Source organism: Diospyros lotus, chromosome 5 (assembly GCF_014633365.1).
Source record: "Diospyros lotus cultivar Yz01 chromosome 5, ASM1463336v1, whole genome shotgun sequence".
In the NCBI taxonomy this organism is placed as follows: Eukaryota; Viridiplantae; Streptophyta; class Magnoliopsida; order Ericales; family Ebenaceae; genus Diospyros; species Diospyros lotus.
In genome coordinates this window covers 39,762,969-39,907,147 of record NC_068342.1, presented here as the reverse complement: position 1 = coordinate 39,907,147, position 144,179 = coordinate 39,762,969, and the positions used below count along the sequence as shown (strand labels likewise).

Sequence of the window (144,179 nt, the reverse complement as noted above, 5' to 3'; positions counted from 1 at the left end):
AAGAAAATTTCTGGCTTAGGGGCCGGAGGTACTAGGAATGCAAGGAATAGATTTCCAGATGGCACCGTTGCGAGTTTGGAGATCCGTGGGTGTTGAGGAATTGGATGCCGCAACGTATGATGGAAGGCTAGTGACTCAGGTCAGGATTCTGTGAATGTTGAGGTTAGCCACAAGTAAATGGTAGGAGTAGACCCCACTCAAGGTACATGCTCGACGTTTAGGTTGATCTTGGCGTTTGCATCACTATTGGTGTTAGCTTGCGGCCCTAATGGAGGGTATGATATAAGTGAGAGACTAGGTGCATGATAAATGGTTACGGGGTGTTAAGGATGGGCTTTGGTGATTTCTTGGTAGCGGGAGTAACTGTCAGTAGGAAGCCACAATAGGAAATGTTAAACGAGCCAATAAGTGAAAGTTATATACCAGAACCCACCTAAGGGAATTTGCAACCAATAAGGACTCCCAAATGTGAACTCGGCGGGCAGAGTGCATAATGAAGATAACCAGAATAGATTCAACCCTAAAAATGAAGTAAATATTAAAGTGATTTGGAAGTCATAAGTCGTATAAGGAGATTGAGGTTGGCAGTTGCCTCGCTATAAGGAAAATGAGACGAAACTAGTATAGGTGAGACCTAGGAAATGCCCTGTGGTGTGGGACGCCTGATGAGATACTGGAAAATGATGATATGGAATGTCCCAAAGGTGATGTTGAGTAATATCATGAGACTCGCAAGCGTGTCTTGAGGAGTTGGACTGAGCACGAATTTCGAGGACGAAATTCTAATAAGGAGGAGAGAATTGTAATATCCTAAAACTTTTGGAGACGAAAATAATTATTAAATTTCGGTATTTGAAGATTTAAGGTAATCAAATAATAATAAAAATAATGTTAATAAAAAAGATAATAATAATAATGATAATTGAGATAATAATATAATCATAATAATAATAAAAGTGTAAATTAAATTAACTTAACTTAAATTAATAAATTAATATGTATATATATGTATGTAAGAAACTTGGTGGCCAAGTGTGTAACAGTGGCCATTTCTTTCACATAAAAACAGAGGAGAGAAAGAGGAGCCGAGAGATTGAGGGAGGGAGAGATCAAGATTGAGAGAGAGAGAGCTGAGAGAGGTGTTGGCCGAGGAAGGGAGAGATCAAGATCGAGAGAGAGAGAGAGGCCGACCTGAAATGGCAGCCATGGAAGCCACAAGTTCGAGCTTCCAGCAAGCTCATGCGGCCATGGCTGCAAGCTCGGGCGAAGAAGAGACGGCCAGCGAGTAGGGAGGAGCACGCGAAGACGGCCAGCAGTGAGGTCACCCGAGTAGGCGGCAGCTGGGGGGGCTGTGGCAGAGGCTGAAGCAGCCTTCGGCCATGGCAGCAACGCACGCAGGCGCAGGGGAGGTGGCGCGGGGAAGAAGAAGAAGAAGAAGAAGCAGGAGAAGAATGACGCGCAGGAGCAGTGGGTGCGGGAAGGAGAAGAAGAGAGGAAGAAGAAGAAAGAAATGAAATGAAAGAAAATAAAAAGAAGGAAAATAAGGGGGGGGAAGGAATTTTGGGATTTTTCAGAAGGAAAAGTGATCAAATACGTGGGTAAAAATTAGTAAAAGAGTGATATGTTTAAATTATAAATTTTGCGCGATTAGAATTAATTAATTTAAGTCCCGATTGTGTTATCTGCTAGGAAATGTTTCAATTCGCATCGGGAGCACAAAAGAGGCTGAAAGCAGCTGATTTTAGGCAAGCTCCTAACCCTCTCCTCATGTTCTTCATTTCTTGCGAGAGTCTTCATTATTTTTCATATTTTAAACCCTCCCTCACCTTGACTCGGTTCCAAGCATTAATAGTTATAATTCGCGTGGTAACCACCATATGAGTTATGTTTTATTAATGAGTTTATTGTTAATAGAATGAGTTAAATAATGATGTCTTGGTGTCTCTCTTTTCGACCGTTACGAAGCTTCGTATCGCTCTGCTTTTCTTGGGAATGACGCCAAACCCAATGGGTTAGGTTCTTAGAAGAGTCGGTATGACTTATGGGGTTATGTTAAAGAGTTTAATTGAAAAAGTGAGTGATTCATTTCCATGTTTATAAGAGATGAGATTGAGAACAGTATTATGATGTTCATGGGATTATGTACATGAAGAGTTATAGAGACATGTTGAGTAATGTTAAGTTTAGAAGATATAAAGTTAATAGTGTCAGTAAGTGTGTCTAAGGGTATGGGGTACAAAGCCACTGACTGTCGATCATGGGTCATGGCAGTTGATGGCTGGATGTATGGGCGCCAGTCATCGGTTGTTACGATAAGCGCTAGACGGCCAGAAGAGCTAGTACTCTAGATTCCTGCCTTGGTTTGTGCATATCATGATGTGTGTGCTACAGGGGACTGGGTTGCATTCACGTGGAGACATGCTTTGTGTGTGATGGGATGTGTGAGCATTTGCATTACCCGATTTGTCTAAGAGCCAATTTGGGTACCCTAGGCGAACATGTGCATTTAGAGCATGCCGCATGTGTATATTACTATGTAGGCGTAGCAGGGCCTGATGCTTGGTTTATGGAGGCCTTGTCATCATGCTTATGCTACAAAGGCCATTGCATTTCTTATGTGCTACATTGCATGGTTCTATTGTTACTATTATTTTGGGCGGGAGTACCGTGCCAGGTGTCGGGAGTACCGACTCGGTGAACTTCGGCTCAGCTTAGATATTAGCTCAGGGTTGGCCCGAGGGAAGACCAAGATCGCGGAAGCATATGATTATGTGATATATGACAGGAAGAACATATGAGGGTATGATGGGTATCAAGAAGAGCATGTAAATAGTATCAGGAAAAGTCAAATGTTGAATGTCAGGAAAAGTCAACCATGTCAGGAAAAAGTAGGTCCAAGAGAATGATGAAATGGTAGCCTATGTTAGGCTACAACAGGTTTGTATACGGGACCTGGGTGCCAATGTGTGACTTATGTGGGCCCCTAGCTCCTTTATGTGTAGTTAACTTTATGTTATGCATTTAGACGTAAAGCATGTATGGCTCATGACATGGTGTGATTGCATTGGCATGAATTGCATGGAGTGTCATGGGAAGAGTCCTATCCTAAACCCTCAGCCTTTCTTTTTAGAGCTTGCTGAGTCTCGCGACTCACGTTGTTTTCCATCATTCCAGGTAAGAATCGCCTGAGATAGCAGGTACGTTCAACGAGGTTTGGGTCCAGGCCGTCGTGTCAAAGTAGCAAGTGCAAAGCTCTCCCAAGACTAGATTCATTGTAAGCACCCCTGCCCGGATATCCCAACCACTAAACTACCCGAACGGGAGCGCCTACTGACTGCACTCTCACCCTGCAATTAAAACATAATAAGAACAAATCATAATAAAACTTTTATATTTGTTTTATTTTAGTGAGAGGTTTATACTCGCCAGTGTACGAGTGCAGTTGTAGTCCAAATTTAAATTTATATTTTCTGGATGAATCCAGGTCGTCCACTGAGAGATTTATTTATGGCAAAAGAAAAAGAATGTCACACACACGCACACGCATTTGGACAAATTGGAAACAAGGTTTTTTTATGAGTTTTTTTTTAGACAACAGATACTAGAAAATAAAGTAAGGCAGAAATTGAAATAAACATTAAACCTAAAAATATGAATTTGGATAGTGCTTGAGTTAAGACAATTTCAGTACCAACCCGTTGATTCCCAAATTTTAGCATAAAAAAATTAGCAACATTAATTTAATTTCAGATATGAGGGTTTGTTATTAAATGCAATTAGAGATGATGATAGTTCTAGATTAAGCAATCCCCATACATGATATGCGAGATTCTAATTTAAGCAACCACCATAAATCCAATTGCAATTAATACACAAAACAACTAAATTAATCATCTGGGTTTAGGTATGATAGCGTTTCCAGTTCTAGTAACTCTCATACATGGCATGAAAGCTCTAAGTTAGGCTTACGCTCCAATCCAAACCTAGTGATTTTTTAATAATTAATACACACTCATACTGAAATTTAAATTAATGTTACTTATTTAAAGCGCAGCTTTCTTTGGGAATCATTGGCGTTGGACACTGTCCTTGCCTTAACCCAAGATTAGATTTAACTACTCATTTTTATTTGAAAGTTAATTGACAGAAATTTAAATGACGTAATTTAAATAACAGAATTTAAATGACAGGAATTAAAATAGAAGAAACTAACCGGCCATTTAGGCGGTAGATAATTAAAATACAAGAATTAAAATTGCAAGAATTTAAAGGCATAAACTAACCGTCCATTTAGGCGGTGAACAATTAAAATACAAGAATGAAAATTGCAAGAATTTAAAGGCATAAACTAACCGTCCATTTAGACGGTGAATAATAAAGTAATAATAAATGACATAAGAATTTAAAAGAAGAAAGGAATGAAGTAAGATCACAAGAGAAAATACTAAAGAAAATGAGAGAGAACAAAAGCAATTCTCAAAGAGAGAATTCTAAGGAAATAACTAAACTTTTATTCAAGAATAATAATCACACTTACAAATGCAATCAAGTGATCTATTTATAGGCCACAAGATGGAATACAAACCACACAATTTCAATTATTTAACTAGACATAATTATATCTAATGGGCACTCACACACTTAAAGTTAAATGGATTTTAGCTATAATACACACCTAATATTAAATGGATTTTAGCTAAAATACATACCTAATAAAGCACTCATAAAGTTAAATGGATTTTAGCTATAATATCCACCTAATAGTTAAATGGATTTTAGCTAAAAAACACACCTAATAAAGCTCTCACATACAAAATAAAAATAGATTTCTATAAATTGGTTTTTAATCTTCATTAGGATTAAAAATAATCCTTGGGCCTTCTCCAAATAATATTTTCCATGGGTTGCTCAAATTGGGCCTTAATTCTTCATGGGCTTGAATTCTTCATGGACTTTAATTTTTGATTTCTTCATGGATTTGAATTCTTCATGGACTTGATTTCTCCATGGGTTTGATTTCTTCATGGACTTGAATTCTTCATGGACTTTAAGTCTTCATGGGCTTGAATTCTTCATGCCTAAAAAAAAATAAAAATAATTTAATGTTATTAATAAATTATATATTATATATATGTATTACACATGGCACATATATATATTACATGCATGCATATAATGATATATATGTATTATATATAATTTTATATATTATTATTATTTACTTTAGAACTTCATTTCATTCATCTTTCAATTTAAATTTACATATAACCATAAAATATATATTAAGATCTAATTTAAACCATATTTAAGATCGAAAGAAGGGTATAATTATAACAAAATTTTTACAAAATTAACCACTAATCATACCCCCCAACTTAAACATTGCTAGTCCCTTAGCAATCAGACTATACACCTCCCAAACTTTATTCACAATAACTATATGAATGTAAAAATTTCAAATTCGAAACCAAAATGCATAAAATTGAATAAGTAATTTAGCATTCTAAATCAGATTTTTGGTTAAAGGTCATACAATCTCAGGAATAGAAATTAGGATAACCAACACACAGACTTACTCCCTCAAAGTTTTGACTTCAAATCTCACTATGAATTTTCTCTCCAATAAAAAGGATTCCTCAGGTGTACACACAAGGGGGTGCACCGTTATAAGAGTAAATGCAGAACAAGTTCAAAACTCGATGCCATCCCAAATACAAGGAACGTATTTTCATGAAAGAACAAGGAAATTGACATAGCTTCATGATTGGAATAATGCTCTAGATGAGTAACTTCTGAATTTAAACATGATTCCCTACTCCAAACTCGAATTCTGAGATCACATGATTTATAGCATCAACAAGGACCAGACTGGGTTGTAATGGGGCTATAAGGTTAATACGGGTTGTCAAAGAAAATGTAGAGTGTGCAAAGGGTGTGTCGGGATTTTTTTTTTTTAGCATTTATTTTGAAACAGTTATGCTGAATAGCTAAGAGAATTTGCCCCCTTTTTTTTTTTTTTTTTTCTTTTTCTTCTTTTTCTTTTTCTCTTTTTTTTTCTCTTTTTTTTTTCTTTTTCTCTTTAAATATGAAAATAGAAAGACAGATTAATTTCCAAAATCACACCAGGTTGGATAAAATTCATATGGTTATGGGTTAACCGAGAGTAACGAAAGAAATTGTACTACAAATGGCTCAAATGGGATAACAAGGGAGCTTAATTTAAAGAAAGAAAAAGGTTTAATAGGCTCAAACTGAAAGAAATTGATCCCCCTATCATGCTTCTCAGTCATCTAAGTCGAAGTTTGAAACCAGTCAAATTCATCCGCTATCATACTGGACATTCAAAGCGAATTGATATTTTGAAGCCATTGAAAAGATAAGATAAACAAGAGAGCATATTTAGAGTAAGTATTATTTCACTCAGAATTAATGGTTATTAGGCTCAAACACTTACTTGGGTAATAGTCTCCACTTCTGTTGAGGGATCATACAATGTACTAATCAGCTAATTACTGTTACCTTTGACTTTATGACCGATAACCAATTTTTAAATTTTGAATCCCCGATGAATGCAAATTACTTATTCTCATGCATAAACGTTTTCAAATGAGAAATCAATGCATTCATGTTTCGTATTGCAAACTTAACCGGCTATCAGTGCATAACTTTAAAGCTTTAGGAATAGCATTATTTAAAACACATAATAATTTTATTTTTATTTTTTTTATAAGAGCAGATAAAGATAATCAATTCCCACAAGACTACAAACTAGTAATTACAAACTCACAGTTAAATATAAACCAGATGATTCATGACTAGACCTTACACCCCCAACTTGAATTGCAGTAATAAATCAGGGTTGTTAGGAATACCTGTAACTCCACAAGTCCATAGATTTGCTGTGAACTGCTAAAACTTAAACAACAAATGAACACACCATATATATATATTTATATTTTCACACCAAAATAAAAATTTCATGCAAGTCATAAGATAAGCAAAATGCGTCTCAAGAGTACAAAAAGTACTCCTTACTCAGCCATCTTATCAAAGACTTTGCTAACAACATTCCACAGTTTTTTTTTTTTTTTTTTTTTTTTTTTTTTTAAGAACACAATCAAGAAAAATTCTGCGAGTTGTACAATAACTAGATGCGTCTCAAGAGTACAAAAAGTACTCCTTACTCAGCCATCTTAATAAAGAGCATTTCTCACAGTGATAAATCTAAATTAATCGGACCCCTTTGGCGCTTGTTACTAATTGCCTTAGACCAGTCTATCCGAGGCTCATGAGGATCGTACTGTGGAACATAAGCATGTAATTTCTCTAGCAGCTTATCAATGGTGGATGCAGAAATGAGAATCTTTCTTGCTGAACGAGAAATGAACTGTTGGTCCACAGCCTGATCAAGAAAGGAGAGTAACCCATCGAAAAAATGGTTAACATTTAAAAGTCCAATGGGTTTGGTATGGAGATTACTCTTGGCCCAGGAGATTATACAAAAGATTTCTTCAAGTGTTCCAAAACCTCCTAGTAAAGCAATGAAGGCATCTGACTGATAAATCTTACAAGCCATGCGCTCAGACATAGAAGTCGTTTCTATAAGTTGACCGCGTGTAATCCCGAAAATATGTGGTTCAGCTAAAGGGATTGGCATTACACCTACCACAGATGAATTTCCAAGATGTACAGCTTGTGAAACATAACCATTCAATCCACGACTCCCCCCCCCCATATACCAAATTAATTTTTTTCTCTCCTAATTTTTTACCAAGTTCGCTCGCTGCAAGTGCGTAACAAATATCGCTCCCAAGTTGAGAGCCACAAAGTACGCATATGGTATTGATTCGACGAACTAACTGGCCTTCCATGTTTGTTCCTTTTGTATGTCCTGAAAAGAAGTTTGGCGATCAAAAGTAGCTATACAACAATTCAACAAGAAATAAATACAAACAAAAATCATGCGTATGTATAAGTAGTTGTGATTGTGGCTCACATCTTCCTTTGGTTTTACGTCCAGAAACGGCTTAAACACTTTCTATGAAGCGGGGATAAGCTTCCCATCCAATTTTCTTATAGATTGGCAAACAGGGTCTTTTTTAGTCAGATTCCCAAGACTATAGCGTTGGTGGTCACTTCTGAACTGGGTCCATAAAGCAAGAAGTTCTCTTTGCACTATTCCACATGGATGCGTCTCAAGAGTCAATCGGATATCATCCAAAGACTCCTTACTCAGTCCATCCTTTATGAAACTAATTTTATCTTCTCGATTTATGGACGTAAACCCCACAGATTTGCATCGTGTGTTACAGGTCCATCGAGCACATTTGTAACAACCATTCACTCTTTTCGCTCTTCTTTTCTTCGCAAAACTACTCTTCCCTAAACCTGGAAAATGCTTAAAACTAGGTGAAGTTTCACCAGCTAATCGAACTTTTGCTTCGATCAGCCAACGAATATCTTCAGGGATGTTATTAAGCATCAACAACCTAAGTCTTTCACACCTAGCAACATAAATTTTTTTCAAATCATTCTGCGGGAGAGATGGATAGTACTTGTGAATTTTTGAGAGATAAAGATCCATTTTTTTTTTTTTTAAAAAAAAATTATACTAAGAAGAAAGTAAAGAACTATAAACTTTACAAAAGGGATGAGAGTACCTGATCGGAGAATAACACAAAGGAGAGAAGATTGAGCTCAAGAGGGGTGACTTGCCTCATACAGATATGGAGTCTCTTATAGAGCAATGGGCATCACTATTCTACACTCGACTCGAGGCATGCCATAATTGCACCGTCAGACTTGACGTCGTTTAGCGTCTCATTTTTCAACATTTGGCAGTGTGCCTTTTTTTTTTTTCAACGCTCGGCGCCTCTGTTTTCAACATTTGGCAGTGTGCCTTCTTTCTTTATAGGGCAGTGTGATTGCACTGCCTAAGAAAAGATGGCTACCACCAGCGTCAATTCTGTCTCTCTCAATTCAATTTTTGTTTTTAATTAATTTTGTTTTAATTTTTTTTTTTTTTTTTTTTTTAGGTAAAAATTTTGTAGACACCTTACCCCCAACTTAAATTGCGCATTGTCCTCAATTGACAATAAAAGGATAGAAGATAGGCATACCTGGCGGTCTTCAATACATAAACTTGTATGGAGAAATTTTATTTAGACTGCACATAGAGAAACACTAGTTAAGTAATGCAGAAAAGTAACAACTTATATATATATAAAATTATTTTATTATATTTTTATTTTTATTTTTTTTTTAGAATTTTTTTTTTCTTTTCTTCCAATTAAGGATCAAATGAGTGATTGTCCACCTAATCGTATAATATCTCCCATTCACTACACCACTTTTAAAGTTATTTTCAAAATTATATAAATTGATTTTTCTCATGAATGCACATATATATTTTGAAAATATATCGTCCGGAGGTGTTGGTTTTATTATATCTGCGTATGGCACATTAATTTGCACAAACATCTCACACGTGTTTGGTTTAATTTGATCCTCAATAATATCGACTAACCTAAAAGATAGAAATTGAGGGGTAAATGTGGATAAATTTATGATTTTTTCACATTTTGGCTCTCGAATTTTATCCTCTTCTTCCTCCCAGGTTTCTTCTTTTCTTACATCATTTTGGTCTTTTTCTTCCTCCAAGGCTTCATTGACATCTACCTCACTGTGATCAACCACTCTCTCCTCTTGCACCAAAGGGTGTACTGTCCTAGGGGCATCAAGTTTCTCAATTATTTCTCCATTCCTTAAGACAGTTACTCCTATGTCCTGCTCCTGACTTTCACTTTTGATAATGGGTTTTATTAATGGGATTTGGAGTGAGTTGGGATGGACAGGCTCTGACATGCTCAAAGTCTGTGTTAGCTGTGTCAATTGGTTCCTAATGTCCTCTGTAACTCTAATGGTGTGTTCTTGACATTTGGACATTTGTGCAAAAATTTCTATTTGGCCTTGCATAAATAGATTGAAGGTATCTTCTAATGAACTCCCATGAGGGGATTGATATGCATCGAATGTAGACCCTTCATTCGTTTGAAATGATTGAGGCTGGGAAATGAAGTGCTCATGTGGTTGGGTTACAAAATCATTTTCCCATGAGAAATTTGGATGAAAGTGTGAATTAAGGTGATATGCATCAAAGTCCGAATGATAGTTTTCCTCATGGTTCTGGTAATACATTCCCTCATAGTTGTGTGTGTGTGTGTAACTGGATTGACCATACAATACCTCCTTAAAAGTAGGTATTATAGGGCAGTCATCTGTTAAATGAGCTGAAGTTTCACACACAGCACACCAAACCTCAATTTCATGGTAAGTGGGTAACAAATGGGTAGTGTCTGGTTGCAAATCAAAAGTGGCTTGCCTAAGAGGGTATAGATAATCCTTAAGAGGTCTAGACAAATCGGATTCAAAATGATAATTTTCATCATGATAAGTATCTTGTGCAGACAGATTGTAGTAATTTTGAGACATGAGTGTAAAGTTGACAATCCAATTGCAGGTAAAGACTCAGAATGATATGAAAATACTGTTTCAAAATTCTACCTGATCTCAGTCTCATATACAATGCACAAACAAAAATAAAGTAAAAGAGAAATAGAGTTACCGATTTTATCAAGAGATGCTTATTCTTTTATTTTTTTTTATTTTTTTTTATTTTTTTCTTTTTGTTTTTGCCTTAATCTCCCCGGCAACGGCGCCAAAATTTGACTGCACTCTCACCCTGCAATTAAAACATAATAAGAACAAATCATAATAAAACTTTTATATTTGTTTTATTTTAGTGAGAGGTTTATACTCGCCAGTGTACGAGTGCAGTTGTAGTCCAAATTTAAATTTATATTTTCTGGATGAATCCAGGTCGTCCACTGAGAGATTTATTTATGGCAAAAGAAAAAGAATGTCACACACACGCACACGCATTTGGACAAATTGGAAACAAGGTTTTTTTATGAGTTTTTTTTAGACAACAGATACTAGAAAATAAAGTAAGGCAGAAATTGAAATAAACATTAAACCTAAAAATATGAATTTGGATAGTGCTTGAGTTAAGACAATTTCAGTACCAACCCGTTGATTCCCAAATTTTAGCATAAAAAAATTAGCAACATTAATTTAATTTCAGATATGAGGGTTTGTTATTAAATGCAATTAGAGATGATGATAGTTCTAGATTAAGCAATCCCCATACATGATATGCGAGATTCTAATTTAAGCAACCACCATAAATCCAATTGCAATTAATACACAAAACAACTAAATTAATCATCTGGGTTTAGGTATGATAGCGTTTCCAGTTCTAGTAACTCTCATACATGGCATGAAAGCTCTAAGTTAGGCTTACGCTCCAATCCAAACCTAGTGATTTTTTAATAATTAATACACACTCATACTGAAATTTAAATTAATGTTACTTATTTAAAGCGCAGCTTTCTTTGGGAATCATTGGCGTTGGACACTGTCCTTGCCTTAACCCAAGATTAGATTTAACTACTCATTTTTATTTGAAAGTTAATTGACAGAAATTTAAATGACGTAATTTAAATAACAGAATTTAAATGACAGGAATTAAAATAGAAGAAACTAACCGGCCATTTAGGCGGTAGATAATTAAAATACAAGAATTAAAATTGCAAGAATTTAAAGGCATAAACTAACCGTCCATTTAGGCGGTGAACAATTAAAATACAAGAATGAAAATTGCAAGAATTTAAAGGCATAAACTAACCGTCCATTTAGGCGGTGAATAATAAAGTAATAATAAATGACATAAGAATTTAAAAGAAGAAAGGAATGAAGTAAGATCACAAGAGAAAATACTAAAGAAAATGAGAGAGAACAAAAGCAATTCTCAAAGAGAGAATTCTAAGGAAATAACTAAACTTTTATTCAAGAATAATAATCACACTTACAAATGCAATCAAGTGATCTATTTATAGGCCACAAGATGGAATACAAACCACACAATTTCAATTATTTAACTAGACATAATTATATCTAATGGGCACTCACACACTTAAAGTTAAATGGATTTTAGCTATAATACACACCTAATATTAAATGGATTTTAGCTAAAATACATACCTAATAAAGCACTCATAAAGTTAAATGGATTTTAGCTATAATATCCACCTAATAGTTAAATGGATTTTAGCTAAAAAACACACCTAATAAAGCTCTCACATACAAAATAAAAATAGATTTCTATAAATTGGTTTTTAATCTTCATTAGGATTAAAAATAATCCTTGGGCCTTCTCCAAATAATATTTTCCATGGGTTGCTCAAATTGGACCTTAATTCTTCATGGGCTTGAATTCTTCATGGACTTTAATTTTTGATTTCTTCATGGATTTGAATTCTTCATGGACTTGATTTCTCCATGGGTTTGATTTCTTCATGGACTTGAATTCTTCATGGACTTTAAGTCTTCATGGGCTTGAATTATTCATGCCTAAAAAAAAATAAAAATAATTTAATGTTATTAATAAATTATATATTATATATATGTATTACACATGGCACATATATATATTACATGCATGCATATAATGATATATATGTATTATATATAATTTTATATATTATTATTATTTACTTTAGAACTTCATTTCATTCATCTTTCAATTTAAATTTACATATAACCATAAAATATATATTAAGATCTAATTTAAACCATATTTAAGATCGAAAGAAGGGTATAATTATAACAAAATTTTTACAAAATTAACCACTAATCACCTACGGAAGGAGAAAAAAATGAAACACGTGACAAAGACCACCCTGGCATGCATACACAAAAATAAGAACAGCAGAAACGAAGCTAAACACATGCATGCACTACGAGTACCCCGCTATCACAGGGGTCATATGATAAATAAATAAACACAGACTCCTGTGCCGAAATACACGTGACTCAAGGAAAGACCAGGCACAGTACAGAATAATAGAGTAAATCATACTCAGACATCAGAGTTGATAGGGATTGACGGGATTGCCTGTACACCATACCGACTCTGCCGCTAAAAGTTGACTCCCTTGCCATGGCCTACGTCGCCACTACCTAGAATGATGGAAAACAAAGTGAGTCGAGAGTCTCAGCAAGCGTAAGGAAAGAAAGGCTGAAGGCTATACAAAATCAAAAATCTCTCCCCAGGATAAACCCCTAGGCACACACAAGCCATGAGACGCTGCAACACAATCGCATAGCATAATAAAAACACATACCGGTCCTTGGCGCCCACACAAGACACCTGGCACCCAAGTCCCATACCAACCTGCCGCTGCCCTGAAAGGCAACATGTATCTCTAACAAACCTGCGCGTGCTATCCCGGGTCAGTACTCCCGTCACCCGTCTATGTCGGTACTCCCGACACCCGAGCCATAGGCTCCCTCGGAACGATACTCCCGTCCGAGAACTAATAACTACCAGTAGCCATGCAATGCACATAAAAATGCAATAGCGTAGTAAGCATCAACGTGATACAAGGCGCCCATACATCCAGGCATCAGGCCATGCTCCGCCCACATAGTAAACCACACGCGATGCATATGCCCGTGCTGGATGCAACTTAACCACGCTAGAATGTCCGTGTCCGTGCATACTCAATAAATGAATATCCCAACATGCAACCCGTACCCATGTGTATATCAAATCATGAACAGTAATATAATGAATCTAAACGTGCAGTAAATCACATACTGGCAGAGCTAGTCAGCAGTGCCCGGCACCGGTCAACGGCCAGTGACTAGGAGTGTCCGCCCGACGGTCCACTTCAAGGCCGTACAATAGTCTACCCCAATGTCACCAACAACTGACCCCTGCCCTACTGCTCGATAGCTCTAACCGAACCATAACTAAATCCGAGAAAATCATAAATAAACCCGATAAAATCATAAATAAACTCGCACGTCTAGGAATCTAGTTCCCAGGCTGGTTCAGCATCATTCCCAAAAGGAGTGGGGGCGGTACAAACCCCATAGGCTCACAACGAATAAAATTCTAGAAGTCTCGGATTTAATTTAAATTAAAACAAATGGATAATAATTCAACAAATAAGGCTATGCGCCGAATTAGAGTAAGGGAGAGGATAAAATACGAGAAATCACGGGGTCTTTCACGGGAATTGAAGAATACGAGGAGAGGGTTAGGAACTTGCCTTTACACGGTCGTTTCTTGCATTTTTTGCACTCCCGCTACGAAGTAAAACGTTTAATAGAGATTAATAAAACCACGGCTCGCATTAATTAAGTCTAACCGTGTAATATAAATAATTTAACCGTTTAAAATCCCACGTAGACACACCGTAAATAAAATTCCAATAAATCTCATATTTATTTTAAATTAAATAACGCCAATAACATCCTCAATTTATATGTATAATTAATACGCGATACCGAAACGAATTAAGGGAAAACGAGGGGATCATAAAATGGAAAGAGATCGCAAGGGTAGAAAAGAACTTGCCTGTATCTAGTCGTTTACAGCGTTTCTCCGCTTAAACACCACCAAATTAATATACGCTACAAAATAGAATAACTTCCAAAATTAATAAAATTGGACCTAAAATAAAATTCTAATCTCGTAAAATTTATAATTTAAACGTATCACGCTTCTACTAATTTTTACCCACATACCTGATCACTTTCCATGCCGACAAAATCCCAAAATTCTATTTTTTTTCCCTTATTTTCCTATCTTTTCTTTTCTTTCTTCTTCTTCCTCTCTTCTTCTCCTTCTCGCGCCCATGCTCCTGCGCTTTTCTTCTTCTCCCTTCTTTCCTTCTTCTTCTTCCTTTCTTCTTCTTCTTCTTCTTCTTCTTCTTCTTCTTCCATTTTTTTCCAGTAGCCGACCCAGCACCATCGCAGCCGCTGCCGCTGCAACCGGCCGGCCATCGCGTCTTCCATTTTTTTCCAGTAGCCGACCCAGCACCATCGCAGCCGCTGCCGCTGCAACCGGCCGGCCATCGCGCCTGCTGTTGCCGCGGCTGCTAGCCTTCCTCGCGTCGCTTCCATCGTCGGGTAGCCATGGCCGCCTGCCTCATGGTTGCTGCTTCCATCGTCGGCCATGGCAGCTACTGCCATGGCCGATCTTCCTTCTCCCTCACAAAGCTCTCACTCTCTCTCTCGGTCTCTCCTTCTCTCTCAATCTCGATCTCTCCCTCGATCTTTCTCTCTTCTCTCCCGAGCCCTCATCTCTCTCTTGCGATTTCTCTTTCCCCCAACCTCTCTCTACTTCTCGGCCATAGCTCTCAGTATGAGAGAAAAATATCAGATTTTGGCCACTTTTAAGCACACGTGCACGGCCTCACAATTAATTAGTTTAAATTAATTTAGATAAATTTAATTTATACTTTTATTATTTATTTATTTTTTGAGGGGGATATTACAGATTCTGGGTATTATCGTGCCTTTGTTAAGGTTAATGTTTACGTTTTTGAGATTGTCGTATGTTATGTAAGCCCAGGTGGGCCCAAGTGATGAATGATTTTGTAAAAATGTTTATGAGATGTTATAATAAAGAAATATTATGATTTATTAAGGGTTGTGTGTAAGGCGTAGTTGTGTTATTGTTCGATATCATTTTAGTAATGACCCTCTCACGGATCCTCTATGCGCGCGGAGGATTCGGGAGACGGGCCGTTATAATTTGGTTGGTATTCGTCAAGAAGATTGATTCTCCGTGATTTCGTTGGAAGAAAGAATTTTATAAAATTTCATTTGTGGATTTAGAGTCAAGGTGGAGATTTGTGATAATTATGACTCAAAATTCTTGTTTATCTGTGATTTGGTTTCTTAATTCAACTGTGACTATAACTTTGAATTTAATTATGATTATGATGTTATCAAATTCAATTTTATGTGAAATTTATCTCTTTTTGTAGGAATATCCTTATACATAATCTTCTAATTAAGATATAATTTTCTGTGTTCATCCATAAATGATTTTAGATCTATAAATAGGTGTCTAGCTCACATGAAATAAAACACAGAGTGTGTGTGTCAACATCACTTTTGTATTACCAATATTTTGTTAGTGATATTTTATTGTTTCTACCTTTGATTTTTCTAGATTTAGGTTTTCCACATTAAATTTTGTGTTCATGTGTAGTTAATTGATTTGATTGTAATTTATTATCGATCCAATTTCATAACATCTCTCTTTTCATGTTTTTCGTCCAAATGAGCAAGTATTGGTTTTGCAAATGCACCAGCCATTAAGTGTATTAATTATGCATTCCATCATTAAATTTTGAGCTAAGCTAACAAATTAGTCAGAATATAACTTTTCTTGATTTCTCTCTATGGTTTAGCATTTTTTTAACTAGGGAGAGAAAGATCAACAAATTGTTGAATCTTGATTAATTCGTTAAAAAAAAAGAATAAGAGGAAGAGAAAAAAAAATATAAGAGTATTTTTGTTATATTAATAATTTTAACAACGATAAAGAATAAATTATAATTATAGTTCTAAAATCAATAATAATTTTTATCATTATTTAAATGTCAAAGTTGTCTCATTCTTTTGCTAAATCACAAAAGTGTTATAAAGTGTTGAAATGAAAAACGAACACGATACAAAATATAAATAAAGAAATTGCATTTTTCAAAAAAATAGGCTACGAAATCGTGAAAAAACATGTAAATAAAAAAAATATATAAGAACTTTTTTGTAAATATAATTTTTAATATAAAAATTAGTTATTCGATATAAAATAAACTAGTTAGAGACGGAATCTAATTTCTTCGTGAGAAACACATTTATGATATTTTTTTAATATTACAATACGATTCCAAAATACTAGGTTTTACAATTATGAGAGTGACTGGATAAACTAGAAAACAAAACTGTGTCCCCTGCTTCGGTAATTTATATGGGGCCCCAGTGCATCCAACCCCAGTTCGGGCTGACCCATTATGTTTGAATTTATATTTTTTTCATGTATTTTTATAATTTTTTTATATAATTATTTAAATTTTTTATTATTTTAATTATATTCATGTATTTGTATTTTTAAGTTAATTTAATTTTTATATTTTAATTTTTTTTATGTGACAACTTAAATTTTTTATTATTTCATTTACATTTATGTACCTATATTTAACTGTTATATTATTAAATCAATAATAATATTATTTTAACTCTTATATTATTTTAAAAAAAATTATTTTTAAATCAATTTAACTCTTATATTTTATTTTCTTTTACCCTCTTCATCATCTCATTTTAATTTTTTTTATGTCAAAATATAGAAGTTAAATTAACTTAAAAATACAAATATATAGGTGTAATTGAAATAGTGAAAAGTTTGAGTTGATAGACTAAAAAAAATATTAAAATATATTGGTTAAATTAACATAAAAATGCAACTTTAGTGATATAATTAAAATAACCAAAAAATTCAAATTACTATATAAAAATATAAGATAAAAATATAAATTTAACCAACAAAAGCCTCATGTGTTATATTGTTATTATTATTGTTATTATTATTCTTGTATATGAAGAGGGACAAGTATACTAAACATTTTGGTATGATCCGGTTTGACCCACGCGGAGCCCCATGAAGAGTGTCGGTTAGTCACCTGCTAAGCTACCAACATTGTAAACCACCCCCCCCCCCCCCCCCCCCCCCCAAAAAAAAAAAGATATTTGGAATTTTGAATACGATAAATAATTATTAAGTAAATAATTAATTATTTTGAAACCTTTTTCTTACATGAATTATTTTTTTGTTAAAATGTCATTCTATAATAAAAAATAATTAAAATTTTATTTATACAACTATATAAAATTATTTTATAGAGCGGCTTATAAAAATTTTATTGAATGAATCATTATGTAGTTATAACATCAATAAAGAAAATGGGACTTACCAACCTATCACATCCATACAATTACTAACTTGTTAAACTTATATTTTTGTCGTTATATTTTTATATTTTTTTTATATGTTAAATTTAATTTTTTTATTATTTTAATTACACTTATGAATTTATATTTTTAAATCAATTTAATTTTTAAACTTTGACATTTTTTCGTGTGATAATTTAAAATTTTTCTTATTTCAATTACTTGTGAATTTAATTTTTTTTAACTAATTTAACTCTTATATTTTGACTCAAACAAAATGTAACATTTATTTTGTTATCCAACTTTACATTTTCTTTTATACATGAAAGTAAAGGAATTATATTGACTAGAGATGTAGGTTTAAAGGTATAATCGAAATAATAAAAAATTTAGATTGTTACTCGAAAAAAATGTCAAAGTATAGAAATTCAATTGATTCAAAAATCGAATTTCATGATATAATCAAAACAATAAAAAAAAATTCAAATAATTACAACAAAAAAATGTAAAAATATAGAAATAAAAATATAAATTTTGCCCGTAGTTACCACTTGCGGTGATAGACGATACTAACTTATGGTGAAGTACAACGTGCAAATTAGGGGCTACACCAACCTTTCTCTTTTATTATATAATACCACCCAACGTTCCACCATATATCTGAAAATACTCAACTAACTTTGCTTTGCTCTGTCCCACCCACCCACCCAAACGCGGCCTCTAATCCTTCAAATACATCTCTGCGTTAACGCGACCTGTGATGCTTCAAAACGTAGAAGCCATCCATCACCCTATATCTCTGCGTTAACAGAACGAGAAGAAGCTGAGATCGTCGACGAGTTTGGAAAATGCAGGTGGCGACCGCAACGCCGTGCAGCTCCGGCCGGCTTCTCCGTCTCTTGGCAATTCTTGCGGCGGCTCTTCTGCTTTTCTCCGCCCAACCAGCCAGCTCCGCCGGCCAGTCAGTCAAGTACTTACCTGGTTACGACGGCGAGCTTCCCTTTCACCTCCAAACTGGGTAGCCATGCATCCGCCTCTCTCTCATTTGCAGTTTATAACGTTATAAGTGACGTTAAAGTTAATCTAAAATTATGAAGATAATTGATCACTATGAACTCATAAATCACTTTCAACCTCCTCACTTTATATAATGCAGATACATAAGTGTTGAGGATTCAGAGTTATTCTATTACTTCATTGAGTCGGAAGGCAATCCTCTGGAGGACCCTCTGATGCTTTGGCTCACTGGAGGCCCGGGCTGTTCTTCCTTCGCTGGACTTATCTATGAGATTGGTTAGTCTCTTTATTCCTCTTTAATTGCTCTCCATCGACTATCCATTTTAGGTAATGTCTTTTATCTAATAATATTTTTTTATTTGTATTGGTTCATCATGCTATTGCTCTAAGATTACATACAACTACATTGTATTGATCGTAGTAAAAGGTACTTTGGATGCAAGCGGTACAAAGTTAATATCAAATAAAAAGGATTTGGACTATAGTTTTGCTTGTGATGGCTTGGGGCGAGGTATTTTCAACTTGGGATGTTTTTTAGTTGACGTTTTTCTGGATTAAATGCATTAAAAAATTAAAAGAAAAGGTCACTAAAATAATTAATGGTATAGGCCCTATGAGGTCTCTATCTCTGTCTGCTACCTAATGGTCTCAGACGGCACCATAGGACCGCGGTTTGGTGATGATACCTTCCATTCTTTCCCCCCTCCCTTCCAAGCATACCCCACGAGTGTTACTGTTAGCTGGGTTATATAATTTCAAACTCTTAAAATTTTGGGCATTTATTATTGCTGTTGTTATTCAGATAGAATAATAAGTTTATTATTGCTGTTGTTATTTGGATAGAATAATAAATTTGTAACAGAAGAATACCCATCTTAAGATTTTAATCCCCGAGAGATCTGTAGATTTTAGTCCCTGAGAGATCTGTAAAAGAGATAACAATTATGGGCATAGAGTATGTGAGTCTTTCGATATTTAAGTTAATTTTTATGAAAGAGTGTAGAAAAATAAAAAAGTTATATTTAAGTAAAGTTTTAGTCTTATTTCAATCAGAGAAATCACCTCTTATTTACAAAATTAAAGTTGATAGGTGAAAAAACATCCACGTCTTTTGAATTCTTTATTTTGAATTTTCAGACAAAAATATTAGAAGCACATTTGTCACATTTTTTAACTCATGAGAGATTTCCAGAAAGATCTTCTAAGGTACTTGGGAGAGGTTCTCGGGAGGGTCTCTCAAAGACAATTATGTCGGGAAGGCCTCCTGGTTTCTCTTTTTAGATTTATTCCTCTTTGGCCTATCTTGACTTCTGGACTCACTTTTTTTATACACAACAATTATTATTTTTAACAAAAACAACATTATTTATATTTCTTGACTTAATTTATAATGTAAATAATTTTTTTTCTAATTATTTTACATGCAGGACCAATGGAGTTTGACATTCATAATTACACTGGAGGCTTACCCAAATTGAGATATTATCCTGACGCTTGGACTAAGGTATTTGAAATTATTATTTTAGGTTTGTTAAATAAGATATAGATTGAAAAGGCTAAAATTTGAAAAATATTTCAAATTTTTGTTATTTCTAATGTATTTGTTAAACTTATCTAGCGACCCTTAAAAAGAAGTCACGTGACTTCTTATCTAAATTTTTTCAGATATACTTATCTCTCTCTCCCTCAAGATAAACATATTTTGATTCATACGGATAAGTATTTTTAAAAAATTAATAAATAATTTGATAAAAAAATTAAAATATTTTCCAGTCTTATTTTAATCATTTTATTTTTTAATCTAAAAAATATTATAATCTTATTTTAATACAATCTTATTTTACTTATTTTAACAAATACTACTTAGATGGAAAAGATTTACAAGTATTATATAGTCAACGTCATAATAGCGTTTTTGCATTAATAAATCACTGCCAATTTGCTTTCAAAAATATAATAATTAACCCATTACACTATTTTACTCAAATTTGACATTTGCGATCACGTCCTCTACTGATATCTTATACATTTTCATTAATATGACATATAATATAAAATATCATCACAAATGTTAAATTTATGACCACGACAGACCACCAGTATAATATTTCTAGATCAACCGGTGGGCACTGGATTTTCCTATTCAAGAACCCAAGAAGGTTGGCCATCCTCGGATACGAAGTCGTCTGAACAATCCTATGAGTTCCTCAAAAAGGTACCAAAAAAACATTTATAATCATATGTGTGGTTCCATGTATCTTATATTATAAGTCATTTAATATCTCTATTTAGATCGTCAAATTTCAATTTTACTAATTAGATTTTTTTTTTTCCGGTGGTGAAATTCAAATGCAGTGGCTCGAAGAAAACCCACAATATCTCAAAGTTCAACTATTTGTGGGTGGTGACTCTTATGCTGGGAAAATTGTCCCATTAGTCACCAGACTAATCGCAGATGGTAATAGCTGTAACAAAAAATATTATTTGAACATTTATTTATGACACTTTCAATAGGACAATGATTAAAAAATTGAGAGGGTTCCCAAACCCAATTGAGGTGTCAAATTTGTATTAATTTAATAAATATTAAATGCTAAATGTTAAAATTTACTAAATATGATACATTCAAGTTTGTAATGATTAATATGGTAACTGTCACAAAAGTGTCACAAATAAGTGTCGAAATAACATTTTGTTTAATTATATATATATATATATATTTATCTTTGGCCTAAACCTCACACTCTCAAGCTTGATATTCTGTTTTATGTTCTTGAAGGGAATAAAAATGGCAGTACTCCATACCTGAACCTAAGGGTAGGTATATAGTCTTGCTAAAAGAGATATTTTCATTTTTTAAATTAAATTCTGAATGAGGTTTAATATACTATGAATGAACATATCAGGGGATGGTGCTTGGAAGCCCCAGAACTGATTCCATCATTGATGAGAACTCCAAAGTAGTATTTGCTCACAGGATGGCCCTTATCTCAGATGAGATCTATGAGGTATTTATTTTAAACCATTCTTCCCCTTTCATATTCGGTAGTCTATTCAGTTTGAACTGAACCGACCGCGTACTCACCCTAATTACAAAAAAGTATTTTTAACTGCAATTAACATATGATGTTTGCAGAACGCCAAGGAAGCTTGCAACGGGAGCTACTCAAATGCAGCCCCAAATAACACAGCCTGTTATCTTGCCATCAGCGAGATAACAAGGGTGAGAGAAGGCAACTATATATACATACATATATATATATATGGGATCTATTTGAATAAGCCTGTGGATGGTTGGATTGATGGCAGTGCATTAGGGATCTATTTCGAGGTAACATTTTGGAGCCCACATGCCTATTTCTGGCTCCTCCTCAGACCGAAAGTGATGCAATCCATGCAGAAAGAAGATCCCTTCAAGCTCAAGCCCAAGAAGAAGAAGAAGAAGATGAAGATGGCACCTTAGATTTTCTTCTCTCTCCTCCGCGCATCCCAGATCTATGGTGTCGAGTAATTTTCAATCCTCTCTCTCTCTCTCTCTCTACACATATAATTATGAATCAAATTATATTCACTTTTGCTATTTAGAAATCAAGTTGTTTACGTCTTGTGCAGACATTTAATTACGTGCTCTCCTACGAGTGGGGAAATGACAAAGCTGTTCAGGAAGCCTTACATGTTCGACAGGTACATACCCTTTACTTATGAATTAGTTCTAATGTCATAAGTAACGAATTCACTTTACTTAAATATATATGATATGATGTAAGGGAACTGTGGCGTATTGGATGAGATGTAACTTCAGCCTATCATACACCAAAGACATACACAGTGTTGTCCCTGTTCATGAGTATCTCAAAACCATAGCCTTGCAAGTTCTGGTGGCAAGGTAACCCGTTTTTTTTTAGTATATGTATTGGGTAAACTCATCATCTAACATGCATATATAATACATACATTGATTACGCTTCTTTGATTCCCTTAACAGCGGTGACCGTGACATGGTTGTTCCATTTGTGGGCACCGTCAAATGGATCAAAGCCCTGGATTTGTCGGTTAGTGAGTACTGGAGACCATGGTTTCTAGATGGCCAAGTCCAAGGGTAATTAGTGATTTATATTCCAAGCTTTTTAATTTGCTAATCTTAGTATTAAACGTAGCTTTGAATCACTAAACGTACCTATTTGTGGATGCAGATACACAGAAAAATATGACAACAATGGATATTACTTGACGTATGTAACTGTAAAGGTAATTATTAAGGGAATTAGCTTTAATTTGATTAAAACATTGGAAATAAAGAAATGAGAAAATTTACAGGATTTTTTGTGGGGTGTGTTGGGTTGTACAGGGGGCAGGTCACACGGCTCCAGAGTTCAATCGGAAGCAAGTTTATCACTTATACGACAGATGGATTCATTACTATCCTGTTTAGCCAGATTAAGGGGGAACAACCCTCCGGTCATTATGGCCTTAATTAATTAGTGATTAGTCTTCCTCTCTTGTCGTGTTCTTCGTCCAAATAAGCAAGTATTGGTTTTGCAAATGCACCAGCCATTTAAGTGTATTAATTATGCATTTCGTCATTAATTTGTGAGCTAAGCTAAGCTAGCTAGCTACTTTAATTGTGCACCCTAGTATTTTGTTTAATAAATTTAATTAATTGAGCTATTAATACCTCTTGTGGGAAATTAATTATGATGGCTTACAAAGACTTAATTTCAGTGGTACCATGCCAACTTTGTATCCGGATCCCATTGCCCAAAATCTAGAAGGCCAAATACATATTTTTTTTAACCCTAAACTTTTATATATATTTTTATAGAACCTTAAACTTTTTAAGCTTTCAAATAATCTCCTAAACTTGTAAAATCATGACATTTAAACATTTTTTAAGCATTTACAACACATACACGTCCTTTGAACGCTTGAGAAGTAAAAATCAGCCAACATAAAATGAAAAGCCAAACGAAATAAGTTGTTTCAAATCGCTATTTTTCTGCTTTAAACCGCTTCAAATCACTCTGCTTCAAGTTGATGAAGGAAAAGGAGCAGAGAACGGCACTGGCACCGACACCAGCACTACTTCAAACCTCTTCCTATTCTTGAATTGCTGACAAACGAAAAAGAACAACACCGGCACTACTTTGAACTGCTTCCTAGCTATTCTTGATGAATAGCCAATGAACTAAAAGAAAACTTTAAACCATTTCTATCAAATTGAAAGAGAATAAAAGAAACAGAAACCCAAAAGAAAAAAAAAAGGGGGGGGGGGGGGGAATGAAATGGGTTTCATTCAAAACTGGGCGAGTTGATGGGGTTACGCCGTTTCGGTGGCACGCAAAATCGGCAACGATGGCGAGCGGAGTCACAGACCATCGGAGAATCGAGTAAAAGAGGAATCTTGGCAAAGCCACGGAGACAGTGGCTCGAGCCTGGAGGAAAGAAGGGGATTGATTTTCCTAGAGTTGGGTTGTAAAGGAAAGGAATACGATGGTGTCTCTTTTTATGGCTCCATCGCAAGTGTTGCAATATCGCTCGACAAAAAGGACTACGGTGTCCGCCATGGTGATGAAGGAGAAATTGTTGAGACGAAATTTAGAAAGGAGGTTGATGGCGGTGCCAGTGCCTGTGTTGGTGTTGAAGCCGCGGGAGAACCATAGCAAATGCAACATCAGACAAATATAGAAATAACGGATTTGAAGCGAATTAGATGAGTAAATCTTCAAAGAGTTTGAATTTAGAGATTTACAATTTGAGGAGTTATCTAATACTAATTATGATGAATAAATGAACAATGAAAGAGGTTTGAGGCGGATTTGGTAAAGTCACAACGTGTTCCTTCCCCTTGCTGTTAGGTCTTTTGTCATATTAATTAATTGAGAAGGTGCGATGAGGTCAAATGTAGCCCTCAATTTTGAAAATTTGTCCAGTGTTTGTCTTCAGCCTTGTTTCCAAAATCCCTATCTTCTTTTTGACTCCAGCCCAAGATGTCACATTAGATTATATGCTTTCTTTTTCAAAAGTTAAATTGGCTTTTTCTTTTTAATTTTAGATCTGTGATAAAATTAGGTTCTTTTACTTTTGTAAAAATAATAAATAAATCTTTATATTTTCATACTCAAGTTGAAGGCGATTTAAATATAAAAATAATGACCCTATATATATAGTAACTCAAATCATCGAACCCAAGAACTTAATTTGAGCCTAAATTGAACTTTCAATTATAACTATACCTCAAAAGTCATTCACAATTCATTAAAGATTCTTTTCTTACCTAAATTAAATGTAAAAACTTAGCAACAATAAAGTATGTGTGATGTGATTGGAGCTCTGATTTGAGTTTAAATGTGAAAGTTAGGGTTTGATCATTTAGCATAGGCTTAATTATTTCAATTGAATATAAATGTTCTTGGAAACAATCTCCAACTCCTATTGCAACCACTAGTGCGGTTGGGGTATTTAAAAGTAGAGGGTCAGAGTAAAGAAGTTAATTTGATATTTCTCTCCTTAAATAACATATAGATGTATTATAATTACACATTAAAAAATGGGATTAAGGGTATGGGGGATTGCTAATACCATTTGATGATATAAAAAAAACTAGCTCACTAGACATGTGGTCAAGGCCCGTAATGCATGTCAAGTCTGGATTGCCATCTATGTGATGATACGATTAGATAATAATCATATACTCCAATATATTCTATCTCTAAATTAAGTTGAACTGTGACAAGATTATAATTATCTATCAAGATAAGTCCTATATCAAAGGTTAAATCAAATATAATTAGAAGATAAATCTTTTTTAAAGAAACAATTTCAACTCACTTCCAAATTGATCATGCTTCTTAATCCTAACATGACTCGAACTCCTCATTTTATAAAAAAAAAAAAAAAAAAAAAAAAAGCCCATGCGACCTATAAAATCATCTCAATACACTATCACTACAAAAAAATTAATTTTTTGCCTTAATTTTTTTGCAACAATTTTAAAAATTGCGGCAAAACATTGTATTTTGTGACAATTTGTAAATCGCCACAAAATATGTTTTTTGCGATGATTTTTTTAAAATTTAGCGGCAGTGCAAAATTCATTAAAATATTTAATTTTACGACAATTTTTAAAAAATTGTTGCTAAATTTAAAAAATAATTAAAAAATAAAATTGAACTTGGCGACGATTTTTGAGAAATCGCCTCTAAATTCAAAATTAATTAAATAATTAAAAATAAAAATTAAATTAACATTTGCAGTTATTTATCGAAATCACCGCAAAATTCATTAAAAATTAGAATTTAGCTACGATTTTTTAAAAATCATCATTAAATTCAAAAATAATTAAATAATTTAAAATTAAAATTAAATTAACATTTGCGACAATTTTGAAAAATCGTCACAAAATTCATTAAAAAATTAAATTTAAAAATCGTCGCTAAATTCAAAAATAATTAAATAATTCAAAATTAAAATTTTAATAATTTTTAATAAAAAGAAAAATAATTTAAAATTAAATTTTAATTCATTAAATATTTTAATTTTACTAAAGAAAATAATTAAAAATTAAATTAATAAAAGGAAATATAAAATCTTAAAAAGAAATTTAAAATTTAATTTAAATTAATCTCAAAATTAATTAAAAATTTTAATTTAAAAAAATAAAAATAAAAAGTAATTTAACAAAATTTTAATATATAAAAATTTAATAATTTTAAAAAATATATAAAATCTTTTTTAATTTTTAATCAATTAAATTATTTAATTTAAATCAATTAATTTATTTTTAATTTATTCCTTTATTCTTTTAAAAAATAATAAATTAATTAATGTTTTTAATTTATATTAAAAAATATAAATTATAATTTAAAAAAATAGTTATTGGGCAGATATATAATAAGAAGGCTTGGTAGATTAGACGGTTACGTGCACGCGCATGCATAGGAAAGGTCTCGTGTTCAAATTCGGGAAAGGGAAAGTTGAAAATTCAATTTCCAGCATCGCCATGTGGCGTGTAGGGTCCAAGCAAGTGCGTGAGCCCGCGCGAGTTACTTGGAACGCTCGCCAGCCCGGGCGCGGGCGGCTCTTGGGAGAAATTAAATTTTTAATTTCTTTTAATTTTTGTCGCGGTTCTAAGAACCACTCCTAAAATTAAAAATTTTAATTTTTTTAATTTTTGCGACGGTTCTAAAAATTGCCACTAAAATTAAAATTTTTCATTTTTTTTAATTTTTACGACAGTTCTAAAAACTGCCGCTAAATATTTTAAAAATCGTCGCAAAAAATGTAATTTTTGGCGATTACTCCAACGATTGCTGAAAATCACTGCTAAATGCTCCACGACGGCTGATTTAGCAGCGGTTTTCAAAACCGTCACTAAATGTCATTTTTTTTTTTTTTTTTTTGTAGTGTATATTTCAACTTTGATATCTCAACTATACTCACATTTTCTTTTTTTTTAATTAATTATTTTCTCTTGAGCCTGGATTTAAGGGTCAAAGAGTCTTTCCAGGATCATCCTGGAGAGTCCTAACCCTTGTCTTGTAAGTGTGAGCCTCGAGATTTAATTCTCTTAACAATCCTCAACGTTGTTTAATGAGTACTCTTAATCAATTCACGTATATCACTATCCATCCCATCTTAGTATTAATGAATTTACAAACACAATTGCGTACGAAAGCTAGTCCAATGACACCTTTCCAAGCAGACGAGGTTAGAATAATGTATAAGATCCCTTCCAAATGAGATAAAAATAGATCTTGTTGAATTCAACTTCAAGTTCATATACTCCACAAACAAACAGCACCAGTGTTAGTTTTTCCACAAAAATTTCTTATAAATTAAATGGTGCACTTCTTCTAGGACTTGTAAAAATATTTGTTTGGAGAGCGGCCACAAGCGACAAGCAAGGAGCTTTGATTAGATTACTTATTTTAATGGAGTTAAATGGTAGCTAGCAAGCTAGACACATGTTGTGCAGCTGGATGGAAACATATAAACAAGAAGCGGCATGGGGCTCCATGAACAGAAATTCTGTGGGGGCATAATGGCACTGCTCAGAGAACTACAGCTAATGTGTAGGCACTGTTCATTGACGAGAGAATTCTAGTCTCGGAGACACTCCCAACTCTCAGGTTGTTTCCCACTGCCTTGACACCAAGAAGCATATTGAGGATATCAAAGAGGAGAATAAAAATATAACTAATTGATCATCAAAGGGTACTAATTAAAATCATGGAATTAGAAGATCCCTTTTATTGATTAGAGTTTGAAGATCCAGCTGTTTTTTCTGCCTTCTGGGCTTCAGAAATCAGAATCTCTCGTCCCCATTGCCCTCCAAACCATCTGATGGTTTAGTTGAGGAGAAGAAGACTGGAAGAAGTCCAAGGGCTCACGTAATGCAGATCTACCGCCCTGCAATTGCAAGAAGTTGGTGTATATATATATATATATATATTATACTACTCAACTATTGGAACATGGTAAGGAAGTAATCTGGACTCTGAAGACTCAAACTCGAGAGAGCTCATAGGCCAGAATCACGAACCAGCCATTAGTCTATATGTGTTAATATTTAGATCAACGAAAATGAGATGGGCAAATTAAATACCTGGAAGCGTGTTTGCAGAGATATTCTCCATGGAAGAACACTCCTGAGTCTTGGTGAGTGTCAAGTTCTTCTGTGAAAATTTCAATTGGTTTCTGGATATCAATTTGTGAAGTTGTTTCCAGAGATATTTCATTGAATTTCGTAAGCAATTATTACCTGGGTTGGGAAGCTGACGACAGGAGGAGAGCTGGCCGCCGTGTCATCAAGGGAAGATGAACGATGTTCTGGAAGCTTCCCACTTCTACAGTCGTTCTTCTTCTTCTCGATCTTCTTGGCAATAGGGAATGTGGCATCAGCCTCATCATCAAGTAAATGGCAGAAACAGCCTTCATGATGATGATGATGATGATGATGATCAGAAACAATATTATTATTGTCAAAGGGGATAATTGGGGGCCCTGAAGATGCATCAGAGACCATAGACAGGTCCTCTTCTTCAGTACTTGTGTAAACGAACTGGAAACGATTATTATTATCAATAATAATATCGTTTCTGGAAGAAGAGATCAAAGCCTGATGATCATCCAAGTAAAGAGTCCACCCAGATTCACAATCACGGACACTGGAGCACTGTGAAGCATCAGCACTACTGCCCAACACACCATTATAATTCATTCTTCTTAACCACTACTGATCTTAATTTCTATTTACTATTTTCCTTCTTTCTATTGGGTTGATGAGACAAATGAGAGTAGTTTTAGTTGAAAGGTGCAAGAAGACGACATATATATATATATATAGGAGATGATCAGTGGAGGCTAGCTAGGAAGGAAGAAACCAAGTAGAGAATCAGACTCAAATCCTAGGCTGCTTTTGTCCTCACTTAAATGACACCCCCATGAATGAATTATCAGAGCGATCGACCTGACAGTTGTGTGCATATATATAGATACATTATGTGTGTGTATGTATAGATATTGTAAGAGAGGGAGACAGGAACGGTTCACATGTTGGACAGATAGGCACCGTGTACTGTGCCCTTGACAAAAAGGGGTACCCCTCGATCTTCCCTTCCTCAGTATATTTGAATTTTGGACACTTCTCTTCAGCGCTATCTATCTCTCCCTCCCTCTCTTTCACCGAGAATGAGGTTGACACTGCACTGTGCATAATTTGTTATGCATGTAGAGAGTTTATTGCAAGCACAGAGACCTGACATGGCCGCTTCAGTGGGCACTGCTCTGCTCCGTACACACATATATAATTTAAATATATGTATATGTATGTATAGGTAGACACCATGTGTGGACACGCACGTGCAGGTTCCTACCCATCTACACGTGCGCACACACTCCTATGTTTAATAACAGCTACAACGTTCAATATTGATCACATAGGTTTCGGAAAAGAGTAATTGTGTGTGATTGGTAGTTGTATGATCGTCCTAATGTTAACTATTTCTGGGCTCAGGTTGTTGACCGGCCAAAGTTCAAATTTTTAATTGTATAATATATAATGGGGTAAGATACAATAAATATATTGAGAACTTGCAAAAATATATATATATATATATTCTTGAGATTTATTTTAACCGCAGACATTTATGAAGTTTTCAAATATTAATAATGAGATTTATTTTGAGGATAATACTATTTGTACAATCGTTTTGAAAATTAATTTGACAATTTGTGTCAAAATGACAAATCTATCATTAATCTAAATGACTAATTTACCCTTTAACTTTTCATGCCCAATTTGAATACCCTAGCCAACCTTACAATCTCTCCCTCTCTCTCTCTCACTGCAACATTGTCTCTTCGGTTAGATTCCAAATGAGTTCGGCTTTCTCTAAATGAGTTCGACTTTCTCTTTCTTCTCTCTTCATTTTCTACTTCCTTCTCAAGATTTCGCTGTCGGCCGCGCCCACCATTGCCATTATCGTCGTAAGTCATCGTCTACTGCCCCCTATCGTTCACCCACACCTTCCGTCGTCGATGCCGTTTGCTCCTTTTGCATCTCGACTAGCAATCTCTATAAATCACTAATTTTTTGTCTAATCGAAAGTTTAAGGTTAGATCTATGGAGATTTTATCATTGGATCTTGCTGATTTTTAAGTATGTTGATCAATGAGGATAAGGGTGTCGAGTGGTTGTCTCTAATCACTGGAAACCACCGGCTACGGTGGTTAATGATAGCTATTATGCATTCACACGAGTGTTGGGTTTGGCTAAAAGTTTAAGCTTAGATTTATAGAGATTCAATCGTTAGATGTTGCTAGTTTTTTGGTATGTTGGTCTATGAGGATGAGGGTGTCAGATGGTTGCCTCTAATCGTCGGGAACCATTGGCCACAGTGGTCAATGGCGATTGACAGTGCGTTTTTCAATTTTGATCAAAAATTAAAAATCAGATCTATAAAATCCAGCTGTTGAGTCTGACCCATTTTTTTTGTATGTTAACGTTTTTAATGATAAGCTCTAATCGTGAGAATCTCTGACCGACAACTATCGTGAGGGGCCAATTGTGGTTGGTTTAGAATATTGGTTGAATAAAAAATTATAAAATATTTGTTTTTAAATTTTAAAATAAACGTGTTTTCTATATTTTTTTTTTAAAAAAATATTTTTTAATAAAAAAATATTTTTAAAATTTTCAAAACAAATACTCAAAATATAAAATTAAAACATGAAAACAACATTACCTTATTTTCTTATTTGAACATTTCCAGTTTGGCAATGGGTTAGTACATTAGAGCATTGTAAATGCACTTAATCATGACATTTTCAACAGTTTTTGCCTAGGCGACATTGGTAAATTTGAGGATCTCATTATGTAATAATGTCAAACTTGAATGACCAATGATCTAAAGCAAGCATCATGAGTGATAGTTGTTGTCCTACAGTTGTGTTTGTAAGCAAGATGAATGTAACTTTTCAACTTCGATGAGTCTAAAAAAATTCTCAAATGGATCAATAGTTTATTTAAAAAGTGCTCTAAAATACTTTGCCAATAGAATTTTTTTTTTTTTTTCAGATTGTCTTGTATTTAAATTCAGATGACCCAAATTAAAATATCATAGAAATATGATTTTTGTATATAATTCAAAATTATCCTATTCTCTACATAAGTATAGTCTCATTATTAATTAACATTATAGAAATATTTTTTGGTGCTTATATTTTTAATTTAAAAAAAACAAAAACAATAATTAAAATTAGAAATCACACTCAACAAAAAAACAAACAAAAAACAAAAAGAAATCCTTCCAATATAGGATGCCAGCAACAAAGAGGGAGAGAAGATGCCAGCGGTAGCAAAAGGGGCTGGTTCGAGTAGGTGAGAGAGAGAGTGTGAGATAGAGAGTAGGCGAGGAACGGGTGGAAGAGATGCTGGCGGCAACGGCAAGAGGAAGAGACAACAATGGCAGCAAAATGAAGAGGAGACGTCGATAATAGTAAATAGGGTCGATCTCAGTAGATGAAAGAGAGACGGATGGAGGAAACGCCGGTGACAACAAAGGTGGAGGAGACGTCAGCGACAACGACGAAGGGAGGAGACGACTGTGGAAGCAAATGGAGGATGAGATGTTGGCAACAGCAAATGGGACCAGTTTGAGTAGGTGAGAGAAAAAAAGAATAGGCAATTGGTGGATAAAGGTGAAGCCAAAGGCAGCAATGGGTGGAGGTGCCAACGACAACCATGGGGGAGAAGACTAAGAGAGGGAGAATAAGGAAGAATGAGTAGGTATTCAAATTATTGATTTTTTGAGTCAATTTATCATGATATTTTGAATTATCATGATAAATTGAATTGTACAATTAAAATATCGCGATAAATTGAATTGTCCAATCAATTGTCAAAACAATTGTGCAAATAGTATTTTCCTTATTTCTAGCCATAGATAGTTTCCAATGACTATTAGAACTCTAACAATTGCTAGGGTTTCATAGCAGAACCCTATAAAATCTTGGGGTTCTACGACTTAATCCCTACAATTGTTGAGCCTCATGTCTAAAGAAAAAGGAGTAGAAAAGAGAAATAGAGAAAAAGTAAGGGAGAAAATTATTGAGATGGTGGCAACGAGCGTGAATGAAGGTCAATGATAATATAGAGACCCCACCAACACCACAAAACTCATATCCACAACCGTCAAAATTTGCAATCGTCCCAAACTCCATCAATGGAAACCCATTAAGGGTTGTCACAAAAACCCAATAGAAATAGGATTTTCATTTTGGGGTGAGGTTTTCTCTATCTCTTTAACGATGTTGACAAAGATAGGGTTGACAACAATCAAATTAAAGAAAAAGAAATAGAAAATGAGACAATCATGATGACCATATTAAAATAGGGTTTTGCCATGGTTGAACACAATTGGTGATAGGGTTCTTCCATGGTGACCCCATCGCCAATGTGTTGCTTTTAAATATGAGGAAGAAAAAGATTAAAAGAGAAAAATAAAATACAGTTCATTGTTGGTATTCGATTAGAAATGAGAGAGAAGTTGTTGTTGGCAATCCGTAAAAATAAGAGAGGGGGAGTCAAAAGAAGATAGAGAAAAATAAAAATGAGAGAGCTTGTTGTTTTCAACATACAAGTTATTTTAAAATATTTAAATTAATAAAAATCAAATAATTGAAGGCCAAATTGGTCTTTTTAGCGCACAAGGATTTCGCATTCGAAAAGTCATAAAGTTCGCGAGAATTAGCATCAAAAGAAAGGGGTTGGTGGCAGCAATAAATTGAGGTGGGCGATGTGGGCAGGCGCCACGTGGGGGCGGCTGTAGGGTGATTTTGTCCGGGGAAACCTCCAAATTCAATTAATGCCTATTTAAATAAATATTAAATATTATTAAAATATAAAAAAATTACTAATTCCCAATAAAATTCAGATGGTGCTGTAATAATTCAGTGACATGTTATTATTTTTTAATATTTGTTGAAAATTAATTATTAAACATTAAAATTTATTAAAACTTAAAAAGAAATTACTAAATCTAAATCAATAAATGTCCCAAACTTCATTCATAAAATTCGTGACACCTGGCCATCTCATCCAATCACACCCTTGTCCTGCTGTGAAGCACCATTTATGGCCAAATCCATAAATGGAGTTTCGGTCCCAATCCGGTTGGGTTTGTGTAAATCAAAGAAAGTGGTGAATTTAGAATTTATGATTTTAAATTTTTTATGAAAATTTTTAAAAATAAATAAAAAATAGTGATGTTTAAGTAAAATAAACAATCAAAAATGCTAGAGACATAAGAATTTTAAAATGGTTCGGTTAAACTTATGTTACTCCACTACTTTAACTCTCTATTAAAGATTTTAAAATTAACTATATTCTCATATTTTACTAAGTAGGCTTTCTAACATAAACTGCTAAGAAATAAAATCTCCTACTTACATCAAAATATGCTCTCTAATTCAATCACGAGAAATTACAACAAAGAATTACAAAGAGAAGATACGAGAGCTGACATTCTCAGTTACAATATCTCTCAAACAAATACATATAAAGACTAAACAAGATTTTACAAATGATATATGTAGCACTTTTGAAAGAAAAATGAAAACGTAAGCACTAATGGGAAGAATGAATACAGCTGTGAGCTCTTATCACTTCATATTTGTTCATTAGTACTCTTTCTAGTGCATTCATAGGCTGAAATTTATAAACTTCTCTTGAGCATGAAAGAAAATTAGCCATTAATAATCATTGAAACATACAAAAACTAGCTATTAAGAAATCTCAAAGAAAAAACGGTCGACAGTTTACCAAATCAGTTAACAGTTTTCTTTGAGAAATTTAAAACGCGTAGTAGCTTTGGGCAAATGGTCGACTTCTCTAGAAAAACAGTCAACTATTTTCACAAGAAGTCGACACTATACAGTACCGGTTGATAGATTTTGAACTTACATGAAAATAACATATACTTAAAAATTGTTATGTTGACAGTTTAAAAGAACAATCAATTATTTTTACTGACAAGCCTAAAATGGTCTACAACTGAAACAAACCGCTCCACAATTTTTCCTTCCTTCAACAACCCAAAACTCCAAAACATAAAATGGTCGACAATTACGCTAACATGATTGATAATTTTGCCTTCAAATAGAGTGTTGATAATATGAAAATTATTTTGACACTCTTCACATATTTAATTTCAAAACAAATATAAACCAACTGATTTCAAAATAAATATATAAAATTTGTATATATTGAAAGCATATATATGTATATATATCTTTTGGCATTTATTGAAGATCATATTCAATTTTCAAATATAAAATATAATTCATTTTTAAATATAAAATATATAAAAAATTTCATCATCAAAATATCATCAAAAGCAAAACAACAAATCCCAAACCCATATGGTATAGCTGGCTAGTCAAGTTTACCTAAAAGATCAAATTCAACTATCCACGTGATATAATCATAATCTTTACCAACCTCTCATCAAATGTATATAAATATGTGAGTTTTTAGAAATTGGAAACCTCATTAATTACACATTGATTCTATCATTATTGTATTATTTTTTAAGTATAATTATTGATTTGAATGTAAAAGACTTATAAGAAGACGAAGGGTTGCTCTTCTTTTGTAAGTAGAGCAAGTTCAAACATGTTTGGGCTTGAGGATTGTTAGAAAAACTTCAAAATTGAAAAGAATCAATGAAAAATACAACCATTGTTGGAATTGGATTGTGATATATTCCAAACCCAAGTCACACAACATAATGACAATAATAATACTATTAAATTCAATCATTTAGTAGAGTAGTTGCTTAATGCGTTGTTTTTAAATATAAGGAAGAAGGAGAAAAAAATACAGTCCATTGTTAGTGGTTGATTAGAAACGAGAGAGAGCTTGTTGTTGGTCATCTGCAAAAACGAGAGAGAGAGAGAGAGAGAGAAAAATAAGGGTTCTGAATGAATGTATAAGGGTATTTTAGTTATTTTAAATTATTTAAATTAACAAAAATCAAATAATTGAAGGCCAAATTGGTCTTCTTAGCGCATAAGGATTTCGCTGTTGAAAAGTCAGAAAGTTCGCGAGAATTAGCGTCCAGATAAAGGGGCTGGTGTGGGTTCCATTTTTAACGCATTTTTTTTTTTAAAGGGTCTTATGAGTGATATTAGTGATGTTTAGGTCTATTATTTTAATTATTTGAACATATATCTCGATTTATCTCTTCAGTGTAATTTTAAGGACGGAGTGGCTAAAAACGTTAATAACGGAAGGTGTAATTAAAAAAAAAAAAAAAATAAGGAAAAAGAGGGGATGGTGGCAGCATTAAATTGAGGTGGGCGATATGAGCAGGCGCCACGTAGGGGCGGCTGTAGGGTGATTTTGTCCTGGAAACCTCCAAATTCAATTAATGCCTATTTAAATAAATATTAAATATTATTAAAGTATAAAAAAATTACTAAATCCCAATAAAATTCAGATGGTGCTGTAATAATTCGGTGACATGTTATTTTTTAATATTTGTTGAAAATTAATTATTAAACATTAAAATTTATTAAAACTCAAAAAGAAATTACTAAATCTAAATCAATAAATGTCCCAAACTTCATTCATAAAATTCGTGACACCTGGCCATCTCATCCAATCACACCCTTGTCCTGTTTTGAAGCACCATAAATGGAGTTTCGTTCGGTTTGCGTAATCAATGACATCTCAAACTTAAAAAGGGTGAATTTAGTATTTATAATTTTAAAAATTTTATAGAAAATTTTAAAAATAAATAAAAAAAATAATAAAATATAAATAAAATAAATGGTCAAAAATACTATAGATACAAGAATTTTAAAATAGTTTGACTAAATTTTGCTTACTCCACTATTCTATCTCTTCATTAGAGATTTCAAAAGTCATTATATCCTCTTACTTTATCAAAAAGATTTTTTTGCATAAATTTTTAGGGACATTTGTTAAAATGAGTAAGATAAGAGATATCAAGATAAAGTTGGAATACATTCTGGATTAAAATATGAAATGATCAAAATAAGGCTAAAAAACATTTCAAATTTTTTATTAAGTTGTTTGTTAAATTTTTTAAAATGCACTAGAGCACACAAATATTTTCTTTTTTCTTATTTATAAATACCAAGATATGCTTATCTTGAGGAGGCAGAGATAAGTATATCTTGAATTATCAAAATAAAGGGTCATTAATAATTTTTTCAATAATTTTCATATAAGCTTAACAAACGTGTTGAAAATGATAGAAATTTGGGATGCATCACATATCTTGACTTTTTCATCCCATATCTTAATTAACAAACGCCCCCTTAAGAAATACAACATCTTACTTATACTAAATTAGACATTCTAATTCAACTGTTAGGAATTACAATAAAAAATTGTAAAGAGAAGATCTGATACTTGACACTCTCAGTTATAATATCTTTCAAAGAAATATACGCAAGCCAAACAAGATTTTACAAATGATATATGTAGTCTTTTTGAGAAAAAAATTAAAATGTAAGCATTAAGGAGAAGAATACAATTATGATCTCTTATCACTTTATAATTGATATTTATGAGTTGATATTTATAGGTTTCTCTTGAGTATGGAAGAAAACTAATCATTAATAGTCATTGGAGTCTGTAAAAACTAGCTATTAAGGAATCTCATAGAAGAAACGATCAACAGTTTACCGAATTAGTCAACAATTTTCTTCAAAAAATTTGAAGCACATAGTGACTTTGGGCAAATGGTCGACTTCTTTAGAAAAACGATCAACAATTTTGATTAGAAATTGACATTATACAGTGACAATCGACATATTTTGAACTTACATGAAAATAATAGAGATTTAAAAATTACCCTATCAACAATTCAAGAAAACGATCGACTACTTTTACTAAAAGGCCTAAAACGGTCGACAATTGAAACAAGCCAATCGACAATTTTGCCTTCATTGGACAACCCAAAACTCAAAGGCATAAAACAATCGACAATTATAATAGTTTTGTTTTCAAATAGAGTGTTAATGAAAAATATTTTGACACTTTAACACATTTGATTTCAAAATAAATATAAAAATTTTGTATACATTGAAAGCATATATATATCATTTCACATTAATTGAATTGATCATATTTAATTTTCAAAGATAAAATATAATTCATTTGTAAATATCAAATATATAAAGTTTTTCATCATTAAAAACAAAACAACAAACCCCACACCTATATGGTATAGCTCGATGCGTCAAGTTTATCCAAAAAATAAAATTCAATCATCCGCGTGATATAATTTTAGCCTTTTATCACCCCTTCATGAAGTCTATATAAAGATGTGAGTTTTTAGGAATTAGATAACTCATTAATTACACATTAATTCTATTATTATTGTATTATTATTTTTTAATATAATGAGTGATTTGAACGTGGAAAGAAGTATAAAAAGACCAAAAATTGCTTTCCTTTTGCAAGTAGAGCAAGTTTAAGATGTTTGTACGCAACGATTGCTAGGAAAACTTCAAAATTGAGAAGAATCAATGAAAAATACAACCATCGTTCCAATTGGACTGATCTATTCCAAACCCAAGTCACACGACATAATGATAATAATACTATTAAATTCAATCATAATGATGATAATAATACTATTAAATTCAATCATTTAGTGGAGCAGTTGCTTAACAACACTTCTTGAGATAAATAATACATTATTATAAAGATGAGAGGACAAGCTTAGATAAGGTTAAATAATGTTTATGTAAAGGGTAAAGGTTAAGCTAATTAAGGATAACAATTAAGTTTTAATAAATGTGTTTTTCAGACAAAGTGTATTATTTTTAGTTTAAAAATAATTTTATTAATTGATAATAAATATATCATGTTCTTTAATATTTTATCAATCAATAAATTTATTTTGAAAGTAAAAATAATATATTTTATCTAAAAATAAGGGCATTTATTGAAATTTAATAATTAAAACAGTGATTAAACGTCAGTATTTTATTAGTAAATATTTTATTTTTATGTGTAATTACCATTTTTAAATGATCAAATTAATATTTTTGTCTTTATATTTCACCCTTTTTTTATGTGATTACGTCAACTTTTCATTGTTTCGTTTATACCACCGAATTTGATTTTTCAAATCAATGTAACCCTTATATATTTTTACCCATTTTGTGTTGCAATCCGAACTTTTCGTTATTTTGATTATATACTTGAACTTGTATTTTCGAGTTATTTTAACCTTTATATTTTTATGTATGAAAAAAAAAAGTAAAGTGAGATGAGAAAGTACATATCAGACTCTATTCGCGTCGAAATATAGGGATTAAATTAACTCAAAAATACACGTCCAGAAGTATAATCAAAATAATAAAAAGTTTGAATTGCCATACGAAAAAAAATACCAAACTATAGGAGTTAAATTGATTTGAAAATATGAATTCTATAAGTATAATTAAAATAATAAAAAATTTAAATGATAAAAAAAAACATAAAAGTAAGGGAAAAAATATAGATTTGAGAAATACGTTTCTTCTATATATAGTTTTTTAAGTATATGTTACTATTCTTGGACTTCTAGAAAGCTGGCCCAAATTCTCGAATTCGTCACTTCAGTCCAGAGTAGGCCTTATGCCCATTCAGAGGTTGTTTCGCTTATTATTTTTTTAACAACTTTTAAGTTATTGAGTTTTTAAATTGTATATATTTTAAAAGTTGAGTAATGTTTAATTTATATAAATATAATATGCTTTTAACCTAATAATTAATAGTTATGTATTTGATTTGAAAAAACTGATAAACTATTAGAACTTGACAAAAAAATAAAAATAGATACATTATTAAATAATATAAATAAAATTCATAAAAATATTAATTTTAATAAAAATGTTAAATATATTAATTCGATATACATTAATATATACATCTATATATATTTAACTATATATAATATTATATATATAGTGAACGTGAATCGTAATGGAGGCGACGAACGATGGGTTGGGGCGAGGGTGATGGCAATTGAAGATGGATCTAACAGCGATGGAATCAGAGAAAATAGATGGATGAAGAAAGATATGAGTAAAAAATGTGTGTTTTGTTTGAGGCTAAATACAATTAATGCAAAAAGTTTTTGGAAAAGCTGGGCGAGCTTTTGTCTGATAAAAGAGTTTTTAAGCCAAATAACATTTTAGTTCTTAGATGTTGTGAAATATTTTAAAAAATAAGCTACACAACTTATAAGTAAAGCAAGAGCTTACCAGCGGTCGAAACGGTAAGCCAGACACCCTTTTATCCATTCACGAATTATGCCTATAAAGAAGCCACAACGCAGTGCTGTAATTTCATCGCACAAAGATGGAGATTAAGGCAGACGATTGCTTTCACGAAGCCAAATTTGTGGATCAAAATGGCCACCTACGAGCCACCAGAATCCCGGTGGTGCAAGAGCTTGCTCTCAGAGGCGTAAAAGACTTGCCGAAGAGGTTCATAAAGGATGTCCCTCCATGTGTTCGACAACATGCTGAGCCGAAGACGCTCCCGTCAATCGACGTGGGGAAGCTCAGAACGCTGCCGCTGGAGTCGGAGGCACGAGCTCGGGAGCTGGAAAAGCTCGCCGCCGCCGCGGCGGAATGGGGGATGTTCGTGATAGAGAATCATGGGCTGGAATCTTCGGTCTTGGACGGCGTTAAGGATGTGGTGAAAGGATTCTTTGGGCTGTCGTTTGAGGAAAAGAGGGCAAGCGTCGGAACGTACATGGACCCGGATAACATGGGTTATGGCCGGAATTTCGTGAAGTCGGAGGAGCAGCCGTTGGATTGGGTTGATCGGTTGACCATGAAGGCAGCGCCGGCGGAAGCCAGCCGGGGACTCCGCGTTTGGCCTGAAAACCCACCCAATTTCAGGTAACATTTAACCGACAAGAACACAAAAAATATTTAAATACTCTAGGTGTGCACATGGATTCATATACTGAAGTGAAGATTTGGTGTGTCACTCAGTAATGTGGCATTATTCAATCCATACAAAAAGATAATTTTGCACACTTATTACTATTAATTACAACGTCATCAATTTTATTTTTCTCTCATTTTTCAGTAGAATTAGGCCGCTTGACCACAGTATGGTCTAGCACCATCACATGACTAGGTGGGTTGGCTTAATTACCTTGAGTAAAATCTAAGTCTATATATTAAATTGATATTACTTAAATTACCTTTCATTTTTTTTTTTTTTCAGATGGAAAGACATAATAATTTATGCATAACACTACAGATAATTTTAAAAGTTAAAGGGGAGGCAACTGCACACCCTTACTAACACCTTGTTTGGCCACTAATACTGATTAACAAGTTGTGCTAGGTGGGTGGGCTTTCTTAAGAGTGAATCCTTGGGGGGCGTGGGCTTGCTTTCATATAATGGGCCAACTTAGCATGGCCCATTTGAGAGGTATAAATAGGCCTTCTCATAAGCTTGGAACGAAGATTCACTTTTTAAAATAATTTATATACTTTTTAATGATGTTTCATCCCCTACCAACGCGAGATGTGACATTTTTGTTGACTTTATTAGGTGATACTTCCACTAGGATCTCCTTTTCCCAATGTGCCTCACATCTATTGCAAGAAAATAGTGCACATACGGCCCGTTTGATTTGTTAGGAACCACCCACATTTTAAAAGTCATTATTGTTAGGTGGGAATATGAATAGGTGTAATTAATAGGTGACATTATATTGTTGTAATTCGAATATAATAATAAATAAATTAATTAAAATTATTATCGTTAAATTATTTAAGTTTTATAAGAAAAAAATAATTAAAGAGTTCGAAAAAGTCTCAACATAAATATTCTGATACTTATATGAGACACTAAAGATTTAAGAGTCCTATTAAAATTAGTATCAGATATGTATTTATTTTATAATGAAAATTTATTTATTTATAAAGGAGTATGTAATTTTTCTAAATCTCTTAAAATTAATATTTTTTTAGATAATATTTTTTTATAATATTTTGAGATTCATTAAGATTAGGATTTTTACGAATAATATTTATCTTGATATTTCAAGATCTATTAGAATTAAGATTTTTATTAATAATATTTATATTTTTTATAAAATTGTCTAAAAAAATTTTGAATGTTGTAATAAAATCTTATTTGTGCTTTGTTCGAGTCCTTAAATTGGAAAATTTTATATTTTTTTTGTTCAAAAAATTATTTTAGGTCTGTAGATTTTTTTATCTTTTAATAGACTTTGGTTGTGTACGACACATCACATATTATTATTTTTAAAAAATAAAACTTTGAATGTAATTTTTTTTTTTTAAATCTATCCTTCTATTATATTTACTAAATAAGAAATTTTTATATAGACTTTGATATTTACTGTGATTAGAGTGAAGCAATAGCGTTCAGTGTGTTTCAGTTTGAATTATATTTTTATATTTTTAAAGCAAACTGAAGGGTTGTTCCAATGGCAGGAAAGTGATGGAGAAATACGTAGAGGACGCAAGAAAGGTCTGCGATTGCTTACTGGAAGCCATTGCAGAAGCGTTATCACTAGAAAGCCGCCATTCTCTCCTCCGCAGCTTCGATCCCGTCGACAGCCAGATCAGAGTAAGGATCAACTACTACCCGCCATGTCCGAGGCCGGACTTAGCGTCGGGCTTGGCTCCACATTCCGACGGCAACGCCGTCACCTTACTCATGCAGTTTGGCGCCGGCGGCGGCCTCCAAGTCCTCAGAGATGGGAACTGGGTCGCCGTGCCCTGGCCGGAAACCGCCTTGCTGGTCGGCGTGGGAGACTTGCTGGAGGTAATGACCGGCGGAAGGCTGAAGAGCCCCTGGCACCGGGCGGCGGTGCAGAAGGACGTCGAGCGGTTCTCGGTGGCTCTGTTCTACGATCCGCCGCCGGAGGCTGAGATTGGGCCGGTGGATGGCAGCGGAGGCTACAAGAAAGTTGTTGCTGGGGAATACTTGAAGAATTATTATAGTGTTAGCCCATCTCTGGATAAAGTAGCCATCAACTTTGCCAAGGTTGGTTAAGGATCCGTTTGGTATTGGTGTATTGTGTTGTTGTTATTATATCGTATTTTATTTTATTATGTTTCTTTTGTATCGATAAAAATAATGTTTGGAAGCTAAGTGTGACATTATGTTTATTATTGTGTTAATGGATATTATGTGAATAACTATGGTTGGTTATCTCAGCATGGTTAAATCTAAAGAAGAAAGGCCCACAAGCCCGTTGAATACGAGAGACCATCGACAGACTTAGGCGATTGAATTAATTGAGTGATGACAAGAGGTTAGTTGAGTAATCGAGAAAATTAGTCAAGTAATTGAGAGAGTATTGGTCAAGTAATCTAAGGATGTTATAAGTCAAGTAACTTAGTTAAATTATCAACTAACTAATAAAGAGATTGAGAAAGATAAGCGTGAATGACTCCGATGACCTGAGTGACTTTTTTGGAAGTCTCTCTCCTCATTATCAAGAAACTTTTCTTGAAAAACTTCACATATCACTCATTCATAAGATTCGTATTTAAGATTTTCATGGACTACTCAAACTCAATAGTTTTTTTTCAAACAATTCAAGAAACTTTTTTGAGAGATCATAGATCTCTAGAGACCTGATCTTCAGATATTACTCATATAAGACTATAAAAAAATTGTCAAACTTATCTTTGATGTGTTTGTCTACAAACCCAGAAGATGCCCACCGAATATTAAAATTCATTTAGAGACTAATTTAACCATCAAAAGTTTCAAGCGAATGGTCAATTGTGCCTCTAATCGATTTTTTTCTCAAATGTCACTCGCTCCTTGCAAATCATCCACAGATCTTGATTGAGACACTCTCTTGCGCAAAAAAAAAATTGTTGTTGTATTTGAACAACAACAAATATATATACTTGTAGGGTAAAAGGAATAGTTATCATACTAAGATTTAGAATAAATTAGATTAATAGTATTTTTAAAATATATTACCAGATAGAAGATTCATGATAGTATTACAATTTTAATGATGTTAATTACAATTTTATCCTTACCCTTAATTAAAGAAATTTTGTAATATTGATACTAAAATATTATCGATGCTGGGATAACGTAACGGTCACGTGACATGGGGAAGACAACATTTGTACTATTGTAATATAAGCACGTAAAGAGATTCCAAAGCCAAAGCAAAAGAGGCGCACCCCAGTTGTAGCCCCCACTGTCTGAGCCTTCACCATTAAAGCCCTGATTGAGTAGCCATCCATCGATCCTTTTCAATTTGTTTGTGTTTCGCAGCCTTTGAATTTTACGAATAATGTTATTTTACTCGAATTAGTTGACATATAAGATGATTAAAGATATTAAAAGATAAAAATATCCTTACCTTGAAAGTACTATTCCAAATAAAAGTCGGACGGACTTCATCATCGATGAAGTCTGCCCGCCCAACAGCCAGCGGACTGCTGGGCGGACTTCATTCAAAATGAAATTCGCCGTTGCAAAATTTTAATTTGATTATATTTTATATTATAATTTTAATTATTTTTTTATTTTAATTTTAATAACAATGTGCTTGACGAACTTTATCTTAGATGAAATCCGTCAAATCTTAGCCGAACGAATTTTATTCCGTTCAATCATTTCGTGTGTTAATTGTTCAAACACTATAGCACGACCCAAATTTTAAACTTAAACTAATGCAAACAAATGTGCCCATTCCAGTGAAGGTGAGGAAACCAAAGAAGGAATATTCGATTAGCTTTGGAGCTAAGCAATGGGGTGGATTTAGGTAATGGCAAGTGATGTGATGCACCAACCCACCGGTCTCAGTTGGCCGCTATTCAAATAAAGTCAACGGTCGTTTGATAAAAATAACCACTTAAAACATTTTTATATGAAAAATAAAATTAAAGTAATAATTATTCTATTTCATTGATATATTTGGTAGGGACAAAAAAATGTGTTGGTTTTGATAGAATAGAATGGTAAAAATAATTAAATGACAAATAATATTATTTTATATTATAAAATTTAAAAGATCTTATAAAAATAATCTTTAAATCCAAAAAAATCATGTTATTATCAAATATATGATAAAAATTATTTTCAAACATTTTTGTTAAAAGAAAATGAAAGGTCACGATAGTTTTCGATCATTTATAGCGGCGAAAGAGAAGAGAGGTTGATGGCGGTGGTGTTAGCGGTAGAAAAGATAGGTCTTTCTCCGACAATGATAATCAAATCTACTTTAGAGAGATTATTGATACCAAATTAGAGGGTAAAATTATAATCATAACACTTATTTCGTGGAATATAAAGATTTTTCATTCATTTTTTGAGGGAAAATTTTTCTAATAATTTGAGAGAATGGAACGGATCGTTTCATTTTTTCCTAGCAGACAAAGAATATTTTGTAGAAATCTCATTTCTATTCTCCTTCAATTTTTATTCCGTCCAACCAAAGATCTACGAGTTTGTTTAATATGACATTAACAACCTTTTGGCTAATTTTTATCTCTAAAAGTCAATAGAAAAATCTGTGTTTAGTTACTATTTTGTAACTAGTTTTTCAAATGAAACCTCTCCAATGACTAGACTTTGATATTATTATATGAAACGCTTTGTAAATTTTCACAAATAAGCTCCTTATAAACATTTAGGATAGTTTAGTTGGTTCGCCACACTAGTTTGGGAGTTTGAAATATTATGAGGTCGTGAGTTTAATTTTATTTTCGTGTAAAATTGTGTATCAATTATGTCTATACAAAAGGTCAATCTATAGTCTGCCTAAAAGAAAGTTGACTGATTTAGGCCAAATACTAATTATTTATTACAGACCTCTTGAATTCTTACGTTAAAAAAAATATTCATAAATATCAAATCAATCTTAAAACATGTAAAAATATTATTATTACGTTATTCATGAATGAAAGACCACAAATATTTTTAAAAAATTCCTATAACATAGAATATGTAACACTTTTAAAGAGAAATTGTATTTTTTGCTATAATTTATTATGTAAACAATGCTATTAGATAGATTAATATCACCACTTAAAATCATTCTTCTAATTTCTAATTGGTTTAAATGCAAATAAAAAAAAAAAGGTGTGCTGCTGACCAATAATTTGTACAGACATCAAAAGATATATCATGTGTTTAAAAAATAAAAAATAAATAAAAAGATTGGTTGACGTTGACTTGATGTTGACTTGTCTTAGTCAATGAGCATGATTTGCTTGACTTGGTGCAGTAAAAGTGGTGCTTCTTCACGTGATCTTTTAATTGGGAAACGCTGCATAAATCCCATAAATTAAGGAATTCAATTTGGGTCTAAGTTTGAATATCGGAAAGTTCTTAAGGTGTTTAGAATTATTATTTATATAATTATGTATTTAATTTTAAAAAATTAATAAATTATCAAAATTTAAGAAAAAGATGAAAATAGACATGTTACTGAATAACATAAATAAAATTTATAAAATATTAATTTTTAATATAAATAAATTATAAATTAATATTTGATTGATAAAACACTAAAGGTTAGTTTAATTGCATTACCTAGAATTTAATTTTAGGTAATATTGCCTAGAAAATAAAAATCATCTCACCCTTGGAAAATGAATTCCATAAAAAGAAACTTTAAATGGTTATACCATACATATTTTTTCATGGAAAAATTAAGAGTGTTTGATTATTTTCCATAGAATATGTGTAATAATTACATATTTTTCATGAAAAATGTGTGCAATCAAACACACTTTTAGGGTGCGTTTGATTAGAGAGTGGAAAGTGGGATGGAATTTCGGTTCTATAGAATTTCAATTCTCACCCCACCCCCTAGGAATTCAAATTCCTTGATTTTAAGGAAAATCTCCATTTTTTGAGATAAAATAGAATTCAAATTCCATGAAAAAAAAAATTATTTGATAAAATTTTCTAGAATTTGAGTGGAAAATAAATTTCACCCTCATTTTCCATCTCTATCAAACGCACCCTTAGAGTGTGTTTGATTGCACATATTTACCATGAAAATATGTAATTATTACACTTTTTCTATGAAAAACAATCAAACACTCTTAATTTTTCTATGAAAAAATATGCATGGTACAAGCATTTAAAACTTATTTTTATGGAATTCATTTTCTAAGGGGGTGGGGTGATTTTTGTTTTCTAGGTAATATTACCTAGAATTAAATTCTAGATAATGTAATCAAATACACATTTACAGTTATATATTAATAAATTATACATAATTATTAAAAAATATATTAATATAATATATACATTAAATATATATATACACATGCAAAGATGAGGGAGGACACTGATGATGAAGGCAACGGACATTGAAGGTGCTCGTAGGGTAGCAGAGACAGCGATAGACATGAAGAATGACAACTACGACAACGGACATGGATGAGGCCAGGGGCGAATCTAGAAATTTATGTAGGGAGATGTTATTTATTTATTTATTTTTTTTGAGATGTAAAACTGTACATCACAGATTTTGGAGTGGGTTGAAAATTTTTTTCGACTAATTTATTATTAAAAATTAATTTTTTAATATAAAAATAATTTTAATTGTGGGCTACCATGCGCTGAAGCCCAGGAGCAACTCACATGTAAATCCGCTACTAGATGAGGCAGCGATGAAGGTGGCAGACAATGAAGATACGGGTGATAGAAATGGTAATGGACATGGAGGAGGCTAGCTATGATGATGGACATAGAGGAGACAGCCATAGAGGCTGGATGGGGATGATGATGGAGACGGCAATAAAAAAGACAAAGGGATGAAGGAGAAGGGATAGAAAGTCATAAATATTTGAAATATTTAAGGGTAAATTTATAATTTATTTGATTAATAAAATAAGATTGAATAAGTTACTAAAATAATTTATAAATTTTGTAGCATTTAAATTCTTAAATTTGTAAAAAAAAAAAAATAACAAAATAAGTTATATAACTTATAAGTTAAAACAGTAACTTATAAGTGGTCAACTCAATAAGCCAAACACACAAGCAATCCCTAGTGTGGAGAATTATAAGATAGGCATCACACGTGCTCTTGGTTTCACGTGTCATAATTTCCATAAATTTAGAGTGAAACAATTCACATTTATCCAACAATTTTACTTCAATTCAATTTAGGACACTTGAGACCAGAAGCAATCAACTAATTTTTTGTGACACGAGTTGGGTTGACTCATTCTTATCATAATTTTCATAACAAAACTCATCTCAAATTTTACGGGACGAGTTTGAGTAAAAAATATGGTATTTAATAATAATATTCTCATAAATTTACAAAATTCTTCAATAACTTAAGTATCAAAATAGCGTTACCTCACCGATCTCCAAGACGACGGTTCCTATTGCATTTATACATGTATCCACTATCCAAATTAATTTGACACGTAATTGAAATATTGCTTAAATTTTATAAATTCATCTAACAAATAACCACTCATCAAACATAAAATAAAATTTTGAGACAAATAACTTCTAATTTAATTTTATACTATTATATAAATAAATCAAATAACAGACATTCCATGTTTGATGAAATAATAAGACACAAGAGGGGCAAAGATAAGGGTAAGGAAATTTCCATTAAAACTCCAATTACTATGAATTATTAATGTTGGCGGGCCGTGACCTCCAATAATAGAATGTCCTTGGAAAGGTTGACCAAGTAAACGCCGTGACGTGTTGATTATGACTTCTTAATTCAATAAAGTTTACTTAAATATTATACTTCTTGATTCCTAATATTTTTTACATTTAAATAATTTATTATTTAATAAAATATTTTAAAATATGATGTATTTATTATTAATTAATAAAAATATTTAATACTTAAAAATAAAATATATTAAACGTAAGGACGCTCGTCAATTAATAAAATTATTAATCATATTTTGCTAACACATTTAAATGCTTTTATTTGTTAATAAAATATTTTAAAATATAATATATTTATTACTATAAATATATCACTAATTAATAAATTTATTTAAAAGTTAATAAAAATATAATAAAATAAATTTTATAAAAAAAAAAGGTATAACACATTTATGCTTCTGAATTTGGGGTTTTTACCCATTTGTGCCCTTAAACTTTGAAGGAATCTATCATGCCCTCAAATTTCATTTTTAGTTATATCTCACCCCTCAAAATCCAAATGTATGGGCATGAGATATATGCGCACTATCAAGAGGTTACCAATTAAGTAGGTCGTTGAACAGAAATGGAAAAAGAAACAAAGAAAATGGGACGAGGAAACAGAGGTCGCCAACGAGAGAATGGGGAAACAACGATCGATGGTAAAGGAAGAGATGGATCAATTGGTCAAGGTGAGAGCAATGATGGGTAGGTCGCCAATGGCGGCTAGCCACCGGAGAAAGTAGATCGACGGTGAAACAAAGTCAATTGCAACGGAACAAAAATAGAGGTCGATGGTCGCTATGCAAAATGAAGCCTTAAGTGGTTGGTTAGCAATAGTGGTCGTGATGTAAGAGCGTCGAGCGATCGACGATGGCAATTGGTCAAGCAAAAACCAAACGCGACTGACGATGAAAAGAATGGGCTGGTGGCGGTGGTGGCTGAACAACTAATAAAGACTGCGCTGATTGTTGAATGGTGATCGATGGTGGTCACTTCAAAAGCTAATATTGACGGTAGTGAAGATGACCCAGGTCGACGATAATGTATGCGATAGTGATTGTTGGCAACATAGACGACCGACCCATTGCCTCCCTCGCCGATGTCAAAATTAATTGCTCATCTTCCTCAATTGCGTGTTATTTCATGCATGATGCTGACTGGTGACTGCACTCTCACCCTGCAATTAAAACACAAAACAAAACACAATAAAAATTTTATATTTTATTTATTTATTTAGGCGAGAGGTTTATACTCGTCAGTGTACGAGTGCAGTTGTAGTTCAAATTTAAATTTATACTTTCTGGATAAGTCCAGGTCGTCCACTGAGAGATTTATTTATGGCAAAAGAAAAAAAAGAATGTCACACACACCCACACGCATTTAGATGGATTGATAACATGATTTTTTATAATTTTTTTAGATAACAAATACTAGAAAATAAAGCAAGACAGAAGTTGAAATAAATACTAAACGTGAGAATATGAAATTGGAAAGTACTTGAGTTAAGACAATTTCAGTGCCAACCCGTTGATTCCCAAATATTAGCATAAAAGATTAGCAACATTAATTTAATTTCATATATGAGGATTTGTTATTAAATGCAATTAAAGATAATGATAGCTTTAGTTTAAGCAATCCCCATACATGATATGCGGGATTCTAATTTAAAAAACTACCATAAATTTAATTACAATTAATACACAAAACAACTAAATTAATCATCCGGGTTTGGGTATGATAGCGTTTCCAGTTCTAGTAACTCTCATGCGTGACATGAAAGCTCTAAGTTAGGTTTACGCTTCAATCCAAACCTAGTGATTTTTCAATAATCAAAACAAACTCATATTGAAGTTTAAACCAATGTTACTCATTTAAAGCGTAGCTTTCTTTGGGAATCATTGGCGTTAGACACTGTCCTTGCCTTAACCCAAGATTAGATTTAGCTACTTATCTCTATTAAATTAATTGACAACAATTTAAATGACATAATTTAAATAACAGAATTTAAATAACAGGAATTAAAATAGAAGAAACTAACCGGCCATTTAGGCGGTAGATAATTAAAATACAAGAATTAAAATTACAAGAATTTAAAGGCATAAACTAACCGTCCATTTAGGCGGTGAACAATTAAATGACAAGAATTAAAATTACAAGAATTTAAAGGCATAAACTAACCGTCCATTTAGGCGGTGAATAATAAAGTAATAATAAATGACATAAGAATTTAAAAGAAGAAAGGAAGAAAGTAAGATCACAAGAGAAAATACTAAAGAAAATGAGAGAGAACAAAAGCAATTCTCAAAGAGAGAATTCTAAAGAAATAACTAAACTTTGATTCAAGAATAATAATCACACTTACAAATGCAATCAAGTGATCTATTTATAGGCCACAAGATGCAATACAAACCACACAATTTCAATTATTCAACTAGACATAATTATATCTAATGGGCACTCACACACTTAAAGTTAAATGGATTTTAGCTATAATACACACCTAATATTAAATGGATTTTAGCTAAAATACATACCTAATAAAGCATTCATAAAGTTAAATGGATTTTAGCTATAATATCCACCTAATAGTTAAGTGGATTTTAACTAAAAAACACACCTAATAAAGCTCTCACATAAAAAATAAAAATAGAGTTCTATAAATTGATTTTTAATCTTCATTAGGATTAAAAATAATCCTTGGGCCTTCTCCAAATAATATCTTCCATAGGTTGCTCAAATTGGGCCTTAATTCTTCATGGGCTTAAATTCTTCATGGACTTTAATTTTTCATGTGCTTGATTTCTTCATGGACTTGAATTCTTCATGGGCTTGATTTCTCCATGGGTTTGATTTCTTCATGGACTTGAATTCTTCATGGACTTTAAGTCTTCATGGGCTTTAATTCTTCATGCCTAAAAAAAATAAAAATAATTTAATATTATTAATAAATTATATATTATATATATGTATTACACATGGCACACATATATATATTATATTATATTATATATATTACATGAATGCATATAATGATGTATATGTATTATATATAATTTTATATATTATTATTATTATTATTAAATTTTACTTTAAAATTTCATTTCATTCATTTTTCAATTTAAACTTGCATATAACCATAAAATATATATTAATATCTAATTTAAACTATTTTTAAGATCAAAAGAAGGGTATAATTATAACAAAATTTTTATAAAATTAACCACTAATCAACTGGACAATGAGATATATAATGGGTCCTAAATTTAGACATCAAATATATAATATGTTCCAATTTAGAACTTAGGACACAATAGCTCCCTCTCAAAACTCAAAGGTAAATATGATTAAAAACCCGAAATTTAGAGGCACAAATGTGTCTTATGCCAAAATAAAACTTTTTAAAATAAAATTACACTTTCACCCTTTATTTTGCATAAAATTATTTTTTATAAAGAGATTTATTAGCTACAAGATTGATCTCCTGCCTGCGTCAGATATTATTATTTTGCCCGACACGAGCCCCCATCTCCCCCATCACCCAATTTCTCCCCACCCCCCGTCCCTTCTCCTCCCAAGGACAAGCCATCCCCCCTCCAAATTATTTCCAGATACATACATGCATACATATATACATACATTTAATTTTATATTTTTTAAATATTATTATCTAAATAAATTATTAATTAATTCTAATTTATTCATTTAAAGTCATAAATTATTTTAATAATTATAATTATAACCATTATTAATAATTTTATATTATTTTAATTATAACAGAATTTATACATATTTTATGTCTTTTTTTAACCGTATTTGTTAGATAACAATGTAATCGAATCGATCAAATTACGCAGAGGAGGAGCTTGACGTGATTTAATTGGAGAGGAGGGCAAAATAGGGGGTCTAATTGAAGGGAGATTTTAAATCTGTTATTGGTTGAACTACGTCAATGTTAAATAACAGAAATGATTCAATATTTTTAAATTTTTTAATTTTTCAATCTTTTTGATTTAAGCATCTATTCGATCGAATTACTCAAATTGAACAAACCAATTTTTTTGTTAAAATCAAACCAACTCGATTTAATAAATGCTCAAATCAAATAGATTGAAAAATAAAAAAAATTAAAAATATCAAACTGTTTATATTGCCTGACACTAACGTAATCCAACCAATAATAGAGTTAAAATCTCCTTCCAATTAGACCTTTATTTTGCTCTCCTCCCCAATTAAATCACATCAAGCTCCTTTGAGTAATTTGACCAATTCGATTACATTTTTATCTATCAAATATAATTAAAAATATATAAAATATGTATAAATTCTGTTACGATTAAAAAAATAAATAAATTATTAATTATGATTATAATGGTAATTATTAAAATAATTATGACTTTAAATGAATAAATTAGAATTAATTAATAATTTATTTAGATAATAATTTATAATAATATTTAAAAAATATAAAATTAAATGTATGTATATATGTATGCATGTGGGGATAATTTGGGTGTACGTGAGTGAGGTGAAATTGGGGAGGGGGCCCGCGTCGGGCAACATGAGAATGCCCGACGCGGGCAGGAGATCCATCCTGCTATTAGCTGTTGCTTAGCAAGAAAGGGTTTTTAAGGAGGGTGTGGTTTCCTAGAACTAACGCGCAACGCACGCGCAGCTTTATCCAACCATACGATGATATCATTACCGTCTGATGAGGCGGCTAGCCGCCACGTCACCCCGTGGTAACCAGAAGCCCCGTCCTACCTCCCAGTTCTCTATAAAGGCCCCCCGTTCCTCTTTCCCCAGAAAATCTAAATATTTGGTTGTCTCGCCCCCTTCTCCGATTCCGTCGCCGACCCACAACTGACAGAACATGAGTTACTACAACCAGCAACAGCCTCCAGTCGGCGTTCCTCCGCCGCAAGGTAACAAGCAATTCTGATCTCCGATTCGGTTCCTCTTCTTCTCCGATCTGTTATTTGGGAATTAGGTTTTCAAGTTTGGTTCGATCTTCTTGAATCGCGTCTTGATTTCGGTGATTCTAGGGTTTTTATTAGGTTTTCGAGTTTGATTGGGTTTCTTCTGAAATTGTGGCTTGATTTCTCTGATTGAAGGGTTTTTTTATTTGGATTGATGGTTGCTGATTTGTTTGTGTGATTTGTAGGGTATCCTCCAGAGGGCTATCCGAAGGACGCTTATCCGCCAGCGGGGTATCCCCCGCAAGGGTACCCACCGCAGGGGTACCCTCAGCAGGGCTACCCGCCGCAGCCGTACGCCCCTGGGTACGCTCCGGCGCCGCAATATGCTCCTCAACAGCAGCAACAGAGCAACGTCGGTTGTCTGGAGGGCTGGTAAGCTCTCTCTCTCTCTCTCTCTATACGTGAATGGTTCTGTATGTTGGTGTATTCTTTGTTCGGCTGTGTGCATGTTCGTTCTAATTGTGAGAAGAGGCGTGATATCGCTCAGATCTTCCGATCTTGGTTTGTTTTCCGAGTTGACTGCGGGTCAACGGGCTCCGGCGGCGCACGCCTGCTAACTTGCGCCGATGGGAGTTGGGTGGGCGGCTGAGTCACCGTGACGCCCTTCTGTGGGGAATGACCGACTGATTTTTTTCCCCCTATTGATGAGTCTAGGCATCTACCAAAATTGTCTAGATAGTTGGTAGGTACAAGGGTACATTAAGGCATCTGCCAAGCTTTGTCTTTGACAGTTTGTTTATGTGGTGTCCGCCTTCTGTATTTTTGATGTGGAAAGGGAAAGAGGGAATAAAATAGAAATATTTTGAGGAATCTAAGCGATCGGGTAATTATTATCAATCTTTTTACTTTAAACCTGATAGGTCTTTTTGGAAGAATTTAACAGGCTTTTGCTAAAATGTTGCTGTTGATCAATTAAATGATAAGAGTAATGAAACTATTGTTTTGGTAAAAAGAAAACCAAATACCTTTTATATCTCACAAGTTGTTTGTTTCTGGTCGAGATAGATGTATATGTATTTCCATGTTAAGATCAGCTATGTTAAGATCAGCTTGAACTGGCCACAGCGGGCAATTCAATTGAATAGAGTATTTGTCATTTTTCCTCCTCCTGTTGAGGTCTAACAGTTGGCCAGAAGCAAAATTACTGTAGAATGTGATAGGATTTTATTTAAACCATGTTGTTTGTTCATGAAATAGTTGAGCTATAATGTGAAGAAGTTCCTGTGTGTTCAGCTTGCATGATAGGAGTTGTCATTAGTGTTAATATTAGGGGCTCATATTGTGAGGCTAAAAGGGTACGCGTCAAAATGTGGAGTGGAGGGTTTTTTAATTTTATGAAATTTGATGTTAGATTTTGTCCATAAATACTCACTTTCTATCCTTTTTTCCTTGTTATAATTAAAAGAGTAATTGCTCCTTTTTTGTAGAGGTAAGTAAAACTGCTAAACCCTTTAAATTAGCTGCGTTCTTTAGTTGTGTTCTTTGTGTTGCCTGATTTTCTTATTTCTTATTTTTTAAACACAACTTATTTTAAAAACATGTTGCAGATTGGAAACAGTTTATAAAAATTCTACAATCTCTTTCACTATAAGTAAACACGAGGATGGCCAGTTTTAGCTGTACGAAACTAACTCTACTCCTAGTAATGAGTTTCATGTAGCCATTTAGCCAGTGAGTTAATCACTCGCTTTTCTCGGGAGCGAGTTTCACTGTAGATGGTAGCCTAGAAGCATTTTTATAAATAGTTTCGATGCCATAGTATTTCTTAATGAAGTTTTTAAATTGAATCATTCTTATATATAAAGTCTTTCCTCTATGGTTTGTTGAACATATTTTCGTAAATTTACTTGAAGATGATAGCTGGTTTTTCTTGTACTGAAGGCTATAAGTGATGGATATATATACTGGGTTGATTCTACGGCTTTCTCACCTTAGTTGCTTGAAAGAATAATAAAACAAAAATGAGTAGCTTCTATTAATTAAATTGTCTCAAAAGTTTGTGAATGAAATGGTTGTATGAATTTTATCAGTATGGGTTTAATTGTATTTGAAAATGTGATGCAGTTTGGCTGCGCTGTGCTGCTGCTGCCTGCTTGATGCGTGCTTCTGATTGGGTACTCGACGTCAAGACATCCAGTCAATTACCCGGATTAAAAAATCAAAGACTGCGAATTGGGCTCACAAATGTTTCTGCAATTACCTCTCTTTATTTTGCATTTATTAAATAACTTGGTTTCAAAATGGAGATGTACCGTTTCATGCGTGTGGGTTTAGGAAAATAGTTTGTTTTTCTTTCCATGGATGTGTAAATCATTGGAGATTTTTCATTTGTTATATGGAAACTGGAACTCATTAGATAAGTGCGTGCCTTTTCCTAATGCAATCCCCTTCAAGGTTTCTTGTGGCATGTAAGCATGGTCGATTACTTTAATTGTGCTGGTAATGGTATCATCCTTGTGGGCTTTGTGCGCAGATGACATTTGGCATATGCACTGCTACAGTATTGCTTGCCCGTTTTGCGTGATGATCGTGAGATGAAGTTGCCTAGCTCTCCCTATATTTTGCCTAGCTCCACGGCCATCATGCATGCTTACTCCAGTCACAGTCCAATAAAAGAAGCAAGCACCAAGCAGGAAAGCTTGGGGCCCAATTCGGAGGCCTTGATTTTTGAATCCCGAGTTAATCGGTTGCATGTCTTGGCATGGAGTACCCAATCAGGGAGCCTGCATCAACAGCAGGCAACAGCAAGACCTAACAGCCAAACCGCACCTCCATCATAGTAACTATTTTAAAGAGAACCCTAAATAAATTCAGAATTCTACCTGTAGCTGCCCAACGCGGCATTAGATTGTTAATAGCAAGCGGCTTTAAAGTTGTTGGAATTAGACGTGTGAGAATAAGGCCTGAAATATGATGTGATATGTATGTCCACCAAGTGTTCTACAAAATACCATGATGAGAATATTGTAACGTGCAAAATGATCATTAAGGACTTTGATAGAGTTTGTTTCCAAAAGTTTAGAGACCAATAGTAATGCGACCCATAGAGGTTACTTAGAATAGGACCAAGAACTCAAGAAGGGGAAGAAAAATTACTATGGAATAAACTCACCTTCTAAATCTTGATTATGCAAAAAGAATGAGATGTTAAGAGTATCAATTAAAACCGTAACTGCCAAAACGATGGTGCGACCTATATGTTGTTAAGAAGATGACCAAGAACCTACCCAAGAAAGAGAAGAAAATTACATATTAATTAAACTAAACGTTGATTTTGCGGAAAGAACAAGATGTTAGAATGTTTTGAATAAACTCAAATTTAATCTTAATTATGTGAAAAGAACATACATATTAGAGTATCAATTAAAGCCGCAAATGTGCAATCATTGCCAAGAGGGTGGTGTGAGCGGGACTAAAAACCAAAGAAGGGGATGAAAGTCATGTATTGAATAAACACACTTTGAATCTTAATTACACGGAAACAACAAGACATTATTAATGACAACAACAACTGCACCATCATTGCCAAAAGGGTGGTACAAACCTATATATTGTCAAGGAGAACTCAAGAAGTGTGAAAATTACATAGTGAATAAACTCACCTTAAATCTTCATTACATAGAAAGAATGAGATGTGAGAGTACTATTACCACCAAGTGACACTGAATACTGAAAGATGGGGAATAGTACATTGATATCTTATTTATTCTGAGGAAGTCGTGGTTTTATTTTCAGGCATTTGGCTTCCAATTGTGGAGAATGGAATACCAATTGAGAACTGGTTTGACGATCGTTCAGATGAAGAATTGCTTTCATTGCTCCCATTTCTGGAGAGCTTAATTGGTTGGCGTTGAAGATGTTCGCCCTTTAATTAATTGAACTGGGATCAAGGATACCCCTTTGGGAAGATGATCTTTTCAGTCCACTGTTTTCTGGGAACTACATCCACTTTGCCTGCCTGTGTTTTAGACGGGTATATATGGACGGCAAACTCGCCGCTGCTGCTGGCCTCGAAAACTTCAGGATTCATCAAGAAAAGCGCAATAAAGGGCAGTTGAATGTTTACTTTGTTGTGAATCAATTCAAAAAAGAGAAAACGACTACAATTACTGGACACAAATCTTAAAGAAAACTTGTTACCTATTAAATGAGAAATCATCATCATCATGGGCGCACTCACTGGAGGCAACATACATAAAGCTATATCAACAGAAGGCAGCCATGGAAAGTAACACCTTAATAATCTCTCATTTATCCCATGCCTATGGCTAGAATAATACATCCTCATTAACATGCACTTCAATCCACTGTTTTCTGAAGATTGAGTTTAATAAGAGGATACTACCCTTTGGGAAGATGAATTCTCTTCAATCCACTGTTTTCTGGGAACTTCATCCACTTTGCCTGTGTTTTAGACATTTATATATGGGCGGCAAACTGGAAACCTTCAGGATTCATCAAGAGAAGGGCAAGAAAGGGCAGTTGGCAAGAAGCAAATCAATCTGTTCCAAACTGTTCTGGGAATACTATGGTCACTGAAACAAACGATATGCAATATTCAATCCCCAACTGGAGTTAAAGGTTAGAGCAACTCAATGGGAGTTACCATCTGGGATGTCATCATTATAATTGTCGAAATGACACTCTAAATTAGAAAATTTTCATTCTAATGGGAGTGGCATATGAGGTTGCAATATTGCAACAACCTTTTTGAGGTGCCATTTTTTCAACTCCTGAAGAGAGAAAAAGGAAGAGGTTGCATTTGCCAACGATAAAATCCAAAGGCTATATTTCAACTTCTATATATACATATATTACTTGAAACAGGGGTTTTGTAAGTGAGGCGAGATGGAGCGAGAGAGAACCAAAGAGACAGCGATCGACTAACGAGGCAACGAGTGACGGAGAGCTGGAGGGGCGAGTCGGCTAGGTCGAGGCAGCGAGCGATGGAGTGAGAAGAGTCGAGAGAGGCATCAAATGAGAACAACACCGACCGAGGGGAGAGTCGACGAGGGCGAGGCGGGGCGGTGACCGATGAGGGCGAGCAGCAAGGAACGACCGAGCGATGGTGAGTAGCTAGAGCGAGGGGAGGTGAGAGGTTGAAGGGAAGAAGACAAGAGAGAAAGGCGTAGAAGGGGAGAAAGATTCTGGATTCAAGTTTTACAAATCAATTATATATATAATTGTTTTTTTTTTAGTTAATCAATTATCAATTATATATATAAATATTTTTATTTAAAATTTAAAATTTTAATTATATTTTTTAATAAAAATATTAAAATAACACCCCTATTTGTAACCTTCTATTGGAACAAATATATAATTTAGAGGTGTCTAATACTATTTAAGGTTGTAAATTAGTGATTTATTATCCCAAAATAACAACTCCCATTGAAGATGCTCTTAAACTCGTTAGAGGAATTGTAGAAATCAGAGCCAGTCTTGGGTTTTTTAAGACTCAGGGCAAATTTTTTGAAGTATGCCATTTTATACAAATTAAATAAAAAAAAAGTTATCAACTAATTAATTTTATTAAAATTATAAAAATTTACAAAAGATAAAAAATAATACTTTGAGGTCTCATTAAAACCTTGTTTGAGAAAAACTCAATGGGACAAAACCCCAAACAAAGGAAAAAGAATACTCTGTATTGTAAACATTACATTATTAAATGAAAACTACGTATTTGAGTCTACATGCTTCCTCTTAAACTTTGAGCAATTTCTTCTTTTTTCTTTCTTTGTCTCTTGAAAATTTTGAAAAATTGTTTCTTAGGAAATATTTTTTAATTTTTATAATAAATATAACACAATAAAAAAAATAAAACTAATTAACAAAGAACAATAAAACCTGGATTTTAAGCATATTTTCTTTCACTTGAAACTTTTAATTATAAAGAACAAGAATCTCAATCAAGTTTTCTGTTGAATCAAATAATAAATAAAAAAAAGTTAATAAAGATATGTATTACAATTTACAAATTTTCAGGGTAGAAAATTCCTAAAACAAAAAAAAAAAAGACAAATTTTCTAATTTGGCATAATAGTGTAATTTGATCAGAATCCATTATACCTCACTAGTTTAGCAATAAGTATTATTTCTTATATAATTGACATCCCTAACAGTCCAATATTATAGTACATAACTAAAATTTGAAATATATATCATGGATCTATATTGAAAATTAAAAATAATTGTTAAAAATTTTAAAAGACTTACCTTCTTATAGATCGAGACCACTTTTACAGTGAAAATACGATCAAATCGAATATCAAACGGTTAGATTTTACAAAATCAATGATTTATTGATATATTGTTGAGAGAAAATTAAAGGAAGAGAAATAGAGAAAATTTCGTTAGGTTTCATATTTTTGCCCGAGAGTGAAGGAGATGGGAGTGGGGGAGGAGAGAGAATAATGGGGGGATGAAGAGATTAATTTTGTGAAAGTGGAGAAAATAGTTAGAGACAAAATATAAACTATAGGAGATAACTTCTAGATTGACGTGGTGAGTTTGAGTGGAAGCGGGGAGAGAATAGGGGACAAAAATAAATATAATATATATTTTATTAAAAAATTTCAGGTTATTAGGCCCCTTTAGTTGTGGGCCCCGGGCTATAGCCCTGGGCCAAGGCCGGATTAGATTTATAAAATTCATTTTACTTGTGGATTGGATTTATAAATATATCTATTAACAAAGATGATAAGGGTGCATATATATATATATATATATCTTTAAGTTATAATGTTAATTATCTTATAATCAAAATTAAAGTTTTGGGATACTCAAAATAGTTTTTAATTCTTTTGAATACATATATTTCTTTTAAGTTACATGTATTTAAATTTTTAAATAGATAGAAAACTTATTTTTATTTTCACCTTTCATTTTTATTCAATATTTTAATCACATTAATGCTCAAACTTCACCTAATTTCATTAAATATGTTAAACGAGTTAATTTAATCCGACCAAGACTATCTCATACCTCGACATATCAAGTTAATCTCGCAATTCAGTGGCCTAAAATAAAAAATTGATTGTGTCATCAAATAACATGCTTAATTTTGTATTTTTAACAAAAAAAATTAAATTAAACATACAAAATTGAAAACAAATTAAATAAAAATTTAAAATAGATAACTATCTCGAGCATGTGCTAAGACGAAGAAAAATGTTTTTAAAAAATTATGGTGTTAAAATAAGCTTAAAAAAACTTTTCAATAAATTGTTAATTTTGGGTAATATAAGTAGAATTTACAAAAAGATAAAGAAATTTTCTCAATTTTACGGATATATATATATTTGGAAAAAAAACTTAACAGTGTTTAGTAAAAATACTGTACTCTTTTAATTATTAATTAAGATAGAGTATAATATAATAAATGGTGCGACTTTTTGATTATGTAGTTACTTATAATAATATAAGAAAAATGGAGTTTAACAACGAAAAACTTGTCCTCGGTAGTTAGTGACAAAATAATGATGGATTAGTTACATAAAAGATCGAAACAAATTTGTGATGGATTAGCGATGAAAGAGCAATCCATAGCTATGAGGACAAAATCTTTTACTTTTGCAACAAATCTTATTCCGTCACTAAATTTTGCGACGAATGATTTCTTTCATAGCTAATTTGGATTTTTCTAGCGACGGATAAGTTTTTCCTTTGTTAAATAACAACGGATTTAGAATTCCATCACTAAGTGGCGACAAAATGCATTTCATCCCTATTTAACGACGAAATATGTTTCCTCGCTAAATAGCGATGAAAACCATTTGTCGCTATTTAACGATGAAATGTATTCTTAGTCATTGATGTTTCTGTTTGTGATGGAATAATATTCCTAATGAAATTAGTATAGCGACAAAATAGTTTTTCTATCACTAATACTCAATTTTAAAGTTTATATTTTGTTAAATATAAATGTAATTAATTTATTATTATTTTTATATTATTTTATTAATTTATATTTTATAATTTATTAACTCCACTTATAATATAAACAAGCATAATTAATAATTATCAAAATAGCACTTTCAAATAGAGAAATAAAAAAATAATTATTTATATATTAATACAAAAAAAACATATTAATATAAATGGGAAGCACCTCTGTATTACTATATGAAATAGAATGTCTCTATTTATATGCTAATTTGTATTACTATATGAAATAGAATGTCTCTATTTATATGCTAATGTGTTTTTATTTTTCTTGTTGTACTTTATGTCTATCTTGTTAATGAATCACAACGATTTTCAAGAAGAAGCTAAATGCAAATGGATCTGCATAGAAGACGATATCGTAGGAGACCAAGGACTTCTATTGGGAAGAGTTTAAGATATAAATTACTCATTAAACATATTAGATTGTGTATGAGACCAACCTTATTTGATCTCAAATATAAGGTCATTAATATCTATTTTGTTGTTTTTTTCTTATAGAAATATTTCATATGGAGTGAGACCATCGAGGCTCTGCTCAAGTGCATGGCAGCAACAGGTTGGGAGGCAATACTCTGGCATGCTTTTCAAGCTTTGTCGCAAAGAGGATAAGCCCAAAGAAGTCCTTCACGAGATATGGAATAGTTGGTAACAAGATTGAGCCATCGACCAATTTAGACTTTGAGCCACGGAGATCTCAAAGAATCGACTTAGTAAGACTGGTGGTCCTAGCTTAGGTCCATCTCGTGACACTAGGGCCTTTATATTTTTCATTGAGCATACTCAACAATTGATAAGAACTTTTACATGTTCCTTATTCTTCTACGTGGGTTTACAATTTTTAGTTATATTTATTTAATGTAATTTTTAGGCCATGGAATTGGGACATAAGCCAGATTTGTTCGAGATTTTCTAGAAAACTCACACCAAGTCAACCAATAACTAGGGGTGACAATTCGTGTTGATGGGTCGTAATCGTGTCGTGTTGAGACATACGTATAACACGTGTCAGGTTAACCCGAACACGCTCCGTTTAATAATTGTGTCAAATTTCTTAAATCCGAACACGACATATTTATTAAACGTGTAACACGACACGACCCGTTTAACTAAATGTGTCATGTTGTGTCACATGTTAACCTATTTAACCCGTTTAATTTAAACGGGTCGTGCTGTGTCACCTGTTAAACGTGTTATTTAGTTTTAAACGTGTTATTTCGTGTATAATTGTGTTAACGTGTTCAAATCAACCCACTAACCCTTTTAATTAAACGTGTCATTTCATATATAATCGTGTTAACGTGTTCAGATCAACCCGTTAATACGTTTAATTAAACGTGTCATTTTGTGTCTAAACGGGTTGACCCGCCTAAGACACGAAAATAATCGTGTCACCCGAACCCGATTAACCCCAATCTTAACCCGCTTAACTCCGTATCGTATCGTGTAATCGAATCGTATTCAAAATTATCAACCCTACCAATAACCAATAAATATTTATAAACAAGTTGTACAGAGATATCAATGTTAGTTAAAAAGTCACGAATTCACTTTTTCCTCTAAATTTCATAACTAAATGAACTTCTCTTTGTATAATAGTTTCATATGTAGAATTGGGTGGAGTCATTAGTTGCCTCTGTTTCTCAGCCAGATGAAGGGGGCACGGGGCCGCAAGAAGGGGACATCAGACAGATATATTGGGAAACAAAAAAATGACTTTTTTGAAAAAGTAAGAAAATAGAAATGTGAGAAAATGCGTATATAAAAAAATAGAGTTATTTTTGTAAATATAATTTAAATAAAAAAATAATTATTTAATTTAAAAAAAAACATAAATTTTATAATTCATTCAAACAAATTTTAAAAAATTAAGATAGAAGACACAAATTTTTTCATTCAAACAAATTTTAAAAATAAATTTTAAAAAAATTACAAAATTAAGATAGAAGATGAAATTTTTTTTGTGTAAATGGAAATATATTTTTTATATTTTTATAATATTATAAAACAGTCCCAAAATATTTTTAAAATTAAAGAAACAGCTACAAAACGTCTTTATTTAGACACTTGTGCTCGTCATTGATACTGATTGATTTTTATTAAATTGATCAAATCAAGTTTACACGTGTGCGATATAGATGGCCACCAGAATCCACGTCACCAGAACATGGCCATTAAGCATAACTATCCGCATCCGTACAAAACATGCGCTCCGCCACCAGATGAGAGAGAAACCAAACAGGGGGAAAGAGGGTTTCGAATTCTCCGAGCAGCAAATCACTCTCCGATTCATATTTCTCTGGTAATTTATCCCTTTACTCGTCGCCTTATGATTGACGTTTTTTATTGAATTTTCAAAACATCGTATTTGCGATCCTAATTTCGAAAATCGGGACTTATATGAAGATGAAGTGGCTAGGGCTTCGATTTCTGGCACATTAAATTTGTTTTATCTGCTTTTCTTGTTGCTGTACTTGTCACTTTCGTCGTGTAATTTGAATTTCTTCTTCCGTGGAATCTCCGATCGCGGTTTGTGGCTGGATTGGTTTCCTCTTGTGCCGGTCGCACCTTTAGTTCTGCTCAGAAGGGGAATTTATGAAGGTTTTCTTCGTTGCTGACGAAACTTTTGCGGAGGAAAGGAAATTGACTATGAATTTTAGTTTTGGGCCTTGGAGCCTAGGAGGGCCTTGGAGCCTAGGATGAAAGAAAAGAATCACACTAAGTTTAGATTCAAACGACTATTTTCTCTAGATAGTGAGAGTTTTCCTGCTTTTGAAATTTCATGTCCTGGGGAAGATGAAAAGAACTGTGTGTCTGTGTGTGTATTTAGCATGCTCTTTTTCTGTTTTAGCACATAGAATTTCCTAGGGGAGGGGTGTGGTGTGGTGAGTGTGGATTAAAGGAATGTGATAGGTTATGGAATATGAATGACCACTGCTTTCTCTCCTCAGTGTTTTAAGGTCTTGAGATTCGTTCTTAGTATCCTTTGAGTTCTTGTGTGACCATGCCCCACATTATATTTTCATCATAAATGTCTAAAAACAATGTAAATAAGAACTATGAACCAATTCATTTCACAGACCAACCTATGAACAAAATGTAGTTGGCTGGACTTTTCTGAGAATCTTAGTGACTCTAATGCACGTGTTATATAGTTATATATATACATATTATCATGTATACATACACTTCTATGACTTTATTTTTCCTGCCTGCATCTGCTCACTAGAGCAACTGGTTTCTGTGTATGTTCTTCAGTGAGGTTCTGCACTATCCTTGATGGGTGCTCCTAAGCAAAAATGGACCCCAGAAGAAGAAGCAGCTCTGAAAGCTGGCGTCCTTAAGCATGGGGCAGGCAAATGGCGAACAATACTTAAAGATCAAGAATTTAGTGGTGTCTTGTATTTACGTTCAAATGTGGATCTCAAGGTATATAGTGAAATGTTATAGTTGTTTGGTGAGTCAAGATAATGGCCATTTAGATAAGTCTTGTGCTGTATGTTTACTTGTCTTCTCTGTCTTATATAATCTAAAAATTGGTTCAATGTGGATAGGACAAATGGAGAAACATGAGTGTAATGGCAAATGGATGGGGCTCTAGAGAGAAGGCTAGGTTAGCCCTTAAAAGGATGCAACCTCTCCCTAAACAGGATGAGACCCCTATTGCTCCTGGTAAAGTAGTGCAAAGTGATGAAGAAATTGCTGATGCTAAGCCTCTTCCAGCTTTTGGTAGTGCCCAGCAGACTGGTGTTCCGAAAAGATCAATCGTAAGGTTAGATGCTATTCTTATTGATTTAGGGTGGCATTGACTTCTTTCATGTTTGTATAAGTTGTTCGCTACAGATAATGGGCTTTTTAAATTTTGATGCGATCCAGTTGATTACTTGAGAGCAAATGTGTAACAGTGACAGCCAGATTTATCAGGACAAGGAAAGCAAAAATGATAACGTTGACATCTTTATAATTTTGATTTCAATGTTAGCACGGAAAAATTATGTTCTTTTGTACAATGATTATAATGTAAGGGCTTATTGGTTTTCTAGTTAAATTAGTTAATTCATTTTTTGCTAATCAGATAATGATTTGTCTAATAATGTGTCAAAACTGGATGAAGTTTGTATGCCTGCTATTATCCAAATGCAATTTGATCATGGTATTATTTGTTGCTTGTATCTTTTTACATTAAACATAGTTTGTTTGAGTCTTGCTCTCAGTAACATGCCCTCTAGCATCAAATATGAAATCATGACATTACTCTCTTCAAAGTTCAAGGCATGTTCTAGTAATTTTGGATCTTGCTTGAAGAATCAGTGTTACCACTAATGAATAAACATCTTGAAAATTTATTTATTGTAAATGCGTGGGTTTATTTTTTATGTACTAAATAGCAATGCAACAGAGTGTAACATCCCCTACCATATCAAATGAGAGTTTTTGCTATTTTTATGGCAAATTTCTATGTTCATCACTTCATCTTTAATTTCAGGTTCATCTTTCAACCTTTGAACTCATGCTAGTTAGATGTTTCTCATCTTGACACGAGTGATTCTCTACACATCATCTGACTCTTTATTTGAGAAAATGGTTTCGAAAAAACGAATGTGATTTTGAAGGGCACAGATTGATTGTCCAACCATGGTGTTTTGTACAACTAAAATTTTCAAGTTAATCAAGTCTTTTCATGATTTGCTGACAATTAGTTTTTATACTTGAAACAAATGACCTGCTAGCCTTCCAAGTTCTATGAACTAATCTTAACATAAAATTCTATCATTGCTTCTTGCTTATGGCAATGTAATTTGGTTTAAGCCCATATAACAGGTTGCCTCTAGAGGCTTAGGAGCTTGAAATTAAGGAATTGCATGTCTTATAGTAGTAGGAAGGCTTGATCCTAAGCATCATGCCCTTGGTCTATGTGTCAGCATCATCACACCTCACTAGGCTAACGTGCGGGACCATGAACAGGAGATCACTGTATGTAGATTGTAGAGGCAACATATCACTAAGTGAACCACATGGAGGTGTTACATTTACCCACACTTAATTATGTAGGGAATGTAGGATAACTTAGCTAGTATCCATCTCATTAGTTGTCTCAATCAATGATTTATGTTGAATCTTGGACCGATTACTACACAAGAAACCCCACTCTCTCACAACCAACTCTCACCCAATAGGAACAGAAATAGGATAACGCTAGTTAGAGAAAAACAAAGCAATAACAGAAAGGTAAATGAGACATAAAATTTATCCTGGTTCAGGCATGAAAATGCCCTACATCCAGACTCCCGAAGCCTTTGACAAATCCACTAGAAAGCGATCAAGATTACAGCACTCCCTCTCACACACTTCTTGCTATGAATCAATAGTCTTACCTCTTGAGAATACAAGGACTGAGCCTTTGCTCACTCTCAATTCTCTAGAACCCGTGCAAGATAGAAAACGAAAAGAATGAATGCTGAATCACCCCCTCCCGAGAGCCTATCTGCCTCTATTTATAAGAGATAGAGGCGGTTACAAACCAAGGACTTAAATGCAAATAGAAGGAAATAAAGGACTATTGGAAATAACTTACAGCAAGTTATTTCCGTTATATTCTAAACTCATAAAATATAAACATACACAATTATTCCCCAGCTATATACAAAGCCCTCCATCGAGACTTAACAACTTAACTAGTGCGAATCCTAACAATTTATTATGCAATATATAACATCTACAAATTATATACATGCACAATGTTTTTGTCTATTTAATTCAAGTAATGATAATACATGCTATGAAGGCATAATCCTTTGTGGCAACTGTTGAAAAGTATATTTCAGCTTTCTGTAGCAAGCATTTAGGCATTGGAGATTTTGGGGCCTGGTCTTACAGAAGAGCTTAAATGAGCCCTGTGCAAGAATTCATGTGGAAAATAACTAGAGTACCATGAACTTAAAGGCCTAGGTATTGTAACATGAGATGTCATTATTGTTACAGATGGAATTGTACAATGGCTTGTTATCAAAGCAGTTTTGGTAGTGAAACAAAAGCATTCTATGAAGACATGAATGGAGGCATGGTGCTTAATTTTTGTAATTTCAACTAAAAAATAAGGTTCATGAGTGGCATACCTGGCTATGAAAGCAAGAAAACTAATATATCATTTTAGTTAAGTGGCCTGTGTTTTCATTTATTTGATGTTTCAAGGGAGTGTCAATTTTGGTATACTGCATTACAAATACACTTCCATTTGACCCATGCAAGGGAGGAATACCTGGATATACATCAACAGCATAGTCATCCCATCTTATACTTTGAGGTTGAGCAAAATCTGAATCACAGATACACAATTGGCAGGTTGTTCATTCTCGATACCAAGCATAAATGTGAGGACCTTTTTTTCTCTATTTTTGCTAAATGTCTTGCAGGCTTCTTTGTGTTTCTTCTATAATTAAAGGGATGGTATAATGATAGTTATATGTACCCTAATGCTCGAGTGTCCTGACAATGCAGGTGCTGAAGTTGTTTTGATTAATATATGAAAGATAGGCATGAGGTTGCTGGAGTGGGTTAAGAAAAGAGTGAACAAGCCTGTAGCATATTTCTTGGGATTCCATGTGAGCGTTTCTTTGATTGATGACACTAATCATTGAGCAGCTATTGAAGAAAAATAGAGGCCTAGGGTCGATAAAAATTTTGGTCTGGACCATCAAGTATGACAATAATTATAAGGGGCTGGAGTCAAGGAGATGGAGGAAGGTTCTTGCTGCTTTATTCAAATATATATTTTTTGCTTGGATAGTTGATCCTTTTTTCTGTGTTCATGTTAGGACTGTCAAACGAAGACCAACCCGAAGAGAATTCCCACTCGAATTCTTGCACACTCACAGAACTTAGAAACCAATTAAGAAAACAGAATGATAATTGAAATTGCAGAAAGATAAAACAAACCCACAAAAAGACCAGATTTATCCTGGTTCGGAATGCCTTTGGCAAACCTACATCTAGCAGTCAACACCCCCACACAGAGCAGCCTTTTATTTAGGATGAAACCGATCAGTATATCAAGCCTCTAAACCCTCATCTATATCCCTGAGTACGTACACACATTCTCCTAAGAATACACAAGACTAAACTCAGCCCTTCTTTTCTCAAGAATGAAAAACAGCACTAGATCATAGATGAAATAGAAGCTCTCCCTTGGAATGATCCTTGACTGCCTCCCCTGCCCTCTTATTTATAGAAAGGGCGGACACCCCAATATAACTAACTACTATTGGGATAATACAATTAGGCCCCCTAAAAATACTAAGTAATTACACTTGGTATTTTAACCCTAATTGATCTAGTCTTCGAGCCAATGAACCTCCAATACTTTACTGATCTTCTACCGCATAAACTCTAGGCAAACACAATAATTATCCACCATTTTCCTTGAGTTCTTCACTCGATAGCCCTGAACTTGCTCTCATCTGGAATGTAAGACAAAACACTGATCATATTAGACACAAAGAACATTAAGAATGGATAACCAATGTTGTAATTTAGACTTAGGGACAGCTTTGGTAAACATGTCAGCTGCATTTTCTTCTCCTGCAACTTTTATTAGGGTTATCTCCTCCTTCTCAAGAATTTCTCTAATGAAATGATACCTAACATCTATGTGTTTGGTTCTTTCATGGTGTGAAGGATTCTTAGCCAAATGATGGCACTTTGACCATCACACATTAGCCTAACCTTAACATCTCTTCCTAGTAGTTCATTAATGATTCCTCTAAGCCAAAGGCCTTCTTTTATTGCTTCAGTTACAACAATATACTCTGCCTCGGTTGTGGACAATGCCACTACCGATTGCAGATTTGTTTTCCAGCTAATGGAAGATCCCCATAGCTGAAATACATAATCTATTGAAGATCTTCTCTTGTCAATATCTGTTGCAAAATCTGCATCTGTGAACCCTAAGATGTAAGGTTTTTCTTCTAATTTACCTCCACCATAAACCAAAGCCATACCTAAAGGTCCATTTTACAACATTCCAATGAGCTTTACCCAGATTGGCCATAAACCTACTAGATACACTCAGAATGGGCCAAATCTGGTCTTGTACAAACCATGTTGTACATTAAGCTCCCAATTGCATTAGAGTAAGGAATCTTATTCATTTCCTTAATGTCTTCTTCATCCCTAGGAGACTGCTCATGTGATAATTTAAAGTGTTGAGCAAAAGGAACTGATACACCCTTTGCATCACTCATGTTGTATCTCTTAACCAACTTGCTAAGATAGGTTTTTTAAGACAAAATTAGCTGCCTATGCTGCCTGTTCCTTTTAATCTCTATGCCTAATATCTTCCTAGCTTCTCCTAATTCTTTCATTTCAAAAACTGATTTCAAACTCAGCTTTAGATTCATGATTTCCTTAGTTGATTGGCCTGCAATCAACATATCATCTACATATAAGAGAAGATTGTCATGAACCTAGGGTTCATAACGGGCTAAAATTGGCAATCGGAAGGATCCGATTGAATTAAGGTCAAGAACAGAATGTATAGAGGGAAAATTGAAGAAGAATGGGGAAAAAATTAGAGAGAATTGAGGGAGAGTAGAAGAGAGAAATGAGAGGGAGATTTGAGAGAATTGGAGAGAGAGAGAGAGAGAATCAGATTTTCATTAATCAATTCAAGCCTAATCATCTCCTCTTACAATGGGCATTTTTATAGGCATATGTAGCTTCTTAACTAATTTCTAACAGCACCCATGTGCTCCCAACAAACAACCAAATATCTCTTAACAAACAAATATAAGCCTATTACAATATTACCCCTTTATTATATCCTTATCACAATATTACCCTTCTAATCCTCCTAGGGACATGACAATTTCCCCCCCTTGAAATGTTTCTTGTTCCCAAGAAACTTATTACCACCTAACCGTTGCTTCTTTATTTAATGCCCATCTTCACCCAGTGGTTTCTTCTTTGCTTTTCCTTCTTCTTATCTTGTTTTTCCCTTCTCTTTTTCCTTCTCTTTTCTTTCTCCTCAGCAACAATAGCATTATGGCTTGTTGCCACACCAATGGAAACATGAATGAGCAAAACATCAAGGGTCTCGATCCCTTCAACAAAGAAGTCCTTCCCTTTCTTCCTTTCATCTTGTTTCGCTTTATCCTTCTGCATCCTCCATTGCTCCTGATGTGCTGTCAATCCTACAACCCCATCCTCCAACTCTTAGGGCTGCAATGTTAACTTTGTTTTGTCTTGTGTGCCTATGCCAATGACATACATGTGGGATGTTCCGAGCAAGGTACCCGGTGCAATCCTTTGTTCCTTCTCTTTAGACTCCTTATTTTGTTGTTTCAGGAGATCAATGGCATCAAGAGTCTCAGCGCTAGTAGCAATGCCTGAGAGATTGCCAATTGATTGAGTGCCATCCTCCACTTTCTGCTCCCTAATCTTTTCTTCCATGATGCGGTCACCAATCAAGACTTGGCCCAAGTTCGACCTGACCAAACCGGAACAGTATCACCGGAATAGTAACACCGGAATAATATTTTAATACTTCTTAAGTTTTAGAATTCTACTTGATTTAGGATTCTACTTCATGTTTCTACTTGATTTAGGATTCTAATTCATGATTTTACTTGATTTAGGATTCTACTTCACGTTTCTACTTGATTTAGGATTTTACTTCATGTTTTATTAGGGTTTTATTTTTATTAGGATTCTAGTTGACTTTTATTTAGGATTTATTTCTATTAGAATTCTAGTTGGATTTTGTTTATAAATATTAGATGGATTTGGATTAGCCAAATACTATAAATATGCCTAGGATCTAGAGTTTGTAATCAAGTTTTTCTCAATCAAATTTCAGCAACCTATTTGGGTTTTCTTAGCAAAACAGTCTTGTTTTTGCGTCTTCTTGAAAGCCAAGCTTCGGCCATTGAAGTTTGTTCTTTCAAGGGTTTATTTTGGTGTGTTTTTTTTTACACACGCGCTACACGCTGCGTCATTCCACATACTCCTCAGCCTTCTCCATAGCCAAGACCAAGAGAGTAGTATGTTTAGACCCTTTCATATCTTCAATAGAGGCCTCCTCCAATGGAAATACTTTTACTTGCTAGTAGCTGGAGTACACCAAGGATTTACTTTCAGCAAGGTTGTTCTCCTTTGGTTGCTCCGCTTTAAGGAATTCCTCCTTGTTAAAACTCTCGCAATAATTATCGAAGTGTTCAATGGAAAAGTTGTAATGATACTTCTTGATTAGTATCATTGCAAACTCCTATAGCTTCTCACGAAACATACGGCCAAATTCCTCGCACTCTTCATGAATCCCACTGCTTGTTCCTTTATCCCTTCGGCTAGACTCATTCTCAAACTTCTTTCCCCATATTTGATTCTTCCAACTACACCGTTGCTTATCCTTGTTACTGTAAACTGAAAATGCATCCTTCTTTGGCTGCCATTGAAGCTCCATTCTAGTTGAAAATGAAGCATTCATCTGCTGCAATTGAGGTTCCAATTGTCTTATGCATGCACTGCTTCCCATGGCCGATTTCTCACGAACAAGACACTGCGAGGACCAAGTAGTAGGAGTTCTATACATACTGAATCCCACACTTCCCTGAGCTAATCGACCCTACATTAGAATCGCCTCAATGTAGTTCAATAGCCTAAAAGCACTCGCTCCTCTTCGTCTTACCAATTCAAACAAGTTAACCAGATTTCAAAACTAAATTTTAGAGTTGCTCACTACAGTGGTCTATTGTATCGCTTCTAACTTAGTAATTGGCTGCTTGAATCCGATTGTTGTGCTGATTGGTCAACCACGAAATTTACCAGATCTGTTTTTCTTTTCCACAAATTTGAACCGAGACCTGCCGAGAAGTAACAGCCTATGAACAATCAGAAATTAACCGTCAATGAGCGTTGGAACCCACCCAAGAGCCGCCTCCTGATCTACGCAACAACCAACACTACCCTCTTAGATCTGAATTCCAGCGCCTCATATCTGGGTCCTCTTCCTAGATCCCTAGAATTTAGTGGCAGTAAGAGGAATCCGAAGCTGGATAGTGGCCGAGATTCGTTGCTAAGGAGAAACAGCCAAGATCGCCTGGGTTTGCTTGCCTCTATCATACACACACAGCGACTTGGATCCTGATCACTTGACCCTACTTCTCCTTCAATCCTTCCTCATTTGACAAGGGCTATTCACTGAATCCGTTTGAACTGGCTGCGATAGCCTTCCTCACCCCTGTTGTCAACTCCAGCGGAGCTCCTGCAACTTGTCTTCCGCTTCAGTCGCACGCACCTCGGCCGTCTGCTTCACCTTCGACGGACTCATGCTCGCCTTTGACAGTAGCAGCACTCCCAAGTCCAAATCATGACCTCCTGGCCGTCCGCGTCACCCTCTGGTCACCCACTCCAATCATCCGACCAATCCGCGTCACTGTTATCGCTCCCTAAGCTTGCCTGGATGGCCGAGGTCGGCTCCGTTACCGTTCTTCAAAGTCGCCTCTAAAGTGAGTCTCATCCTCGTCTTAAGCAACCTGACTCGCCTCCGACACTGCTACTTGACTTTGCCAAACGATGCGCAAATGACAGGCCACGAGCTTCCAAGAACGCATTTGACGAACTCCCTCACCAATTGCGAGCACTATCTGTTCGCAACGCTTCGCCTCACCCAGAATCGCTTCTCACCGTCTGGGTTGGACTTGCTTGCTCGTCTGGAAGTTCCAATCAACTGGAATCAAATTCATAGCCAAGGATTGACTGCTCTGTTGCGGTCTCCTGAGGATTCGATTGACTTTGTTGGAGCTCCCTATGAGTTCGATCAATTCTATTGCAGCTCCTCAAGAGTTCGCCTGTCTCGCCATAAATTCGCTGGACGCTAATTGCTGCTACGATCACTGGAATTACTTAACATAGAGGATGGCCGAGGAATGAACTTCTCTGATACCAATTTGTCATGAACCTAGGGTTCATAATGGGCTGAAATTTTCAATCGGAATGATCCAATTGAATTAAGGTCAAGAACAAAATGTATAGAGGGAAAATTGAAGAAGAATGGGGAAGAAATTAGAGAGAATTGAGGGAGAGCAAAAGAGAGAAATGAGAGGGAGATTTGAGAGAATTGTAGAGAGAGAGAATCAGATTTTCATTAATCAATTCAAGCCTAATCATCTCCTCTTACAATGGGCTTTTTTATATTTATAGGTAGCTCCTTAACTAATTTCTAACAACACCCATGTGCTCCTAACAAACAACCAAATATCTCCTAACAAACTAATATAAGCCTATTACAATATTACCCCTTTATTATATCCCTATCACAATATTACCCTTCTAATCCTCCTAGGGACATGACAAAGATATATGGATACATTATTTGGCATATGCTTAAAATAGACACAGTTATCATATGAGCTCCTCTTAAACCCTTGAGACAACAGAAATGAGTCAAATTTCTTATACCATTGTCTAGGGGATTGTTTTAAACCGTAAAGAGACTTCTTAAGAAGACACACTAGTTCTTTCTTTCCTCTTACCTCAAATCCCTTCGGCTATTCCATAAGAATATTTTCGTCTAAATCTCCATGTAGAAAAGCTGTGGTGACATCCATTTGTTCTAAAATTAAGTCTTGATGGGCTGTAATTGCGAGTAGAATCCTTGTTGAGGTGTGTCTCACTACGGGTGAGAATACCTCATTGAAATCTACACTGGCTACTTGAGTAAAGCCTCTAGCCACTTGCCTAGCTTTATATCTAGGCTTAGCTTCCTTCCCAGCTCCTTCCTTAATTTTATATATCCACTTACAGCTAACAACCCTCTTTCCTAAGGGTTTTTCTACAAAAATCCAAGTATTATTCCGTTTAAGAGAGTCCATCTCAAATTTCATGGCTTCCTACCACTTCTGAGTGTCTCTGAATCTTATTGTTGCTTCATATGAAAGGGGTTCCTCCCCTATTTCTGTCACTGCACTTGACAGGGCATAGGAAACTAAATCAGAATAGCCATATCTTACCGGAGGTCTGGAAACTCTCCTCTGCCCATCCCTAGCTACATTGTACCTTTCTGGATCAGGGGAATTTTTTGAGCAAGAGGATTCCTCATAATTCTCTTGCTATCCAGAAGAGGATGCCTCATAGTCATGCTGCTGACTTAGAGAAAATTCTCCATACCTTTCATTTTCTTCTTAAAGGTTTAAGTCCTGATCCTGAGGATTATTTTGGCCTCTATCCAATGGTTCTTCAGATAGATCTACATCTACTAATTTTTCTTTCTCAGCATCCTTTGATTCTTCCTTTCCCCCAAAGTCTTTTATGTTAGATTCCTCATTAAAGGTAACATCTCTACTTACAAAGATTTTAGGCATATTTGGATCTAAACTCCACAATTTATAACCCTTAACTCCTTTCGGGTATCCTATAACAAGCACCTAATTGCTCTAGGATCCAGCTTCCTTGCTTGGAACAAGCATAGGCTATACACCCAAACACTCTAATATGATCTATATTAGGCTTGTGACCAGTCCACATTTCATAGGGGGTTTTAATCCCTATGGTTGTGGTTGGTGACCTATTAATAACATCGGCTATCGTAGATAAGGATTCTCCCCAAAAAGATTTGGAAAGCCTAGCATGAATAATCATGCACCTAACTCTCTCTAAAAGAGTTCTGTTCATTCTCTCGGCTAAACCATTATGTTTGGGGTTTCCTGGAACTGATAGGTGTCTTAGAATACCATTTTGATTACATAGGTGGGCAAATTCCTTATTGCAAAATTTCAAACCATTATCAGTCCTAATGATCTTAATTTTGCTTCCTTTCTGATTTTCTTTCATGGTTTTCCAGGTTTGAAAGGTTTCAAAAGTTTTATCTTTTGATTTTAAAACATAAACCCAAACCATTCTAGAATAATCATCAATTATAGATAGGAAATACCTAGCTCAACCATGAGATAAGTTTTGGGAGGGCCCCATAGATCAAAATGGATATATTCTAAAGGGGCCTTATTGGAGTGAGTAGCCTTTTTAGGGAATTTAACTTTTACTGATTTTCCAAATATGCATGTTTCACATTTGTCTATAGCTGTAACCTTTCCATCACTTAAAATCCCTTGCTTAGCTAATTCCTTAAGTCGTTGCTCACTAATGTGAGCCATCCTATAGTGCCACAGCCTGGACTGCTCATAGGATTTTCCCTCTCCTAATGCTGCCTCTCCACGTACTGTGGATGCTTGCAGCATATATATGCCATTTTGAAGGATAGCCTTCATGCATAGGAGGGACCCCTTTACTATCTTAAGAACTCCACCAACTCCTCTATAGGAGTAGCCATTTTTGTTTAATTCTCCAAGGGATATCAGATTTCTCTTCAAGTCTAGTACATATCTTACAGCAGACAATGTCCTGATTATTCCATCATGCATTTTGATTTTAACATCCCCAACCCCTTTGATTTTACATTCCTGGTTGTTTCCTAGAAGGACTTTACCCCCATCTATGTCCCTAAAACTTAGGAACCAATCCCTATGAGGAGTCATGTGGAAAGAACAACCAAAGTCTAATACCCAGGCCTGCCTATCCTCAGTATTTGACACAATAAGTGCATCAGCGCTGTCATAATCAAATTCACAAATTGAGGAGGAAATCTCAGCATTCCCTTTATTCTGAAATTCCCTATTTTCTTAGGGCAATTCCTCTTAATATGACCTTCTTCGTGACATAAGAAACACCTTACTGTTTTCTTACCCTTTTTAGACTTTGATCTAGACCTTCCCTTAGTCTTTCGATCTTTCTTTTCTGTCCTTGACCTATCTGTAAGAGCATCTCCTATAGAGTTCCTAACTTCTACCTTTTGTTGAAGTTCTTTGGAGTTTAAAGCTCCGATAACATCATTTAGGGAAAAGTTTTCTCTTCCATGTTTTAATATATCAACAAAAGTCTCATAAGATCTTGGTAAAGAATGTAAAAGAACAAGAGCCTTATCCTCATCGTCATACTTTATATCAATGTTTTCCAAATCTAAACATAGCCTTGTAAAGTCATCTATATGGTCTTGCAACTTCTAGCCTTCTCCCATTCTAAATGAAAAAAATCTGGTTTTCAAGAACAGTCAGGTGGAAAGCCTTTTAGTCAAATATAAGGTCTCTAACCTATTCCATAGAGATAGGGCAGTGGTCATCTTAGAGACCTCCTGTAGGACCTTATCACCAAGACTAAGAATCAAAGTATTATAGGTTTTTTCATCTATTTCTTCCCTCTGTTTACTATATTCTTGTTTTTGTTTAGGAGTACTAGATTCAGGTAACTTTTTCTCTTCTTCTAATGCCCCTTTCAGTCCTAAATTTCCTAGGAGCGCTTTCATTTTAATCCTCCAAAGGCCGAAATTGTTTTGGCCAGTGAACTTTTTTATATCATATCTTGTCGAGGCCATAATCAAGACTAATAGCTAACGAAATCAACAAGAAATTATCAAGGAAGAAAAGCAAGAAAACTTATCTTGGTTCGTGGAATGGCTCTGATACCAGATTGTTGATGTTAGGACTGTCAAACGAAGACCAACTCGAAGAGAATTCCCACTCAAATTCTTGCACACTCACAGAACTTAGAAACCAATGAAGAAAACAGACAAAACGGAATGATAATTGAAATTGCAGAAAGATAAAACAAACCAACAAAGAGTCGAGATTAATCTTGGTTCGGAATGCCTTGGGCAAATCAACATCCAGCAGTCAACACCCCCACACAGAGCAGCCTTTTATTTAGGATGAAACCGATCAGTACATCAAGCCTCTAAACCCTCATCTATATCCCCAAGTATATATACACACATTCTCCCAAGAATACACATGACTAAACTCAGCCTTTCTTTTCTCAAGAATGAAAAACAGCACTCGATCATAGACGAAAGAGAAGCTCTCCCTTGGAATGATCCTCGACTGCCTCCCCTGCCCTTTTATTTATAGAAAGGGCGGACATCCCAATATAACTAACTACTATTGGGATATTACAGTTAGGCCCCCTACAAATACTAAGTAATTACACTTGGTATTTTAACCCTAATTGATCTAGTCTTCCAGCCGATGAACATCCAATACTTTACTGATCTTCTACTGCATAAACTCTAGGCAAACACAACATTCTGTTTCATTTTTGGGTCATTTTAGTTACTTTGAAGGTCTGACAGTGTGGAGTTCTTTTATCCTTCTCTGTTTTTGCTTTGTTAAGATAGGGAGCCTAGTACATCATAGTTCCTTTGAGTTGAACAGGTGATTAGATGCACAAAGCCTGCCCAAGAGTTGTTTTTGTAGTTGTAGGGGTAATTACTTGTGAGTCTGGTTCACCAATGTGACCAGCAAGTCTGGTAGCATTTCTTTTGAAATTTAAGCTTACAGTAATTGTGATGCAATGTGGTGGAGAATGTCACAGATCTAGTAAATTTTTCCTTAAGTTTTGCAGTCAATATTAGAGCCATCCAGCTCTATGCAACAGACCCTTGAAACAAGACTGAGAAGGGCAATCAGCTATAGTAGAAGGAAAAGAGAAGGAATATCTGAAGAAAAAAGCTATGTTACGTTTTAATTGAAATCTTCAAATCATAAATAATTGCTATGGAGAACTGTTGCAAGAAATAAAAAATTGAATTGATGCTTATAATTAAGCAGTTGGATTTAAGTAATAAGAACTTTCTAGTTTGATGATGGAGGATCTATTTGACTTTTTTATTCACATCCTTTCTCATCGATAGGCATCATAATATTTGAATAGGACTTCCAAAACCCATATGGCGTATGACCAAGAAAAGTACAAGGCATACCTGTGTTTGTCAACAATTTGTACAGGGTTGCTAAAATGAATTAAACTTTAATAGATTGGTTAGTCTGTTTTTCTTTTCTTTTCTTCCCTCTGCAAGCCATGGTCAATTATTCTGCTTCTTGTTGCAACACCAAATCATGTTTTTTTTTCCCCTGTTGTTATAGGTTGGACAATCTTATCATGGAGGCTATTAACAACTTGGAGGAGCCTGGTGGTTCTAATAAGACTACTATAGCCACATACATAGAGGTATTTTACATCCTACTGTATATGTTTTCACAGTTTGCATCTTTGTGATTATCTATTAGCATTTATCCTAGGTTTCAATTAGCCATTTTATTTGGTGTTTTGATACAAATATGGAAAAAATCCTATCAATTGATGAGCTAACTTGGTAGCAATGGCATTGTTGCTCCTGTGTGATTGGAATGTCACAAGTTTGATTTGTGGGAACAAATTTTTTTCCAAAATAAGGGTAAGGCTGCATATAAAAGCGAGGAACTTTGTACAATGAGGATGCTCTTTTCATGAGCTAACTTGACATTCTGTAACCTTAGTAGCAACAGTGACTTCAGCACGTCTAGCTCCCTACATCATTGGGTGAAAAAAGGGACAAATTCACTATGTATGTTCCTATGATATATTCATGGCCATTTTTTCTTTGGTTAATTTACTTTTTGCTACCAGTGAATCTCTGATATCTCTTCCTAGCTATTTTGGAGTTAAGGAATCTATTAATTGGTTGACAGTATTGATTCTTATGTTTTCTTGGATGTTACATTAGAGTGCAGTCTTATCAAACCATTTTGAAATTCAATGATGGCGCAGATGGTTTTCTTCTTCACATTAGTTGTATTGCGGCCTTGTATTAGCATGGGTTTCCATTACATGGAACTATATTTCAGTAAATATCTGCTTAAAAAGTACTTATTTCTGTTAACTGCAACAAATGCTATATGTTAATGGTCACATTTTCTTGAAGAGTGGTAACCTTGTCACTGGCTGTTTTTATTTGAAAAGTGAGATTTACCGTGTTATGCTTCCTTTAATTTTTTTCTTACTAGGCACATCCATATCTCGTAATGTAATGTAGAGAGTTAATCATGTCCACTAGGTTATATGTGGATTGGACAGCCTTGCTTGACCCTAGAAGATTATGTCTTCATGTCAATTTCACTAGACTCAAAATTGCACGTCTTTTTTCTTCAATGTATTTTTGTTGTATTCACTGCTTACGTTTCCAGTGTTAAATACGGTTTGGTTTCTTTTGTCCTACCACAAGCTTTTTATATGGCGCGGCTTACAAAAGTATATTTAGATGTATAAGTGTTTGTAAGACCTCTTTCTGTTAATGGATCCTGTGCACAATGTAATTCTGTTACATTGTAAGTTCAACTCTTTCTATGCATTATATCAAACAATTATTTAATTGTTGTTATTATTATTTTTTATTTGCAGGAACAGTACTGGGCACCTCCAAACTTTAAAAGGTTATTATCTGCAAAATTGAAGTTTTTGACTGCTAATGGAAAACTGATTAAGGTAATAGCATGACTCATAACTTTAAGTATGGTTCAAAATTTATCATCTGGTGCTAAACTTACTTAGATGCTGTGAAGCTAATTAATAGAATAAATCATAACTTCTGCTTAGTTTTGTAGAACTCAAAGCATGCAAACTTGTAATTAAACGGTTCAAGAGCCATATAACAGTTTCCTATATGTAACTGTAGGGTTTATCTGGACTCTTCAATGGATAAAAACTATTTATAAATGTTTGCTAAAATAAATGGTTAGATTTTCTTAGGCAAAGAAAATCACGGCATGATAGAACAAAATCTCAAATGAAATGGTTAAGACATTTTTATTTTCTAGGAAATTAATATAAAACATTATTGGAAACCCAGAATTCCAATGTTTCCGCTTGAGTATATCAAACTACATTGAAACCATCAAAACATTTTGAAACAATGACATGTTTCAATAAAACAAGAAATGTGTGAAAGAGGCATTTTGATTTATCTATTTCAATATAAGAATTTATTTGATAACAAAAATGATGCAAGTCCTAACGAATATTGGAGTCTTCTAGAAAATGTAAATAGAGGAGAGAGAAAGTAAAAGAGAAATTGCTTGTAATTTATTTTCTTGTTTTATTATTATTACACAGATTTTTTTTTTATAAAAACTTTTTAATAGAATATTCTATATCAAACTATTATAATAACCTAGCCTTTTTTATAATGCATTCTGTAATTAACTGAGTAAAATTTTCACTTCACTTAAAATTTTAGCATTCCTTTTCCTTTATTAAGCTTTATTCTCAATGTTGTTATGCAAAAGAATTTAAACATGTCCCACTAAGGACCTCCCCCAATATTGAGAACATTGCTGCAATTGTTAATTATTTTATTATTTTTATCTTTATAAATTTTATTTTGTTAAATAAGTAAGGGGTATTAGTGTAATTAACTTAAAATACTTGTGTATATATATATATATATATATTCTCTCGTATTATACATTTTGGCATATACACATTATTTTATTCATAATTGATTAAATTTTTATGCTTATATAAAAATGTAGGTATGTATAGTTTATATAATTAATTTTTAACTAATTTAATGGGGGTTACATTTACTTTTGGAATTTTTAAATATAATTTTTATTGAGTACATTACTCACAAAATCAAGATAGAATGGTTGAAGTGGAGAAATGCATTCATATTTTATGTGAGCACAAGATTCTTTTAAAGCTAAAAGTAGCATGAAATGTTAGGCAATTATGTACGAACACATGAAAATTATGAGTGTAAATGAGGAGGCATTATTTATGGCCTAAGTATTTTAGAGTAATTGAGTGTAAGAAAAGACGGTTACAAATGAAATTACTAGTAACAAGATTGAAGTGGCACCTATTGAGGGCCATAAATAATGCCTCCTCAATTAAGGTGTTCTAGACATGTGAGACGAAGATCAATAAACATGCATGTGAGATGAGTTGGTGGAGGGGGGGGAAGAAGAGGTAGAGAAAGGTCGAAAAAGAAGACCTTAGTGGAAAACCCCTTGACATAGCTTATGGCCTTGAAAGCATATGAGCAAGGATAGAAATAATTTGGAGAGCTAGATTTATGTAGCTGACTTTACCTGGTTGGGAATAAGGTTTGTGACGGTGATGAATTAACACATTGCTTTTTTTTTTTTTTTCTCCCCTCCAAATTACAAGTAAATATTATAAACTGAAAACAGTGTTTATGTTTTTGTGTTCTTAAACTAGATTTGCACAATATAGTTTCTACTTCAGAAATTATTAGAATGGGGTTGATGGGAACCTTGTGTTTTTTGTTACTTTTATATTTTTCCCTATTTTCTCACATAGTGGGAGAAAGGCTTGGTATATTGTTGTTGTTTATCTTTTCCCCTTTTTGCAGATGAAACGCAAGTACAGGATAGGGCCACCGCCTTCAGCATTAGTGGACAAGAGAAGAAGCCCGTCTATGTTACTCCTGGATGGGAGGCCACGGGCTCCTCCGAAAGTTGACAAGGATGAAATCACCGTGTTAACTAAAGCTCAGATTGATTTGGAGTTGGCGAAGATGAGGAATATGACTCCAGAAGAGGCTGCTGCAGCTGCCGCACAAGCAGTTGCAGAGGCCGAAGCTGCCATAGCTGAGGCTGAAGAGGCAGCAAGGGAGGCAGAAGCAGCCGAAGCTGATGCTGAAGCAGCACAAGCTTTTGCCGAGGCGGCAATGAAGACACTCAAGGGAAGAAACCCACAGGGGATGGTAAACTCTTTACTTATTGCCCATTTTTCGTTTTCTTTGGTTCATTTCCTTGAGAAGCTCAATAAGGTTGCTCCAAGTCACAGATTTCAATTATGGAAACAGCCTCGTGCATTAGAAACACCATTTTTTTTTTAAAAAAAAATTTCTATGAAGAACCATAACCCACTAACCACTTCATATTCAGACGCTGGAAGCATCATCAGTTTCCAAGATTTAGAAATTTTATAATTGGCCATATGGTCAGGCTTTGCCTGAAAATCTTATAGCAACAAACTCAAAATCATTAGTTTCTAACGTTCCACTAATAGTGAGTGTCTACACAAAACTGTGCAGATGGCACGTGCTTGAGCGAAGCTCAGAGATGAATGAAGAGAAAGTAGAGTTTTGCTTTGGGAAGTAGTAGGACTGACTGACTGCCAATTTAGTTGTAAATATTCCAAGATTTCTCACGCTGAGGCTGGTGAAGTTGAGGGTTTTCTTAGTGTATCCTGTTCCTGTATTGGTAGTTCATCTGTTGCAATTTATTATTATTATTATTATTTTTCATGCCTTATCCTGAACCTTGAAGAAACTATTGATTAATGCTTAGGGCAGCTTGAGATTTTAGGACTTTAAGCGAAATATTTTATGAGGCCTTACGACTATATTTAAAAATAAAATTAATATAAATAAAAAAATTATTATATAAAATTTACAATATTTTACTATAAATTTACTCTTTTAGCATTTTTAGATGAAAAATTAATAATTAATTTATTCTAACATATGTTTTTCAAATAGGCACTATTGTCAATTTGTTAGTATAGATTTGGAGAAATTATAAATATTAAAATATATATATATAATTAATTAATAATTTAAAAATTAATAAAAAAATTAAAAGATACATTCAATAAGTATATAAAGGGATGATAAAGACGAAATCAGAATTACTAAAGAGAAGGTATAGTTGTGAAATTGATTGAATTGAGAACCTATGTCTGCACATATTGATGGCAAATGCTAGTGACAATGAATAGATAAAAAATTAAGAATGAGAGGAATTAAGGAAGATGATAGGGTCGTAGTCACTGACGTATGGAAATAGTTGTAACATAATTATATAAATAGTAGATTGAGATTAATTAAAAATACATGGAATAGTTGTGAGGGGATGAGTGCGATTGATTATTAATAAAAGAATGTGAGAGATTGAAATTAATTAAAAATTGTAGTGATACCTATGAGATTAATTATTGACAAAAGGAAGGTCTAAGATTGAGATTAATTAAAAATTTACAATGATTTGAAATGGGTATGCCTTAAAGTTTCTTCAATTCTTAAATTTTTTATTTTTTATTTTTTTATTTTTTAATTAATTTAAAATCAAAAAATTAAAATAAGCATGTCCCTGAGTGGCTTAAAATGGGCATGGCCCTAAGCGGCTCCCAGACAGCTTATGCCCGGGGCTAGCCCTGTTAATGTGTTACCTTTCACAAAATTACACTAGAAAAGAGAGAAATAAGAATAATAATAATGAAAGAGTAGATAGTGTACAAGGTTACTCTTTTTTTTTTTTTTTTTTTTTTTTTTTGGAAAGCCATTTCAATAAGTTGTGTGTTTGTTCTCATTATTTATAGCATTAAACCGAATTAGAAAAGAATTACTGTTATAAATCATTAATTAATTCTTATAATTGAAAAAGCATTCTGATAAGTCAGATGGTTCATTTAATGCCAAAATATGGAAGGTAAAAGTTATAAATTATGTTATGGGTGAGAGATGTCTCCATATTGAGGTCTGTGTCAAGTTCCAATATTAACTAAACATTTTGTAATCATCTAAAAAGCACATTTTGTGGTAAGATTTGTTATTTCTTCATATTTAATAATAAATTAAATAAAATCTCATAAAAGTTAATGTGTAATAAATGTATTTTATTTTTAGTCAAGATATATTTATAAATCTATATTTTTAATGTACAAGCATTCTCTTTGATTGGATTGATGATGTGTTTGAAGAATAAATTGTATTTATCGCCAACTAATGCACATACTCAAAACATTAAATATAATTTAATAATTATACTTTTTCTAAAAAAAAAATTATTTATTATAGTTAACTCTTATCATTAAACTAATGGTTAATATTACTCTACATAAAATAAAATAAAGATAGAGGAGATGCTAAAATAACAAGAGATTTTGATTAAAATACTATTATTATTTTTTAAAATGTTCTCAAATTTGGTCACAAAGTAGTTTATATTTAATATTTTCACTTCTAATGGGCATTAAAATAAGATAGTTATGGTATTATATATTAACTTGAAATTAAATTATCAATTGATTATAAATTAAAATTTAATAATTTTTTTGTATTTTAATATAAAGTTCAATGACCATTTTTTATTAATTTGTATTGGATTAAATAAGCATCATGAGTCAAGTTTAAATTTCCAGGTCGAGTTAATTATTCATTTGGATCCATATTAATATTTTGTTAGTTTCTTTTTTAACAGTAATTGAGATAATTATAAAATTATATATTAAATTAAAATTTAGTGAACTTTTGGTTACGAATTAAAATTTTGTAATATTTTTGTACTTTCAATGCAAAATTTAGTAAGCATTTGTGATGTTTTAACTTATTCTAAGAGATTGATTTACTGGAAATCAATCACACTGATAAACTGAGGAACTTAATTAAATTAACAGTAAAACACAAACTTGGAGAAATCTAGAACAAGTCCACAACAACACATGTCAATCACAAGTTCCTGCATAATCAAGAGCCCAAACACACCAAAAACTCATGATCCCTGGAAGGGAAGGGACATTTCTTCTAACATTGCAAACATGTCGAGGTTGTGTGTAAAATGAAAAGAGGGGCAAAAAGTGGGCACAATTTGGTCATCTCCAGTGGGTTATGATTTAGCAGCAATTTCAGTGGAAGCAAGGGGAACAGTCCCCTCTGATCCAAAGTCATTTTCTAGCTGGCTGTAGTTCCCTTTCTCTTTGAAGAGTTGGGTGTGGTGATGCTTGCAGTAGAGCCTTCCTTCATGGGCAATATAGTTGGATGGGCTTATGGTGCAGCCTCCGTGCGTGCATTTGAAGCAGCTTCTGTGGTATGGAGTCCCATTGACAGTGACCTTCACAAGGAGGATGACAATTACATGGTTTAGAAGATAATGTCAGTTTTGCATTATCTAAATCGGATAAACAGTGACATTGCATAATACAGATGAATGGCACAGGAATTGTGTGTGTATTACCCTCTCAATCGGATAAACAGTGACATTGCATTCCACACACTTCTCCCTGGTACCAGCAAACATATTTGAGACCTTATTTGCAGTACTTGGTTTCTCTAGTTTGGCAGCTTTTGGGGTTCCTGACCCAAAAACACCAAAGAAAAATAATCAAAAAATTTAGTGTATGATTGCTTGCAGTTGCAGATTAATTAATGAATTGCATTAATTCCCGCACTGGATGCTACCTTCGAAACTCTTCTCCAGGCTGCCTGTTCTCTTGAAGAGTTGATCAAAGTGAGGCCTGCAGTAGAGAACGCCCTCGAAAGAGTTGAAATTGCTGAGCTGCACGTCAGAAACACAGCTTGTTAATTGGTGCGGAAGAATAACACAGCTTATGTCCTATCAATATTGATTATATATATATATATATATGAATGTGTATCAACAAGAATAACAACGCTGAATCACGAATCTTAGTGCCATTACAGGGTACCTTGAGAGTGCCATTGCAGTGGTGGCATCTGAAGCAGGCCTTGTGGTAAATGCGGTTATTGGCAGCAAGGCGATCCACGAGATAAACAGTCTTGTCACAGGCTGTGCACTTCTGGGTTGTTCCCGCAAAGGCCATTATCAATCAAGCAATTGCCTCCAAACTCTGCCTCAAGATTGAATCGATGAATGGGCTGAGGCTGAGAGAGCAAGAAGACAACAGATCCAACCGCCGCTGGCTAGCTGGTTGTTCTCTTCGTCTCCTCTATCTGGACGGGGACCTCAGCTTGATCATCTTAATTCCCTGTGAATGGAATGGGGGTATAAACAGAAGCATGGCATGGAGTGGAGGAGAGAGGAGATAGGATTAATTAATTACTTATGTGGATTGCAGTGAATTGCGGATGGCAGAATAATTCAAGGCGGTGGAGAAGAAGTCAAACGGTCAAATTAATTGCCAGCTTGCAATAGTTATCCTCTTGTTTAAGCAAACACTAACAAGGAGTCGGGCATTTGGTCTAGTGGTATGATTCTCGCTTCGGGTGCGAGAGGTCCCGAGTTCGATTCTCGGAATGCCCCCTTTTTGGGATTATGTTGCAATTCTCTTATTGTTTTTTCATTTATTGGCAACACATAATTAATTCTTGCAGTTTTTTTTTGTTAAATTTATATTTTTGTCCTATACTTTTAACTTTTAACTTTTTTTTATGTGACTATTTAAACTTTTTATTATTTTGATTATATTTATGAACCTAAATTTAAAATTAATTTAATCTTTATATTTTGATTTTTTTCATGTGACAATTCAAATTTTTTGTTGTTTTAACTATACCTCTACACTTGCATTTTCGAGTCAATTTAACCCATGTATTTTTGTGTGTTACTATTGAAAAGAAAAAAATAAAATAAGATGACAAACTATACGTTCACATCAAAATATTGGGATTAAATTGACTGTAAAATATAAATGTATTGGTGTAATTAAAATAATAAAAAATTTAAATTATTACACAAAAAAGATGTCAAAGTATATAAATTAAATTGAGTTGAAAATATAAATCCAATGATATAATTGAAACTGTGAAAAGTTTAAATATCTAAAAAAAAATGTGAAAGTAAAATGACCAAAATATAAGTTTGGTCATTTTTTTTCTTCCCATTAGCAGCCAAATTACCAGATATTGAAAATCGGATTGGTCCAATATTTTTTGTTTTCCTATTTTCAGTTTTTGAATATAAATTTCTTAAAAAATACATTTAAAATTAATATACATCATCCAAACAAAAATTTTCTCAAAAGAAAACACCTAAACAATAATCAACAATTAACAATTCAAAATAATGCAACATTTCAAATAACATATATAATAGCATCTAACTCCCTAAAAGGAATCAAACAATCACCAAATTTAACATTTAATTCAATATCAAACTTCACAAAACAAAATAATAACATTTAACTTAATTTCTAGTTTTCTACAAAATAAACTCATAAAACAAAACAATAACAAAATATAACATTTAACTTAAACTTTTAATTTTTTTACAAAACAAACTAATATGACCACATTTAACATTCAAATGGTAACTTCAAAGAGATCAGTCAACTTTCGATCTTAAACTAAATCAGACTAAAAAATAACTCTTACCTAATAGTAGACCAAAAATCAGACTGTATAGTGCCTAATTATGAATTAAATTAAAATTTAAACATCCCTACTATTCCAGATCGTATAGCATTTAATTCTGGATTAAACTGAGATTCGAACACCCTTACTCTAACCTTAATTGATATTATTATTCGATTTGTTGACTATAAACTTTATGTATGTTTGTGTCAAACATAACAATCTAAATTGAATAAAAGCATATTCTATGGATACAGAAAAAAGAAAAAAGTAAAATTGTATATTGTCAAATTAGTAAAGGTTTCTTCATCCAGAAGAACAGAGCGGGCATTTGGTCTAGTGGTATGATTCTCGCTTAGGGTGCGAGAGGTCCCGAGTTCAATTCTCGGAATGCCCCACGCGGAAAGAAGAGGTGCTCTTCCCAGCTTATATTTTTTTTCCGTTCTTCCCAACGCACAAATCAAATCTATCCTAAGGCGTCAAAACGTATAATTCCATCACTAAAACAATAGAATTGTTCTCTGAAAGTTCCATTAATGGAGTGAATAGAATTGTTCCTCGTTAAGGTACTGACATAGAGTTTAATATCTAAAGTCTTGTTCTGCATAACCAGAAAGTGCCCATTACCTTTTAAGTATGCACCGAGTAAATTAATCGAATATGGAAAATAATCCACAAACTATGGAACCAAGTAAACATAAAAAGTTTTATTTTGCTATTCATGTATTGAATTGGAACACAGAGTTTTAATAAGTTTAAACACTAGGAGGTGGGATTTCATCATCTACCCAGAAGTACACTTACACTTGATATGTAACTTATGCCAACAAAGCCAAAGCAAGAGAAAGCCAACCCAAGACAAGAAAATGAAATCCACCCAAAAGGGCTAAAATGGCACTCCCACTCAGCCTCTCTTTTTTGAATGCTTTACAAACCAATCGATTACTGTATCTATGTTGGTGGAGTTCTTGCAGGAAATCATGAAGCAACAAACTTCCCTGTCTGAGATTGACTCCAGATCCCTGCACAAAACAAGAATGTTCTTAGGCATCGAAGACAAGATGCAGTCTGAGAGCCAGGGTGGAAATGATCGCATTCTATGCGCACTCCAGTACCAGTTCTTATCCTAGAAGGGCATGAAGAGTAACAAGGAAATTTCCCAGGACGTAATCCAGTAATGTTCTTGTTGTTTTGTGCGGTTCATGAGAGGTTTTCCATATTTTGTCAGAGCTGTCTATTTGGTGGATGAAAACTATTCCAAGCAAGGATGAAACCGTGGCAAGGAGGATTTGATTACTAGATCTTTCTTGAACTGAGGGCAAATTATAATTACAATGTATACTCACATTTGATCTGTCAAAGATTGTTTATCCAATGCTTCGGCTTTGTCAACCTTGTTACCAAGTACCAGCAAAGGGATACCGCTTAATGAGGGTTTACTCAAAAGGTCGTGAAGTTCTCTTCTTGAAATTGGCAAGTTGTCCATATCTGCAGCATCAACCACATAACTGCATAGAACCAATGCATACTGATCAGGAAATAACACAACGGAGTAATGATACTATGAATGCTTAAGATGCATGAGGTGGGCACAACTGACCCTACTACAGCACATCATCCAAGAATGAGCTACAAAAGTTCAAGAGGTACTAAAAGAAAAATAGAATACAATATTACCAAAGGTCCAAAACCACGTGGTTAATACAAAAATCAGTACTCTTTTGATGTGGCAATCTCATTTTTAAGGTATGTCGTGCCCGTGCCTCATCAGCTCCTAATACACTATGAACTATTACTCCAAGAACAGAAAAGAATGAATGTAGTAGTCCAAACATGCAAGAGCATGAAATTTAGAAAGCAGAGGAAATGGTAACAACAGATCCTCACTTTCTTTCTTTTTCTTTTCTTTTTTTCTTTTATGGTGAATAACAATACAGGAAGTATAGAGAGATAAGGCATCAGAAGCCCAAAGCATGAAGGAATACGAACAACTGACCATATTATATCACTCACTGCCTGAAATGTGGAGTAAAGCAAATGACAGTATTACATCGCTCAGCTTCTAAAGGATAATGCTTTCTGTAGGAAACCTTTATGCCTGCCTTTCAAGTAAATGAAGATGCTTATCAAGTATAGACATCTTAATTCATCAAGGTGTAACACCACTTCCGAAAACAAGCCTGTAGGATGAACCAACCTTTTCTAAACCTATCCATTATTTGTTGGATATTATTAGTATCCCCTACAATAATAAAAAAAAAAAGATATATATGCAATTGCAAAGGACTTTTCACCAGTACCAATATGCCAAGAACTTTTCAAGCAGTTTTCTAGAGTGCGATTCAAGAACCATATTGAACTACAAAAAGGATAGCCATATCTGCTTGAAACACCATTCCTGTAGGTCGGCTGAATGATCCAAGGCTTTTTCCCATAATGTCAACCATCATGTATGGTCATGATTTCCATTCTTGATTGTGATATGAGAGTTTTGGATTTACTTGCTTCTAATAGGGCTAGAGTTAGGCAATGTCTCAAACCTGTCAAAGTTCCAATTTTCATTCTGATTCCCAGTACATACAAGCTACTATTCTCACATCTAAGCAGAGTCATTAACATGAGTAGTCCCCCAGTTACCCTCCTTTACTTGGCCAAAAGAACACAAACTTATCAATCCACATATGTAACCCTTTGAACTAGCACAGCCATTGCACTCCAGGAAAATAGCTTTACCCATTGCAGAATTTTGTTCCTGTTTGTACTATAAGAGAGATAATAAAGGTGATGCTGGCAATCGAGTTGAAAATTATACTCTCTCCATACTATTTGAGGCAAACCAGGCATTGCTACAGATATAAATGGATACAAATATGGACATGGGATATGGAAATTTGAGAATAAAAGTAAAAGAATACAGATACAGCAGGGGTATGGAAAGAAATATATATTTTATAAGTTTTGTTAATGGTGTTACAAATATGGTAACCAAAAATACTAGAAGTAGAGGAGAAGTGTATCATTATTCTAACATAACGACAACGACTAAGTTCAAAATAACTATAGTGCTAGAGACACCGATCAATTGAACATTTAGTATCTAGGTAAAATTGGAACCATAGAACCAAACAACCACCAATTAAGTGCAACACCTTACTCCACTGATATTATGGTAAGGCACATTTTGATCAAGGTCTTGGGAAAACGGGCATGATGCAATCAAATTAAATAAAGGCAATTCAGTAAATAAAATAATACCAACTGAGAATAATGCCTTCTAAGCCCAAAATTAGAAATTGTTCAAGAACTAAATGATAATATTTGCCAATTTTTCCTTATGACCTTTTTTTTTTTTTGGTGTGTAAATTTATGACCAATTGTTTAGTAATGCTCTATCCCTTACACCATCAAAAGAGAGTTGCGCTTGAGAAAAAATTTCAGCCCATACCTTGGAGAATTCAAACAACCATTCCCTTGTACCCATGGCCCTTACTACACAAGGATTCTATTTTATTGGTCTTCTTCATTTTTTTTTTTTTTTTGGTTGTTGGTTTTATCCTATTCACTTATCTACCTTTGTTACTTTAGAATTCCTAATGCTAATCTAAATATTTTATTTTAGAAAAAAGAAATAGAATAAGATCAAATGAGTATAAGACTATCGTTATTGTATGTTTAGAATCTTGGACAGTTAAGCACCAACATGCAAAATATGACATAGTTGAGATGACAACATTACAATGAATGTGCAGCTATATAAGAAAAAAAAAACAAAATAAGAAACAAGATCATTCATAATAAAGTTGGAGTGGCGCTCATTGAAGATAAGATGCATGATTTATGATTAAGATGATTTAGGCGTGAAAAGAAGACCAATAGAAGCACATGTGAGTAAAGGATGAAATGGAGAAAGTTCATAGCAAAAGGGGGAAAGGAATACCAAAGAAAACATGGTGGGAAACCCATAAAATATAGAGATAGATGGAGGGCTAGAACTTGTGTAACTAACCCATAAAGCACTTAACAAACATAAGATATCAGCCTAAGCCATGGATATCCAATGAAATGTATGCAGTGGAGAAAATTACAAGACCAAATACACAAGGTAGTCAAAAGGAAAGTTAAACGGGTAAAAACATACACAATGGCTGAAACTGCACGACAATATCTCTCCCACATACTGCGAAACCGGGGTTGACCTCCAAGATCCCACAACTTTATTGTGACATTTCCTTTCACAACCTTCCTCATATTAAATCCAACCTATAATGGGGAGGAAATCAATTTAAAATCTAGTTAGAATTATGGGAAAATCTGAAAATAGTTCTAAATTAAAAGTTGGCTTATAGGAAAAATTCCTTATGAGAATATAAATTGCATACCGTGGGGATCATGTCTTCACTGTAGCCACTAGTCTTGGGATGAGTTCCAACACAGTTTTAATTTAGTTAGCACCAATCATTTCAAGAACGTGAACAAAAACATAACTCTTGCATTTTTCATGAATTTAACTTACTGCAATGACATTTACAAGAGATGTCTTCCCCGCATTTTGAAGGCCTATCAAAGATAGTTCCATTTCTTGCCTGAAGAAAAGGCTGCAAATACAAAATATCAATCACCCAGTAATAACTAAAAGGAAAATAAAAGGACTGGTAGTTATGCAGATGTCAGAGAGGTGCAGCGGAAGGTAAGATGATATGGTAACATGAGTTTTCTTTCTCCCTACAACGGGCAAAAGACACATAAAACAACTACTCAAAACTAAACAATTCTCAAAAAGCACTTGTGGACGCATAAAAAGGCCAGAATATAATTGATAGGATTACAAAATGGCATTATATAGACAACCTACAAAAGGATTTAGTCCATACTAATATAACTAACTCTTTCATGTATCACAGCAACTTATCAAAAATATAAGCTAAGCCAAGTTATCATTCTGATAACTAACTAGGCAAAAATCTGGGAAGATTGCCCATAATACATTATACAGAATGTGAAGGATATGGCTCCTACAATTAGAGCAAGTGATATGAAGTGGAACAAATGAAGATTTATCATTATAGGATCAAGAAAATTTTGTATGAATAACATAAGGGTGACTACGATAAATGCACCACTATCAACAAAAATAAGCCACCTTGGGAGCACAGACAACTTTCCAAGGAAATCTTGCCGAACCATGATCAACCAAAAAGAAGACTTTACCTGAAAGTGGCCCAAGGTAGATTTGATCCACTTGATGCAATCATCACTCCTTGGAAAGGTGGTAAAACACACAAGATAATCAACGTCTCTATAAACTGGACCTTTTAGAAACTCTATACAGCAGACAACTTGCCAGTCATTCAAATTGAACCTAAAAGGAGATGTCCTGCACCTTATGAAGTACATGGCAGCCAAATAAATCGATTTTTTTGTAAAAATACTACAGTTTTCAAACTACTTATAAAAATACTACAATTTTTTCCAAGTTAGGATCATGTGCGAACATGGCAATTTTAACTGGACAAACTCGCTCCTGTGAGGAGCGAGTCAGTGTGGAACTCCCACCTCATGGAAGCGAGTTCCACCAAGGCTGCAATGGCTGCAATTCAAAAGTGCAAAGCAGCCTTGGTGGAACTTGCTCCTCGCAAGGGTGAGTCCTACTGTCAAATTTATCGTGCTGGCATATGATGCTGACTAGGGAAAATTTTTAGTATTTTTTATAAATAGTATGAAAATTGCCCACGGAAACTAAAACCAGAAAATCATCCACCCCCTTTTATACATCAGCACACAAACTAAAACCAGAAAATCATCTTTTTTAAATGCCCAAGGAAATACTGGTCCTAGAAGTGCACTCTGTCCCTGCACCAACTTCAGAGCAATTACTCATTTGAAAGCAAATACCACATCATAAAAGGTAACCATAAGGATACCTACAGTGTCAACCACATACCCAAGAAAGTACATATCAGGAAGAAACTACCCTCCTGCAAAACTTCACCGACCAAATATAAAATTCAGTAACTATTTCCTAAGAAGAGCCTGATTGAACATAAGAATGTCTCCAGATACCAAGCCACCCAGGTGTAAAGGGGTGCAAAGTGCAAGCTATTTCCAGCCCACCAGGCGACACTTGAACTCATCCCTAAAACCACTCAACAGAAGGTCCCTCTAAAGCTTTTGGAATTACCTAAGCACCAAAGGCAAGGAAGGAATCATCAAACTATAAAAGTGCTCACTATCAAGGTCAATCTGCCTCCTATACACAAGTGGAGCCTCTTCCACCCTGATGAACACCAATATATTCTCTCCATAATAATATGTCTGCCTGCTGGCCCTCCAAGAAGTACTGGTGTTGAGCTATTTATCCAACAAAGTCATATGATTCACAACTACATCTCTCACACTTCAACAAAAATTTCAGATCAACACGAGGTTCATAGAGCCATAGTCTAATTCCATTGTGATGTGCCATCATGCTTGTAGGACCTGATTTCAATAGTTCAGAGTTGTTTACCTTTCAATTTTATTCTTTGTTGGTTGAACATAAATAGAATATTTAAAAAAAAAAAATCATGACCATATATTCTTTTGCATTTTTTTTTTTTCGTCTTTTTCGTCTGACCGTGTATCTACTGCAATTGAGATAGTTGCTTTTCAACTTCCCATATTGGACGTGTACAAGGTTAGGCAGCTCCACTACCTACATCTAATCTCAGAGAAGCTCTTTGTTCCATTACTTTGGAAATTAGCTAATTACAGAATAATTCTTTCCTCAAAAACGTAAGAAAAAAAAAAGAAAATATAAACTATGGCCTGAATAGTTCGTGATCAATACTAGTCATAGACTCTTCGAATCAGGAACTGCATTCAACGAAACGGTCAATTTCAGAGGCAAGACTTGAAGAACAAACTCATGCCGCGGTACAGACACACCCAGAAAACCTTAACTATCTCATCCAGCAGTTTCTCATTGACCAAACGGAGAGGAACCCAGGATTTTGTCTTCGCGAGAAATACCAAGGTTCGTTAGGATAAACTCATAAACATCAAAAGGACCAAAATCAAACGGCTCAATTAAAGAATGCACAATAATTGAACCAAAACAAAACCAACAAACGAAGATAAAAGACTTAATTACCTCCGAAGCCAACTGAGAAAAGCTTCCCACATCCGCATTGAGCCCCAAAACACAAAAGGAAACTCAGGTTTCTGATCCGGCGAAGAAACTTCAACGCCTCCCTCTCTCTCTCTCTCTCTCTCTCTCTCTCTCTCTCTCTCACTTTACATTCATTCACTGGTGAGCTTCCATCCAAAACCTTTACAATTCAGGAACTAGGAAGCATTGAGCAATGACAAGTGGGAGTGAAGCTTCGCCTTCTTCGCTTTATGTTTGAACACGTACTCCATTGCGAGCTGCGACGTGCCAATTTTGGCCTTATTCAGGGGAGCGGTGGCCGTCTGGGAGTGGCTTCACGCCCCTGGCCGCGCTTGATGCTGAAATTGTTTGCCGCGGACAGAAACGACGTAGTTTGAGGGCGATGGAATGGAATTGGCGGACGTGGCCAGCTCCACAGTTGCGATTGCCAGGTTGTAAGAACTAAGAAGATTACGATGCCACCCTGGACATCAGGCGCGGTCTATCTGTTTCTCTGTTCCTAAAGCAAGGCCAACAAAGTAATTTGGGTCTCGAATTTTGAGCAATGTCAAAATTATTTTTTTATATCTTTATAAAGTATAATTATTAAAATATCCCTAAAATTTAAAGTTATCAGAATTACCATCCTTGCGATATCTCTCATTATTTGTGCTTTAATTTTAACAGATAAGGTAAATCACAAGCAAGTCTTTGACTCTTATTTAAGCCGAGTATTGAATTCATGATTTACTGGTACTAATCCCAACTTATCACTTACCCATCACTTAACCTATGTTTTGAGAATTAAAATTTAGGATTCTTGACACCTAAAATGATGATTAGCTTATTAATATAGAATAAAGAGAAAAATACTTACCCCCATGGACATAGCCCAATTATTGAGACCGTACATATGTTGATTCCAAAGAGATTTAGATTCTAGCTATTATATATCCAGTTACAAGTCCCGTGTTCGAATCTCATTATTGGGTTCCGTGATTTACTTTTCTTACAAAAATCTTGGGACTGAGCTGCGCCAGCGTCGAGGAATTTCATCTTTGGTCCCAAAGAGATAAATACTTTCAATTTAAATTAAGGCTATTTAAGTCTTTTTATTCTATGTTAATGTGTTAATTTTTTTATTTTTTATCTCTAATTTTTTTTCATGTTAAAACGAAAGACTGATCTCGCGAGAATTTCACTATATTATATTTATTAACTATTAAATAATATATTTTACATATAAAACTGGTCCAAACAAAAGTCCAAAAAAAATTAATATCTGAACGAAAAACTAAATTAGAAAGACTCGGTCTTGAATCGAACGATTTTTTTTAATTTAAAATAAATTTTACTTACCTTTTGTTGACGTTTGATTTCGGCCGACCGTGATTCGTTTTGGGCCGCGGTGAGTCAATCCAAAAATACCGAGAAGGAAGGAAGAAAACCCCTCCCCCTAAAGTTCCAAGCGTGTACATCAGAATCTTTTACGTGGTTCGGCCAGAACGATGCCTAGTCCACGGCCACCATCCGATTATTCTCCCAGAGTGGCGGTATCTGATTATTATTTTTCCTTTTCCCTCCTTGCCCCTCATGGTCTCTTTTATTCTCATTTATCTTGAGGGGCTTTTACAATCTAGATAATATATAAAAATACAGTGTTTGTATAATGGGGGACAAACAGTTCTTACCGCCTTCGCAAGACCTGGAGTGAGATCCTCATTACGAGGGGCATGGGCTGTTACAGATAAAGTAATCGGACCCTACCTCTGACTTCTCAGCAGCTTTGCCGCTCATGCGAGCTGGAGGTTTTAGGCCAGCGACCTGGATGAGCCAGCGATCTGGAGGATATTTCAGGAGCTCGTTAGTCGATTGCTCCGAGCTCGTTGGGGGATTACCGGGAGCTCGCCATATGCTCGCTTTACGAGTTCCGGATCTTTGGTGGAGGCTAGACCTTCCTTGACGAGGTCGTCCGGGCCTTCTTGGCCTTGGGTGATTGGGCCGGTCTATCGGACCGAGTCTAGCCCATACGGGGTGATGCGGAAAATACATATAACACCTTTACTAATAATAATGAAAGTCCACGATAGTGATATATTTCTTTGACATAACCCACCACTATTATAAGTTGCACGAAAATAGAAATGAGAAATAGACAATATGAGATGGAAATAAAAGAATTATATTTTTTAAAAAAGTAAAAAATAAAAATGTAGAAAAAATGTGTATTTCAAAAAATATAAAAGTTTTTTTATGAATATAATTTTTAATATAGTAAATTATAAGAAATAGTTATTCAATTTAAAAATAAATATAAATTTTATAATACATTCAAATATATTTCAAAAACAAATTTTAAAAAAAATAAAAAATTACAAAATGATTCCAAAATATTTTTAAAACCACATAAACGATTAAAAATATTTTTTTAACATTTTAAAAACGTTAAAATGACACCTCAAAATAGATGAACTATTTACTTTTTAATTTTTAGTTTTAATTTTTCAATTCATTTTCAGTTTTCTATTTTGACGGTCTGTTTTTAGAAAAATGAAAACGCGTTCTCTTTATCATTTTGAAAAATTATTTCTCAAAACAAAAAATTAGAAAACGCATTCTCTTTGAAATTTTGAAAATAATTTTTTAATAATATTTTATTCAATAAATTAGAAATATTCAATGTTAATATATTATTAAAAATATATATAAATTTTAAAGTTAATAAATTTTATAATATTTTTTTCCATTACAATAATAAAATATAAATAAATAAATAAATGTGTTTTGAGTTTAGAGTTTGTTTTAAATGAAAACAATCAAAATAATTTTTTATTTTTTTGAGTTTTTTTATAATTTTTTTTAAATATATTTTCAAAAATAACTAAGAGAACATATTTTTATTATTTTAAAAAATTAAAAATTAAAAATAACTTAAAAACAGAGAACACAGCCTATATAACCACACCTGTGTTTTTTCCAACCTTTAAAACCGCCGAGAATTTCAAACCCAACTAAGATGGGACTTGCCGGCATTTGTTGTGGCCATGGGTGTAAATGAAATTTCCTAGGAAATTCAGGTGGCTGTCGCCACCCCTGTAACATCCGGCGGGGCCTACTGTCCCCTGAAGAGGACAAGAATCTAGGAAGCCTCCCCGAAGCATCACATTCGATCTTATCTTATTATTTCGTTTCCATTGCGTACGTACGCATGCACGCACGCATATACATTAATAACTATAACCACACCTGTCTGGCTGTATCCATGCATCTCTCTCACTCTCATACTTAACGTCTCTTCTTCTTCTTCTTCTTCTTCTTCCTCTGGTTACGAATTACAAGCTGCAGCTGCGCAGCGAGTAGCTACAGCTAGCGTTTAATTGGCATTAATTAATGGCGAACTTGCTGGGGATAGTGGACGGGCTGTGGCTCTGCGTTACAACGCTGTGGGACCTTCAAGAAATGCGGTTTCTAGCCATCTTCGACGACGTCAGCTCCCTCGCCGTCACTGTAATCATGGCTGCCGTCTCCTGTTTCGTCGCAGTCAGAAGAAGAAGAAGATGAGTTCATCTTAAGTTGATTTCTCAATTTCGATCTAAATCAAATTCTACTGCTTTTTTTTTTTTTTTTCTCCTTTTTTCTATAAATTGGATTTTAGTCTTGAATTTTGCGGTTCCCAACAAATTACTTCTAACTGCTCTTGTTTCTCTTCGATGAGAATTGATCGACTGGAACCGACCATATATATTTCTGTATCGATGTATGAGTAGTATTACGAAAAAATATCTCGTTAAGCTAGCTGTTTGTGAGCGGCCGAATTCAACCCATAATAATGGTGAGAGTCAATTGCAATAATATGTTTCTTTCACACAAAACCCGCCACCGCACAGTGAGAGCCAATGGCAGTAATATGTTTCCTTGACATAAAACCCACCATTATTGTGTTTTTTTCTAATCGCCAATTTTAAATCCAACTAAGATCGGCTCACGAATGACTTAGTTCATTAATTTTTTGACGAGCCGAGCCCAAACTTAAAAACTGACTCATGGATCAGTTAGGCTCGGTTGGATTGCAATCCTAGAAGAAGGGCAAAAATATTTTAAAAATTAAATTATTTTTCTTGTGCGTCTGCCGGGAGTCGAACCCGGGTCTATTGCTTGGAAGGCAATTATCCTAACCGTTGGACTACAAACGCAGGTGCAGTGTAACAAATTCATTATAATTCCTTACTCAAAATAAAAAATTTGTAATTCCAAACCAGCAACAAATTATCATTGACTTAAATTAAAATAATACAAGGTTAGCATTTAATTTCCTAATTATCATTCACTTAATTTTTTTCATTTTTAAATTATAAATAAAATGAAATTTCATTAGTTATTTTACATGAATTTAAATTTTTTTTACTACAAATTGTACTTGTATATTTAGAGTTTGTTCAACAAACTTGACTTATTAAATTCAAAGATTATGTCCATTAATTACACATCATGCAACTTATGAGTTTTAGATAAACATGAGACATAGTTCAATAAGTTCTAATAATAATTTTTTCTTTTAAATATTCTAAATGGAGGATGGTATGCATAATTTAATTATTATCTTACATAAAAGAATTTAGAAATAAAATCAAATTTTTTAGATCGTTGTAAAGGGTAATAAATCCCATCAAACTTCTTCTCGTAAACAACCACCACACCAATCTTATTATATAAAATCTAATTCTCAACTCTTATTAGATAAAGTGATATCCACATTAACAAAAATTTTATAGAGATTTTTATAACGCAAATTATATTCAAATACTCCTTGAGAGCACGAGAATCTAGGTCATATCTCCTCCAATCTAGTACCTCCATCATCGAGACCTTATCAGTATAGACCAACTTAGAAAACTATAAAGTCTAAAGAGTACCTTTCATTTCTCTTGTAGCGATCCTTAGAGAGTCAATACTCCTCCACGGCTTACGAGCGAATGGTCGTGACGTTTATCCTCTCAAGCTCGTGTCATGCCTCTCGAAGGCATGCTTGAAGATATGAGCTCTCGCCGCGAGCTTGCTCCAACGCCTCCATGGTCTGGCTGTGGTCTTGGGTAAGGATGGTGTACGATACTTGCATTTCATCAAACGCCCTTTGTTGCCTCTCATCCACACTCCTTATTCTTCGGCATTCTTCCTCTAAAGAAAGATTCTTTATCTTCAGCATTTCATTCTTCGCTTCAAGATTGCGGACTCGGTTTTGGACCCCCTCAAGGTCGTGGATTAGGGCCAAAAGATGTCCGCGTTCTCGGAGCCAATCCGCCCTTTCATCAGCCCTAGGCATCATTTCAAAAATATCAAAATTCTCACATATTGGAGACAGTTGATGATCCGTTGAGAAGACTGACCTTGACACCGATGTCGTTCTTGCAAAGCTTCGACTTCCACAGCACCAATACAGTGAGACGCTTGGGGAGCGGATCAGAGTTGGAGCCTTTAATTCGACACGCGAAGGCGCGGTCGTGTGGATCCACGGTGCCAGCGAGGTTGCTCTGGTACATCTCCGACCACCGGAACCCGAACTTGACGTCGTCTTTGGCAGTGGAGACGGAAGAGAAGTTCTCCGCAACTCCGTCACCGTCGATGGGAATTGCTGGAAACGGCGGTTGGAGGATTTATCAGTTCAAGGTATAATCAGATCAACAAAAAGATTACAGCATTTATTATTGCTAGACATAATAATCAAATGAATTAAGATTTATGGGTTGTATGTTTGGGATTACATCAATCTTATCTTTCCATTTAGATCAGATTTATCTTTGTTTTAGAATTAGCTTTAGAATTTAGGTTTTGATTAGATTAATGAAATTTATCTTAAATTTTAATCTCAGTAACAAATATTTTAATTTTTGTAATCACAATTACTAAACTTTAATTCTTTATTAAATTCAGTCATTCACGTTATTAATATAACTCATAATATCAAAATCACCTATTTATTAATAGATATTTGCTAGTGATTTTAAATTTGTGGTTATTGTTGTAATATTCTTATTTCTCATCACAGGAAAAGAAGACTAGAGAGAGATGGCATTGTCTCAGATTGTGAAGGCTTTCATAGATCATCACCCCACTCCAGGATATTGCCAAAAACAAGTAATTTCACATTTTTAATGTAATTTATAATATAAATGGACAACTAGTCCTAGTCTGATACTTAAAAGGTTGAGGTGGGTTTTCTTGCAGTGCAGAGTTGCTACCATAATGTTGCCCCTGCCTCACTTTTACCACGGAGCCTGGTTCTAGCAAGGAGGTATGTTTGGCAACTCAAGTCATTGGTTTGTTAAATCCTTCAAATTATTGGCAAATTAATTTTTATTTTCTGGGCAGGTTTCCAAGTGTTTGGCAGTTGTAACTCTAGTTGATACAGAAGATGATTGGGAAACCCAAGCATCATCAATGGAAATCGTATGCCACTTCATCGAATCATATTTCCAGCCATAGTGTAAGTTTCTTCACTATCTCAAAGAACAAACACATCCCACCCAACTGAGATCGGTCAGTCCATAATCATTTCGGCTTTTTCTGCAACTTCCCAACACATAATAATCAACGTGCTGTTTGATTTCCAAGAAAAATTCGGAGGATGACTCGGTACCAGTTCTAGATGCAGCATTGCCTTCTTGGTCATTGCTTCTCACTACAGTTGATGTTAAGAGGCTCAATAACAAGCATTGGAAAGGGTAAGAAATCGGATCAAACTCAATATCAACAATCATGGATTCAGTAAATATAAAGTCCACCGCTAAAAGAGTTCTCAAGTTGAACGCCTTCTATTCGAACATATAACAAATCCATGCTACTGCAAATATCAATGGCAAGGTAATGTCTTACATTATCGAGCTGCTAGAAGTTGAGGAGAAATCTATCTTCAAGAAGGGCAGGGTCGAGACCTTCTCAAGTGAAGCTTGTACCTATTTGTCCCCGCAAGAATGGAAGGACAAAATCATTGATCAAGTAAGGCAAGAATGCAACTCAAAATGGGAAATTTTGAAGCTTTTTGAGGGAACGATTTAATCCGTACATGTTGGTTTATACATCCAGCATGAGTCTCTTTGCTTCGGTATACTCGTTCAAAATTCATTTGTTTCAGGATGAATGTAAACTGGAAATGCGCATGGACATTTGTGGCCATAGCCTAATGTTGTCAACATTGACGCAGTTAAAGCAGGTGTGTTTTCTGGGTTACTTATTATTCCAATTGTCTACTTGTGGGGGGGATTTAGAGTGTTCTAAGTTATCTTATGATCTTTCCAAATTCGTAACAGGTAATGTTTCTAAGGCAATTTCTGGGAACAGGTTTTGAAACCTACATGATGGCTGGTTTTCTCCTCCTAATTAACCATTAATCTCATTACATGTCCCTGATGATTGAAAATACAATAAAATTGAAAAAAATCCATTGAGAGGAGATAAAAGAGAGAAAGTTACAAGAGATATATAGTGGTATTATTACAAATCTACTCAGCACAACTCAACTCAACTCAATATAAAGACAATAAGCAGTGTATTCCTTGCAGCTAAAATATGTCAGCTATCTCACTTTATCTCTATCTCTTGCTATGAGTTGAACTCTAAAGAACATTAAGAAGAAGAAAAAATGGAATAGTGACCAATTCTTACAGTGTAGATTATACCTAGTTAATATCTTTGATTCTACGAGCAGAAAAATGAACACCTTCAGGAAATCTTCAACTTCAAACCAGCAGAGGATCCATCTGGCCCTGAATTGTAAGAACCCAAAACTGAAGAGGTTTGTTTCATGGCTTCTCCTTGCAAATTGTCCATGAACTTGAATTGAAATTTCTCAAAAAATATATTCAGTCATATGATTAGTTCTCCCAAATTTTTCTTCTTCAGGTTTAGTTTGTGTACATTTGATTCTTCATTTGCAGGTTGAAGTTCAATACTTTTTGCCTGACATAAGGAAAAAGAATTGTAGCAAGGTAGCTTCCTATATTTGCATCCTTGAGCTGGTTTCTCTTCAAACTATAAAGGGTCTTTTTCATTTCACTTCACTTTTGTTCGGTTTTCTTATTCTATGGTTTCATTAAACTCAGAACTTTTAAGCTAAAACTGACATTTACTTGTTCTACTTAACAGAGATTCCAGCAATCACCCAACTCTTTGGTCAGCAAAGCTGGGGCTCAGCTCAGGAAGAAGCAGTGCAATCTAGCAACGGTATTTTCTGTGTCATCTATTTTGTACTGTGTTTTCCAGATTCATTAATTTGATGAAAGTTGAATCTAGTTATTCCATTCATGCATGGAGGCAAAGAAGAAGGGATATATCCTTGAAATGTTGTAGAAGGCATCGGTTTAGCACAGCGGCAATAATCTGCATTTACAGACATCTTGATCATTTGATTTATGCTCTTTTTTTTTTCTTTTCTTTTTTTTTTTTTTGCTTAGAAACAGATTTGTTTGGATGATTACACTTTATGTTTCAATCAAGGGGCAAACAGTTTCCAATCTAGAGAATCAATAAAATTGTTTGACATGATTCCTATAAAATCATTGCAATTCAATATAGTCCAATTTGAAAATCTCGATGACTAACAAAAGCAACACCTCAACTGTGTCAGCCATTCTGTTGTTCTTTGTTAGCCATAGAAAACTAACCTCTAAACAATGAATTTACAACAAAATTGGCAAAATTCATGGCATTTGGTGCAGATGTTTGTATTTAAGCATGATCCTCAGCCTCTTAAGCTGCATACATAAGAAACCATCCTTGAGCAAACAAGAGAAAATTTCTATTTATAAATTAAACTGGAATTCTATTCAACAAGGTACACAAAAACTTCCTATGCTAAAAAAAATCAATTATCCTATGTTCATGGGCTATATAATTGTCTTCTTCAACATAAATAACTATTCAGAGCCAATTCCAGAAGAATATTATTGCACAGCCCTTCCAAGCCATTAAAGAGCACAAGCTCTCTAAATCAATAATATTGAGTGACATTTAAGAAGACAGATCACAGTTGCCCTGGTATGCATGTATCATGGCAGTATCTCAAATGAATTCCCCAAGGGATAGAAGAATGCCATAAGAATGTGAGAAAGCACACAGAAATGCATATATATATGCTTATGAACGTAGTTAGGTGGGATCATATTTTTGAACTCTTATGAAGAGAAGAATCAAACCTGAAAACTGGTTATACTATAGACTAAGATCTTCAATGTCAGTCAACAGATTTGGGCTGCCAGTATAACTCTTATCAGGTAGCTTAACCACTAGCTGACCGCATGCACCACTTATATCTTGACCCATCTGCTTACGAATTGTCGTCCGTATATTATAGGTTCCCCTAAGTATTTTCTGGAATTTGGTAACCTTTTCCTCACTGCTGGTTCTAAAATGACTCAAACTACCAATTGGGTTGAAAGGTATCAAGTTGACAACCTGTTACAGGAGGCAGACAATGAATGCAATGTTAAGGAGAACAAAGCTTTCATAGATGAAGAAATAGAAGATATCCATGAATGATTGACCAGCTAAAGAATATAGCATCAGAGAGCAGGATGCCAAGCATAAAAAATTACATGCTACAAGAATCCAAGCATATCCAGAGAAGAATTACAAGAAAAACTATTGAGAGTTTCTGACATTTTCACATATTCAATTAGAATAGAAAATGAAAAGTCTAGAAGGTATCCCCGTCCAATTACAGAAGTTTTTTGCCTTTACAGTTAGGTGTATTGACACAAATATTAGAACTAAGATATGGTTGAGGTTCCTTGATCAAATCAAAAGAAAAAAACTCCTATGTTATATTTCAACTTAACATTTTAGCATTTTACACTTTAAAAAATATCAAGCGAACACTGATGGATTTATCTGCCACTAATCTTTGAGTTCTGATAAGAGATTTTTATATGTAATTATAAATTTATCATTTAGGTAGAAATATTTCAGACCCAATACAGTCCCATCTCCATTTTCTGGGAGAAAGGCTTAACCACAGTATGACAATAACAACAATCACTACGGCTTAATCCCACTAGGCAGGATGAGCTAAAGGCTTAACCACAGTATGAACCTTCTTTAATTATAAAGAATCAAAGTAGACAGCAAGACAAGGTTGAAACGGCTGAAGCTGAATCATGTAGTAAGTTGCAACTAATTCAGAAAGAACTCTAAACTGTCATCAAAAGTAGTTTGCATAATTTTTGCAGAGTTCAGCAATGAAAGTAGTTTGCCAAGTGCATTTGATACATCCTAGCAATTGATTGAGAAATCACTATCCCTATGTATCTCATTGGACAATTGAATTTGTTAAAGCATGTCAACTCAGGAAACCGCACAAACATATTATCAACAGAGTTGAACTTTTGCAAAGCATTACCATATTTGCTGTCTGCAAACTACAAAGGACAATTCTAAGGCAAGGGCTTAGGCTCACCACTTCAAATGTCTCCAACAATTTGCCAAGCTGGTGTGCAAGCTGCTCTTCATCATTCACCCCATCAAGCATAATGTACTCAATAAATATTTTTTGCTGACTAAGACCAAATGAGCATACTGTTACTACTTACTCAGGAATGACTTCTCAAAAGTCCAATCTATAGAAAAATAATAATGAAACTTCCTCCTGTAAAGTGGCTGAGTAAACAACTTTTCACCTGCTCTTTTGATATTCATGCAGAGTCTCCATCAGTCTTTCCAAAGGAAAAGCCCGAGCTGCAGGCATTATCTGACAACGGATATCTTGAACTGGTGCATGCAGAGAGACTGCTAGGTTCAAGTTTGGTATGTCTCCATGCAGCTTCTTGATGGCATGAGTAATTCCAACCTACAGAAAGTTATTAAACCACTAAGCTTGTAATATCAAGTGTAGCTGTCAGCTCATTACACATTGGTAATCATCAATTTCAAAAATAATTTATCCGACGTTGGCCATAATCTATATGAGATTAAAAGATCTAGAAGTAGTATACTGTATTACATTCTTCTTGGAGAGATGCATAGAACTTCTTTTTTTTTTCTGCTTTTCAGTTTCTGAACCAAATAACTTGCATAAAACATTAGGGAAAAATAACTGAGATGCATCTCCCCTACTAGATACAATGTGCCAGAGAGTTGTCAGCAATCTATTCTGGACCTTCTGCCATATAATTCCCAAACCTTTAAACAATCTAAACTATTGGATAATCATTAATCTACGGAAAGGCCATTATATCATTCTTAAGAAGATTGGACATCTTGTCATGAAAGCAGATGGACTGTCATCGATAAGACATACAAGGTGATGCAACCTACATAACCAGGGGGTACAAATTTGTGTTGTACTCATAATTCAGAAGGTAGCCTAAGCAGCAATAAAGGTTAATCTATCAAGACCTGGAAGTCGAGGGCTTATACTATGTAAACAGCTTGTTCATGTGCAGAAATAGACTGCTGACCCTGCAATGTCAGGACTCTGGGCACTAGGTTGCTTTTTTCACTTATAGACAAAATTTCACATATAAAGTAAATATCAAGAGCAATTGACATTCTGGATGATCCAGGTGATAAGTGGAATGGGGACATGGGTAACCATTACAGCATCAAAGGTTAGCCATAGCAATATCCAATCACAGGGATATACTCACACCTGGAACCTTATCAGAAAGGACCTAATGGAACAGAGAAGATAGTAAAGAACAGAATTTGTTGTTTTCTAATTTTTCATCAAGTAACAAAAACAAGTAAACATAATATTTAAGTGTGCACTGCATACGGTTGACACGGTAATTCGCCTTGGTGATAGCTGGAATGGAGATCCAATCATAACTCGAATAGCCTCTACTAAGGAAGTATAATTATTCAGCGGTTCCCCCATTCCCTGTCAATAAAAACAAGCAAGCATGGAGCTGTTATATGTTACATAAAGACTCCTAATTCAAAGAAGGACTCCTAATTCAAAGAAAGCATGGTAACACGCACAAGTATGGCCAACATCCTAGCTGGAAAAGTAGCAACTGTAAAAAGAAATAACAAGGACTATCAAGTGGAGCCATATTTTACAAAGGCCAAATTAGTGATCCTGAAGCAAGAAATTCTTCAATCTTTATGAAGTGTTTATGCACAAGCAAATCCTACTAAAAGGGAAGCAAAATTATCGCTCTGAAATTATAATACCCTGCCTTTCCTCTTAGTTTCTTTTTTCCCCAAAAAATGTATGTGATCATCAGTAATTTTATTCTCCTCTTGCTCACAGAGTTACAGTTATCATCAATGATATGCACCACCACCATCATGTCCACAAACGCCATGTCTTTCCTTTCTTTATAAAAGCATAACCATACAAGTGAACCACTATAGATTTCAATGCTTGGAAATTTTTACATATTTCAGCAGAAGGTACCTCATTGACCAAGGTTAACCATTTATGCTACTGTGGTGACCATGCCTACTCACTGCACAAGTGCCATAGCATGAGATGGAATACATGCAATTGTAATCAGCAGTGTCAAAACACCATATATCCAGTGCTGCTGCTACCAATCGGCATAGCACACCACATACAGCAAAATACATATATATATATATATATATATGGGGGGAGGAGGTGGTAGGGGAGGAGATTCTTGTAATATATTATCTGTAATCCTAAGCCGTAATTCTACTAGGCAGGGTTGGCCATATGAATTTTAGTTCTCCAACTATTTCTATCTATTGTCATATATACTATATAATATCATTTCCAAGGGTTTTCCACCAAGATTTTTTTTTTTGTTGTTGTTGTTATCTTTCTCTAGCTCTTTCACTAGAAACTTCTGTAATTCTATCCAGTTGCCCCACATTCTTCTCACATATCTAAACCATCTCAATCACATCTGCTGCATCTTATCATCAATAAAGGCTACGACAACCTTATTATATAAAAATCTCATTCCTAACTCTTTATCTTTTCTTGTATGACCAAAAATAAGTTGTAACATCCTTGTCTCAGTTACAAACATTTTTTATACATATTAATACTTAACCATCCAACATTTGTGCCATACAACAAAGATGATCTTATAGCCATACAATAAAACATTTCTTTTAGCTTTAATGAAATTTTACGATTACACAAATGCTAGATGTTGGTTTTTGTAATACTGTCTCTAAAGAATCAACTTACCAAACAAGTATTGACCTTTATCTTCAGCAATGAACAATTGACGGGGAGATTAAAAAAAATTGAAGCTAAAAGAAACAGAAAGAGGAAAGAAATAGAGAGGTGATTCAATTGTTCTCCAACATGATCTTTGGAGACTCCAAGTTGATGATGTCATTATGTTCTAATTCCATATAGGTTTATTTTCCATTAAGATCTCAAATTAAAGGAATAAGATCCTAGCCAAATTTCTTTGGAAGACTTAACATGGCCCACCTGGTAACATCTATTTTACGAATCTATATATACTTGTAATTATGTATTTAATATTTAGCTATTACACCACCAAAAACAACAACAATTAGAAGTCTTAACCATACTAATTACTAAGAGGAGATTTAATATTTTAATATTTATCTATTAATTATCAAAATATATTTAATCCAAGTCATAAATATGCTAACCATGTATCTTATCAGAATACTAGATGGGTAATCAAGACCCATAGGGATTTCTACAATTGATTTTTTCTTGACAGAAATAACTGCAATAAGGATTCCTAACCTATGAGTTATATATACCTGTGAATTGTGGTATCCATCAAATCAAGACATCCTAGTCTTCCATATCTTAGAACTTAGAAGACTCCACCTATACAAAGGGTCAATATATACAACAAAAGAAAAATTGAAGAATGGTTGGCGACTAGTACAAAGTTTTTTTATATTTATTTTATGTTTTCAATAAGAATACACCTATACACTTTTGTTGTTAAAATATGTGTATGTGCACAAAAGTTTCTTATATAAGAAACCATGAACTACGAATATATAACACTGAAATTAGCTATACTCCCCCCACGATTAATTTTTCTTTAGTACATCTAGCAAAGTTTCTACAAACGTATTGCAAACATTTCTACTCCATTACTCAAAAATTTGACAGCTAAGAAGTGGCATACTAATACTCACCAGCAAACTTTTGGCTAGAAAAGGTCAATGATTCAAAGATGCAAAAACCATTTGACATCCAATACAAGTCAATGTCTTCTCTGGGATAACTAACATGCAGAAAGATAAAACATCACTAACCATGAAGACAACATTGCGTATTGGTGATAAGCGAGAGGCATGCACCAATTGTTCCATAATTTCTCCTGAAGATAGATTGTTTTTAAAACCCATGCTACCAGTTGCACAAAATTTGCAACCCATTTTACATCCAACCTGTAGCAGAAAAGGAAAACATTGAAACGCAGAATAATGGTGCTAAAATCAATGGGGAAAAAACCCTGCATACCTGTAAGACTTTAAAATAACAACTGCAAGCTAAAATCACATTGAAAAAGAGAGACCGTCTCATGTTCCTACAAACTCTCAAAGCAATACTCTGGTATGAAAGAGATATAATTGCGATCTAACTAGAACTTTCCATATTAGCATTCTGGAATGTTCTAGAGCATATTTGTCAACGTTGTTCCATATTGACCAGTACTGTGCTGAAAGAAATCCGATGCAAAAACAATGTTCATTCCTTTTCAGCAGAGGTACCAGTTGGTGCTGGCATACAGCCGGTCCCTGTCATATGGGTGAACAAACAGCCAGTACAGTTGCCAGTACCACTAGCACATGGAGTAATTGGTCCCTTTGTCAGGTCCCTACAGCAAGCCTGTTGCAAGTACTTGCAGCACTGAAATCCCTACAATTCACTCCTGTTGCAGGTCCTAGTAATAGGGTTTTTATGTCATTAATATGGCAGATATATTATTAATTGTATGTTTTTCATCTATTATCACCAATTGAATAGTTTTTTTGTTTACAATACAGAAAGGTAAAGACATTGTTACATTGTTATATTGTTATATTTTTTTATTAATGTGTTGGTTTGGAGACATTGTTATATTGTTATGTTTTTATCTTAAATTGTTTGTTTAGGATATTTTCTAACAATAATAGTGATTTTATATGTTTCTAGAATGTTGTTGTGTGGAAATTTTATTTAATTATACATTTTTCTTATAAAAAAAATTTATGTACAATTCATGCAAAAATGACTAGTGAGCTAAAATTCCATGTAGTTGACCCCACGTGGTGGGATTAAGGCTTGATACATTGTTGTGGTTCATATATTTTTTCTGATATATATAATTAATTTATTAGAATGATATATCTGAAATGGTACTCAACTTCATCCGGTATTGGTAATTGGTATGATACCGTACCGTGGCAAATTCAGTACTATATCTACTATGGTCTAGACAACAAAATGACCAACCTACAAGGGGAAGAAAGAAAAGTACCTGAGAAGATATGCACAATGTTGACCTTGGGCCACCAGCACGAGGTTGCCCACCATATTTTCCCAAACGAGTGTCATACCTCATTATCACAGCTTCCACAAATTCGCCATTCTGGTAACAGAGAAAGAACAAGAACATACTCTATCAGGCAGAAGAGGAAAGAAGAGGACAGATACTACGTCTCTACCATACAGATAAATTTACGCCCAATAAATTGGGCCTTTTTAAATTAATAGGAGAAATCTGTACATTTAAAATAAACAGTAGCACTGTCACCGCATTTTGATGCTAGATTTCTAGCAGCTTAGAAAAACAAAAAGTACTTATCAGCAGAAAAAGAATGCCCCCTTTTTGGTTTTTGGCCACGCATAATCATGAATGTCAATAAGCTTAGCTAATTCCTTTTCCTCTGGGATCCAAAAATAGCTTCTATGTTAACCGATCTATCTATTTTGTGTGCTTGAATGAGAAAGTACCTGCAACCGAATAAGAAGCTTGGTAGTGACCTGGTCCGTGGAATGGAAGACGGAGTGAAGAGCAGAAGTGGAAGGCCTGAACTTTGATCGAAGAACTGCGTAAGCCGCCGATGGCAAGGATGGAATTTCGCCCCATTCACAGTTGGGGTTCTGAATCACAAACCTATACATAAACCACACATTCACAATAAAGCACAAAGTTCGAAACAAGCAGAGAGAGAGAGAGATTTCTGATTTTACTTCCAAATGAGAGGGATGAAGTGAGTGTTGATTCCAGCGTTGTCAAATTCCACCCTAAGCGCGGCTGCATCGAACACTGATCGAACTGCCATCCACAGAACGCAAACGTAACCCTAACCTTCCTTCGTCTTTTGCTTCTGAGTTCTCCTTCTCCCTTCTTTCAGAAATTATATATTTATTATTTAATTATTACTTAAAAATAATACTTGTAAAACCCAAGAAATTAAACTTATTTGAAAATAAGTGTTTTATTTGAAAAATAAAATTTTAGGGATAATTGATATTTAAATAACTCGAAAAATTAATTGAATCGACTACAGGGAGTGCTCTGGAGCCGAGATATCTAAGGAAAATGATACGAGATTGACGAGCACTTCGAGAAATGATTTTTAGCATCGAGAAAAATTGAATTAGGAATGAATTTCGGTAAAGCTAAAATGTAGTTGCTATATGAGCTGCAAAATCGAATCTTTATAGGCGACTTCCGGGAAGTCAACGGAAGCTTGAAAGGGATCTATTTTTTTTTTATAAGAAACAACCCTTCAGTAGTTTCATAAAAAGACAAAAGAGTTTACGGCCAAAACAGAGATTCGGACCTAAGTGTAGTTTTTCTAAATTTGCCAGAGAGAGGTCAAAACGATAATTTCTTTGAATTCTCAGGGGTCAAATTGATGTTTTAGGACTTGAGAGTCTTAAATAAAATATTGAAAAATTCAGGGGTTAAGTAAAAAGGGCCAAAAAGGTGAAGGCCAAAGTTTGAGGGGCCAAAATATAATTTCAAGAAACCTCAGATCAGCCATGGTTGACCAACATTTCAAATCGTCGAAATTGGCCATGGGAGACACGAGGAAGGGGCTGGGAGGCCTCAGGGCAAGGCCAAGACAAGATTCTTGGCCAAGAAATGGCCAAAATTACGTCGAAATCGAGCCAACTTTCGACCAAAAGTGGTCGAAAGTTTAGCCATTGAGATCGCGAAAATTGAGCTTTTCAGTGGGTTTTTGGACCGACTTGGGGAAGGTAGAGACTCTAAAGCTCATGGGTTGGTCGAGATCGAACTTTTGAATGATCGAAATGGCCTGTAAATAGACGTCTATGAAGGCCGAATATGGAGGAGTTTTTGAGCTTTAAATCGACCACGAAATCGAACGAATTGAGCCTCCAAATTAAGGGGCTTTTGTTTCCCATGATGAGAGAAAGCTATTTGGAGAATTTCAGACGTTTTGGTGCGAGTTTGATGGCGATTTAAGGCTTCACCAAAAAAGGAGGCGGACGGCCAAGCCGAAGCTTTGGCTGCCCGGTTGAGGCCTTTCCCGAGCTCATTTCGGCTCCCAAAGCGTGCCATTCAGATCAATTGAATGAGGGCTTTCGAGGAGTGGAGCAAACCAGCATCACTGGCAAGGCCGTCGCTGGAGAAGACAACCAACACGTGCTGGCCACGCGCTAGTTTTCACACCCGCCCAGTCGCCCTAGGTGCGTGCGGGTGTGTGAGGCCTCCGAAAAAATTATTAAAATTCTATAAAATTATTTTATGGGGGTTTGTGCAAAAAGTTTTTAAGTTTACCTTCTCGATGTCTCAGTTTTCGCACTGAATAGCCTCGTTTTGAGTGAAAACGCAACGTTTGGGTAAGTTCAATAATTTTCCTTTGAAGTTCATAACATATGATGAATTGTTGTGAAAAAATATTTGAGGAAATAGTTAAAAATGTATTTATTCAGATCTTTATAATGCAAAATGAAAGAAAATAAAGGAAAATAAAAAGAAAATAAAATATTGAGATATGAAATATATTCCGAAAATTCCTAAATTATTTAACACTCGAAAAAGTAAGATATTACAATACTCAAAATTAACTATTACATATCTTAACATATGAAATTATTTGAATATATAAATTTTAGATAAGGGATTTAACTAATTATATTTAAGACAAGTTGTGACATGTATTAATAATTGTTATATGATAAATATGATACTTAATTAATTAGTTATTAAATTTAGTTTAATTAATATTTTTATATATCAAACAATTGATTTATATATAAACATAATTTAAAAAGCTCTGTTGACCAACTTTTATGTACACCCTCTGAATCATCAGTGGGGTTGTAGGTTTTAATGTTTCCAAAATTATATATATATAAAGAATTAATGACAATTAGGAAATTCTTTTAAATACATTACATTTCTAAAATTTATTTTAAAATGTCTACAATTTCTCTTCAATAAGTGAATAATTAAAAGGGTGACATATGAAACTCGCTACTTTGAAGAATAGCAGCTAGAAGTTTTAGGGACTGAAATTCTTAAAGAGATGAGTTCTATGCCACTAATTAGTATTGATTCAGCTGTATATGTTTGCTTGAAAAGGTTATAGCATTTTATAAATAGTTTATAATTTATAACATTTTATAACAAAAATTCTTAAACTATAATATTTAAAAAAAAAAAAAGATAAGCATTTGAGATTTTTTAGTCTTTTGATTCGGCTACTAGTAGCTGAAAAGATTGTCAAGTTATGATGCACAGAAACGTATTGGGAGCTTTATTTGGGCATTTTCGAAACATTTTCCATTTATGAAATGATAAAAAAAAGTCAAAAAAAATATTTTGAATCATTTCTATAATTTTAAAAATATTTTAAAGTCATTTTATAATATTAGAAATATATTTTTGCCCATAAAGAGGTTAAAGATAGACAAAATTCATTTTCTGCGTTTAACTTAAAATTTTTAAATTTAATATTTATTTTTAAAAGTAAGTACATTTTAAATTTATTGTTTGTATTAGATTGATTTTTTTTTAATTTACTGTTTATTTTTAATTAGTAAGACACAATTTATGAATGATAAAACTTACATTTATGTGTTTGAATACATTATGAAATTTATGTTTATTTTTTATTGAATAATTAATTTTTAAATTTTATATATTAAATTTATATTTAAAAAACTCTTAAATTTTTTTATTTACTCATTTTTTCTACTTTTTCATTTCTAATTTTTTTTAAAAAATATCATTTTCCTATTCTCATTTCGCATCGCATGTATTTTCATGACTTGGGAATGCTTTCCTTTCCAGTGATTAATATTGTGAGTCTGGTTTGAAATGCATATTATCATCTTGCCCGGCATCTTTTCCTTTTCAAGCTAAATTCTAGAGCTAAATCCAGTACGTAAATTTGGGATCTAATAAATCCAAAAATTTCACAAAACAGCTGGTCTGGATGGATCCAATTCTTGACGCACGGGTTGAGACGCTAACTGAAGTCCCCTGATGAGACTTCTCTAGAGAAAATTAATAATAAATAAATATATTATGGATTACAGCAAACCCTAGCACTTGTGAAGTCTTTGCCACAGTTTATGAATAGCGCCTATGGACAACAGTCATCGAGAATCTATGACAATTTGATTACCGACTGTTTTTGCTCGCTAGATCGCTCATACAGTAGCCCGTTACTTACACTTGAACGAGACGCCCAAAGCAGAATTAACAAATCCAGGAAAAAACTCTGGAAACTCTTCACTACACGTTTTTCATCGTCGAAAACCAGCGTTAGTTGCCTTCCAGGCTCGGTGACCGCCGGAATCAATCCGCCTCGGGCGGTTTCCAGTGGAAGGCGAGATCACGGAGTCGTTTCTAATGCTGCTTGAACCGGAGAGCTCCACGGCAGATCGCTGATCAAGGAAACCAGCCGTCGGCGGATCGAGCTCCGACCGAATTCGCCGGAGAGCAAGTCTGTCGGAGGAGTCCGGCGCCGTTAACATGTGGTAGCTCCGGCTCGAACCGTCGGAGACTGAGAGGGATCTGTAGCTGTGATGCGGCCTCTGCTTCTTGATGGCATTGAGGAGATACGGAATCAAGCCTTCCATCCCTGCTCCTTCTTCGTCCGTCTCTTTCAGAAGTAAGTGTCGATTTTTCTACGGCGACAAAGTGACGGCCAAATCTCCTTTTATAGCAAAGGACGTGCTTTAATGACATTCGTACCCTTGTGAGGATCAAAGGGAATATGTATACGAACAAACAAGTAATAAAGTTTATTGATTTCCAATTATTATTTATTGTTTCTAAGAATCTAATTTACTTTCATTAATTATTTTCCTTTAACCTAATCTCTAATGATCAATTAAAAAATAATTAATTAATTATGAGAGACGATTTTACATATCTAAAACAACTCAAATAATTTATCTATATTTATCAACAATTGTCTCTATCTTTTGAACGTGTAATCTGATATATTTATTGTAATATATTATTTATTATAATAATCAAATTAATCAATTAGATTAATTTTATCAATAATTAATCCAATATATTTATAGATAATTATCTTTTTTTAGTATTTATTAATTAAAATATAGATAAAAAATAAGATATCAAAAATATTCTAGATAAAAATATTTTCTATTATGTTTGTTAAATTTATTTAAAAAAAATTATATAATTTCTTATCTTAAATTTTTTAGATAAATTTATATATTTTCTTTTATAAATAAATTATTTTAAATTTTATAAATAAATTATCTTAATATACTCATATCTTAATCATTTTAACATACTATATTTTAACGAACGTGTCTGTAAGCTAAATGGGCATTATTGTAATTACAACCTGAGAAAGGGACATTAAGGTGAAGTAGGGGAGGCGGCCTAATTGAAAAGTCCATGAAATTGAACTAACACACATGGTCTTATTCAAAACGCGTCTCCACGTGGACAAACCTACTCCACCACAGCACATTAACACTATCAGAAAATGACAGTGTATTTATCATTTTTTATAATATTAATTAATTTGAACTGTTATTTGTATATTTAATTATAATATATTTATATATTGATGTGTTGTATGCTTTTATATTATTACATAAGTAAAAAGGCCTTTTGGTGCTATGAAGTCACACTAATAAAATATTTTTTTTAAAATATTCTTTATATTTGTTGTTTGAAAAAATAAAAATAAAAATTAATCACCACAATTTGATATGACGATCTTGTAAGTATAAAGCATTAAATTTTACAACTTGATTAACTTTAACTTTTATTTAAATTTTTTCCTTAAAATATAAAAATTAAACCACAACTATTAATTGTTACTTAATAAATTTTTATTTAAAATATTTTATTTTTTATTTACATTGTGTATAGTATGAGGGTACATTTTAATTTATAAATTAGTTATTGTACTTTAATTTTTGTTATTACATCTATTAAACTTTAATTTTTATTACATTTTTTTCATTTTCATCAAATTTTATTAATAAAAATTAACATGGTACATGTTATAGCCCATCTTCCAGAGTGAAATTCTCCGGAAAAAATGTGTACTCTCTAGGAGAAGGAAGTTCTCTTAGAAATCACGAGAGTAGTCCTCTCGATTAAGTTAAGTCTTTATGATAGTCACTAACAAGTATTTTTTTCCTCTAATAAGATTCTCTTCAGAGAAACATTAGAGATATATTTCTCTTAGATAACTATACCCTATTATTGTCCTACACAATTGTGATTTGCCTCACCAAAGCGTTCATTTCTCAGATGAATGGCTTTTCACTGTACTTATTCTGTGATTAACTCTGGACAACGTCATGCAATAATAGTATTTGCATGTCATGTGTCCATGTCACTAACATTCAGGAACAGATATAATAGTGAGCTATTCTAGATTGTAGCCCAGGGCAAATCACAAAAAAAATTATTTTTATAATATAAATTTATTAATTTTTTAATAATACCCAAACCTTAATTTAGTCTAACCCACCTTCAAATCTTAATTTATTAATTTTAGGCATGCACATATGTGTGGAGTTCAAAAGGTTGAATAGAGAGCCCCCAAGTAAAATTTTTAAAAATTTATTTTTGTAATGTAAATTTATTAATTTTTTAGTAGTACCCAAACCTTAATTTGAGCTATTTCGATACAAATTTTACTTATTGTATTCCCCAACAACAATAATATAAATTAATATAAATCTCAAAATCACTTTGAGATTGTTCATTAATAAAATGATTTTAAAGTGTTTTAAGCTCCAATTTTTATTAAATGGTTGAATTTTTAGTTAGAAAATTAAAATTGTATTTTTTAAAACTATCATACTATCAATTGAAAAATATAAAAAAAAAAAATTTTGAATTTATAAAAATAAATATTTTGCTTTTAAAATATAAATATAAAACACGTTTGATTGTAAATTCATAATTAAAATTAGACAACATTATCTATAGTATGATTGTACTACCCGGTCAATATTTAGTTATTACTTATGTGAATAAATATATACAAAATGTCGATTCTAAAAGTGCTAATTAAGGGTAAGTGTTTATTCCGTTTGAATTAGACCAGGATCAAATTTCTCATAAATCTCAAATCAAATATTAGACAATATAAATTTTTTAAAATATATATCGTCTAAACAAAAAAAATTATTAAAAAATCCAAGCAATAATAATAAATATAATGCAACATTCTAAATTTATTTTTTGACTCCATAAAACAAACTAAACAATAACCAAATACATTACATGTATATATATATATATTAATATTTAACATTATCTATTATTAATAATACTCAATTGATATTTTTCATTTAGGACCTAGCTTTCACGGAAATGATACGAAACAAAAATGGAGAAATGATATTTTTAAAAAAAATAAAAAATAAAAAAGAGAAAATAGGTAAATAAAAAAATATAAAACTATTTTTGTAAATATAATTTTATAAAAAGTAATTATTCAATTTAAAAATAAATATAAATTTTATAATACATTCAAACAAATATAAATATAAATTATATAATTGGTGAATCATGATTTATTAATTAAAAATAAATAATAAATTTAAAAAAAGAAAAATCCGTCTTTAAACTGATTAGAGACGAAATTTTCAATATTTTCTTAATATTACAAAATTTTAAAATATTTTTAAAATTATAAAAAATAATTTAAAAATGTTTTTTTATTGTTTCTCAACATTTTAATACAGAAAATATTTTAAAAACATTGTTTATGTTTGGATGCATCATATTTAGGCCCACGAATTGGACTAATTGAACACTTCCAATTAAAGGCATACAAAATCCTTGGCTATTTGCAATGTCCAAAGAAAATGGTCTCGTTGCCTCCAAAGTTGACTTAGGGAATATAGTTATTTTAAGATTTAAATTTTCGTAAAATCTAAAATAATTTAGAAATAGAACACAAGCAGTCTCAACTCGCTGGAGTAGCTCAGTTGGTTAGAGCGTGTGGCTGTTAACCACAAGGTCGAAGGTTCAACCCCTTCCTCTAGCGTCCATTCCTTTATAAGTTATTTTGCTCTCTTCTAAACAATATTTTCACTATAATTTTTTTTTAACTAATCATATAAATATTAATATCAATTTACAACACGGTATGGGTAAGTCCGACTGAAACTGCACAATAGAATAAACAAAAAGAAAGAAAAGAATACGAGAAGAATTAAGAACTCTCAATAAAGAAAACTAAGCAAAAATAAAATGAATTATAACTAAGTGAACATCACATAACTTACATCCTTCAATTTTATGTGCAAAAGATAAAAATGTCTTTCTTATCATTATCTACGAGATACAGTTTACAGAATTTATATTTGTATCCCCATGTCTTCGTAAGTGAATAATTATGTATTTTTCAATATCTATGTTCCATCATTTCACATAATACAGAAAAATCATGCATCTTTGTGTAATAGATATTTTAAAGTCTTTATCAATCATGTCATGCCATCTTATCAATAGTCTCCATGTATCTTATAACTTACATCTATACAATACGTCTAATCATGAACCTGATAAGTTCTAGTCAATTAGATCATCATTGGGTCTTCGTGTCATTTTCATATATTAATTGTATGGGTCTTTTGTAGTGAAAATTTTGTTACCTTCTAAAAATGGCAAAGTCTCTCTTGTGACGAGACAAAACACCCTCCCTACTTAATATGGCAATGGTCTCATTACTTCCCAACTAGCTCGTATCTCAAGTAATCCCTTTCATCAAATAAGAACTCTGCTCGTTGGAGTTGGACCAACAAAGTTGGAGACTCTAGGCAAAAAGATTGTTGAGGTATTTTAAGTATTAATTTTTTTATAAAAAAAATAAATAATACACTTTTTTATACAAAACATTTCATCATTTTATTAAAAGAAAAAATTAAAATTCAATCAACTACAAAATATAATAAAATATTTATAATATTTTTTATATATATTTTAATAAAATAAGATATATATTATAAATTTTAAAAATTTGGGACGTTCCAATTTTTTGAGCCTTATGCCATGGCATATATTGCTATATAGTTGGGCCCAACCCGCTTATTATGAAACTTCACTCAGTCATGATTTCCAAAAATATCATTGGAATACATTTAAAAAAATTATTAAGGGAACAATGTTTGAACTCATGCCCATTTTATTTTAATATAAAATCAATTATACTATTTTACACAAACTCATATTTACACATATATTGTTAAAAAAAACTAAAAACCTAAACATTAACTAATAAGTATATTTTTTTAATTTGTACATGCATAATATGAGACACATTATTATATATATATATAAATGTGTATTTATGTAAATTATATCCCATCATGCAAACAAAACTTTAACTCATAATAAAATATCGTCAAATATATTTTTAAACTTACACGTGCATATCACAATTCGCGGGTAAATCATACTAAAAATCATTAAACTTTAGTGTATTTTTTATTTTGATCACTAAACTTTAATTATTTTCAATGTGATCATAAAAGTTTAAAAATGTAACGCCCCGTAAATGTCAATTTAATTTAATTTTGGGGGTAATTTAAATTAAAAAAAATATTAAAATATCTTGTTGATATTAATAATAATAAGAAGTATATTAAAAGAGGAGTAATAATATATTAATGATAATATTTAACCATAGTTAATATTAAAAGGGGACCATGGCTAATATCTAATTAATATGTAAGGAAATGAGAGGGTTAATTTATAAGTTCTGAAATGTCAATTTGCTGGAATGTCAATGTGCTTGGAATTAATTAATAAGAAGTATAAAGCAAGCAGCAAGCGGCCACTTTAAACCACTTTAATTTTAAGTGATAAGCTGAAGCAAATTAGCATTGAAGGCACAATTAAACCTTTAATTCTCAACATTTGAAGCCAAGCGGCGTCGTTTTCTTAAAGAGGCGGTGGCCTCCAAAGCTGGTCCAAGCAGCTGCCACGCGGCTGCTTCCCATCCATTCCTTTTGCTTATATTTAAGCCCAAATTCGGGCGCATTTAACTGCAACAGAACAGCCAGCAATTGCAGAAAAAATTCCAACGAGCGCGCGAGCAAAAAACCTGGAAGATTTTCGAGAAAAATCAAGATTAAATCAAGTTTAATCAGCGATTTAAATTGCCAGGTATGTAGAGCAGCTAGTAATTAATATTCTGTACGGTCAGAATTTTGTTTTGCGTCCAATTTTATTAATTTTGGCAAATAATTGGGATATTGCAGTTTGTATAATTTTTACTGCTTTTGGACCGAACAAGCCCAAGGATATCTCTGTTAAGGCAAGTTCTTCTTACCTATCTCGTCGTTTCTGTCGTTGGCGATTTATTGGGCCTCCCTTCGTTTGTTTCGGCCATTAATTAATTATGAAGTTTTTAAACGGTTAGTTTAAGATTTAATTTATTAAATGGATCTCGTGGGTTTTATTCGTTGGTTGCCTACGGGGGTTTGTGCCACCCCCTGCCTGTTGGGAATGATGCCGTACTCACCCGGGGCTAGGTTCTTAGCGGTTCGGGTATTAATTGGATTTTTGGTTATTTTCTGGCTGAAGCGGTTGTGCAGTGGGGGCTAGGATCGACGGTTCGGTGACGGAGTGACTGTCGTACGGTCTACCTTAGGCCGCCGGCGAGTCTCTCCTACCCACTGACCGTTGACCGGTGCCAGGCACTGCTAACTTGCTTAGCCGTTATGTGATTATAGCATGCCTACTTATATTTTATTCTCGTTGCATGGCTTGATGTGCACATGGGTACGGGCTGCATGTTGGGATTAACATGATTTGGTTATGCTTGGTCACGGGCATTTTAGCTTGATTATGATGCATCCAGCACGGGCATATGCATCGTGTGTGGCTTACTATATGGGCGGAGCATGGCCTGATGCTTGGATGTATGGGCGCCTGGTATCATGTTGATGCTCACTACGCCATTGCATTTTATGTGCATTGCATGGCTACTGATAGTATTTAGTTCTCGGACGGGAGTACCGTTCCGAGGGAGCCTATGGCTCGGTTGTCGGGAGTACCGTTCCGAGGGAGCCTATGGCTCGGTTGTCGGGAGTACCGACGTGGATACGGGTGACGGGAGTACCGCCCCGGGACAGTGCGCACAGGTTTGTTGAGGATATTGTTGCCTTCCAGGGCAACGGCAGGTTGGTATGGGACTTGGGTGCCAGGTGTCTTGTGTGGGCCCCAAGGACCGGTATGTGCTTTCACTATACTGCACTGTTGTGTTGTAGCGTCTCATGACTTGTGTGTACTTGTGGGGCTGTGTTTGGGATGGTCTCTTCTTTTATTTATAGCCTTTCATTTCTTATAAACTTGCTGAGTCTTGCGACTCACCTTGCTTTCCATCATTCCAGGTAAGGGTAACGCAAAGGCCGAGGGCGAGGATCGTTCCATTTAGCAGCCGACCGCGTTGGTAAGGTGTACAGTTAGCTGCCCCCGTCATCTCTGATGTTTTGCTAGAGTCGCTTTCTTTTATTTTTGACTGTGCCAGGTTGTCATTTGTACCTCCTATTGTTGGCACTGGTGTCTGTATCTTTTTATATATACTCCTTGACCGCTGTCCCAGCGGGGTACCTGCGGACATACATGTATTTCATTTTGCTTCCGCTGTGGCATTTCTTTTATGAATGCATGTCAGGGCATTTTGTCTTGTATTTGTTTATCTTCCCTTACGTAAGCGCTTTCGTTTGGATAAATCGAGTGGTTGGGATATCCGGACGGGGGTGCTTACAAAAAAGTTTTACAATATAATCACATATAAGATTTTCTAACTAATGTGACAAATAATAAAAATTATTGTGCAATAACAATCAATCATAAAGTGCCACGTGTCAATATATAATAATATTATATTAAAATATTATTATATAATATTTTTATTATTTGTCACATCACCCATTTCAGCTATAAAATGGCTAAAAAATTTTATATATGATCACAAAGTAAAATTTTATGATCACATTGAAAATAATTAAAGTTTAGTGGCCAAAATACCCCAAGCGCAATTCGCACTCTTAATTTTATAATATATATAGTCACATTAACTTGCGTGACAGGCCGAACGGCAGGGAAGCACATGACCCTACAAGAAATCATGAGAGAAAATCTTTGTGTGGGCTTTATGTGTAAATGTTATTTAGACATTTAATTATAATTTTTTATAATATTTATGTGATATTAATATAAATATATAATATATTAACATATAAATACTCTCAAAAAAGTTATAATATATATCTTAATTTTTATGTTTATTTTAATTTTAAATGAATAATTGAAGATTTATTAAAGAATACATTGTCATTCTTATTTGGAAGAGTACTTTATGTGTTTTTTTTTTTTTAATTTCTTAAGTTTCATGTCATAAAAACAAAAGTAATGTTACTCTTTTATTTATTTAAATTATATGAGTTTCGGTTGCATAAAACATATATGCAATACTCTTTTTCTCAATTTTATTGTCATTTTTAGACAAAATATATATTTTAATTCTTATATTTATATATATTTTTATTTAAACGCTTGAACTTTTTGTTATTTCAAAAATATCATTAAACTTGTAATTTTGAATCAATTGTGTTACTAGCATTTTTCGAACTATTTTGGGCTATTAACTGGACTGCTATAGATTGGGAACAGTCCAATAATTGGGCCCAACCTCTAGAAGCCCAATGAACCTAAGGCCGAAGACATCTCAGTGAGATCGCATAATTGCTAAAGCGCGAGCTTCAACCACGATAGCAAGCGACCTCCTAGCGATGGCTTTAGCTCGCAAAAAAAACTATAAAGCATGATAACCGGGGATAATGTCCACATGTCTTATTCATGGAAAACCAGGTCCCAAATTGTGTGGAACTTTTTCTCCCAATTTTATGGAGATAATAAGGACACATTGTCCCCCACGATGTGGCCCACAATTTTGAATTTTGTGTAAATTGCGAACACCCCCACACTATAAATAGGGGGCCAAAAACCATTGTAAAAAAAAATAACATAAAAAATACATACTGTTACTTTGTAAAAAATGATCAGAGAGCAGTCGTGGACTAGACATCATTATAGCTGAACCACTTAAAAATTATTGTGTATTGTCTGATTGATTGCGCCATTACTTTCTTCCCCTTGTGCTCGGGATCATTCTATCAGTACGGAGCGACGAATCACAGTTGACCAATTCTAAAAGTAGACAAATTGTATCCCTGAATTTTTTGTTGATTTAATTACATCCATGAATTTATTATTTTTAACAAATTTATTGATAGTAATTGACTCAAAATTACATAATTTATGAGTGTAATTGAAATAACAACAAATTTAAGAATATAATTAATTTAAAATTAAATAATTTAAAAATATATTTAAAATAATAACAAAATAATTTTAAAAAAAAGTACAAATACCTAAACTAAAATGTATATTTCCCGTCATTTTTTTTTTATGGTGTTATGGCAAGAGATGTGGGTTCAAGCATTTATCATAATATATTTGATCATCCTCGTGGATTCACGTGCCTGTTCCTTTCATGGCCTTGTCCTAAACTTGCCAAATGTCACATTTTGATTACACCTTTGAAATGGTGTGTGGAAGGCTTATCCTTCAAGCCTTTAAACGCTACAAGTTAACTACTTTTGAGGGGAAAATAAATATTCATAGGCTTAGATATGTGCGTCATAAAAAAAAAACAAAATAAAAAAAAATCTCCATGCCTATACTTTAATCCTTATATAGTCTTCTAGGTATTTTAGAACCCTTCATCATAAATATATTCTAGAACGTTCTACTAACTACTACCACTCCCATTTCACCTACTACATTTGTGAAAAATAATTTAAAATATAATATAAGATAAAAGGACTATATAAAATTACTTGGAGAAGTTTAGAACGTTATAAAATGCATTGGAATAGTTTTTGCCGTCATTGCCCAACCAACGAGCCAAAATTACATGTCATTTGCATAGAATTAACCGCCAAAAGTTAAGATGGGACACAAAATTACATGGGCATGGGCCCGCGCCCCCCTCACTGCCATGTTGCCTGGCAGTGGGCAACAAAGCTCCTTGCCCTTTTAACTTATTAGTGAAACTTATATTTTTGCCATTCTATTTTTTTTTTTTTAAAGATCATGTTACTTATACATTAAAAATTATACCTTAAACTATATAAATGCATAAATAACTAAAATATCTCTCGTGTCTCATCGCCTTGGCTGAAGGATATTTTTATCATTTTTAACTATATTGTTTAATCCAAGGAGTACAAATAACATTTTCTTTTGTTGTATGACCACTTGAATTTTTTATTATTTCGATTACACTTTTAAATTTATATTTTTGAGTTAATTTAATCTTTGTATTTTGATATTTTCTTGTATGATAAGTTGAACTTTTTATTGTTTCGATTATACCCAATACCTAAATTTTTGAATTAATTTAATTCTTGCACTTTGATGTGAACATAATGTGATGCGTACTTTATCATATAACTTTACATTTTTTTAATATATGAAAGTATATGGGTTAAATTGATTTAAAAATATACGTCTAGAGTTATAATTGAAACAACGAAAATTCGAGTTGTCATTCAAAAAATAGTCAAAGTACAAGATTTAAATTAACTCAAAAATACATGTTCAATGGTGTGTAATAAAAATAATAAAAAGTTAGAATAGCCACAAAAAAATATATATATTACAAAAATAAAAATATGAATTTAGCCGTTATTTTTCGTGGAAGAAAATTGACATTCAAATGTGCTGAGACGATCAATTTCAATTCAACAAATTTTTTTAAAGTAAAAGCTACGCTCTATTTTTGAATTGGATCTCAAGGCTACATAATGTAACTTTTGTTATGGTTGATAATATTAATAATATATGTTTGTACTTTATAATAAAAAGTGACATTAATTTGCATGTGACAAGCAACGTGGAATTGAAAGTGAATGTGCGGGCCTAATTTGTAATTTTGTCGCTGCTCACGTTTTGCACGCCCGTTGTTTTTGTTTGTTTTACAAAGATGCTTTAGGATGCGAAAAGGACATTATTGGAACTTGGAAAATGTTATTTTACTACTATTTTTAATAATACTTATATATTATATAATTATATTAATATGACATAAAATATAATATATTATTAATAATGAGTGATCGATATAGTCAATTGACCGTTCGATCACTATCCTTAATAAAATTAAATAATTTTTTAAAAATATTTTAGTGAGGAAATATTAATGTATTTTTTATAAAATAATAGTCTATGATGTAATTTAGTAAAATTTAAAAGGTTATAATTTATCCATTATTATATGACAGAGATATTTGTCACAACATATTACATATATTAGATTCATATAGGATGTGTTTTAATATTATTTTTGGAGTAAGAGTCGATTTTCGAGAATAAGTGTCGCCCTCGGGGCAATGGCTTTATCCTAATGGAATTATCAATATTTGGGAGAAAGATATTCTCCTCTACGAAAATCGTTTTCTTGAAGAATGATGTTATCTCAGAGATGTCTCGTTCCCATAATTTGCACATGACATTCACTCGATTGAGCTATTCTTTTGGAGATGGGGACAACAAGAGATTCTTTGGGAGGGAGGGAGGGGGGGAGACGAGAAAGCTTAGGTTGGGTGCCACTTGACTTTTAGCCATTGGATAGAATTATGGCTAGAAAACACATAAAGAATTATTGTGTAGTGCCTTGCAGTTGCTTTTTCTCAGATAGTGGAGTTTTTTCTTGTGCAGTCATCCATCTCTCACCCGTTTTAACACTTTGCTCGTTCAAATCTACAATTGTTTATTTGAAAGACTTAAGCTTATTAATCTCTTCCCTTAACGATGGTATAAACTTTTTTTAAGATAACGGTGTGAGTTTTTCTTGAAATAGCAACCCTCCACTCCCTCGTGACTTGCAAATCACATCAATTTTTTTATCTAACTCTACTTGTGCTTTATATTTTTATGTTATAAATTTAATTATCATATTTTAACAATAACATAATAACTGGATTATTATTTATAATCCGGTTAAAAAAGTGAGAAACATTACGTGATTATTTTTTTTTATCCAAGTTTTCTTTATATTAAATAAATATTAAATTAGAAGAATAGGTATTTTGCCTATTGCTTTCAATTAGAAGAGTAGATTAAATTATAAACTTAGTTACTTCATTTGATTGGAATGCGTGGTTTGGTTTGAATATCCTTCGACTAATATCCACTATTTTCTTTTCTTTTCTTTTAAATCGTGCCAAACAATCGGACGAAATTGCACTGTTTAACTGTCCGATGAAATCGGACGACTCCGTTGGACTGTTTAACATTATCTTTTTATTTTTATTTGGTATTTCGTGTGACTCTTTTTGTCCGAAAAGGTCTGGCGATAGCAATTTTTATGTCCTGGAATATCACGTCTGACGCACGAAGCAGGGGATATAACAGCCAAGATCGCCCGGCAAATACTTCAACGTTACGGTACTGTTTGGGGAGCATTCGCAGAGAGAGAGAAAGTGGAAGACCCTCTCTTTACCATTAATTCTTGTTTTTAAACGCCCCAATTTCCATATATTCGCTCGTTCGCAGTTGCTTGTAGATGTGTGGATTAAGGATTCACCATATCGATTGAGGTCACTAGAATTCACTGGTTGATGATTTCAGTGTAATCAGCTGTGATTATAGGAGGTTTTATCCTTGGAATCACTAGAATCTGCCTGTATTATCTGTTTATAGTGATTGGAGATGGGGTTTGGGAGATCAGTAGTTGTGGTGTTTCTAGGGTTTTTGCTGCTGAATCTGAGCGGAGAGGTAATAGGTCGGTTTGTGGTGGAGAAGAACAGCTTGACGGTGACTTCGCCGGATAATATCCTCGGAACTCACGACAGTGCCATTGGCAACTTCGGGATTCCTAAGTACGGGGGGACGATGGCAGGGACGGTGGTGCACCCCAAGGAGAACCGGAAAGGTTGCCGCAGTTTCGACGAATTTGGGGTTTCGTTCAAGCCAAAGTCCGGTGCTATGCCCAATTTCGTTTTACTCGATCGTGGAGGTCAGCTGTTTCTGTTGCTTTAGAGTGGTTTAGTTGGTTACTGTTTTTGATACCTCTTGTTGGCTTTATTGGTTATGGGTGTCTTTTCGTCATTTATTTGATTTGTGTAGTTAATTGGCTGTTGATCGTGGAGGTGCTTATATTTTTTTGACCAATTCGTGTTTAGCTGTTTGTATTGCTCCTCTGAGCATTAATTCGTTATCCTTTGGGGCATTTCTGTTGATTCTTGTATTTCATAGCTGTTTGTCGCTTCTGTTTTTAGTTCTCCACCCCCCCCTTCTCTAATTTTGCTTCCCCTACCCCCAACTTTCTTCATAGCGAAAGTTGAATTGTGACAGTATCCTTTTATTGATTTTTATTGTTTATGGCCGCTCTTTGCATATTTTATCTGATGCTTGAAATGGTTGTTTGGTTTATGAGCTATTTTTTCCCCGAATCTGGTTAATTTTTCTGTTTTCAAGGTTGTTGGAACTTGGAAGGTTTGATTGCTTAGTTGTGAAGGCACCCCTTTTGTCATCTTTAATTGATTTATTGCATTTATTTTTGTGCCTGAGGTTTAGTTGGGGTTTTTGGTTGTGGCCTGTGGGGATGCTCCTCTTGGAATAATAGCCGGGACTCGTTAATTCTGATTGTTTTGTGATCGTAAAATTAGCTGAGATGGTAAAGAACCGTAGTGAATAAAAAGTAAAATATGCCAGTTGTGTTTGTTACATATCATGTCACTTTGTTTTAACTCAAGGTCTGGTGTATAAACCTATGCCTTCTTACTGTCTGATTATATTAACCTGAGATTTCTATCTTCACCTGCCAAGTAGATGGTAATGAATTATGGCCGCATTTTTTCTTTTTCCAGATTGCTTTTTTGCTTTGAAGGTATGGAATGCCCAAAATGCTGGTGCCTCTGCAGTTCTTGTAGCGGATGACGTTGAGGAAGCATTGATAACAATGGACACACCTGAAGAGGATATTTCATCTGCAAAATATATTGAAAACATCACCATACCTTCTGCATTGATTGAAAAAAGTTTTGGTGAAAAGTTAAAGAAGGCAATCAGTGAAGGGGAAATGGTTAATGTGAATCTTGATTGGAGAGAAGCGGTTCCACACCCAGATGATCGTGTTGAGTATGAGTTATGGACCAACAGCAATGATGAGTGTGGTTTTAAATGTGATATGCTGATGGATTTTGTGAAAAGTTTTAAGGGTGCCGCTCAGATTCTTGAGAAAGGTGGCTATACACAATTCACTCCCCATTACATAACTTGGTATTGTCCCCATGCATTCACGATAAGCAAACAGTGCAAGTCCCAATGTATAAACCATGGAAGATACTGTGCTCCTGATCCAGAACAGGATTTTAGCAGAGGTTATGAAGGGAAAGATGTAGTTCTTGAAAACTTAAGACAGCTTTGTGTATTCAGAGTGGCCAACGAGACCAATAAGCCGTGGATCTGGTGGGATTATGTGACTGATTTTCAAATTAGGTGTCCCATGAAAGAGAAAAAATACAACAAGGAATGTGCTGACAGTGTTATCAGATCTCTAGGTGAATAATTTATCATCTAGTCCTCTGATTCTAAGTATGCCAGTGGCCTTTGATGAATTATATCATAATTTTCATGTTTCAACTGGACAGGACTTGACCTCAAAAAGGTTGATAAGTGTATGGGAGACTCAGATGCGGATGCTGAGAATCCTGTTCTGAAAGAAGAGCAAGATGCTCAGGTAAGAGTTTATAGTTTATATAGTTTTGTTAAACATATGAAAATATGGATTCAGCAACTTTGCAAACCCTTTGAAGTTGGTGATGCCGTTTCATCTTGGAACCGACTATTAGTATATTCTGATGTAGATTGGGAAAGGATCACGGGGAGATGTAACAATATTGCCTACCCTTGTTGTTAATAACCGGCAATACCGAGGTTTGTTTGTGAACTTATATTTCTTCAATTAAAAAGGAAATTTGTCTTGTTTTCCGAAATTATGTGACTGCAGGGAAGTTGGAGAAAGGTGCTGTCCTGAAGGCCATCTGTGCAGGTTTTGAGGAAACTACCGAGCCATCTGTTTGTTTGAGTGGTGGTAAATTGCTAATTCCTTTTTTAAGCTGAATATTGGTTTTAGTCTGGTATTAATATTTTCAGTGACAAGGTGAATTTTTGGAATGGAAATGTCTTCATTGCAGACATAGAGACAAATGAATGTTTGGATTACAATGGCGGTTGCTGGCAAGATAAAGCAGCTAACATTACTGCGTGCAGGGTACCTTTTTCAACTATGAGTGATTGAATGTACACCCGTTAATTTTTTCACTACTGAGTTCTAACTGTGGCATATATGTAACTAGGATACTTTTCGTGGGAGGGTTTGTGAATGCCCACTGGTTGATGGTGTGCAGTACAAGGGAGATGGTTACAACAATTGTCAAGGTAAACAACAAATGCTTATCATACATCTGAATATACATCTATGGACACAATGCTACTAAGTATGGCCATACTCACTATAACTTATTGAACAATGTCTATTCATTTTCTGATATACCCACAATTGCTATGACTTGGTAGTTTCTAACAAATATTTTTTTAGCAAAAGAGAGGAAAATAAGAAAAGAAAAGGAAATCCCTAGTATATATTACGAACTAAATGGTGTTGTATCCTATGATTGTTGAATGTTTTAAGCTTGTGGAGTTAAGTAGGATAGCAAAAGCTTGAAGATCATATCTAGTATGATTGTCAGGGCTTGAAGTTGTAAAACAACTCTTATCTAGCTCCATCTTATTTTTTTATCAATTCTAATAAGTAGAAGCATAGTCCAAGTGACAAATATTTCTGGAAGTAGATATTACAGCATTGAAGTTATGCATAAATCTTTGCATTTTAATGCCTATATTATCTAATAAAGGACATCCTCAGTGCATAGGGCTCACTGCTTTGCAAGGGTCAATGGAGGGTTGTTTTTGAATCCTCCTTATTCTGGCTTTGTTTTTGCTAAGGGGCTATTTCCACAATTCGAAACTATAATTGACTAGTCACAAAGGAGCAATTATTGTTGCTACCAGGGCTTGCATTCTCTAAACTATCTAAATCTACAATTAAAAATATGAAACATATATAAAGATGTGAAATTTAATAAAAAAAAATTTAAAAAGGGAAAATTACCAAAACATCACTGAACTTTGACCTGATTATCAATTTTATAACAAACTTAAAATGCATCAATTATATATTTGGAACTTTCAAATGTGTCTTGATCTCATAACATTGTCAAATAAAACTAACGAAGTTGAAGTTTGGTTGACTGAGTGTTTTGCTTGGTTGACCAAACTTTTCCAAAGGCAATTTTACTTGTTTTTTAAAATTAGTTTCTTATTTATTTACGCTTATGTACATACATATACGTACACACACACATACAATAAATCATTGAAATTCCACAACCAGGATATGGATGAAGCAATTCTATCATTAACCCAACTGAAGGGACTGATTTCCATGATTCAATAGCCCAGAAAATGAATAGCTGCATTTAAACCCATATACTTCTTTTTAAAGCCCCTCCAGGAAACTTGGTCAGAAATAATAATTCAAGCATTACTTCCCATTACTTCCGCATTCCATCCAATACCCTATCAGCCCAAAAGAGAAAGAGAGAGAATAGAAAAACATGAACTTCAACAAGCCGCTGAGAGTTGTCATAGTAAGACAAGAAGACCCAATAAAATTCTATGAGACCACAATAATAGCCTCTGTTTTATTATTTATCATTTTTCAAGATTCCTAAAATATCATCTGGTTAAGACACAAAATGATTTATATGTCCAACAATTCAAAGAAGAATCAATTGTAATTACAACTAGACAGATCACTGGATGTAAGCCTCATTTAAAACTAAAAGCTTGCTATTCTTTTTGTTTTGCATTCCAGCTAAATATACCAGTGCTTATTATTTTGGAATACCATTTCTTTTTAATTTCGTTCATCAAAACTTTTAACATTGTTTTGAGTTGAAAATGTATTGGTTATGGCATAAAACACATAAAATTTACATTTACAGCAAGTGGACCTGGGCGTTGCAAGATCAATAATGGAGGCTGTTGGCATGACACTCGTGATGGACGCACCTACTCTGCTTGCTTGGTTTGACAATCATTTTACAGTTCCTTTCTTTTACCATTTTCCTCATTTATTATATGTTAAAGTTTTGATTCTGAATTTTGTGGTCAAACAGGATAATGGGGACATTAAATGCATGTGCCCTCCTGGGTTCAAAGGTGATGGCGTTAAAAGTTGTGAAGGTAAGAGCCTATAGTTATTTGCTACCTTGGACATCACTGCATGAAGCCATGTTATTGACAGGGGTTTCCAGTACCCTGACTTTTTTCATCTGGCTGGAGTTCTTTGTCAAATTTGGGTCATGCAGAACACACAGATGAAGCTTGTGAAGCTTATAAGAGAAAAATTGCAGTTTAGTTATCATTATCGGACACCCCCTCTCATTTATGAGGGCTTTTCAGTTCATGCTATTTGTTCTGCTACTGTTGCCTGTAGAAATTTAGATATTTTGAAGGCATGGGGACATTGGGGCTTAAGTCATTGCATATATCTATTTGGTCACAAAAGAACTGGGCATCCTAAAAGGTCATGTTAGAAGAGATAAAGCAGTTATATTTTACATGCTGGCAGGGGACAGTGAGTTTTCAAAGGTAGAGGGGTTAGGTGGAAAGGTTGAAAGAGGAATTTATCAAGCTAGCTAAAATTGAAAACAAAAATATTAATTTAAAGTTGCTTTGGCTTACAAAAGGGGGACGGGATATATATATATATATATTAAAGGGTAACTTATCAAAAAAATGTTGAACTTTCAGCTTAGTTTCAATTTTAAAACAAACTTTTAATTTTTTGAATTCATACAAAACTTATTTTTTTGTTCCAATTGTGGAATGGAGCCACCAACTGCTAATTTCCACGTTAAAATTTTGATGTGGCACTGTGGAAGTGTTGACTGGATGATGAGGTGGCAACTAATTGCCGCGTCATCACCCTCTTCTATCTGTCTTCCTAGACAGCAGCAATGTTAATTACATAATGGGTGGTGAGTTTTCCCAAGGGAGATAAATTAGGGCAAAAGAGATGCTGCCATTAAAGTTTTTAGGGAGGGCTAGGGACAGAGGAATGGTGGTGGAAGGCTCAGTGCTGCAGGTGAAGATTTTGGGCCACAGGAGTGTTGGTGGGTTTGTGAGCTAGTGTGGGTGGATCTCGGTATGGAGGCAATGAAGTACGGCGTTCTGGTTATAACGATGCCAGTTCAGCTTGATCAGCCATTGAATACCAGTCTATTAGAGGAGATTGGCATAAAAATATTATTTCATTTTTACCAGATGAGCTTAAATATATTCAGTTTTATTTTTCTTCTGGTTATACTATAATTCCTCTTTCAACCTCTTATCAGTAAAATATTATTTTGAAGTTACAACTTTCTCACATACTCCAACAAAGAGTACTGTTAGAATATAAAAGGGGAATTACAAGGATTTAAATGTCATGCTGAGAAGAACGAGTGAGAGTTCTAGTGGTGTTTGGAGGTAAAAGAGTTAGATAATGGAAGGCTTGTGGGCTTCTTGGGAACTGGGTTTAGCTAGCTTGTTTCTTTGTTGGTTGCTCACATTTAGAGAACCATCTCCTATTCATAGCTACTGGATCACCAACATTGCTCCCACCACAACTGATTTATGGCTCATCTATTTGCTTCTTTTTCATTCTAGAACATTGCTCTGTCGTTTATCTTCTATTTACTTCTAGAGATTTTTTCCTCACTTGCAAGCTGATGTTTGTAGTATCTCCATTATCTTCTCGAATGAGCATCACTTCCGTTAAAAACTTATCTTAATCATATCTTTAATAGGCACCACCTTGAACTAATTAAGAATTACCTCATTTTGAATCATAGTTGTCAAAGGCTCAAGGCTTGTTGAGGTGCAAGGCATAGGCGTGAGCCTTTTGGATGTGAGGTGCACATTTATAAGATAGCTAATAATAGGGTGTTTATATTGTTTTCTCAAATTTCTTTTAATTTTTCCCTAGTTGTTATTGCTTAGATTTTAGCAAGTCCATCAAAAAATGAAAACAAAAAATTTGTGACATAGGTGCAACAGGTGCATGCCTTTCTCCTTAGGGTAAAGCAAGCGTCTTATAGCATAGGTGTGTGCCTCATAGAGACCTCTACGGTAAAATCCTCATCTCAGTTATGCTTATAATGTACATGTTGCTGCATAACATGCCCAACATTTCATGCTTTACAATAAAGTTGGTCATAGCTGTTCGGCGAAATTTTCCTTCTGGCTTTATAGGGATTTTACCATGGTAAAAAATGTTTGAAGAGGTCTTCTCTAAGGAAAAAAAAAATATATTTTGTTAGTTGTTATGTTAACATGCTCAAGCACTCTGTTTTAGCTTCTTTTATGCCATGCCATTTCCTTTCTTGTTAGCTTTTTCCTTTTTTTGTGTGTTTTCATGGGGTGGGGGAGGAGAGGGTTAAAAAAGGCTGATGCTAAATGGATCTGTATTCCATTTTCTTGTTCTTTTATTTACTTATTCTCAGATGCAACTTTTGTAATGAACAATAATCACAACCTGCATATAAACTTTTTTAATGAATTCTCTCTTTCATTTGAATTCATCTGCAGAAAGTTTCTCTGATCATTCTAGTCTTATGCTAGTAGCTTCTGGCTTATGACAGCCTCTAAGAAATCAAAAGTCATGTGGTTTGACAGTTTGAGCTGATGAACATTCATGGTGTTCATATGATTGCCATGATATTTTTTGTTGTTTTCTTGGAGTAAATACTGATAAAAGCTGAAGATTTGATTGGCACCTTTTAATAGAAAATTAATAACATGGATGAAAAAGCTTTAGGCAATATTTCTTGATTTGACATATAACTCATTTTTAATTTTCACACATCCCTGCAAATCACTCATCCGAACTACTTGGATAATATATTGACTGACATGACCGTTTTATGTTTCCTGTTCTTACTGCAAAGATATCGACGAATGCAAAGAGAGGAAAGTCTGCCAGTGTCCTGAATGCAGCTGCAAGGACACCTGGGGTAGCTATGAGTGCACTTGCAGTGGTGGCCTTCTGTATATGAGGGACCATGATACTTGCATAAGTGAGTTCCTCAACTAAAATTTTGTGTCTGTACATGTATTTTAAGCATTCAAATTCTTTGTTTGATTCCCAAATGGTCATCTGCAGGTAAAACGGCAACTGAAGAGAGATCTGCATGGGCAGTTATTTGGGTCATTTTGATAGGTTTGGCTGTGGCTGCTGGTGGAGCATACATGGTTTACAAATATAGATTGAGGGTAAGTTGGTTTAAAGTCTCTCTCTCTCTCTCAGAGTATGAACGAAACTTGTTTGCACTCTTTTCCAATTCTTTGTTCTTAAGTGGGTAACTAGTATTGTGGTTTTGTCTATATTACAATAATAATGAAAAATTTACTTATGCAGCTCCACCCCCCCCCCCCCCCCCCCCCCCCAAAAAAAAAAAAAAAAAAAAAAAAACTTCCCTTTTCTTCGTTAACAATAATGTTTCATATTACTTTAGATCATGAGATCCCCTAAATGAGTGCTCTACTTTCTTGGTCTTAAACCACAAATTTTGATATTAATCTGTAAAACTTACTTTTAGCTTCCATATTTGCTGGTGAGAGAGAACATTACAGGGGTTTGAAAATTGATACTAGGGTCAAAAAGGAGAAAAAGTTTTCTATGTTGCCTGATCTACAAGCATTAAAGTTGCAAGAAGCTATGAAAAAACAGAGACAAATATCAATCTCTGTTAGCTACCATCTTGTTAGTTCTTTCTTGGATTTGGATGTCAGTGAAGGTCTTGAGGTTGGGAGCAAATTTCTAATCTCTGAATTTCGAAACAGAGTTCTCACTTTTTTCTTGTTTTCTGCAGTCATATATGGATTCGGAGATCAGAGCCATAATGGCGCAGTACATGCCTTTGGACAGCCAAGTGGAGGTTCCAAATCACGTCAGCGACAGTCGGGCATAGGAGATGGTGGCATCGTAATTTTTTCCAAAAGGGCACAAGCGATACCAGAAGTCCTACACACACATCAACACTTAGCCATGGTTTTGAGGGTTGACCTAAGATGTCTTTGTAACCTATGCTGTACAATAAGAAACCGCAAAGAAAGCCAAAAACATCTCCTTGTGTTTATTTGGAATGTGGCATACATGATGAGTTGAAGTAGGTTTGGTTTTGGAGGAGATCCAGATTAATTGTTTCAGATGATCTTTGTTTGCTTCTAGTGGTGGAAAATCTTCCTCCATTGTAAGTTGAAACTGAAGTCAGGTCTTGATGTTAGGAGAATATACATTATATATTTGCACATTGAGCTAAGCTTGCATCACAATTGCAGATTTTATTAAGTCTTGGCATCAGTCCAATTGCAGAAACTTGCATGATCATATTATGCAGCTGATAAATGAGGTCTAGCTCTTCCTTTTGTGTATGACCTCATTAGGATCATGAGCCCAGTTCAAATCTAGTGGGATTACCATTTGAAATTCATATCCTTAAACATGACCTGCCATATGAGGTCTAATAAGATGACTATAGTTTGCCTGGGAAACACTAATTGGGGAAACACTTGTAATAAATGTTTAATTTAGTCAATTTTTGAAAGTAGGTGACATGTTATTGAGGAAACGTGCTTTTGAACAATTTATTGGTTTTTGTGTTTCTTATAAACAAAATAAAAAGAGAGTTGGTAATTCATTCCTCTTATACGTGGTGGGATTGGATTTTGTTTAGATCTCGACTTTAATATTTTATATATTGTCTCATTGAGAAAAATATATTGTTTCATTGAGAAAAATGAAAAAAAAAAATTGAATAAGCATCAGATAAGAATTTATATAAATAATTTAATATGGTGAGATAAATATTAATACATTTATATTATGGACTCCATGTATAAATAAAATTTTAGTTCTTAAGATTATACCCTAATGTATTGGTATAAATAAAGAGGATATTTTGGTGTTACGAAGTCATGCCAATAATGTAAATTATCAAAATATATTTTATAAAAAATAAAGATAAAATTTAATGGCTGAGATTTGATCCATAATCTTATATAAAGTATTTAATTTTATTACTTTGTTAACTTTAATCTTCATCAAAATTTTATCTTAAGAAAATATAAAAATTACACTACAACTATCAATTGTCACATAATAAATTTTTATTTAAAATATTTTTTTATTTTACAAGTGTACAGCATCGGCCACACTTCTATATTATATAACCAAATATCTATTTTGTGTTAATCAAAATTAAAATTTATTTTACTAATACTGTGAGAATAATTCTTAATATATTTTTCAACGTTTCATTTAAATTTTGGAACAAATGTCAAAAATAATTTTTTTAACATTTTTAAGAACCTTTATCGACATTCTAGAAACACCAAAAACATTTTTGTTCATTGTCGTGGTTGCACATAGAAAAGGTGCACGATATAAATTATATATATATATATCCAACTCAAACTATCATTGTTATTATTATTGTTAGGAAAAAAAAATGTGTTTTAAAGTAAGATATTTTAGATACCAGAAGAAAAACAATAGACTTGATTTATATAAGAGTTTGTATAAGATCTATAATGTGACAAATCTCGAATTGGATTTACACAATGAGTTTAATGTATTATTCAGACAATTAATTTTCATTCATAAGATAAATATATATGTATATATATAGGTGCTTATTAAAGACCATAACAAAATGGTAATGGCTTTATATACTATGCAATTTGCCTAAATTAGATTGTCAACAAATAACTCAACTCCACCATTCATCTTCATTGATCCTCACTTTGGTGTTGTGATCTTCAGATCAAGCCCAATGTCCATTCCATTGTAAGCAATGGGAGCATACATCCACAAGTCATCAGAGCTTAGAAGCTGCAATTAATTGGGCATAGAGAGAAATTTTGGATCAAAATGAATTCTTTCCCAAGTTATGAATTAGATTGTATAGAAAAGGAAATGAGAAATTGATACAATATGAAACGAAACAGGAGATAATATTTTTTAAAAAAGTAAGAAATAGAAATGCAAGGAAACATGTAAATAAAAAAAATATAAGAATATTTTTGTAAATATAAATTTTAATATAGAAAATTACAAAAAATGGTTATTCAATAAAAAAATAAACATAAATTTCATAATACATTCAAACAAATATAAACATAAATTTCATCATTCATTTTCGTAGACGGAAAATGCGTTTTCAAATCGGAAATGCGTTTATGATATTTTCTTAATATTACGAAATGGCTTGAAATGTTTTCAAAATTATAAAAATGGTTCGAAAACATTTTTTTGATTTTTTTTTTATGTTTCAGAAATGAAAACGTTTTCAAAATGTTGAAACGGTGACTAGATATGTTTCCATACATCATACATTATGAGTGTTCCATTGGAAGTGGGAAGGATTTCAGCCTTTTTGTTACCTTGATTTGGAGCTGCAAAAATTTCACGTACTGCACTGCCTCTTCAAGCATTGTGCTGATATCAACCTGTGATTAGAGCCAAGAATTTGGGTTTCAGGAGGCCCCATTTTGGACTTGACCCAAGAACCATTTTAAGAAAATTTGGAGGAATTTTCCCACCTTTGTTCCATTGGGGACAAGGTTCTGCAAGATCCTCAATCTCTCATTGATCCTCTCCCTTCTTTTCTGCAACAAGAAGATGGAATAAATGAATGAATGAATTATCAGCTGATGGATTCATTCAGGCCTTTTTGATGCCATGTTTGATCGGTTGCTATTATGTACATGGTTGGTTTACAAACTTGCTTACCCTAGCATAGAGGCTCTGGGGATCAGTGGCTGAACCTCTATTGGCTCTTCTTTTGCCACTCAAGTTGAGAGCTGCAGCTGCAGCCCCTTTTGGGCTTGAACTTGAAGTCACTCCCCCATTCAGCTCCTGGCATGAATTTGCCCCATCCTCTGAGCTGCAGCTGCTCCTGCTCGACGAAGCCTGCCTGTTAGGCTCCCCATTGTTCCCCTCGTCGATGCTGCTGCTGCGCTTCTGGTTCTTCTTCGCCTTCACGTTCCTCCTCCTCTCGACCTACATTGCCAAACTCTGGTCAGAAACCGCAACACACATCCATTTTTCAATACAGAACTTGTTATGTATACATGCAACTCACATGTCCTGGAACCCGGGATCTCTTGCTCGAGTTCTCAGGCAGGATGCTGATTCTATCTTCTGCCCGGGGACTCTTCTTCCTGTCGAGGACCGGCTCAGGCAGGTTCCTACCGGATTCCTCCATGCTGCCACTGCTCATTTCTTGGTTCAAGTACTCATCTCCCTCTGCTACCAAACTGTTAGTATAGGCCTCAACCTGTGAGCCAGTGTTTTGTTCTCCCCCGGTACAAAAATCTATCGACATAGAGTCACCATTCGTAGCGTGGAATTGATGAAACTCGCGCCAACAGTAGCTTTCGTGATTGGAACCGGGAAACAGAAAGCTACTTGCAGCACTATAACTGCTAAAACAGAACATGTTAGCATCAGTGTTGGATGGAGAAGAATGCATTATTAGATCACTGTCCATCCCGGCCTGATTCATCATCATACTCGACTCATGGCCGGGGAAGCCTGCAAACTCGTTCGAGTTGGAGCAGCTGCCGAGGAACTGCTCGAAGAATTCAGCCTCCTCAGAGCAGTACATTCCATTAAGACCACTCCATTCTCCCTCAGCCTCCATCTGATTCATCCCCTCTCTCTCTCTTTCGAGTGTTTAACTAATTCTGTGTAAAGGAAGCTCGATTTAGCTCGATGCTTGGTCCCAAATGGCAGATGAACTGACATATTTATACCCTCCTCCACCTCTGTAGAATGTCAGGCTGGACTAATCTGATTTCTTTAACAGATCCACTTCTATTTAAAAAAAAGAAAAAAGAAAAAAAAAAGCCCCCAATTCTCTTATCCTAGAGTACAACTCATCGGAGAAGGGGGAATGATGGATTAAACTAGAGCAGGCTTTGAGTGGCATAAATGGCCTTGAGTGAACACGACAACAATGATTGGATCATTCTAAAAATCATTGAGAAGTGACTCCAGTTGGCGAGAGAGAGAGAGTGAGATTTGGTATGATTCAACCATAGAACGTGGGGGTGCTTAAAATATGAGAAGAAAGATCAATAATTGAGCTGAAAATATGAGGCCCCAATAGGGCTGGGAGATCATGGGGAGGGGTCGGACATTCCCAAAACCTTCTTGTACCAGACACCAGATCTTCCAACTTGGATTTTCTGTCTGTTCAAATGCTCTAAAACCTTAACAGATGATATGACGTTTCTTCAATTCCAATATCCCTTTTTCATTGGGCTGTTATTATTATTATTGCCATTGTTTCATCACATTGGTAAGCTTAACAACCTAGCCCCATGTTAAGAATTGGATCCTTCCCAACATGACTCACCAGGTGAATCAGCTCATACAGCTTGCACACATGCATCCTGCAGAACTATGGACCAGAACTTATAAATCTCTCTCTCTTTGAATGTGAGTGTCATGTCGATCGAAGTGGCTTCTACTTCTACTAGAAATAAGATGCATGAAATCGGTTAAGATAGTTTAGTGAGGAGAAAACTAATCGAATCGAGGTTAATACGAGAAGAGATAATGGAATGAAATAAGCATTTAGCAAGTGAGATAGAGAAGGATCCAGAAAAAACTTGGTGGAAGCCATTTAGATAACATATTAGTTACATGGATTTTACAGAAAATAATGTCATAAATAAAAATGATTAACGAGTTAAAATTCATCTAACCTACCCCATGTAATAGAATAAAAACTTGTATATGTCTTTATTATTATGACTGATTTATTAGAAGATTGGACGATGCTATGAGGTACACAATCTTTTTTTTTTTTTTTAGGGGAGGGTAAAGCAAGGCAGAGGTGGAATGACTAGTATAGTAACTATATTTGATATGACCATCAAAGTTCTCTATCACTAAAAAATGTTTGATTTGAGCCACAACTATTATAAAAAAGATAGCCCATCACCCTAACTCTATCAATATATACAGTGATGGTTACATATCTTACAATGCGATCAGGGTTTATTTCTGATAAATAAATTTCATGTTGGAAAAAATTCAATCCTATGACTTAAGGAAGCGAGAGACACCTTACTCCACCCTTGGTGGTGAGTAGGCAAGCTTTTAATGTCATATTTAAATATCACCTAATTAACTTCTTAAACATAATTTTAATGTACGTAAATTTATAATTTATATCATACTTGAATATTTTTTTATTAACTTTTTTTGGATCTTTGTATAATTTCATTTATCCTCCTCTTAAAAGTCATATTTAGTCTTTTTTTTCTCATATAATTAAATAATTTTGATCGCATTTCATATATTTTATCTTTTAACAGAGTTACTTCAATTTTATTACAAAGAAAAATATTAAAAGAAAGACAAATAAAAAAGCCCTATTGAAAATGGTACTAGAACCTTAATAAGAATGTTCCCCTCAACATAATCATGAATGCTAGCACATCTTGCCAGGTTATAGTTGATTTTGGGAAGAAGCTTTCAACTACAAAAAACCCATTAAGAAGAAGAAGAAGAAGATGATGATGGTGATGATGATGATGTTACAATTAAGATGCCTAATTTATGATTTGTTCTTGCAGTGCCACCTATTCATTCAAAGGGGCAAGCCAAAATGCAATGCTGCTGTGGCAAAGGGGCAAGATTCTGAGGCATTGAGATTCGAGAGCCCTTTATTTGTGGATTCCATTTGCTTATTCAGTCCCCCTAGTCTTCATTATTATTGGCAACTGCCCTTATTATTATTCTAAGCCAATCTTCTTCTTCCTTGTTCTCCATGTCTTTAGCATTATCATGGCTGTCTACAGTGTGGCCAGTCAGTCAGTGCACCGATTTATTCTAATCAATTAATGCAGCCCTTCCATAATTTACATACTAATGGCATACTTCAATACACAATTAACCTTCAATTTAAGGTTCTGATCATTTCAATAATATCGCATCGAGTTGAGTTTCACTCATATTTGATAGGAGATGTTATATAAATTTCAATTCACTAATTATCTCTATCTATTATGATGTATATCTTGTTTAAGATTAAAATCTCGTTAATTTTCTTAATTTTAGTTTGGTAAAACTATAATGATGTATATCATGTTTAAAAATTTTGCAATTTTTTTAGTATGATCATGAGCTTGCCTAATGTACATTTAAAAGAATAGTGACTGCAAGTTTTATTGTGAACTTGTATTATCTAAATTTTTTCTAGTGAAAAGGGAATAGGTTTTGAAAATATAAATTACATGTGGTTTCAATTTAACATTTAAAATATTTTAGTCTTTTTTGTTTGTAGAAAAATATTTAAATGGGTTTATGCTATTATTTTAATATTTTTTTCTTTCAGTAAATGAACTTATCTCATTCGATATCTAATGAGAGATTCGAGACTCGTAAAATTCAAAATCGAAACTTTAAATTCATCAATATTATCACCTATTATTATACCACATATTTGATGATTATATTCTTATTAATATTACTATTACATTTAAACAAAATCGAGTCTTTTGTATATCGAGTTTTAAATAGAATTTTTCTTAAGAATAAAAACCCCAATCTAAATTATTCATTACAAAATAATTTTGAATGGTTTATGTAATGTGGGTGTATTTTTAAATTATTAAATAAAATAAAAAATTAAAATAATGACTTGTTTTTTTTTATGTGTTTTTGGAACAAAAACAGAATAATTACAACTCTTGCCAGGATGTATTTATTTAAAAAATAAAATAAATCTAATTAGTAATTACGGTATAAAATAAAACGATAAATTGAAACCCTAGATTTTCCCGCCAAAAAAATATCAGCGGGATTTCCTCCCAATCGCTATCGATACAACTATATGCCCCCTTTCGACGAAGAAGAATCAATGCCGCTTCATCCCACAAGCCCCCGAGATTCCGCCGAAGTTCGCGATTCATCTCCCTTGTCGAGATAAAAGAACCATCAATCACCACGGTTCATCGTGAGTCTCCCGCATTCTTGATATAAAATTCTATGTATGTTCACGCGTATACAGATGGTTAGGTTGTATGAATGAGAAGAAGTTTGAGCCGCCCAATGCACGACTGGTTTATCGATCCAGTCCTAAAATAAAACTGTCCACGCTTCTATGAACAAAAGGAAGAGAATAAAATCTCGAGAATTTGCTAGAAATAGCGGGCTATAATAAAAGTCTTGATTACGTTCCACGTGAAGAAATTTATATTCATGGCCGGCCCTGCACGTTTTCATGGGTTTTTCTTTTACCAACCAATTGCAACCCCTCAGGGGCTACAGAGGCCAGCATGGCAGGCTTTCAACTATACAACTGACTTTTCTAAGATAATATTATCTTTTAGTACGTGTCTATATGAGTTTGCGTGTAAGTGTTGTTGTGATTTGAGCAAAATAACGATAACAATGACAGTGAAATTTGTAATTTCCTAGTTTTACTGTCACCATTTGTGTGTTTAATGAACCTTTTTTTTTTTTTTGTAATTGTTAGTTATTGCAATGTCAATATTTGGGTTTATTATTACCGTACAATCTTAATTGTTTGTGGATCTCTAAGCAAGAGATTTATTAGTTTTGTATTCTGATGCCTTGGGCTATTATTATTATTATTTTTTTTTTTTATAGAAAATTGATTCTGCTAATCATTCCATTTTAGAATCTGACCCCCCATAGTTACTGCATATTTGTTTGGGTGTAAATGCAAGAATGATGTTTTTGTTCTGTGAAACTTATGTGCTACTAAAATAAAAAGATTACATATGCATAAGCGGAGGTTTAGTTCAATGATTGGTACAGAATGTTCTGTTGATCCAAGTTGAGCTGTAGTTTGTGACTGTAAGGTTGTAGTTTCTTGGACTCTATGGTATCAGTATCTTATTCATCTACATAAAGGACTGTGCTAATTATTGTAGACCTACATAAGTTGAAGTTATCTGAAACCAAGCATAATATTGTTTGATACTGCTCCATATAGATCTTACATGTAACTGTCATTCAGAAATGATCTCTTAATGTATCTGGCTCTACTTATTAGCCAGTTTAGTAGTTGAGGTTTTAGATCAACAGACATGGTTATGAGTTTTTTGTTTTAAAATGACATTCAGCCACACAGGTAAATCTTCAGGGAGCTCTGTAACTGTATTGCTGACAATAGTGATATGGAAATTTACTCGGCAATGCCATACAAAAGTTCTAAAATTCTTCTTTCATTCATCTTTTCTCTTCTTGATGGTGATTTTCTAACAGAGTTATGCTTGGCAATTGTTCTAGTAGTCTTGCCTAGGAGAACCTTTTCCTGAAGCCATAAGAATCTAGATCCCTGTGATACGGGTACCAAACAAACTCGATATCAACAGCCTGGCCTCCATGACCTTGGTGGTTCTTTGGTCCATTTGGTGTAATTCCCTCTGTTCCTTGGTTGAATCATTTGACCAATGGTTTGTTCATCTTGATATTGCCCAGATGTGCAGATTGCATCATGATACCCATGACCTTGATCCCTAGACAAGTGTCACAATATCAATGTGATGGTAATAATCTCACGTGCATACTTTTCTTTGGAATGGTAGATGGTGACCTATTCTTCAATCCAGCAAATGATATGCATGTGACATGAATGTTCCTGTAATAACCAAAGTACTTTTCTCAAGATAAGAATTGGATGCCATGTATGGGCTAGTTAAATCTTCACCAATTTTTGGATAATGTTATTTTGAACCATGTAGTTATTTGGTTATGCTTTTAGCATTTAATTTACAAATAACTTCTTTGGAGTGGGAGTAGAATTTCATCTCTTTTATAGTAATCTAAGTAGTCAGAAAGCATAACCACAAATATTTTTGTTAATCATTTTAGTCTGAGGGAAATTTATCAACTTTGGAGGGTATTAAAATCTTCAATCACCAAATTATGGGGAACAAACAGCATCAGATATACCTGCATATAGGAGAATGTTATTGAACTATACACTATGCATTTCTTAGTTTTGGATATTTTTTTGACTATCAATAATTCATCTGTTCTACGTAGTGAGAAAGGCCTTTCTTGGATGTCTAATATCAATTTCCCGTACCTATCTAATATAGAAAGAGCTAAATCTGTTAATAAGATCAAAAGTACAATATAAATTGACAACTTTAATAGCAAAAGATGATGCTTATAATTAGTGCTGTTGGTACTTAGAGAGCGAATCTTGGTTATCAGGGATGTTACACTAGATAATCATGTGAAAGGGGAGAAAATGTAAAGTTAATTTTACCTTTCAGGAATATGACTCTAGGAAGTCATGTGTAATGAGGAAAAAGATATAACGTTTGGATATTATCCATTGAATAAAATAAAATCTAAGCAAATGTTAGATCAAAAAGCTTACCAAAATCATGGAACAAAATTTTGTTTCATGTCTATCGAAATGGTCGAGAGATTCCCATTTGTAGGAAAATGATATGAAACATCTTTGGA

General features: G+C 33.8%; 11 protein-coding genes, 1 long non-coding RNA gene and 4 other non-coding genes across 26 annotated transcripts; 9 read left to right on the top strand and 7 right to left on the bottom strand.

Moving 5' to 3' along the window:
• The first annotated feature begins 18,595 nt into the window (after positions 1-18,595).
• Positions 18,596-23,584, top strand: LOC127802832 (serine carboxypeptidase-like 18). Its single transcript, XM_052338880.1, has 14 exons — positions 18,596-18,889; positions 19,028-19,164; positions 20,316-20,392; positions 20,981-21,103; positions 21,244-21,346; positions 21,668-21,705; positions 21,795-21,896; positions 22,025-22,111; positions 22,198-22,395; positions 22,501-22,572; positions 22,656-22,774; positions 22,874-22,987; positions 23,082-23,136; positions 23,237-23,584. Exons 1-14 carry the CDS (start codon positions 18,720-18,722, stop codon positions 23,318-23,320), a joined length of 1,479 nt encoding a protein of 492 aa, XP_052194840.1. The 5' UTR covers positions 18,596-18,719; the 3' UTR covers positions 23,321-23,584.
• Positions 23,585-26,973: 3,389 nt separating this feature from the next.
• Positions 26,974-29,547, bottom strand: LOC127802332 (protein SOB FIVE-LIKE 5-like). The gene is made up of 3 exons (XM_052338076.1): positions 28,649-29,547; positions 28,493-28,562; positions 26,974-28,296 (listed from the first exon to the last, which is right to left on the bottom strand). Exons 1-3 carry the CDS (start codon positions 29,105-29,107, stop codon positions 28,289-28,291), a joined length of 537 nt encoding a protein of 178 aa, XP_052194036.1. The 5' UTR covers positions 29,108-29,547; the 3' UTR covers positions 26,974-28,288.
• A 10,132-nt stretch (positions 29,548-39,679) lies between these two features.
• On the top strand, positions 39,680-42,630 carry LOC127801193 (probable 2-oxoglutarate/Fe(II)-dependent dioxygenase). Its single transcript, XM_052336100.1, has 2 exons — positions 39,680-40,323; positions 41,902-42,630. Exons 1-2 carry the CDS (start codon positions 39,776-39,778, stop codon positions 42,464-42,466), a joined length of 1,113 nt encoding a protein of 370 aa, XP_052192060.1. The 5' UTR covers positions 39,680-39,775; the 3' UTR covers positions 42,467-42,630.
• A 10,215-nt stretch (positions 42,631-52,845) lies between these two features.
• LOC127802742 (cysteine-rich and transmembrane domain-containing protein WIH2-like) lies at positions 52,846-55,427 on the top strand. Its single transcript, XM_052338748.1, has 3 exons — positions 52,846-53,013; positions 53,253-53,439; positions 55,132-55,427. Exons 1-3 carry the CDS (start codon positions 52,962-52,964, stop codon positions 55,175-55,177), a joined length of 285 nt encoding a protein of 94 aa, XP_052194708.1. The 5' UTR covers positions 52,846-52,961; the 3' UTR covers positions 55,178-55,427.
• Positions 55,428-63,183: 7,756 nt separating this feature from the next.
• Positions 63,184-82,145, top strand: LOC127801465 (telomere repeat-binding factor 1). 2 transcript variants are annotated; one of them, XM_052336657.1, is made up of 8 exons: positions 63,184-63,316; positions 64,273-64,443; positions 64,569-64,786; positions 67,264-67,356; positions 77,979-78,063; positions 79,273-79,356; positions 81,248-81,601; positions 81,935-82,145. In XM_052336657.1, exons 2-8 carry the CDS (start codon positions 64,294-64,296, stop codon positions 81,947-81,949), a joined length of 999 nt encoding a protein of 332 aa, XP_052192617.1. In that variant the 5' UTR covers positions 63,184-63,316; positions 64,273-64,293; the 3' UTR covers positions 81,950-82,145. The 2 variants fall into 2 exon arrangements, with proteins under 2 accessions (XP_052192617.1, XP_052192618.1); XM_052336658.1 differs by lacking the exon at positions 67,264-67,356.
• Positions 82,146-84,318: 2,173 nt separating this feature from the next.
• Positions 84,319-85,954, bottom strand: LOC127801467 (LIM domain-containing protein WLIM1-like). Its single transcript, XM_052336659.1, has 4 exons — positions 85,327-85,954; positions 85,079-85,175; positions 84,855-84,973; positions 84,319-84,731 (listed from the first exon to the last, which is right to left on the bottom strand). The coding sequence occupies exons 1-4, from the start codon at positions 85,459-85,461 to the stop codon at positions 84,507-84,509; spliced, it is 576 nt and encodes a 191-aa protein (XP_052192619.1). The 5' UTR covers positions 85,462-85,954; the 3' UTR covers positions 84,319-84,506.
• On the top strand, positions 85,830-85,901 carry TRNAP-CGG (transfer RNA proline (anticodon CGG)). The gene has a single exon. It is a non-coding gene; the product is annotated as a tRNA-Pro (tRNA).
• A 1,321-nt stretch (positions 85,955-87,275) lies between the features above and the next one.
• TRNAP-AGG (transfer RNA proline (anticodon AGG)) lies at positions 87,276-87,347 on the top strand. Its single transcript has one exon. It is a non-coding gene; the product is annotated as a tRNA-Pro (tRNA).
• A 295-nt stretch (positions 87,348-87,642) lies between these two features.
• Positions 87,643-94,409, bottom strand: LOC127801468 (ADP-ribosylation factor-like protein 8a). 2 transcript variants are annotated; one of them, XM_052336660.1, is made up of 7 exons: positions 94,080-94,409; positions 92,159-92,207; positions 91,464-91,545; positions 91,330-91,362; positions 91,089-91,210; positions 88,297-88,458; positions 87,643-87,972 (listed from the first exon to the last, which is right to left on the bottom strand). In XM_052336660.1, exons 2-7 carry the CDS (start codon positions 92,200-92,202, stop codon positions 87,855-87,857), a joined length of 561 nt encoding a protein of 186 aa, XP_052192620.1. In that variant the 5' UTR covers positions 92,203-92,207; positions 94,080-94,409; the 3' UTR covers positions 87,643-87,854. The 2 variants fall into 2 exon arrangements, with proteins under 2 accessions (XP_052192620.1, XP_052192621.1); XM_052336661.1 differs by lacking the exon at positions 92,159-92,207 and having other exon boundaries at positions 94,080-94,407.
• A 3,788-nt stretch (positions 94,410-98,197) lies between these two features.
• On the bottom strand, positions 98,198-98,269 carry TRNAG-UCC (transfer RNA glycine (anticodon UCC)). Its single transcript has one exon. It is a non-coding gene; the product is annotated as a tRNA-Gly (tRNA).
• A 1,291-nt stretch (positions 98,270-99,560) lies between these two features.
• Positions 99,561-110,368, bottom strand: LOC127801515 (uncharacterized). Of its 9 annotated transcripts, XR_008023065.1 has the most exons (11): positions 110,221-110,368; positions 109,981-110,143; positions 109,505-109,615; positions 108,297-108,431; positions 105,841-105,945; positions 104,744-104,913; positions 104,524-104,623; positions 103,265-103,523; positions 102,734-102,823; positions 100,947-101,836; positions 99,566-99,705 (listed from the first exon to the last, which is right to left on the bottom strand). XR_008023065.1 is itself a non-coding variant. In XM_052336730.1 (9 exons), the coding sequence occupies exons 1-8, from the start codon at positions 110,310-110,312 to the stop codon at positions 102,770-102,772; spliced, it is 930 nt and encodes a 309-aa protein (XP_052192690.1). In that variant the 5' UTR covers positions 110,313-110,368; the 3' UTR covers positions 99,561-99,705; positions 102,734-102,769. The 9 variants fall into 9 exon arrangements, 4 of the variants coding, with proteins under 4 accessions (XP_052192690.1, XP_052192688.1, XP_052192686.1 ...); XR_008023066.1 differs by lacking the exon at positions 102,734-102,823; XR_008023068.1 differs by lacking the exon at positions 103,265-103,523.
• Positions 101,781-102,363, top strand: LOC127801516 (uncharacterized). The gene is made up of 3 exons (XR_008023070.1): positions 101,781-101,865; positions 102,008-102,058; positions 102,216-102,363. It is a non-coding gene; the product is annotated as an uncharacterized LOC127801516 (long non-coding RNA).
• Positions 110,369-113,390: 3,022 nt separating the features above from the next.
• LOC127802409 (uncharacterized) lies at positions 113,391-114,149 on the bottom strand. Its single transcript, XM_052338200.1, has one exon. It carries the CDS (start codon positions 114,091-114,093, stop codon positions 113,758-113,760), a length of 336 nt encoding a protein of 111 aa, XP_052194160.1. The 5' UTR covers positions 114,094-114,149; the 3' UTR covers positions 113,391-113,757.
• A 3,289-nt stretch (positions 114,150-117,438) lies between these two features.
• TRNAN-GUU (transfer RNA asparagine (anticodon GUU)) lies at positions 117,439-117,512 on the top strand. The gene has a single exon. It is a non-coding gene; the product is annotated as a tRNA-Asn (tRNA).
• Positions 117,513-125,942: 8,430 nt separating this feature from the next.
• Positions 125,943-135,005, top strand: LOC127801897 (vacuolar-sorting receptor 3-like). Its single transcript, XM_052337405.1, has 12 exons — positions 125,943-126,560; positions 127,414-128,106; positions 128,197-128,285; positions 128,413-128,482; positions 128,556-128,639; positions 128,743-128,819; positions 128,905-128,986; positions 130,615-130,697; positions 130,789-130,855; positions 133,603-133,731; positions 133,818-133,927; positions 134,527-135,005. The coding sequence occupies exons 1-12, from the start codon at positions 126,254-126,256 to the stop codon at positions 134,623-134,625; spliced, it is 1,890 nt and encodes a 629-aa protein (XP_052193365.1). The 5' UTR covers positions 125,943-126,253; the 3' UTR covers positions 134,626-135,005.
• Positions 135,006-136,448: 1,443 nt separating this feature from the next.
• On the bottom strand, positions 136,449-138,392 carry LOC127802694 (transcription factor bHLH84-like). The gene is made up of 5 exons (XM_052338652.1): positions 137,800-138,392; positions 137,448-137,717; positions 137,258-137,323; positions 137,099-137,164; positions 136,449-136,547 (listed from the first exon to the last, which is right to left on the bottom strand). Exons 1-5 carry the CDS (start codon positions 138,367-138,369, stop codon positions 136,455-136,457), a joined length of 1,065 nt encoding a protein of 354 aa, XP_052194612.1. The 5' UTR covers positions 138,370-138,392; the 3' UTR covers positions 136,449-136,454.
• Between the last annotated feature and the right edge of the window lie 5,787 nt (positions 138,393-144,179).

Excerpts from the sequence above, each read along its gene's own strand:
- LOC127802832 (XM_052338880.1), top strand. The coding sequence starts at position 18,720 with ATGCAGGTGGCGACCGCAACGCCGTGCAGCTCCGGCCGGCTTCTCCGT. Across the intron at positions 21,104-21,243 it reads CCTATGAGTTCCTCAAAAAG|TGGCTCGAAGAAAACCCACA; the intron begins GTACCAAAAAAA and ends ATTCAAATGCAG. Across the intron at positions 22,112-22,197 it reads CCATCAGCGAGATAACAAGG|TGCATTAGGGATCTATTTCG; the intron begins GTGAGAGAAGGC and ends GATTGATGGCAG.
- LOC127802332 (XM_052338076.1), bottom strand. The coding sequence starts at position 29,107 with ATGAATTATAATGGTGTGTTGGGCAGTAGTGCTGATGCTTCACAGTGC. Across the intron at positions 28,563-28,648 it reads TCGTCAGCTTCCCAACCCAG|AAGAACTTGACACTCACCAA; the intron begins GTAATAATTGCT and ends AAATTTTCACAG.
- LOC127801193 (XM_052336100.1), top strand. The coding sequence starts at position 39,776 with ATGGAGATTAAGGCAGACGATTGCTTTCACGAAGCCAAATTTGTGGAT. Across the intron at positions 40,324-41,901 it reads GAAAACCCACCCAATTTCAG|GAAAGTGATGGAGAAATACG; the intron begins GTAACATTTAAC and ends TTCCAATGGCAG.
- LOC127802742 (XM_052338748.1), top strand. The coding sequence starts at position 52,962 with ATGAGTTACTACAACCAGCAACAGCCTCCAGTCGGCGTTCCTCCGCCG. Across the intron at positions 53,014-53,252 it reads CGGCGTTCCTCCGCCGCAAG|GGTATCCTCCAGAGGGCTAT; the intron begins GTAACAAGCAAT and ends TGTGATTTGTAG. Across the intron at positions 53,440-55,131 it reads GTCGGTTGTCTGGAGGGCTG|TTTGGCTGCGCTGTGCTGCT; the intron begins GTAAGCTCTCTC and ends AATGTGATGCAG.
- LOC127801465 (XM_052336657.1), top strand. The coding sequence starts at position 64,294 with ATGGGTGCTCCTAAGCAAAAATGGACCCCAGAAGAAGAAGCAGCTCTG. Across the intron at positions 64,444-64,568 it reads GTTCAAATGTGGATCTCAAG|GACAAATGGAGAAACATGAG; the intron begins GTATATAGTGAA and ends CAATGTGGATAG. Across the intron at positions 64,787-67,263 it reads CCGAAAAGATCAATCGTAAG|GGAGGAATACCTGGATATAC; the intron begins GTTAGATGCTAT and ends GACCCATGCAAG.
- LOC127801467 (XM_052336659.1), bottom strand. The coding sequence starts at position 85,461 with ATGGCCTTTGCGGGAACAACCCAGAAGTGCACAGCCTGTGACAAGACT. Across the intron at positions 84,974-85,078 it reads CCTGGAGAAGAGTTTCGAAG|GAACCCCAAAAGCTGCCAAA; the intron begins GTAGCATCCAGT and ends TTTTTGGGTCAG. Across the intron at positions 84,732-84,854 it reads CTGTTTATCCGATTGAGAGG|GTCACTGTCAATGGGACTCC; the intron begins GTAATACACACA and ends CTCCTTGTGAAG.
- LOC127801468 (XM_052336660.1), bottom strand. The coding sequence starts at position 92,202 with ATGATTGCATCAAGTGGATCAAATCTACCTTGGGCCACTTTCAG. Across the intron at positions 91,546-92,158 it reads CTACCTTGGGCCACTTTCAG|CCTTTTCTTCAGGCAAGAAA; the intron begins GTAAAGTCTTCT and ends TTGTATTTGCAG. Across the intron at positions 91,211-91,329 it reads GTGAAGACATGATCCCCACG|GTTGGATTTAATATGAGGAA; the intron begins GTATGCAATTTA and ends TCCCCATTATAG.
- LOC127801515 (XM_052336728.1), bottom strand. The coding sequence starts at position 110,312 with ATGGCAGTTCGATCAGTGTTCGATGCAGCCGCGCTTAGGGTGGAATTT. Across the intron at positions 110,144-110,220 it reads TTCATCCCTCTCATTTGGAA|GTTTGTGATTCAGAACCCCA; the intron begins GTAAAATCAGAA and ends GTTTATGTATAG. Across the intron at positions 109,616-109,980 it reads AGCTTCTTATTCGGTTGCAG|AATGGCGAATTTGTGGAAGC; the intron begins GTACTTTCTCAT and ends CTCTGTTACCAG.
- LOC127802409 (XM_052338200.1), bottom strand. The coding sequence starts at position 114,093 with ATGGAAGGCTTGATTCCGTATCTCCTCAATGCCATCAAGAAGCAGAGG.
- LOC127801897 (XM_052337405.1), top strand. The coding sequence starts at position 126,254 with ATGGGGTTTGGGAGATCAGTAGTTGTGGTGTTTCTAGGGTTTTTGCTG. Across the intron at positions 126,561-127,413 it reads CGTTTTACTCGATCGTGGAG|ATTGCTTTTTTGCTTTGAAG; the intron begins GTCAGCTGTTTC and ends TTCTTTTTCCAG. Across the intron at positions 128,286-128,412 it reads AAGAAGAGCAAGATGCTCAG|ATTGGGAAAGGATCACGGGG; the intron begins GTAAGAGTTTAT and ends ATTCTGATGTAG.
- LOC127802694 (XM_052338652.1), bottom strand. The coding sequence starts at position 138,369 with ATGAATCAGATGGAGGCTGAGGGAGAATGGAGTGGTCTTAATGGAATG. Across the intron at positions 137,165-137,257 it reads TTGTCCCCAATGGAACAAAG|GTTGATATCAGCACAATGCT; the intron begins GTGGGAAAATTC and ends CTCTAATCACAG. Across the intron at positions 136,548-137,098 it reads TTTTGCAGCTCCAAATCAAG|CTTCTAAGCTCTGATGACTT; the intron begins GTAACAAAAAGG and ends AATTAATTGCAG.